At 45.7% G+C, this 144,179-nt stretch overlaps 1 protein-coding gene across 1 annotated transcript; it reads left to right on the top strand.

The window, feature by feature from the left end:
* The first annotated feature begins 60,457 nt into the window (after window positions 1-60,457).
* LOC8037079 (small conductance calcium-activated potassium channel protein) lies at window positions 60,458-117,236 on the top strand. The gene is made up of 5 exons (XM_002412140.5): window positions 60,458-60,592; window positions 107,268-107,378; window positions 112,613-112,740; window positions 114,961-115,030; window positions 116,784-117,236. Exons 1-5 carry the CDS (start codon window positions 60,494-60,496, stop codon window positions 117,234-117,236), a joined length of 861 nt encoding a protein of 286 aa, XP_002412185.3. The 5' UTR covers window positions 60,458-60,493.
* Window positions 117,237-144,179: the final 26,943 nt, after the last annotated feature.

Raw genomic sequence — 144,179 nt, 5'->3', positions numbered from 1 at the left:
TAGTCTATTTCGTAGTTACACATTTTGGGGACCATCTTGAAAGAAACATTTTAAGTGGTTCAAGCAGAAATATATTTCGTTGAAGCTTGTCTAAATATTCCATATTTTAAGAATACGTTTACAAACAAAAATATTTCACAAAATAACTGAATAGCTCGCCTACACCTTTGCATTAATTGCATTGACATGAACATATTCTTAAGCAGAAAAACTGCGCAAACCAGGATTATACGATGGACAATTTTCGCGAAGAGGTTGAGATGTGCGGGGCTTTATACCAACGGGTTCGAACGGGACGAAATCAAACGTAAAATATGTCTTGGCTGCAGGTTGAAATATGAAGGGCCTTTCGGGAACGGGTTGAAACGGGACAGGTTCAAACGCGAAGGTCGTTTCGGGAATGGGTCGCAACTGGACGGGTTCAAACGGGAAGGTCGTTTCGGGAATGGGTCGAAACGGGACAGGTTCAAACGGGAAAGGGTTGTTTCGGGCTAGACCCGTCGGCTATACCGGTGCCAACCAGGTGATCCACCCAGAATATATATTAGCACTGGGCAGCTGTAGTACGTAGGAATTACATAATAGCATATTCAATGAGCGTTTTTGAAGTGACGCACGTCGACATTAAAGTAACCAAATGGCAGAGCCAGAGCCTCATATTCTTTTTCCTTTCACGTCAGCACAGTGATCCAAAGCGCCAAGGGCGAATGCTTTCGAGGGAGAGGGTGACCGGCTGCTAACGTTGTCCAAAGTCTCGTGGCGCAAGCCGCCCCGTCTCCGACAAGAGCGACGCCAGCTTCCCGCAATACTTAGAGGATGACCCATTGTGATACTCTGCTCCACAAGGGGATCATTTATAATATCTATTGTCGACGTGTTTTAATGCGAAAGCATTAACTGCGTCATGGAGCGAGCTGACGTCATCAGTTGGAAGCGCGACAACGGCTCGTAGTTTCCGCGCGCCTTCAGTTCCATTGGCTGGCGCGCGTCGACGGGGCTCCCATTGGCCGCTGCGCAATGGCCTCCGAGATGCCAAAGCGCGCGCTCGCTAGTACGCAGCAGACAACAAAGGGAGCCGAGGAGCAGACGACAAAGGCAGCGGACGAGCAGACAACAAAGGGAGCGGGCGAGCGGCTTGCATGCTTTCGCATTCACAACTCATAAGAAATGCTTAGGTGTACCTCGAGCTTTTTTAACCCCCCTCTCGCTTGTTAGTTTTCGATGACTGTGTGGGCAAAAACGTAAGACTGCTCGTCGGTAACCAGATTTCTTTATAGCCACCAAAACTGGCACCAGCTTCAATTATATGCGCCTCCGTGGGTAATAGTCGTTAAAAAAAAGTGTGCGCTTTGTTGAAGGTTTTGTGCAAATTAGCCAAGGTAACCATATTGGAAGGGGGGGGGGGGGTGCACCTTAAGCATATATTGTACACGAGTGCCATGTTAGCATGCGGCTCGACTTCTCACTCAATCAATGCTTCGCCGGACATCCGCCCTCGACATCGGATCAAATTACAAGCTACGCACTCGAAACGACACCTGAAAAAGTGGCAACCTCCAACGTTGCCTGATGGGGTTCCGTAAAAAGGTTATTGAAGAAGGTAATCATTTTAAAGATATCATTAGTTGTATATTTGTGTAAGATAGTCGAAGGATTTAAGCTTCATAAACCGGTGACACAATACGCAGTCCCGCGTGACCCTATTGCGGAAGCTCCTTCTCGTTTCGTGTGACGACGAAACGTATTGATTCCTCAAATGCCGTTAATTTTTTTATTTTATCTTTTCCGTGTTACGAGAAAGAGGAAGGCAGATATTTTAGTGCTATCTTGGCACGACATCGAGAGATTGAAGATCTTTGTCTTTTTTATATGTGTTTACCGCTAGTCTCTCGGAACACGCCAGGTCCTTTCTTCACTCCTGTACTTCCGGTCTGTGAGGGACTTCCGCCTCCGATGGTTCCTTTTTTTCATTATTTCTGCGCTTCCAGTCCCCGTTTTCTTCGCTTACCGTCGCTTCGTTAGTTAACGCGGGTCTGCTTTTTACTTCTTACTTTAATGTGTGTCTCTTTTACTTTGTTCTTTTCTGCCCTCTTTTCTTTTCAACTGATGCTTTCAAGTCAACATATTGCCTTACGACATTTTTCTAGATGTGCTTACCTTTACTTTCGATGCGCCAACTGAAGAAAAGATACTCCACAACAAAAAACAAAAAAAAAACATTCACACTGTTTAATACTCGTAGTAAGCAATGAACCAACTAGCTCATCGTAAGCCCGTCATATTTACCTTTTTGGCGTTGCATTAATCTTCTGATAAAATGTTCAAAGAGCTACCTTCATGAAAGGATAGCTTTATATTCGTCCTGGGCTAGCCGTGAGAACCTACTTACGAAAAGGAAGATTCGAAGGCTTGCTTCATTTTTTACATCTTTTTCTTTAAAGAGGAGGATACTATAGATACTAGCAAAGATAGTTTTGTAATGCCTCAAACTTCTAATTAAACTCATTTTCGTAGTAGTAAACATTTCGGCAATAGCACTTACGCGACCATAACTTTAGTCTGTTTACACTGCCCTAAATTTACTCCACAGAAGGCAGGCGGCTGTGCACTATACGCCGCGTGCCGTTTCGTGCTCTGCACGTGCAGATCTCCAGCGAGGTTGTCTCACACATAGAGTTATTATAATGTACGATAAAGGTTCAACTGGCGCTACTGTGCTTTCGCAAGTAAAAGCAGACAGCAACCAGTCAAAAAAATTGTCTTCCCGCTATGGGAAAAACTGAGTGCATTTTCTCCCTGCGCTCGATTCTAAGAGCAAATATTCAGAATAATTTGTACGCACTAGGTTGCTTGGAACGTTTGTCCGTCAGGCAGACAAAATAATTCGTCAGTTACGGCGTTTTTCTTTCAAATTCATTGTGTTAAAAAAAAAGTGCTAAAACGGCTTCGTACATGTATTCATGCGCACTGTCGGACACAGAGCGAACACAAAGTCGGCGCTTTTTAGCATGCAGGATATACGTGAACAAACGACTTGGAGAACATAATAGCGCTTCACGACAGGGACGAAGAGTAGGAACGAGACAACACAACACAACGAGACAACACAATTCCTACTCTTCGTCCCTGTCGAAAAGCGCTATTATGTTCTCCAAGTTTCAGTACCAACTCGCCCAAGAATCCGCATTACTGAACAAACCACATCTGGTAAACCAAGAAAGACGACAAGGAGTACTCAGTAGCACTGAATCAGTAATTCCCTGTGCGTGTAGGATAAAAATTAATTTAAGGTCACGTAATTTAGTCCAATTTTCAATACGTACTGCTTTAGTCTTTCCGCTCTGTGCGAAGATGCTTGTTCCGCGTTCAAAACATCGCCCGCACGCTCGAAATCTTTCATAACAAGTGCCTGATAAAATCTGCCAGGCATATAAAAATAATAATAAGAGACACCTTTCATAACCCACGTACTTTATTCTTTACGCTTTTAACGTTTTTAACCGCTCGTAAAGATGCAAGACGAGATTTTCATATAGTGACTGAACTCTTATATTAACCAGACCCGTCACCGGAATGCTTTCGAACCTTGAACACACTCTACATTCTTTTCGATTGTTATACTGCTTAGAACCCTCGCTTGTTTCTGCACACCTGCTGTGGAACACAGGTTTGGCCTGAAATAGAGCAAGTCCAACACCATTCATGGATGAAAAAATAGCGCTAACTGAAGCAATTATACTCTTACAATGTTAATAAAGATGCATACTATTCGGTACGACCCATATGACATACGTGTTCTATGTTATTTTCTAGCAAAGAGACAAACTGCACTTGCGTTTTTCCACATAAATGCACAGTAGCACCGCAAAAGTAGACTGGTTACTGCCTGCTTCAATTTGCGTCACAGAAGTCGCATACACACTAGCTCCTGTTTAACCTATAGCGTACATTATAATAACTATATGGTCTCACGTGAAGAAATACTAAAGTTTCCTCAATGTATCGCGGCAGCGGTGGCGTGGCCACTGATCTCTATTGTAATAAGCTGGATCGCGGATCGGGAGGCCGTCGGTGGCACCCCCGGAGGACATTGATTGACACCAGGCAATACACTCAAATCCATGGGAGAAAATACAAAAGTATAAATAGTGAATCCTGAACGCAGTGCTCCAAGGCGAGTATTTTATGATGTTCTGCGAACATTATATCGGGTATTTGGAGATCGAATTGGTGTTTGTCAAGCGTTCGAACGGTGATTAGTGGAATCAAATGTGAACGGAGCACCACCAACTGTGCGCCAGCATCGCTTGCTTATGTTGCTAAACAAATGACAGATTTAACAAATGAACGACACGCTCCGAGTTTTAGTTAGTCACAGAAGCCTGCGGTTCAAATTTAAAGCTTGCACAAGAAGTGCTCTGTACAAGCGCTTGAAACGATGCTAATGTCCCCCTAAGGGCCTTCTTCTAACTTATCGCCTGCTAATCTCTGATGACTTCGAAATCGCAAACGACTCCACACTGACTCTTGGAAACCCTCGTCCTATTGAACCGCATCACAGTTTACGCCCAATAAAGTCGCAACCCTCGACTCTCAACCACAAAACATTTATTTTAAAACGAAGAACTAAACTCTCGTGCCCGTCTTCACCAAGACATTTTTAGCATTCATTGCACTCCTGCCCGAAACCTCTCTCCTTTTCCTCCCACTTCCTTCCCGGCAAAATAACCATAGTATTAATAATCGTACCGTAAAATTTCACCAATACAACCTTCATCGGCTTACTCTAAATATTCCCATAGACTATCGTTTTCTCAAAACACGCTGACAACTAATCATTGACGTTTCGGTGCATTACAAGGTTGAAAGGATCTTCAATTTCAAATTTAGGACAGCGATGTCAAAGTACTGAGGCTGACGGGAGCGTGTGAGTCGTCACGCTGTGTTTCACATTGCAGACTTAAATTCTCGCTGAACTCGTCTGCACCCGTTCGCCGAGCATCCGTCAACAATTTTGAAAATACGTTGTTTACTATAGTCTTCGTTCCGCTTGGAAAAATAAGGCATTCTCTTGTGCGAGATTGAATTTATGAAAAGTGAATGCCCTTCAACAAAGCCTTCCTTATCACATTTTGCTGTTTATTGGAAACGACGCCAGATCAAGTTACGATTGTGCCGCGCGTAGTTTAATTCAATCCAAAGATCGATTACCAATTCAGGCTGTGGTTTGCGGAGCGAAACTAATTCAATATACGAGGGAAGTTTATGACACAACAACTGTATGGCCCATAGCATATTAATGCCACCTAAGACATACGAGCCTCAGAAAGCATCTGTTCAGTTATGTGTTATTTAATAATCTCGCTAGAAACGCGCGACTTCTCTTCCTAGCTCTATTTCACTCTTTGTGTCCTTTTTGTGTGTGCGTGTCTCAATCTGGGACGGTTGCGTATGTAAACACGAATGCGCATAAACATCAGTATGAGATTCCCTTTCAGTGAGTTTGTCAAAATTTAATAATGAAGTTCGGGGTTTTGTATCATTTTAGAAAGATGTGACGTAAAAGCGTTTTTTTTAGGCGGCAAACCAATGACTAACATAATGTATCACGATCAAATGAGACAGTTTATTTGGTTTTTCTAAAATCAACTTTATTAGGAATAAGCATGATTCGTCTTCATTAATCAAAGAGGTGAGACGACGACTCCCGCTTTTAGTGGTGACTATATTTTGGGCTTTCCATGCAGCGGTAGGCAACTTAAGGTGAAGTGACGAAGCAGCAACAATGAAATAACAATGGTCCAGCCCTAATGTGGGAAATTGGGCAAGCGTGATGAAGAGCACACAATGGAGAGTACGGCACCACTGTGGCTCAGCATGTCCTATTAGTTCGTGACGCAGTTTGTGCGCTTACATTTTCTTAATACTTTCTCTTATAAATTGCAACAACCAAAAAACCTGTCGATGCATATTCTGCGGAAAGAAAATTGTGTTTTTATATAATTATGCTGCCGCCGCAACACCTCGTGCTTCCTTAAACCTGTTCCGAGGAATCTCGCTACCAGTAAGAAGCACCAGCTGCACCTTTCTCTACACATTACAAAAAAGTATTAGGGTCCACTTTCCTGTAGAACAAAGAGATGGCCAATCACGGCGAACAAAGCGCCCAGAAAATGAGGGAGAGGAGGAAACGAGGGCGCGCGGTAAATCCAGACGTGCCAGAATGCCGAGCTCTGCTAGGAATGATTAGTGGGTGGACCCCGCTGCACTCGTCGAAGGCGTTAGAACGAGAAACGCCGGCGTCCGTCGTAATTGGCTCTCGCATTTTCAGTTCAGAATACGATTAAAACCGAAAACAAATGCGATGGTCGCAGGGACATTCAACAAGTGAAACGTCACGCTAATTATCCCAGCACGATCCGCCTTTTTTCTTTTTTTTTTTTCCTTTTTTTTTGGTTTGGGGGGGAGGGAGGCAAACTGCGTTTTGAGTTTCGTCATTGGCCGGGATACCTTTACAGTTAGCAGCAATTGGCGAATTATAAAGCTATTGCGATAGCTTGACATTATATGGAATGGGAACTTCTAAGTCGGCTTTTCATGATCAGACTTAATAAGAGTGCGGAAACGCCGTATTCTCCTCCACGTGTTTGTTTTCTTTTGTTTACATCGTCCTTGGCTATACCTTTGTTTCGCGTACGTAAGCGCGTCGTCGCTTATTAAACTATGACTGTGGCTTACTGCCGAGGACATCGTCTGTGCAAGGGGTCATTGCAAGACGATTACATACTAGCTGTCTCGGTACCGGTATATCAGAGGACACAAAAAAGACGCACTCTTTTAGCGGCCGGATGCTTCGGTGACGCCTTCTCATGGCTCCCAACCGTGCCTTCACGACCAGGATTTGCCTTGCCGTAACCAACGTTACTGAAGCAAGCTCAGGTTTGCAGCTCCCTATTCTCGCCTACAGAGGCGAGTGGCCCAGGTGGCGGTCACGGGAACTAGCGGCGCTGCAGTCGGATCTTGCTTCCCCGTTTCGCGCGTTGTCTGCTACCACTGCGTTAAGAGCTTCTTTTTCTTTTTCTTTTCTTCCTTCAGAGTCAGCGCATTGTGAGTGTTCTTTCTTTTAGGATTAGAAATTTATTTTTGTGTGCGTCTGTTTCCTTGCGCTGTGAAGTGTTAATGTGAATCAACAACTCGCCCAAGCTCAAGTATTGCTATTGAAACTTGGTGGGCTAGGCAATCCGGAAGCAAGACTCGACTGCAGCGCTGCTGGTTCTCGTGTTCGCCACTGAGCCCACGTTTCAGGCGGAGCTGTGAAATTGAGCTTGCTCCAGTAACGTCGGCCGTGACATCAGCAGTTGTATTCCTAGATGCTTATCATCAGTGCGAACGATAAGCTTGATGGTATATGTAAAAAGCACGGTTAAAGCTTGAAGTCATCGCATTCTTAAACTGACCACATCGAAGTTGTCCGTCTGACCCCTTATTTCAGTAAACAAAACCAGATATAATTTTACTATAGGCGGTATTCACTGGACGCCATATATAAGGGCGCTGTTTAGAACGCGTGCTCAGAACAAGTTTACATGAATAGGCTGTTAAGACCGGCAATCTTGACTGTATGGCATGCACGTTGCAAAGGAACTGTGGAAGATTGCCATCAGCACGCACTTAGCAGTCGCGCACGCAGCTATGGCCGCCATTGAAATCTTCCTATACTCGGGGACAACTTGTCTTGGCATTTCTGAGGAGAGGAGGAGAGCGCGAGCATATCTTTAACATTTAATCAAATACTTCACTAGGGGAATACATTCCCGCTCCGCTCATTTTCATTAGACAAAACGCCTACAGCGCTGAATCCAGCCCTGACGGAGGGGGGTCCGCGTCAGTCCACGCGCATGCGCACGTGAATGTTCGCGGCGGCCGCGGTGGTGTCGACTCCGATTCCACCTAAAGCCCCTTCATATTTCAAAAGTAGCGCAAGGTGCGTCGATGCACGAGGCACGCGCAACGTGCAATCCTTGGGAATGTCATGGCGGCACAGCGCAGCAAAGTATTTGGCGCAGCACTGATAGCACTGAGCTAGATTTTAGACGCCATGTTCTTTCTAGAAGTTGCGCGCGGCAGGTGTGTCAAGCATTTCCACATCAATGATTTCGGTATGTAGAACAACCATCATCATCATCATCAATATTTACCGCCCGACAGCCGAGAACTCCCCGACGATAGATGGCTCTCGCCAAGCCCAGAGAATCTGTCCGCGCCGAGGCTATTGTGTTTGAGAGGAGTGGAATGTATTCCCCCCAGTAAAGTATTTGATTTAATGAGCGCTTAAGAGGGGAGAGTGCACGCTTTCCCGTACTTTTGACTGCATTGCCAAGAAATATAAATACTTCATAGTGGGCGGTTGGCCAATTATGCAAAGTCGATCACAGCGATGGTTTTCGTAGCGAACGTCGCTAATACATATTTCCAGCGCACATACCACCCAGTAAAAAAGGGCTGAATCACTGCTGTGGATGCAAGCGCGTCGCACAGCTCAAGGAACAAAGATGGCAACATGCAAAAGACGATTATGAGTGCGAAAGTATTCACTGCCCCATGGAGCAGAGCCGGCGGCGTTTGTAACCGCGTAAAACGTAAAAGAAAATCCCATTCTCCCATTGGTTGAGCGAAACGGCTCCTAGATAGCCATTGGCTGGAGCGTCATAGTTCAAGGAACGCCACACCACAGACAAGCCCTCTTCCTGGCGCTGCGGCCCGCACGCCGGTGAAAGGCTAAGGGTTGCCGGAAGGGGAAGGGGGGTTGGGAGGGGTGGCCGCGGCCGCTTTTGTTTCTCTCGGCGCCGAGAAACAAGGCACCGCCTGAGGCATCTACATCGGCGGCGGCTGCAACCTCGGCAGTGGCAAAATGTGGCCGTCCACGCCAGCACACCGCAGACAAACTCAGGGAGCGGAAGAACGACATTCAGGCTCTCGCATTCCCAATTCATAAGAAGTGCTTAGGTGTCCTCGGAATTTCCGAATGGCCTATAGACTGATTTTGTTCGACTACATAAGGTGTTTCAAGGAGCTCTGGCCAATTCGACTCTGCAACAAGTACACTTCATACGAAAATTAAAAAAAAACAGGCTGATGCCTTAATGGCTTTTCAGAAAAGACTATGTTTAAAAATTAACGTTCGGTATAATTAGGTTCTTAATTAATTTCAAGTAATTAACTTTAAATTATAAATCTAACGACATGGTTTTATTCAAAAACCTTCTGGGAATCATGGAATCATCGACAAAGTACTCATCGGATGGGCAAAAGTTTTATCTTTATTCGTTTTTACCAAAGGGTTTATTTAGGTAAACGAATAACGCATGTTTTTGGTAGGTTTTTGCACATCTCGGATCATTAACTTTTTTATTCTAAACCTAAAGGTATTGGTTTTATAAGAAACCTCCTTTGAATAAAAAAAAATCACAAAATTAGCGCTATTTTCATAATATAAGGCACAAACTGCATATTACAAAGTTTTAAAAAAAAAAAAAACTCAATTTAGAGGCGTTTCTGGGCTTTGGTTTTCTATCGAAGCGTATCTCCGCGCTAGTAGTCCTGCACTCCGTGGTATGGAGCGGGCAACCCCCGCCTCGCCTCCCTCGAGAAAGAGATGGAAAGTGGCCCGAGCAGGCAAAACGAACCGATGTGCCGCTCGAACGATGTTGCGAGAATAAGCTTTGACTATTGGGTTCCCCTCCGTCATGCGAAGAATGCTTGTCGGCGCCCGTTATTTTGCGTGCATTTGCCATTGGGGAAGCAGAATTGCTGGCGCGGAGTTGCGTTTCGATTCCAAACCGAAACTTCGCAACGCGTCCGATATAGGTGTTTTAGCGCAGAATGTGTTTAAGGGCCGGGATCCCCGAGGAAAGCGTGACGGAACGCCACGGAAACCGTTACAAAATGTGTGTGCGCGTGACGGTTTCCGTTACGGAACGCGTGGGAAGCCGCTACGAAAAAAGTGCACGATATATTGAGAAAGAAAGATCGAATTTCCTAAAGCGCTCCAACTGAAATCGAACGCAGGACCGACGATTCTGAGCTCGAAGCGCCAATTAGTGGGTGGATGCGAAGCTAGCTTGCGTTGTCTTTACGACGGTATTCTCTACTAAAGGCTCTGTTTTATACCCCGACGTCGTGCGTAGCAAACGCGGCGTAGCGCAGGGGCAAACCGATACTGATCGGTCGCAGATATCGAGTTCCTGCTCGCCGGCCAATGAAAGGCTCACGTCCTGCGCTACGCTACGTCGTTCGCTGCGCTCAACGCCGGATTATGACAGACCCTTAGCTATTCGAACGCGAATGCCGAACACTGGATACCGGCGTACAAAGTTCGGAATGTTTATGCGAAGAAACAAGATATTGAAGACATCTCCACCATCATACAAAAGAGGATAGAGCTTGGAATAAAATAGTACAATGTAACCAAACAAATTTTTAAAAACAAATATCCCCCACAATTCACGAAAAAAGCTGCTGAAACACATTTTGCGTATAGACGCTTTACACACGTGCCAGAATACAGCCGCCATTGCTGACCTTCTTTTGTTTTACCGAGATACCGAGCCACTGAAATTGGTGTGGGCGAGCCTCCACCAAAGCCAATGCTGTGGAGAAAGACAGAAAAAAATCTAAGATAGCAATAACCTGGCCTGCTGTGGTAATAATAAAGTGAAGTAAACGTAATAAGGGGACACAAAAACTGAAGGTCAGTTATGGCGGTGCCCATGCACAGCTGCTGCAAAGCGTCTATACCGATCTTGTCCGAAGGATCCAGATAAAGGAAGCATTTTCTTAGGAACGCCGTGAAGCGCTGAGCGAGCCAGATAGTTTCGTAAAGCGCTCTGCTTTAGTGGTTTTAGAGCATGTTTAGGTAGTTTCTAATGTAAACCCCACCTTTATATTTACTGATTAAGAAATTTATTAGATAAATTTATTAAGACCTTATTTACGCCGAACATTCATAAATTGTTCATATATACACTTCGACGAAGATCAATGGGACACCAACCTTTTTCTACGCAATGCGTACTGTCCGGAGAAGTGGTTTGGCCAGCGGTTTTGCAAACGCCCTGTAAATAAACATCCTCAGTTTAGCTACGTTCAGCTTTATAAGTAACACTTTATTGAAAAGATAGAAAGAGGTGAAAAAGCAGATCTAATCTTAACAACATTTTTTTCATAGAAAATAATGTTTTTGGTACCTACCTATGTCCATGGCCTTATTGAAGTTTTTGAATTATAGCTGCAAGGCGCGACTTCATACTCCTAATTACTATTTCGGTGTCCAATATACACGTCCTAATGTTTGACGCAATTGCTGCTTGGCGAGGGAACATTTACATGAAGCAGTTTTTAACGAGACCATTATGGCGTTTCGTCTCGGTCTAAAGTGCAGGGGACTTCAGCGGCGAATAATGACCTCGTCAAAGGTTGCAGGTACCGCGGGAGTATGTTTTCAGCGGTGACTTAATCCGCAAACTATGCGTCCCCACAGAGCGTACCTTGTGACGTGACATAATTAGTCGTAGCGAATTAATGGCTACTGCCAACGGTCCCGGAGACTCGCGGCGCACCGCTTTGAACGTGCATTTTCTCAGAAGCGGACGGCCGGCGCCGTCGTTAGTTCGCCTTTTCAGCGGTACATAATTGTGAAAGGAGAAAGCTGCGTTGGGTAACTCGACAGGACGTCGTGTGGCAAGGGCCGCATCGCTTACCACATGAGCGTGCGCGCGTTCTTTCTGCGTACATGTCTGCATGTGTGCAGTGCGTGCGTTTGTCAATGCTTACGTAAGCATGTGCGTACTTGTATTCGTACGTATGCCTGTGTGACGGCTAAAAAGAGAACCACGTGACTGGCGCCCCGCTGCGGCGAGACGCCGAAACACACTTGTCCGAGCGAACAAGTGTGTTTCGCGTCCTCGCCGCTCCAAAAGTTGTGCGCTGACGTCCAGATTCCCCGAGAAATGGCTCGCTGATGCTCTGTGCTACCAGACCCTCGCGTTGCGAATCTGCGTCCGGACGTGGTCCGGACACTCTATGGCTCCGTCGTCGAACTGTCCGGCTTTGTGAGTACAGAGGAGGCTATTCCTGTACATGTGTGTCTTCTGTGAGCGATCATGTATGTGTGCGTGTTTGTGCGTACTGGCTCGCGTGATTGTGAAGGCGAATTTCTGCTTTGGACGTATTGGCGACGTGCGCGATCGAAAGCATCGCGGTGGTCGGCCTTCCACGATTGGCGGAATGCTGACTATGACGTCAGCAGAGGATTTGTCATGGACGGAAATAAGAGGAACGTGAGGACTTCAATTTTGACGGTATTGACACTGTTGGTTCAAGAACGCTATGGTTTCAAGCTTCCGCCATGCTAATTACAAACACCATCGAACTTGTTGTTCGCAAGGTAATGGCGTCACGAAAGGTAACCATATGAGGGCGCCACCGAAACATCTCGCTGCTAATACGTGGCGCTGTGCGCGGGTCTGCACGTGCATGGGGAGGTTTGTACTTGCGCACATGCATGCTCGTGTGTGTTATCGTGTCTTTGCACAAGTTTGTGCACACGTGCCTTCATGTACGCGCATCTTTTTTTGAGCGCGCATGCGTGCGTGTGCGCGTGTCAGTTTGTGTCTGTTAGTGTGCACATGAATGTCTGTGAGAGCTCGTGCGCTCCTGTGTGCTTGTGCATTCGAGGATGCCTATCTGCGCGCTTTCTGAGGATGTAGACATTTATTTTTATGGTGGATTTTTAACGTCGCTCTGTACAGTGTTTCACCAACATCTGCAATTCTTTTTTCAAGGAATTTTAAAAAAAAAGAGGCAGCTGACGAGTGTAAAACGATGATTATCCATTTGATTCTTAAAACCTAATACCTAGTTCTTAACATAATCGCGTTAGCTGGAACATTTCAATGGAAAATCGATTGCACGCCGTCGAAATATGCCATAGCTGTCGTTGGCATTCCGACGACTAAACCTTGCCCCGTGCTATTCTCTGGTAGACATAAAGGATGAGAAGTCTGAGATGCCGAAACCAAGACCGAAAAGAACGACGGAAGTCCGTCTTCTCGGTCTTGCTTTCGCGCATGCGAGAAAGCCGCCTTGCGTTTTCGTTTTTGCTCGCAGGGAAGCCGCCCTACGGTGCATTGGGTTTGGAGCCAGGACACTTAGCAAAAACTAATGCGTTTGAAGCATATACATTGCTTTTAGAATGTATTTCAAGTGTATTTTGTATATTGAAATAGATTGAAGGATATTCTACGAGTAACTTGAATAACCATACTGATCTACATTCAAAATACATTTCTCTTAAATACATTAAAAATATGGCTCTTAAGTTATACTACAAGTACACTTCAAAATGTGATGCGCCAGCTTGAATGAACTCACATAGATAGACGCAGAAAGGACAGAACAATAGATAAAAGCTGAATAACAACTTTGCTCAAGTACATCTCTTCTCCGCATGTCCAACCGTCTTTTTTACAAGCTGTTCAAATATAAATAAATTCACTATTCGTTTCAAATATTATTTATACTCCACATTATTAGAGAGTTTGAGAATAGGGGGCCCCAACGCTTTGGGGAACCCAACGCTTTGGGGTACCCAACGCAACCACACCTCACGCAGCGTGCTCATAGAATAGGGTTTGTGACGACGCAACGCGGCACGCTCGCCTTTTTCACATGCAGCGCCATTGTGGACAACGAACGAACTTCTTAAGGTGTATCCACACGACGGACCAAATTGCCGTTTTGGTCCGCGGGCCGCGCATCACGTGATCTTACGTCACCGGTTTTCGAGGTTCGCCGGCGGTCCGCGGCCCGCGCTTCTGAAAATGCCAAGCGACTTTTTCGCCCGGACCTTGGCGGCGGACCGCGGCGTTTTTAGTATAATTGAAGCGCTAAGTCTGGCAACAAGCTGACTGTTGTTGTTTGGATTGGAATCCAAAGCAAAAGTCGTTTTATTTTGGCGCCAACTGTTGAAGACGAAGAAGACGAACCTTTTGTTGTGCGACGATGCAACTTTTTACTTCATCGCTCTCGTGGAGCAATTCCCCGCTCTGTGGGACACTAGTCGCGACGACTACTCAAATAATCATCTAAAGATGTCCTCATGCCTTTTTCGCTTCACTTAAGTCCTCCTCGTCCTCAATAGTCAACGCCAAGGCCACCGCGGCCAAATGTCTCTTTCGTTGAACCTCCATCTTGGCTCCTTACAAATAGCCTCAAAGCAGCTCGCTGCATGCGTTTGGCGGAGCTGTGAGGTCGAGGCTTAGACCGGCCCGTTCGCTAAATCGTCTGCTCTGGTCCGCCATGTGGATGCTCATTGCAGCCGGGCGGCCCGCGGGCCGCGCATCACGTGATCAATCGGTCCGCGGCCCGGTCCGTCGTGTGGATACACCTTTAACAGTGAAAAAGTATTCAAACGCAAAACATTTGCGCTGAAACGACACTCTATTGTGGCTTGCGGTTCGAATAGGGAGGGTAGCACCAGTTGGAACGGCACAGCAAGACCCGTCTGCCGACCGTCTCTGAATCAGAAGATGCACTTCTCTGGTCACAAGAGAGTGCACGCCCTCAAATACCAGGCTATCATGTGCGCCAATGGAATTATCTGCGACCTCGACGGGCCATTTCCCGGTCACAGGCACGACGCTGGTAGGTGTAGCTTGCTTTAGCCCATCCTGTAGCTGAAGCAGCACGACAGTTATAGAGAGTTTTATAATAGGGGATCCCAAAGCTTTGGGGCCCCAAAGAAATAGGGTCTCAGCACTGCGCATGCGCAGAACCCAAACCCCGTTGCGGGTTTTGGGTTGGCGCGCGCCCCCAACGTGAAATTCGAACCGATCTCACCAAGCGTTCCACGCATGCGTGACGCCGCCATAACTGTAGTTCGTAGGAGGCAGATGCCAGTTCACGAGACAGCTCATGCCAATAGTGCTCTGCTCGCGCAGACCTCCAGCAGGGTTGTCGCGCGTGCAGAAAGACTACAGCTCCCACGATGCATGTCGGCAGCGGTGGCGTACTCAAACTAGCTGTGAGATCGGTCTGTTGCTTGGGGCCGGGTTGTGTCGGCAAACATGGCGACGCCCGTTCCGCTCGCTCCGGAGCAAATTCGTCATGGTCACTGCAGTATTAGTCGTGGCCGCTGCAGTATTAGCCATATGCCAATGAATAGTGCAACCTGCTTTCGCTTTGCTTTATCTCGTTCAAGTCACAAAGAATGACTGGTGGGCTCGCCCCATTTTAAAGATCGTACCTGATTCTGGCCGTTCCTAAGCCTAAACATACGTCGTAACTGTTGACATGGTAACGTATTGCTACTCCGTGGCGAAAAACTCGTTCACACAGACCGTTTTCTTTTTTCTTTTTCTTTTTTTTTACGTTACGTTACGAAAAGTCACCGGGAAATTTGTGCTTCGTATTAAACTGTGCCAGCAGCAGGTCTACCCGGTCGCGGATGGCCCGCGTGGAGAAATTTCTTCCGATTGCTTCTGATACCCTTTCGGCAATTGAAGTCCATCTCCTGGAATCCTAGAATGGGTTACTGGCGTACACTTCGCGTAGCACATAAATTATATCGTCGATCGAGAAGCGAACGCGCGAGGGAGCCTTCTCTTCCGCCATTTTCTTCTGGCCTTGGATCGGCCTCGACTCGTTCGGCCATCCCGCTTCGGGTGTAGCCGAAACAATCCAATCCGTAACGCTCCAATTTGGCGCTTGTTCTCGTAGTAACATAGAGAGTTGAGCTAGCTGGTACCTAGAAGACGTACCTAAATCAGCGCATAAGCACAGGAGGAAGATAACAAAACACGCACTCTAAATCAGGTTACTCATGTTGTTACTGATGCGCACACTGTTACTCATGGTAATGAGTAACAAAATCAAACCTCTTTTTGTGATTTGTTTCCGAAGCACTGGCATAGATAGCTGCCTCATGAGTAACACGTGAAAAACGAGAGCTTCATGGGTAACGAAGCGCTTCACTCGCGAATCGTTACCCATGCTTTCGCATTGTTCCTCATGCGGACCACGAAGACCTGCAAAATGTAATGCCGCTAAATCTAGCTTTTCGCGAAAAGTCGTCTACGAACAAAGAGCAGCCATGGAAGCAAAAAATAAAATAAAGAAAATAACACGGGTGCCGGGAAGCGAAACTCTCCGAGAAGGGGACGTTTGTTTGCTATAATTTTTGGAGACCGGGACCGCTGCGGCGGGCATAACTTTTTCAAAAAAGGTGAGTACGAAGCGGCATAATCCTTGGATTCGCTTTTGTTATTCTGACCTCGGTATATCCATAGAGACACTCCTCTGACAAGGCAGCCTGTACAATGTCAGTCAGGCCAGGCCTAACGAACACCGACCTCGGCGACACCACTCGCGGCTCCTGCGCGTCCCTGGACTGCTCGTGTGGGGCTTTTGTGACCCGTGAGGACGCATTTGGATATGCGGACTGTCCGGCCGGTTGGTGCTTGATTTGTGGCCATCCACCAGCACAGCACGGGACTTTAGGTGAGTCAGTTTGTGGAAACAGGGCTGGTCTTGACCGCGTCTCACGTTGCTGCGCTCAGACTCTGTCCCGGAGCGCGCGCGTTCGGCCGGCGCACGATTCACTGAGCGGACAGGAGCACCTTCGGCGACCGAAACCCGAGTGCGCTCCCAATGTACTTATTTCCATTAGGAGCACGAGTGGCTTTTTCGAGCTCAGTGACGACGCTTTCGCCTCATCTGTTTCGCTATTCTTTTGGCTGGTTTTGGTTAGGGCTCAAGCTTCTTGATCTGTCGTGCCTACGCAGCGCCAAGAGCCGACTCAGCGCGCTCCGTCGGCATCGTCACGACACGCTGGCGAAAGCCAAGCAGTCTATAGTCCGGCGCCTCGGTGCAGCCAGCGTGCTTCGTCGTCTACCGCCGGCTTGCTAGCGTGACGTAGCGATGGCGCGCGCGCGTCGGAGTGCGCTGCGTTGCAATATATTATTCCGGTGCTATATTTCGCATAGAGTACCTCTAAAACGTCGTTTCGAGCTTCGCGAACGTTCACGGTGAAGCCTTACAAGGCAACGCAGCCACGAGGGCCGACATCGTGCGATCGCGGTCGCGTGGAGGAGACATGATTTTTATGTCTAGGCATACCTGCGGCATTGTCATTCGTCAGATGTCTTTCATGGACCACGGTAATAGACTTACCCAGTGCTCGGCAGGGAAGTATAGTCGCGTAGATACTTTTTAAGACTGTGGGTTCAAAGCTATCATACTGACATTTTGCTTTTTGCTCAGTGATAATACCGCCCATAACTCGGCCATTTGACTACCCAAAAAGCAATGCTCTTTAACTGACTTCGAATCAAAATAATTAAATTTAAGCCCACATTGACGCTGAGCGCAGCTATAGAGTGAGAGCGTGAAGATGGGTAGCAGCTATTTTATTAGAGCTTTGGGCACTTTGTTTCCAGGAAGACGTTCCGACAGTTGAGAGAGGATGCCCAGGACCGAAAGCCTTTCTGGGGTCCAAAACAAAGGGTATTCTCTGTCCCGGAAGTAGTCCCCAGGTGGTCAACTTACCAAGCACCTGCTCCGACCTCAAGGCGTCTGTCCTTCTGCTGGGTGTTTATTATATTTTGAACTTGAGCTATCCATCTTCCTATGGGCAGCTTTTAGGGTTTTTGCAAACATTCATTGTAAAACGGGGGTCAAGGTTCGACAGAAATTACCAATCAGCTCGCCTCTGCTCCCTAATAAGTGCTTGCAAACAGTATTTGAAGTAGCTTAACAAATTGAGCGCTATTCTGGTTCTTGACAAGAGTACAGATCTTCCTCCTTTGCGAAATTTTCTAGTACTTTTATTTCAAAGTTCGTTTGAGTAAAATAGGGTGTAGTTCTAAGTTAGAAATTGCGACAAGCATATCATCCCGAGATGTGATAAAATTTGTTTGGAATAAAGTTCTTTCAAGTTGAGTATTGCTTCTCTCATGCCAAACAGTTATTTTTGCCCTTCCAGCAAGCCCGTCTGGCACCTGGGAGGTTGTTGGCGAATAGATTTCATCCCGCTTCTCTGCATTCACTATAAAGTTGCCATCGAACCGCCAGGCAACTTGCTGCGTCCCCATTTCCAGTTTATTTGGAGAGCAAGCTATAAGAATTTCTTCATCATTGCGGTTGAGGATCACGCGTCATCTTTAAATGATAGGTATATTCCCAGGTCCGGTGGGCAAGCTGACAGCATGCCGAACCCAGTAGCACCCTCACAAGAGCTCGGGGATCAGCGCTGCTCTTAAATCCAGGCCTGCAAGAAACATTCAAAGGCGGGAAAATTTTCTCGCCACTCTTTCACTGGTCCCCCTCGCACGTAGGGGGGGGGGGGTGGTGAGGAGGTTTTAAACATAGGAAACCGTTTTTGCTCATGGGATGGGTAACGTCCTGCTACTCATGGGATGAGTAACGTTCGCATCAGTAACATAATTACGCATAAATCAAGCGGCACAAAAGATGCACTTTTGTGCCGCATGTCATGAGTAATCACATTAAGAGTGCGGGAACGGGCGCCGACTCCCAACTTATGTTTTGTGAAAGAAAGAGAAAGAGGAAGCTTCAGATATGAACCCCACGTTGTTGCTTTTCTTTCTTCTTCTTTTCTGCTCTTTTTTTTCTTCGTGACCTTATAATATCAGTTTTCTCCTTTTCTACTGCAACTCAGTAATGTATCTGTTTTTATTCTTTCTTCTTTTTACCTTGTGGGTGCGCGTTGGCTTCATGTCTGTAGCTTCCTCTTTCTCTTTTTTTCACAATACATAAGCTGGGAGTCAGCGCTCTTTCCTGTGTTATATTTTCTTCCTCCTGTGCTTGCGCGCTGTTTTAGGTATCGCTTCTTCTCAATTTTTTTGGGCGTTCGTGTGCGCTTTGGCCATCTGCAGCCGAAGATTTAGGCCTTCAACTATGCTGAGACTGAGACGAACGCGAGCGCGCATACTCTGCGAGCAGCTGCTTCATTTATATCTGAGCTGGAGCGACTTTGAAGCCTTGAAATACTTGTTTTCAAGCTCCAGGTATTGTGCCACGAACGAAATCTACTCGGAGCCACGGAGTAGCAATACGTTGCCATGTCAACGGTTACCGCGTATGTTTAGGCTTAGAAACGGCCAGGATCGGCGACGATCTTTAAAATGGGGCGAGCCCGCCGTTCATTCTTTGTGATTTCTGCGAGATAAAGCAAAGCGAAAGCCGTTTGCACTATTCATTGGCATTGAAATGGGCTAATACTGCAGCGACCATGACGAATTTGCTCCGAAGCGAGCGGAACTGGCGCCGACATGTTTGCCGACGCAAGGGGCCCAAGCGCCAACCCAAAGCACCAAACTGAGTTTGGGTTCTGCGCATGCGCAGTGGTGAGCCCCTATTTCTTTGGGGCCCCAAGCTTTGGGGCCCCCTATTCTAAAACTCTCTATTAAAGGGGTACGGAAACCAAATTCTGGAGCTCATTTCTTTGTTTCAACAGGACGCAGGTAGCAGCACAACCACAGAAACATAAATATTGCGCTAGAAAACGCAAGAAAACATATTTTAAAGTGAATTAAACGATAATCAAAAACCACCTGGTAGTTGGTTATGAAGCTTCAATGGAATGTCGTGACGACAACATGCCTCTGAAAGCAGCGCCGCAGCGGTATGTCCGCTCACTGGTATAGATTGCCTGAACGCAATACCGAGGCGTTTTGGTGGAAAGAGCCAAAACGAAGTGAGCCACCTTGGTTTCAGCTCTCGCGCGACGTCCAAACGCGTGCTTCGGTTGTTCTCAGGTTTGGTGCGCGTGCTGGCCCCGCGATATCTACAGCCCTTGGGTACTTCGACAAAGCGAGATTGTAACGCGTTGACGCCTCCAAGTGGCAAAACTCGTCACTACGGTACGCTTGGTCGTCCGAGGCATGATGACGTCAAGACGTCTGCCGGATCTCCCGAGATGCATCGCGCTCCTCCATGGCTGATTTTGAAGCGCTCGCCAAAATCGCGGCATTTAGAGCATAAAATATAGCCATCTGCTCAAAATACGACCGTGCGATTATTCATTACAGGCTTAGCTGATCATATTGAACTCATTTCTTGATGTTTTCTCTATATTTCAAGTTTCGATTCCGTATCCCTTTAAATCTACAGTTACCCGATCTTCCTACAAGATATCTGCGCGTGGCACACCGCAAATACTGTTTTCCTTTGGTGTGGATAAGGATGGACGAGGTGCTAAAAGATTCTTCCCCGTGTTCTTCGATGAATGCTGCTTCGATGAATGCTGAATGCTGCACTGCATTTTCGAGTCGTACAATGAGTTGGTAAATGACGTGCTGCTGTGCCCTTTACAGGTACTGCATGTTCTCTTATAGACTTAATAGACCAATCTCACCAGCCTGTTTGACCACGCCATCGCTGCCGCAATTCATCGAGGGAACTTTAGTCTTTCTGCACGTGCAATAACCTTGCTGGAACTTTGCGCTTGTGGAGCACAAGGTGGCACGAGCCCTCGCAAGCACGGCCGTCTGTCTCTTGTGAAGTAAAGTTATAGCGGCGTCAAGCATGTACCGAAGGCTTAGTGAGATCGGTCTATTCCGTCGTTTACGCAATGGGCCTGTTTGTCCAATGTAGCGTTTGCCGCACGAAACGAGAACGTGGCAGACAACTCCTGTTTGGCACTGGGCATATCTTGTTCTGTGGGAAGTGTCGCATGTTTTTTTTTTCCTTTGGTTTGTTGGCTGGCTAAAGGGGCTGTGCAACAATATTGCGTGGGAACGTTTCTCATTTTACAACACCCTACTGGCACTGGTGGTCCCTAAGAATACTCAAACGCAACGCCCCTGACCAAGAAGCGTCTTAATGGGTGGAATTCAAAGGATAAAAGCGGACCTTTTCTTTCAATCTCTCCTTCGCAAAACTTCATGACGGAGCTGCGGGCACAAAGCCAACAATGCTATCCCCAGGAGTGCGTAATTAAGTTATGCCATCCCCGCTGTGACGATATTTAGCTGCTGCTCATACAATGGACACGAAGACTACGTAGACATTCGAATGTTGGCTCGTGACAATCTCGTGTCTCAACATGCATTCAAGTGGTGCCTCGTGCCCAATCGCTGGGATGACGGGAATCGACGAAGCTTAACAATGCTTGGACCTCAGCGCGCGCCCTGTGCTCTGCCAACCCGAGCGTGTGGCTATGCTACAGATATTGGCGGATATTCGGCTCCAGAACACGTGAGCGCTTTTTCTGGCTGCGAGTTGAGGGGGTAAACGGTGTTGGTTTTTCTCAGATTTTTTCTGCGACTGCCATTGCGTAGAGATAAAAAGCAACCTGTGTTTTATAGGTAATAAATGTCAAGGAATAGTTCTAAGCTGCATTTATTGAAAGTAGAAAATGTGTTGCATCGCCCCTTTAACTCTCCGGCACATAGAGTATGCATTGTTTGGTGCTGAGCGAAGTATTTGAACGTTCTGTCTTTCTGCGACATGTTTTATCTTGTTGGTAATCCGGTGAATGTATGGTATAACAATGTTCTTTTTTCGGATGCTTTCTTTTTCTTTCGAGTCTGCCGTTGTGCGTTTGCATTTCTTGCATATGTTCTCTCAGACGGGGCGAGCCTTGGAGAGATGTCTGGTATTCTGTATCGCGTAGTCTGGGAATCTGCTTTTTCAAAGCTTGGACAACGTTAGTGCTCACGAAATTTGTTGAGGGTAAAGACAAGCGCTGTACTGGCAACACTTCTCTTGGTTGTTCTTGTGTGTCCGGACGTAAATGGAAGACACCCTTTGTTGATTGGGGTTTGTATTTCAAGAAAACGTAGCTTTGTTTAAATACCATCGCAAGATCTAAGAACTGTATGGAATTTTTTACGGGTGATTTATGTGGGAACCCCATATCCTGGCAACCAGCGGCGTAGAGTTTCCATTTTCCCGGGGGGGGCAGACCCGGAATGTGGCTCAAAAAAAAAAAGGGGGGGGGGGGGGAGGCTGGGGGGAGGGGGGGGGGGAGAGGAGCAGCCTGGTCCTTGTTTTATTTGTTCCGTGGGTTCTCCCCATAAGGGTCACCTGCAGCAGTCGGAGCCTTTACCGAGCATTTTGGTAAACCCGAGACTGGAGAAAAAGGGACAAGGACATAAACAAACGGACACGGACATTGTGACAGCTAACTACCTGGTGTCCCCAAATAAGACGCTCCGCAAAAGAATAACCCGGAAACTTCAGCGGTTTGACGCATCCAGTAGAAATTTCTCTGAATACGTGTTTTACTGGCCACATTTATGCAAACATATTGCAAGACTAAACTACCAGTACAAAAAAGCGAATCTTTTTTTTTTCTGCAGGGGTAGTTCGGGTCTAAAATTTTGTTGCATAAATGTGACCAGTAAAACACGTATTTCAGGAATATTCCTACTTGTTGCACCAAGGATCTAAATTTTGCGGGCCATTTTGTGTGTAAAGTGTATTTTGAGATGCCCATATAGTACCAAACTCCCCGAGTGGATACGCAGGCGCACCAAAAGTGTTAATCCTTTGATCCCTAGCAGACACAAGTTGCCGTCGGCAGGGCTTGTCTACGCGCACTCTCCGCCTGGAGGCACGCTCCCCACGCGGCGACCTTGCTGTCCGGGATGCTCGTTCCTTTCGGTGCGCCGCCTCGTGTAATCACTTTTTGACGAGCTGGACTTCGCTTTTCAACGCAGGGACCCATCGGAGAGCCATTCGTCTTAATTTTTACACAGGATACCGGACGAACTGTCACGTTCTTAGCCGAGTCGGAACTGGGCGAGTCGACTTCCTATGAGAACGGCTTACGTTTCAAGAATGTCAATGGGTTCTGAGTTTAGGTTTCCATTTGCGGTGTTCGTGTCGGCTCACGGTTTAAGTTTCAATTGAACTTCGCTTGGCCCCGCTCGTTATTCCGGGACTCCAATCACGATCCTTCAGTTGCTTCCGTCTCTTTGTCAAATAAGCCTCAACCCAGGGAGTTAATATAAAATAGTTTCCACAGGTAATAAGCTCCGGTGACCTTGCCTCAAAGGAAGTGATCAAGCACTTGCTATTCTACTGACTGTTTGCGGCGTATATGTATGAATGCCTTCCCTGGGAATGTTCGTGAAGCCTATTCAGAATAAAACGGAAAAGGGGAGCGGATTGTGCCGCCTAGCGCCGCACTGTCCATACAAACGTTTTAAAAATGACAAAAGGAACACGTATCGGGCATGATGATTATTCTTTCCCCAAAGTTGGCCTTCGTAGAGACTCCGAAGGCCCAATCGCTCTCTTCCCCACAGGCTTTTGTTTCAAAGCAGTGTCCCTTTGTTTTTGTTGTGTTTTGCGATGCTGTTATTTGGCTTCTGGTGTGTATTTTATTGTCATGTTTTGTTTATTTTGTTAACACATGCAGCAGGGGAGAGTGGGGTAATGGTGGCACAAGAAGCTTTAATTATACGACTGACTTCAATTTTAAGAGGGCCAAAAATAATTCTCAGACGGTAGCAAAGACCATTTGATACCACTATACCTTGTGCGAAGCTGGGGTTACAAATTTTTCCGCCAAAAGTTGTTTTCTGGACGAGTATTCGAGTCGCTGTTCGGTGACAAGACTGGTAGTAAAGCCCTTCACTGACCAATCAAAAATGTGTACAATATTTTCTTGGCCGAAAGGGCATTCATTTGTAGACGCGCAAGAAATTAAAATTTTTTTCTTGGCGAGCAGGTCTGCAGAATCAGTCACTGACTCACTGTGTCGGGGATGCTTCCTATTCTCAGAAGCATTTTTGTTGTCTAAAAACCGACAGAGATGTCGCGACGCTTTCAAGACTTTTTTTAGCCTGTCATAGCTGAAGCGGGCACTTCAGCTGTTCATTCAGACAACATATTCCGCGCATCTAACTCCGTCTGAGGGGAATTTTCCACTGAATGTCTGACCTGTCACTGTCCCGAGATCCACCATTTAAAAGCCTGAAAGGAAATAAGAAGCGGGAATAAACAGGCCCCTGTGAAATAGCTGCCAGTCAGGACGGCCAACAGTCCACTGTCGATGGGCGCAAACCCAAACCAAGCTCTTTAAAAAAAATCCCGGGCCGGGGCCGGGGGGGGCTCTGCCCCCCCGTGAAGCCGTCCGGGGGGGGCACGAGCCCCACTGCCCCCCCGTAGTTGGCGCTTATGCTGGCAACTGTCATAAAAATATCTCATAATATTTTTCTGTATCTTTCTTGCTGGTCACCTATCTATTCGGCATACATGACGAAGATATCATCCCTGTACCTGAAGACACCTTGGATCCTTGTGTCATTTAGATTATTTTTGATGATATAATTAAAGCGCCACCCTAGATCCAATGCATACACCACTTTTTTGTACATATTTTTTACCTTCATATGCTACAACTGTCGCCAACAAATATACAATTAGCAGCTTTAAAAAGGAGTCCAAATTTACTCGAGTGGCATTTTGAAAAGAAATGTCGGCTTGCCCTCGATTGTGTCTCAGAGAATTATCATAAACTTTACGTGTGGTATAGACTAATACATACCTCACCCTTTCGGGCAATTGTGTCATAAAGTGCAACTTGGCGATAGCATCTTTCTACTTTTTTGGCAAAAACCTTTTCGCTGGTAAAAAAATAAAAATCCTTATAGTATAAAATTCTAAAGCACTGAGCCAATATCTACAACAAAATGGAGCAGATGTCACCTCAGAATTGTCCATCGATATCCAAGAGATGTAATTACTCCATATTCCCACGTAAACCTTATGAAAATTCTTCGAGACAACATCGAGGATCATGGGGACATTTGTTTTCAAAATGCCACTGGAGTACATTTGGTCTCCTTTTTAGAGCTGGTAAATGTGTATTTGACGGCGACAGTGGTAGCATATCAAGATAAAAATATGTAGAAAAAAGGTGTATACAGTGAATCTAGGGTGGTGCCTCAATTATATTATCTGTACCTGGCAGCATGCGAGAGGATAATCCAAAATAACCTAAACAACACAAAGATCGAACGTACCTTCAGGTACGCGGATGATTCCTAGGTACTCTATGCCGCACAGATAGGTGGCCAGAAAGAAGGGTACAAAAAAAATACTATGAGATGTTTTCAAGACATGCCCGGATCTGGTGTCCACACATGAATCACCCGTAAACAATTCTATAAAGTTCCTAGATCTTGCGATGGAATTTTAACAAGGATACGTTTGTTGGAAATACGAGCCCCAGTCAAACAAAGGGGTTTCTTCCATTTACGTCCGGACGCTCAAGGATAATCTAAAGAAGTGTGGCTAGCACATCGCTTGTTTCTGCCCTCAACAAATCTTGTGAACCTCGACATGGTCCGAGCTTTGAAAAACGGATTTCCAGACTACGCGATGCAAGATACCCAACACCTCTCCTAGGTCCACCCCGTCTGTGAGAACATGTGCAACGGCAGACTCCAAAAGAAAACAAAATATCCAAAAAAAGAACATCGTTGAACCCGAAAATAAACAGCGCGCAAAAATAGACTAGGACGGAGGGAGGATGCCAACGACACAAGCGCGCTGTACCATACATTCACGGGATTACCCACAAGATAAAAAACTATCGCGGGAAGACAGAACATTCACGTGATTTGTCCGCACCAAGCAAAGCACACTCTATGTGCAGAAGAGTTAACCGACCAACAAATCAAAGGAAAACATGCGACACTTCCCACGGGACAAGATATGCCCAGTGCCAAACAGAAGTTGTCCACCACATTCTCTTTTCGTGCGGTAAATGTTGCATTGGACAAACAGGCCGTTCAAAAAAGGCAGAATTAGAGAACATGTGGTATCTGTGAAGGGCACAGCAGCAGGTCATTAATCAGCGCATTGTAAGACTTGCAAATGCAGTGCAGCATTCCACAACATCACCATTCTGGCAACAAACAAGCACCCGTTTGCACGTGAGATTCTCGAGGCACTGGCCATCTAAGAACACGGGGAAGAATGTTTTAGCAGCTTGTCCATCACTATTCACACCAAAGAAAAACAGAAGTTTCGGTGTCCCACGCCCAAATAAGTTGTAGGAGGAGAGGGTAACTGTAAATTTAATAATTTTATTGTGTAAATAGAACTAATAGTTAACTTATATATATTACAACATCTTGTAAAAAAGACGATTGAACATGCGAAGAAGAAGAGTACTAAAGCAAAGTTGTTAGTCGGCTGTTATTTATTGTCCTGTCTTTTCTACGGCTATTTCTGCAAGTTCAAGCTGGCGCATCACTCATATGTACCAACTAGCTCAACTTAATCCTGTAAACAATTCAAATATCCAGAGATATGTAAATTTAGTCTTTATATAGTTGAAATACATCTCATATGCCGTCTCGAATATATGAATTACACAGACTCACAATAGACGTTAATGCGATAAAACATGTCTCCCAAAAGTACATTTTATGTCAGCTTGAAGTACAGTGAGGCTGTTAAATAGCATTCTAGTATGTCTGTAATCCTTTAAATAGCGCTTCTGTAAATGTGAACTAAATGCATGCAAAATTGTTTTCAACTTAAGCAGTCGGCCCTCGCGGCGCGGTTGCTACGTCATTGCTCTGCCTAAACAGATGACATGTGCACTGACATTCTAAATAGCTCTTTCAAGCCAGCATTAGGGATAAATAGACGAGTCTATAGCGCGATACAGTGTCGTGGCAACGTGACAACAAAAGTACTCACCTCGACAGGGACGTAAGCAGCGGGGTAATGTTCGTCGACGCCCGCATCAAGAACTAGGATATATGCATCAGAAACACATTATAACACACGAAGCAAATATCTAATTAAATAATTGTGAAATGTGCGCCACCATATGGACGTCCTGTTACCTCACCATTCTCCGAATTTCACAAGTCAGCAAGCACCGTTGCTGATCTCTTTTTTTTTTTTTTTTATTCCGAGATATTAAATGGTTTGAGCTTCTCCAAGTCCACAACCCCACCACGTGTTGTCATTGTGGTGCGCCGGTTGTTTATGAATGACAGCAATATAAACTAAACTTACGAATTAAAAAAAAGATATTACGCATAATTAAGTTGTGCCGTAAATTTGGCAACTCGCTGATTAAAAGAAATTGTTTTGCAGGATTCATGTACATGTAAGAAAAACTGTACAATTTTCTAAACAATGTAATCAGAAATGCCACAAGGATGCAAATATTTCAAACACTGAATTAAAGATAAAAGGACGCGAATCTAAGATTTCAGTTTATGATTTGGGTTATACGGCATAAAACATAGGATCCTCAAACTTACCGGTTTTGTTTTACTATTGGCTGTGCAGTTTTTTTTGGAGTTCCAGAAACTATCCTTCATGCAGCGAACCTGTTCACTCGGTATTGAAAACAGAGTAGACGCTATGCGTGTTTTTGGCCAATCGTGTCTCCGTTTAGGGTTATGTGACTACAGTCTCCAAGCTAGAGATAAGGCAGATCACGGAACCTTCCTGAAGGCTAAGGCCACGCAGGTAGCATCCACTGCACTATCAACGTTGGAACGTACATACATACAAGGGGTACAAGTGACTGATATCCTCTCTTTGGCGTTCATTGTTGAAATGCCCACGTTGTTACCGTACCCACGCTCGGTCCTTGAAACAGCTCTGCTTTCCTCCTCCTTCTCTTCCTTCCTTTTTTCCTAAGCTGAAAACTTGGTAGAAGGTGAACGCTCGGGGGACCAATCAACGGTCTGCTGTTTATCACCTGACTTCGTTCTCTGCACGCGGGTAACGGCAGGAGCGTGATCACGTGGTAAAAAGTTGAGGAATGACTCAATAGCGGTTCCAAAATTCGGAATGTTTGCTTGCTGACTTATAGTTTCGTGCGCGCTGTGGCCTGTGGGGTGCCGTACAACGTTTTTGAAGTGTACCGAAGCTACCAGTGTTCGGAAAGTCGTACGCTTATATCGGCAACAAACGAGATTTATTGTTGCGTTTATTGTTGGGTTCGGCAAGTGAAAGCTTGTGCCACATCGTGTTGAATCTTCACGGAGCCCGTCCTTCTCGTCTTTGTGTTTTTGCAATTGTTCTGCAGTGTCCGTGTCGACATATATCTCGGATTACATCTTTCAAGTCCGCTATTTCCATCGTAAGTGCACTGCAACCTTCTTCTTGGCGACGATAGACCGTTCTTCTACGGGCACTCTTCTGGACTACCTCGATAATTTGGCGGGGCCTGTTCTCTCGGCAGCCGGGAGTAAATTTTAATTCTTCCGGCAGTCGCCTCCCATTAGCTCTTTGAAATCAAGTGACAGCGGCCGGTAGAATACGCACTTTATTATTTTTCCGGAAACACGTTTCCGGAAATTTTGATGGATTGATTTGGATTTTTCGTGGAAACACATTTCATAGATAACTTTTCCTGGATACACGTTTCATGAACACGTTTCGTGGAAACTAACATGTCATCGACACGACCCGACCCAGAGCCGTTTATTGGGAGAGCTTGGCCATACATTGGTTTGAATAGGCGAGCATCTCGGGGCCAACCACGGGCCTCGAAACAGCCCCTAGCGGTGGTCGCGACCTCTAGATTTGTGACACCACTAATTTAAGCCGTTTTAGCGTCGCTAGAGTGAGAAGGTTTAACTCTCGGTGACTGAAAACTTTGTGCATGTGAGGTGCTAGTCACGCCAATACTCAAGTGTAGAAAAAACGAACGTGCGCTCCAAACCTGAACCGACTTGCTAGAAACAGCGTCTCAGCTGAGACGGGGAAAGAAAGCACTGCCAAAGCCAGCGCACGAGCCGAGCGGGACTCCGCGTCTCAAGACGCTCGCGCGCCCCACCGTTTTCACTGTTTTCTTTCAGCCAGTCTCAGGACGCTGTTCTAGCAAGCCGGCCCAGAGCGAACAAACATCAGCAGTGCAGACAAAGGCATGGGCACGAGCGCGTGGCTTTGGAAAGTGCCGCCTATGCACGAGTTCTCGTACGAACAAAAGCGTTTTGCTGAGCTAGGCTCACGCGCCTGTACCTTTCTCTTCACTGCCGACATTTGTGAGATGAAGTAGAAAAGCCGAGATTGAACGCTTCTATTTCACGCTTTAAATGTCGTTTGCAATATTGTGACGTCGCGGTCTTTTGATTGGTTGACGCTGTGTCACAAATTTAATTTACACTCTAAGCGTGAGGGGAATATTCGGCGCTGGCGGCAGCCTTTGTTCCGCATATTGGCCAAACTCTCCCAATACACGGCTCTGACCCGACCCACCCGTTCACGCCGCTCTGCGGCGACAGTCTGCGACGGCTCATTACCAAAATGTTAGTGATGATATACCCATCACTGCATCATGTATGATGTATAAATATAAATTCCAATATATCTGTAATATACTTTAAATGCACCCTACATGTATTTATGGCTTGTTTGTAGTGTAATCGCAATGTATTTAAAATTGCATTACTAAGGTAAGTAAGATGCATTCCGAATACATGCTGAATGCGGCCAGAAAATAGTTGAATAACATAAAATAAATGCGCGTAATAATTAAATACACTTGAAATTTATGTCAAGTGCACCCTTTTATTGCTAAGGGACCACATGTTTCGCGTTGCACACGTGAAATGTATTTATTTATTCATTTATTTATTTATTTATTAAGTTACCTACATCACCTTTACCAGCGCATTATTGTAGGGGGAAGACAATGCAAAAAACATAAATTTAGAATATAAAGTTATACGTCGAAAATATTCGTGGGATTTGAAAAAAGTTTTAATGACATCAGGAATGAAAATAATAACATAATAAAATATTTGCGAAAAACGATATAAACACAACAAATCTGCAAACGCACCAGCAATCAAAATCGCAAATTGACACCAAAAAAAAAAAAAGAGAAAACTAGAAAGGAGACAATTTCAAGTTGTAGGCTATTCCATTTGTTTAATGTTCTCGAAAAATGCATATTTAAATATATTTACGCTGCTCCTATACTAACCGGTTTTTAGGTGATTATCGGTAGGAGGCGACACATAAGTTGGATCTTTTCTGCCCTGTTTCTTATGAACGCCGTTTGAGCCATCGTATATGTTGTAAAACAAAGAAAGTCTCGAATACTTCCGCCGGTCAACAAGCAACGGCTACCCTAGCTACTTACAAATTGCAGATGATCTTTTAGAAAAATCATCGTTCCCCAACACAAACAGTGCTGCTCGTTTTTGTATGCGCTCCACCTCGTCCATACTTGACCTGGTGTGAAGGTCCCACACAGTGCAAGCATATTTTAAAATCGAACGCCCATTTGTCGTGTGCAACGTTTTTCTAAGTATTACAGGCGCTTGCCTAAAGTTCCGTTTAAGAAAGTTTAACGTGCGGCTATCCTTTAAATATATATTATTTACATGTGCGTTCCAAGATAACTTGTTGGAAAACAAAACTCCTAAATACTTATATTCTGTTACAACAGGCAAACTTGTACTACCTAGGAAATATTCTTTGTTCAGAGGTCGCATTTTGTTCTTAAACCTTACTATACTGCACGTGTTGAAGTTGAGAAACATCTTCCTATTTTTCATGTTTGACACAAAAAAAAAATTCAAGGTCATTTTTTATATGCTCGGACTCCGCTTCACATGAGCCGTGACAGTAAACAACAATCATCAGCATATAGTCCTACATGGCTAGACACATTCGCAGCGAGATCATTTATAAAGATAAGAAAAGAAGGGGACTCAAACCGTACCCTTGTGGCACACCTGATAACAATATCTGACGAACCTACATCATCCAGAACCCCTTTTTGCATTCTTCCAACTAGATAAGCTTCAATCCACTTACAAATTGCATCCAGAATATGAATGGTAGATAAAATTTGCAATAACAGTGCCTGATACAGAATCAAAACCTTTATGGTAGTCCAAAGAAGAAGAAAAAAAAAACCCTGATGTCCACGGTTTATCGAAGTAGCAATGTCATCCGTGAATTCTATGAATTGTGTACCACTCGAAAATCCTGTCCGGAATTCATGTTGCGTTGAGTAAAAATAAAAACTAGGTAAGAGTAAATTGATTGAAAATTAATTGATTGAAAAAACTGATTAGGTAAGAGTAAATAGCGTGCTCTAAAGTTTTACAAGAAACACTTGTTAATAAGATGAGCCTATAGTTAGATGTTTTTGTTTTGTCGCCACTTTTCTGTATATGGACAACATTTGCATTTTTTCAGTCAAGGGGTAACTCAGCCTGTTCAAGGGACTTTCTAAACAACACGGTTAAGCATGGAGCAACGGAAGAGGCACAGTTTTTCAAGACGTAGTTTGAGGTACAACTTGGTCCAAGCGCTGAATTTATCTTAACTTTCGGTAACAACAATGGGATGGCTTGTTTTAAAATATCTACCTTCTTTTATGTGCAACAATTCATTGTTATATTGAAAACAACTAACTATACTGAATTGCTTTGTGAATACTGTTTGGAAATATTAATTGCTTACAGCTTTGCCTTCTAAGTTTGAGCAGTGATTAATATCATCAACTAAGTCAGGAATAGAGACACCAGTTTTGTTTTTTTGTGTGTGTTCTTTTTACGTATTTTTACACTTTCTTAAGGCTACGTTTGAGTTTTGCAGAAAATGCTCCTTCATATATATATATATATATATATATATATATACATATATAGTGACTTCCGCCATTTCCTTCATTATTATCTTGCTTAGTTCTTTCATCTTGAAATAGACTACAGTTTCCCTCGATTCGTAATATTGACCAAAACAAGCGATTCTTTTTGTTCGTCAAAGCTCGAAGTTTCCGATTCATCCAACGTTTGACGTTTCGGCGATTGACCAATAAAATACGGGATGGGACGAACGTCCGAGTTAAAGGTAAAATTGTTGTCTTAAATAGATTCCCGACTAAAATTATATCCAAATTTAAACTATGAACTTTGAAATAAACAAAACGCGACCAGTTCCCGTGATAGCGAATCATAGTCCCCTCTTTTGTAAAACAATACTTTGCGTGTTTGTGACTTTGTGTACGGTGAAATCGCGTTGCAACACGGGACATTTTTGCAACTACAATCTCGTGATCGCTTATAACTGGTATTGTAAAGACGGAAGACACAACACTACGGTCATTAGACAAAAATGGCTAACACATTAGCACTAGCAGGGCCGAGTCTTGTTGGGGTTTCCGCAAATTTAGTTAATGAGTGGGCATTGATAATTTCACAAAACGTCGTATAGAGAAGGTATGTTGATCGAAAAAGTGGCTGAAAGGAAACCCATTCTATTTGGAAAATTAAAATCCCCACCGAGAATCGTGTGCGCTGTTTTCAGGCTCAATAAAATATGACTTAGTTGAAGCAGGGGCTGTGCAGTGTTTAAACCGGGTGATCTATGAAAGCAACCAAACGCTACAGAGGAGCCATCCCTTAGCGTAACTTTACACCACACAGTTTCACATAAATTGCTGTCAACATTACCAGCGAAACTACTGAGGCCACCCTTGGCAAAAAGAGGACGTACTTGAAACGAATTTCAAATATATTGAATATAAATATTCATGTATTCATTCGGTATTATTTTGTACACATTCAAAATACGCCCGTATGATATTCAAAATATATCATAAATATTAATCAGAAAATATTTTAGATACTGTAAACGACTTAATTTTCGCGGGCTCAAATTTTCGTGAATCGGGCCAAAACTGAAAATTTTAAATTATTCGCGGGCTCTAATTTTCGCGATTCGACTGTAGCTTCCATAGCGTTCACACATTGCCCGAATTGTTCGCGGGTCGTATTTTTCGCGAATTGTAGGCGATTTGTGAAATTTGCGAAAATTAGGTCCTCGCGAAAATTTAGTTGTTTACAGTATACCAAAAAATAATTCATTCCCCCTCAAGATGCCATCTGTGTATTAAAAACCGTATACACAAATTTGATTTTTTTATTTTCGATTTTGTTAGTAAATGGTGACCCTGTGGTACTTGAAGGCACTAGTAAATACATCCCACAACTACACATTAGAAACAAACACAAACACCATGACGCACTGAACACCTGAATAACAGTCTCGTTGAATGCTCTAGAGCCTTATATAGCTTCCATATTCAAGGTAATCACTTGGCCGGTGACCACCTCTGCACTTATTAAGGTTCCGAGTATTCGATCTTCTCCTCGGGAGTCTGTCAAAAGAGAAACAGTGTTTTGAAGTTCGTGGACGATATCTCTTACTAAAAAGCATTGGTAGAACTAATAATAATTCGGCGCAGGCGCTAAAACAATATCCACAAAAACCGCTTAGAAGAAATATAATTGCTTCTCTGCATAGCACCACTCAGGACGAAGCGAGTGAAGATAGTTTCTTCACTTTAAAATAGTTATTTTGCTTTTCTTTAATTGTTGACTATTTAATATAGTCATTAACGTCACTATATTAGAGTCACTACTCATAACACGTACAATGGTGAGGATACACATTCAGTGAACTAACATTGTGCTAACACAACCACGCCAAACATATCTGCTCACAGCACTTGCTGAACTTTTCCAGCATCAGCAAGTGTTGTGGTTGTAGTTTACGAGCCCCGTTTGTGATTGGTGTGCAAGGAACTCATCAGGTGTTAATAGGAAAAAGGAAACAATAACATAAACTGGGCTGATTCATCATTGCGATGCTGCACAACTCAATGGACAAACTAATCAAATGTTGTATTTAGGCACTTCAGTGTACTCCACATCCGCTTGAAGTGAACTTCTGATAGGTGAGCTTTTCAATACTTTGGAAGTTTAGGTGAAACTCCCAAAGTATTTCAGTCGAAAGATACTTAGAGTATAACACAACAGTATTTACGATTACCATGTATTTTAAGAGTATTCTGCACATATATTTGATCGCTGCATTTTTATTAGGGTTGGAGTATATTTTGCATGAAATATAAAAATATTTTAAGAAATTTACGTGAAAGGTATTTTGTGCCTGCTAATTTAGTATTTACATATTTCGGAACGCATGAGGGGAACTTCAAATGTAGTTTAAGTAAAGGTATTTTAAAAAGATTTTCAGAAATATATTTTAGTGCCAAGTAAAAAAAAAGAAGTGTATATTTTCGGTCTATTTTTTGTGCACTTACAATTATGAACTTTACTCCAAATACACTCAAATCAGATTGTGGTATATATCAAACGTCTCAGTTTTCGCTAAGGATGTTATGAACAAGAATGAAAACATTACATCTATGCATATTCGGATGAAAAAAAAATTCGCTATTCATGATTGCACTATCTAGCCATGACTCAGTGCCTGCAAAGAACCACATGCGGCTTCATTTGTTCTGAGAGTGAGGCAAACTTTATTGCTTTGTTTTTCGAACTGCAAAAATTCACCACAGTACATGTGAACCCATTTTTATTGGCGATTCTCTTGTTTGGTCCAGAAAACGGTCGTGGCTGTTGGCCGAGTGTTTTAACGGTGTCTTTGTCTATAACGTACAAAAAAGTTAGATTAGCCATTTTTAACTTCCTGAAATGGGGTCTGCAATCCCCACCACGTTTCTTTAGCAAACTGTATTAATCGTTGTCTTTCAAAACGAGTGCTGTTACACATATCCTCACGGATTGCAAACTCAGATTCTTTCAACTTTCTAGCGACTGCGAGTACACGTTGTTTGTCTTGGAACGATAAGAACCATGCTATCAAGGCCTTGTACCGAAGCATGACAAAGAGCTTTTTGAACCTTCCGACATTGTGTTTGCCACGTAGATATATAAATTTTGTTATTTCTATAACACTGGCGCGGTTTCGAAGCGGCCGTCGGCAAGCAAACGAAACGACGGCCACGAGGGTCAAGGCCGCATGCGCGCGCGCGCTTTTGAGGGATTTTGGAGATCTACGACAGTTCATGCGCGGGACCATCGTCGCATGCGTTGTGAACAGGGTTGGGCAGAAATACTCAAAAATGTATTTGGAAATAGAAATATTGGGTTAATTTTTGGCGATAGCCACTGGGAAAAGAAGAAGAAGATCGCGTGCAATTAAAAAGCCATATCAGTTCGATTTTGGAATGTGTCAGACGTAGTCGCTTTTTGTCTGTCTTTCTCTACACATTAAAATAGTAGCTAAAATACAGATACTAAAATATATCTGTAAAATTGCATCACGATACGTATCTGAAATTCATTTCAAATAGAGGCAAAAAGTGTTTGGAAATACAAATACAGGAATACATTTTAGGAACGGCAGAAATACAAATACAAAAATACTGATACTGCAATACATTTTCCGAATTTGTTTGAGACGCCAAATGAGATGAAGTTTGAAGTGGAAGTTTTTGATCCCGTGATTACTTTCCCGTATATGCTTGGCATTATGAGTTGAAAGTAGTGGTTTCGGACGGCGAGGAGTCTTCAATGGGCTCAAAAAAAAAAACGTTCCATCTAGGACTGACAGTAATCCCTTCTCTGACATCCTGTCTGTCTGACGAGGGATGCAAAAAGACTTCGACCTCTATATAAATTCGATGTCACCCTAAATCCCATCAAAACGTCACAACGACCCTGTCCAATAAGGATGCTCCTGTCAACGTTGATCACATGGCGTCACGGTGTAATGGACTTGTATTCTTTATCTGTAGGTGTTGCCTCGTACATGAACATTTACCACGCTGTTGTATGAAAGGACGATATGTACTTTCGTTGTAGGTTACCTCGTTGAAGATCGTGCAGGCAGTGCCGTTTGGAATTTTTGAGAATAGTGGACGACCAAGCTTCCTCGAACACATGTCATATCTTCTCTTACGGTTGAAAGAACGATACGGTAGCATCCCTGTTGCGAAGGTCCTTTCTGCCGACCCTCCGCCACTGACGCATGAATTGCAGTCCTGAAGTCTCGCCTTGCATCATCCAAACAGAGACCTCGTGGATTACGACCTTACACTGCCGGCACAAGTACGAGCTCTCCGAGAAACAGCGCGCTTGAGACGAGTCGCAGCTGTACGGAGTCTGGGTCGGCACCGCGAGGTCACGTCTGGCCTCCTTCCTGTTTTTCGGATCGCCAGAGCAGCGGGTCACGTACACGTCGGATGATGACGTACCCTTGAGCCGTGCAATATTACGGGCGCAGCCGCAGACGCATTCGAATATGTGTTGAACTTCACTGCGTGAGTCATCCTACTATTTCAAGCCAACCACCGCCCGGCTCGTGCTGCAACGGACTGTGAATCAGCTTTTCCCGCTGGGTGTACTGTGTACCCTAAGGCAAGAGAGACGGTTAGCAGCGAGCATTGGATGCCAGAAACAATGACTCAAGAAATCCCTATCTAAGGGCCTGCGGCAGAAGATGCCCTCACTCCACCCCTGGCACGTCACCTGGTTCGAGTCCCCTTAGCAGGGTAACAATGCCCCAGTATCTCCTTGACCCTGGTGCCCTCCGAACAAAACAAAAAAAAAAAAAAGCGTCCGGATTTTTTTTTTTTTTTTTGAAGGGGGGTTTTTTTTTTAAGAAATCCAACGAAATACATTTCATCCTGATTGTATCGGGATAGGAAGAAACATTCCACATGTATTTCGATACAGGAATACATATACTGGCGAAAAAAATGTATCGCGATACAGAAATACAGATACGAAATGTATTTCTGAAATACTATCGCGATACATTTGTATCGCGATTCTGCCCAACCCTAGTTGTGAATCTGTCACGCCTGTCGCATCCCCTGCAAAAGCGACATTCTCCTCTCCCGCAATACTTGAAGTTAAAAACAAAAGCGATAACTGTAGCACGGTCGCGCAATGCGGGTGGAATGGTGCCGTCACGTACCTGACGACAGAGGTGCGACATGATCAATTTTCATAGCCGTCGTGGTGGGCGTCGTGGATGCCCCTGACGACCGACACCAGTGCTCGGTGATCCGTGAAGTAAGTGGGAAAGCGCAATGAAACTTTCTAAAACCATCCAACTACGGGTAGCAACTGGATACTGTCAAAGTGGAAGTTCGCATAACGTGAGTAGTGTTTGAAAACATGTCTTTGAAGCAGATGCCACGGAAGACTCTCCTTTCTTCGCGTCGTTACTGGCGGGACGCCGGGCTCCCCACTCTTCTTCTCCGCGCTGCGCGGTCGATGGGGAAGCCCAATTTCCCGGCCTCACACCAAAAGCGGTCTTCCGCAGCGGCGACGAAGCCCCACGAGGTCGAAATCTCTGCAAAGTATCGTCAGCAAGGAAACTTTTGGGACTGTCGCGATACTCTGCTCCGCAAGCGGAGCTGATACAGTTCCTCTACCCATCGGGTGTCAATCTAACGGCGTCGCGTTAACTAAGCACATGGCCGTGGAAAGGTCGTGCTACACGTGATAGCGCTCGCTTAGGGTAAGCCGGGCTGTAGGCAACGTAACTTCGCCAAAAAATAGTGCCAAACATAATTGAGTTTTCTTTTTTCTAACAGTTGCTGCAGCATATTTGGATAACGTACAACAAATCTCTAATTTGATTGTGCCAGATAAGCCAAATATTTTTGGTAGAAACAGCGCAAAAAGAAGGAGGAAAGGAAGTGATAGGACCAAGAGCTGATTAAGAGCTGAAAGTTTATCTTTGAACTGGAACACATAACCAAATCACTTCTGCTCCGAATGATTGTGCGCAGGCCCAGTGCTCTAATCTTCCAACTCCCGTAACTTTTCATTTTAATAAGAAAATATTTCAAAAAGTTAACTAAGAGATTTGGGTAAATAGACTGCTATCATTTTTTATTCGTACCCTGACGTCCGTCGCGGGTGTGAACGTTATCTCCAAAGAATCTTTTTTTTTTTTCAAGTTTTTTTTTTATATAATTATTTTCAGTCGATGTTGAAACAACCTTCTTGCGTGCACAGCCAGTATCAAATTCGTTGTTGTTTTTTCTTTTAAGGTTGTGCGGCTCTTGCAAAAGAAAAAAAAACGACTTAACTCTAATAACGTCGGTGGTGTAGGTAGAGGTTTTAAATAAGACTTGCTTCCGGGTTCGTGTTGTACTTGTTTATAACATTCTCGTGTTGAGTGTTTTTTATTAGAAGCGTATCGGCTCTTCTTTTATTTCAAGAAGTGTCACCATTCTAAAACCAATTTCGATTCCAACCGTTTCGTGATTGGTATATCCACTCAACCTTAAATATTTTTTTTTTTGCCCTTTGAAAAAATTGAGCAAATAAAAACGGGAAAATTAACAAAAAAAACATAGGACATATTGGTTTCGGACTAAACTTTGCCAGCTCTAAGCGAAGGTGTATTGCCAGAAACTAAACATCAATTAAGACAAAACTTAATTTGCATCGACAAAGCAATATATAGGGTGGTTCAAGCCACCAGTCTCGATCTAAAATTAACCGTAAAAATTGACGCCTGCACGTAACAGAATAAACTTTTCGTCAATGGTGAAATTCACAATTCGGTTTTTTCTTGTAAAATTACAAAGCGTAGCTCTCTTTCTGTAAAAAATAAGGCCCAGAAACTTGCCAGGGTCTACGGCGGGCAGCAACGCAGACGATAGGGATCCAGTAGCGGGGTGTGTTTGGCGTTCGTATTGATAGATGGCGCTACCTCCTTATCGCGACGGCTCGCGACCACCGTGGCTTATAAAAATGAATATAATCTTTTTGAAATGTACCTTCGGTTAGAAATTAAATGCATATAATATAAGCAAAACCTAAAGTAAAAAAATGCGTCTGCATAACGGCGGCGCTTTTGCTGCCAACGGATTTCGTCTGCGTGTCGTCTGCTATCTTTCTCTGGTCAGCTGCACCTTCATGCGCTGCTCCCGACGCCATCTGTCAATACGAACGCCAAACACACTCCGCTACTGGACCCTGTCGTCTGGATCGCCGCCCGCCGTAGACCCTGGCAAGTTTCTTGGCCGTATTTTTTACTAAAAGAGTTATACGCTTTGTAATTTTACAAGAAAAAATTGACCTGTGAGATACACCTTTGACGAAAAGTTTGGATGGCTACGTGCAGGCGTCGATTTTTACGGTCCATTTTAGGTCGAGCCTGGTGACTTGGACCACCCTATACAAATGCGTCAATCGTTTTAACGCAGTTAACCTCACAAAACAATAATGATGACGCATGAATCTATACACTCCGTATGGGAACTATTGGGGGCGCTCTGAAAAACGCGCGTTGCGCCTCTAGTGGAGGTGCTGGCATTCGACAGTGAGACAGCATGGCCTCCGAGATCCCGAAGCGCGCAAACGCTTCTCCGGCCGTCCCATTCCTGCGCAGAGGGCGTAATCAGAAAAAGAGAAGGAAGCGGTGCCTTTCCGCGGGGAGGCGCTCCGAACCCAGTCATCGACAGCATGGCGCGAGGGAGAAGAGTCCAAGAAAAAGTCTTGTTACATCGAGTTGCTGCAACTTATACTTCCAATTTTTTGTACATTGTGATAGAACGGTGAACAGCTGTTCTTGGGACGTAGATAGACAATTTGTCATGCTTATTTAATTATTTAATCTGAGATATTCATCTGGACATGTTGCGTCTAGCGTTACAAGCGCGCCTTTTGATATACTTGAGTGCAATATGTAGGACGTATAAAACTCCAGAAAAAAAATGAGCTCCGTACATAAAAAATTCGGATTTCCCTAAATAAAAATAATCATGCTGCGATTTTTTTTTTTTTTTTAATCTTTGCACGTTGTTTTGCGTAGCTTTTTGAGCCAGAGCACGAGATTTGATACTGTATAGTGAAGTCCGTGTTGTCCCACGGCCGTACTGGAAGCGCGCGCTCTCTTTCTCTTCTTACGGCCTTTGCACTGGCCCGACAGTCAATGGCGTTTTTTTCCCGTATGTAGTTCACTTGCTTGCCGCCAGGGGCGCAACCACCTCAGCCCACTTCACCCCACTCGGAGACTCACTTCGAGCTGCTTTGCGCAGGTGTTCGAGCTTCGTAGGTTGTTGTTTTGGCAACTTTGGTCTGGTGTACGTCGGTGGCTATCTGGTGAAACTCATTAGTGAGTTTGGGTGCGACGCCTGTATTATGCTGTTGACTACGAGTTGATCCTCTGTTCGTCCTATTGCAAGGCTAGGATAAAGGCGGACTTGATTATCCAAATCCTAGGTTCCTCGCGCTTCTGGACATCATTGTTTCTTTTTTTTTTTTTTTTAGGCTGTTAAGCATTTTCCGCGTACAACTGTGCAAGAAGTTCTGCAACTAAATAATGTGCAACTCATTGCACCCTATCTTGAAGACGCCAATCCTAAGTTGCCCAGAGGGAATTGACAACAGTCACTCAAAGCGCTTGGCTGGTTTAATTTGCAACAAGTTCCTCAGAATACTTCTGAGTAACCATGCAAAGGCGGTCACGGACAGAAACAAAAAAATCAGCTGGGTATGTGCACAAGCCCTCGAGGAAGCACGTTAGGCTGTAATGTCCACTGTGCGGAAATTGTACAGACTACTACACCCTCGTCTAGAGCAGCTGACCGACTTCATGTGCGGCCTATGAAATGATGATGCAGACCACGGCAATAGATAGATTGGGCCTGCTTACATTTCACGAGAGTGTACGACTTATTTATCATTTAAAGTTCCTCCATGTAGAAAAGGCCCGTCTCCTCCTGTTCTTAAGTTGCAACCGAAGTCCTGGAGGTAAAGACGAGTATAGTTTTTTCGCAATCGCATTCGCTGTCTCTACTTACTAATTTTTACTCCGGAATCCCTGGGAAATGTGCGGCAAATATTCACCGTTTTGGGCTTATCAGAAGCGCATAAGATAGTAACTGCGGGTCTAAACGTAAGGATCAGGCGTCAAAGGCTATACAAATCTCGGCCGCAAGTTGTGACAGCGTTGAGATACACTGTCAGACGCGCTCTGTGCAAACGGCAAAGGGTAGTCCAGGGGTGAGGTGACAGCGCCCCCCGCGAAGAGAAAGAGAGCGCGCGCTTCCAGTCCGGCCGTGGTTGTCCTTCTTTTACTATTTTTAATATTTATTGCGAAATTCTTGCGGGTCGTATTGCGGTATTTGCTCCTACTAAAAGTACCTTTAAGCCCGGGTCACACTGCGTATACCATTACACGCAAGACAGTCTGCAGATATCAGTCACCACGATATCCATCGTTCAAATGCCGCGTGCCAAATGTCTCCTTGAACTCGGCGCCTTGCGGCATTCGAAGCTCCGATCTCGCAGTGACTCGCGTTGGAATCTGTTATACTCCGTTTCACCTTAAGTTGTACCGCAGCAAAGGCTAGATGCGCGAGCTCATAGCGTTGGCAGCTGCCCTTAATGCACAAGAGCTTGTGCCGCCGAGATCTGTCCTAGAGCAAGGAGCTCGTTCTTCTAGCCTTTCCTGCGGTACATGATAAGGTGAAATAGAGTATAGCAGACTGTCTCTTGTATGACGTACAAGCAGCGTGACCCCGGCTTTGGGGAAAAACGCATGGCTGTGACGTACAACCACCTCGCAATGATTTCGCCATATTTTTTTATAAACTTCGTGATAATTGTTGATACTGATTGAAAGGTTGGGCATTATCTTGTAAACGTATTGTTTTTGGCACATGTAGCACAGACCACTGTATACCGTAATGCACTTTGTGATGTAACTTAATTGATATGCAAACAAACCAATGGGATCTCAAGAAAATGAACTATGGTTTATTTATAAATTCCAATCTTCTTCCAACCTTGGTTATTCGTTATTCGAACCTGGTATATTTACAGATTCCAAACCTTGATTTGTAAGGTTAGACGCGAAGTACTTTGCGATGCAATATGGCTTCAAGCAGTTTCTTTCGATACGCTACTCTGTCTTTCACTGTCATGCCTATGTTGATCAAGAACGGCCGTACAAACTTTTTTATAACAATCCTAGAAATTTTTGTCTCATGGTCATCTCACAAATGGCGCCGCATGGCAGCTCGCTTGCAACTGCTCCACATAAGTTGATTACGATACCCAATAGTAAATATTGTAAGCATTTTTTTTTTTGCTATTATTCGTTAGACCAATCTGCAGGCCTAGGCACCTTGTTAAGAAAAATCACCCGATCTTCCTTTTCTGCGACCAAACACGCTTGGAAAGGACGAAGAAAACAAAAATGACAAGCAGAAATAAACAAACCTACGTGCCACAATTGGAAAGGAAGGGAAACATTGCGACGGGTTTGTACAAAACACTGGCGAAGTTCTAAATTAAGCGCCGTTGACACTTGCGACCGAGTAAGACCGACAGAGACCAAACCGGTTTTTAAGCCCTTTGCGACTTCCTAGGACCGGATGCGCTGCAGCGGAGCTGTTCCTAAAGGCCCGTTCACACTCTTGCAACCGAGTACGTACGACCAGACTTGTACACGTTACTGAAAAATAGTAAGGAATTACATTTACAATTACTCAAGGCTAAATTGTAATTTATTACAATTACAATTACCCTCCCATAAAAGTAACTGACCGTTACCCCAAAAAGGAATCCGTTACTTTCGTGGCGTTACTTTTAACATAATTGTCCTCAATTAAGAAATAAAGGGAAGAACGTTATTCAAGTTCTTATCGTTGCAACCTGTTCCTTGAGTATTTTGAGCAACAGCTGGCTCTCGAAAGTCTCATCAGACATTTTGCGTTATTTCTTACTCAATATGTCAACTGCTACGCTGAACACCATTTGAACTGAGGCACTGGATGGGAGTGCAATGTTGTTCCTCACGAATGCTTCATGCTCTGCATTGAGCTTTTTCGGCGAAGCTATGAAAGTGCTATTTTCCTCGAATGTAGAGCAAAGCTTCGTCGTTGCAGCCGTTGCCTGCTATTCAAGAGATTTAGTAGATCGTTCCGATACCTCCGATACCCGCGATAACGGTACCCGATAACGATATGATTCATGCGCAAAGACCGCGGCGAAGTATCGGATATCGTTATCGGAGTCATCGGACCGATCTACTCAAATTCTCCATTATCTAAATTGCAAAGCTGTGGAAGTCATCATAGATCTAGCCAACAGTAGAATAAGAGATGATTTATGTCCATCTTACTATACCGACATATATTGCCAGACAATAGCAAAACATAGTTGTAACAGTAAGGTGATAATTAAATAATAAATAAGGTTTGGCTCGATATTCTTCTTCCTTTGGTTCTGAACAGTTCGACGTTGGTGAATAAAAAAAAAAAGATCCCAGTATATAAATATAAGTAATAAAAAAAAGGTCACTCATAACAACAATTAATAAGAACGTCGGTTAAAGCAAGGAAATGTAAACGCATGTTTGCCGTGTGTACCTTTCTTGGTGCCGTTCAAAAACGCACGGAGCAAGAACCGACTGCAGTTTACTCTGGTGCTCTCCAGATAGAGGTCCGCTGATGCCACGGGCACCGAAAGGCAGAGTACTAAGTAAGCCGCGCTATGGCCTCACTCACGAGTTTCACGCTCTCCTCAAGCCCAGAATATCAAGTCTACGCCAGCCACCATTATGATTTATTTGTAAAAATATCTGTTTGAGATAAGATACGTCCTGCTGGGCAAAACAGAAAGAAGAAGAAAGGAAGACTATTATCATTTTCTAAGTGCTCGTAAAAAGCTGACTCACAAAAAGGGTGACTGAGATGCAGATAATTTGGCTGGAATTCACAAATAAAGTGGTCCAACCATAGAAGTTGGTCCACAAAAAAGTTAGTAGCTTTTAAAACGGTCAAATAATGTGAAAGATGCAGAAAAAAAAAACATCCTGTTTTCTAAGAGAAGATGATAAGTGTGCAGCAACGAACAAAGATGCTTGTGGCAATAGCACCATCACATATTATCACATCTCTTTTAGTAGATTTTAGGTTAGACGAAGCGTTGTCTCGTTTTGTAAGATTATGAAAAGGGTCGTAGTCACTATAACCGAGAAGGACATTGTTAATTCTTTTCAGTGCACTTACCGCCTCGAGCTTCTCGAAGAGGCGCACAATCCCTTGGTGTCCTCCTCTCCCCGTCTTCGATCGCAAAGAAAAAACAAAGGGACTAAAAAAAAGCGGATAACCTGCCCCCTCCCCCCTTTTATTTTTTGTTTTTTTGTAGAAATGTTTATTTGGATTTTTTTGACACTGTTGTTAGGGTCTAAAAAAAAATCAGGGGCTTGGTGTTGCAAAAAAAAGGCTTTCCGGAACTGGAGAGTGCCAGGCCTCCGCTGCGCTCAACTTTACGAAAAAAAAAAAAAACTTTATTTAGAAAAGGAGGGGGGGGGGGGGGGGGGGGCTTGGTTCTGAAAAAAAAATGTAACGGATTACAAGGAATCTGTTACGTCAAAAATGTAAGGGAATTACTTTAAAATTACCCTAGAAAATATGTAATTATTCCGTTACTAAATTACTGATAAATGTAAGGGATTACAAGTGATATCGTTACTTGTAACGGATTACGTACAAGTCTGCGTACGACTGAGAGATACCAGACCGGTTTTTAAGCCTCTTGCGATCTCTTAGGGCCAGCTCCGCTTTCGCGCATCCGGTCCTAAGAAGTCGCAAGAGCCTTAAAAACCGGTCTGGTCTCTCTCGGTCTTAAGCGCCGTTCACACTCTTGCGACCAAGTACTACTGAGAGAGACGAGATCTCTTAAAACTTCTTAAATGTTTTTAGAATGAGGGAACACACTGGCATTGTCGCGCCATCTATGCGGTGACCCTGGAACTGCATTTCACAAGAACGAAGGTTTTGCGGGATTTCCGAGGTCAAATGTGCGTAATACCCATAGAAAGACTCGTTTATAACATTGCCAAAAGTTTTTCGAGCCAAGTAAGAAAGGATAATGCGCGAGAAATAAAAAAAAATATGCCGGACCGCCGAGTTTACACTGCTTCCCAATAGATGGCGCCAGTGTGTTCTCTGGTTTACGAAGTTTTAAGGAACCCAGGTTTAAGAGGTCGCAAGAGCGTGAACAGGCCTAGAGTGTGAACGGCGCTTAAGACGTCGTAAGAGGCTTAAAAACCGGTCGGGTCTTTCTCGGTCTTACTCGGTTGCATATGTGTGAACGGGCCTTTAGCCACTCTCGCAGCGCACAACTGTAAAAAAAAAGAAAGAAAAACAGCAATGTCGTCGTATCTTTTGCGGTGGTCTGCGAGAAATTGTTGAGGAAAAGTACCCCTCAGGGGAACCTTTTCACCCCTAATGGGGATGCAAGCACTCGTGCGTACAGATAGGTTACGCCGGCGAGGGTACGCATTGTATAGGCACGTGTATCTGCGTGTTTGTGGTGAGAAGCGATTATATGATGGGCGGCGCCACCGGGGTCGAAAAAGGAACACCGCGCCGCTAGTCCTCTGGAACAGCATTCGCTGCACACACCGAACCATACAAAAACATACACCCACACATACATGCTACAGCATCTGTTTATCCCCCACTGTGGCTCCTCTCCCATTCCCCGCACACGCTTCCGAAAAACATGCCGCAAAAAAAAAAAAAAAAGTTATGGCCCGTTTTGCTTGCTTTGGCCCCCCTTGTAGACTTGAATGCAAGGCCCTTACCCGGCCCGGGCCCTTCATGAATGTAGCCGTGAAGCCCGAGCCCGGCCCGAGGGCCGGGCCGACCCGTGGCCCGCGGTCTGGCCCGTACCAGTGCAGATCTCTACCTGCGACGTTGACGGCTCGTGACTCTGTTATGACTGGGCTGAGAGCGCCGGCTCGCGGCGAGCGACGGAGTTAGCGCAATTACACTCTTCTGCTGAGGAGCGACTCGAATGGGACATAGAGTTATTATAATGTACGCTAGAGGTTCAACTGGCGCTAGTGTTTATGCGACTTCCGTGACGCAAATTGAAGCAGACAGCAACCAGTCTACTTTTGCGGTGCTCCTGTGCATTCCTATGAGAAAACGCGCGTGCGTTTTGTCTCTTCGCCGGATAATAACACGGAACGCTTTGGTTATTTGGGTCGTACCTCATATTATATATTTTGATTAACATTGTAAAAGTGTAATTGATTTAGTTAGCGCATTTTGCTTCGTCAGTGAACGATGTTTAACTTCGCTACATTTCAATCCCAGACATGTGTTCTGCAGCAGGTGTGTAAAAACAAGAGACGATTCAGTCAGTTCAGGGCTCGGCAGTGTCCCGGTGACGCTTATATATTCATAATATGCCAGTACTGTCACTATATGAAAATGACCCCGTCGTGCATGAGCGGATAAAAACGTTCAAATAAAGAATAAAGTCCGTGGGCTATGAAAGGTGTCTCTTCGTATTGTTTTCTCTACCGGGCAGCTTTTATCGGACATTTGTTCTCAAATAGTTCGAGCGTGCGGGTGATTTTTTTTAACGCAAAACAAACATCTTCGCACATCTTCAAGAGCAGAAAGAACAAAGCGGTACTTAATTAAAATCGGAATATATTACGTGGCCTTCAATTTATTTTGATCGTACATGCACGGGTAGTTACTGATCCAGTGTTACTGCGTAGTTCTTGCCGTCTCCCTTAATTTCCAGATGTTCTTTGTTCGTTCGGCACGTATATCCCTCATTATGAAAAGCGCCGACGTCGTGTTCGCACTAACAGTGTCCGATAGTGCACATAAATACACGTACGAAGCCGTTTTAGCACCGTTTTTAATGCGATGAATTTGAAAGAAAAACGCCGTAGCTGACCAATTATTTCTTCGGCCTGACCAAGAATTGTTCCAAGCTACTTAGTACGTACGAATTATTTGGGATATTTGCTCTTATGATCGAGCGCAGGGAGAAAATGCACTCACTTTTTCCCATAGAAATGCATTACCGGAAGTCAATTTTCGACTGGTTGCTGTCTGCTTCAATTTGCGTCAGCACACTAGCGCCACTTGAACCTCTAGCGTACATTATAACAACTCTATGGGATTGGACGGCCGGAGAAGCCTTCGCGCGCCCTCTTCGGTATCTCGGAGGCCATGGAGGGAGTATTATATTCCTGACGAGCGTGTTGGTAAGATGTACTAGATAACAGAAAGTATAAAACAGAGAGAGGACGAAACCTCGGGCAAACTTCTAAATTAGCCACTCTCGCTGCGCACAACCCTAAAAAAAAGAAAGAAAGAAAGAAAGAAAAACAGCAATGTCGTTGTAATTTTTGCGGTGGCCTGCGAGAAATTGTTCAGGAAAAGTACCGCTCAGGGAAACTCTTCGCCCCTATTGGGGATGGAAGCACTCGTGCGTACAGATGGTTTACGCCGGCGGGGGTACGCATGGTATAGACGCGTGTACTCGTCTGTGTTTCGTCCTCTCTCTGTTTTATACTTTCTGTTATCTAGTACATGGAGACAGGTTCAGCGGCCTGCGGCGCCTTTTCGCGCGCGAAGCTGTGGCGGCGGAAGCGCACACAGACGGAACGTTTTTCTTTGTTGAACCGATACCTTGAGGGTGACAGGGGCAGACCTACGAAGGACCTCTAGCTGTTATCCGCTTCTTACATATCCCAGAAAATAAAATTTAAATAGTCTATCAATCACACCGCACGCTGGCTTCCGACGAGAAACCTTACCGGAGTCTAGAAAGTGCAACCACTGCACTTTTTCGCATAATCGACGAGGCATTTATATTCTAAAATTAATCTACTACAGATTCGTTGAGTTCAGGGTGGAACAAGATCAAGATGGTTTAAATCGCGATTTAAGCTACACAACATCACTGTGATCATTTTCCACAGGAACACGTACGTTTTTCAAAAAAAAAGAAAAATACTTTTCTGCAGAACTATTACAATAAGTAAGTATTTATTATTGTTAATTTGTAATTTAATGCCTTTCATGATTATTTTTTAATAAAACTAAAACATTAGGCAAATAAGAATGTACAGCACGGGGAAGACGAGCAAAATGAGGCGCTCTTCTGCTCTTATCGGAGAGGTGAGCTTTGCATCTATCTTCCACTTATTTCGTTAATTCCGCGGCATCTCATGCAAGCACATCATAATGAGAAGGGAACAAACAAAAACTTGCACGCGTGCGCGCACACGCACACAGACCGACAAAGGGTGTGACTGAGAGAGACACGCACGTACCGATCAAATTCTACATGTAAGATTGGTCTTTCATCGGTCAGTATGAACACATTTTGTCCTACACAAGCTTGCCTGCTGTTTCATGAAATTATGACACCACCTTGCGAGCTTTACAACCGAAAGAAAAGGTCGTCGAAAAATTCGCTAACTGCGCCCGAGTTCAATGGCCATAACTTTGTGTCGTTAAATGTGTACTTCTTTTTTTTTCTTTTTTTTTTTTTTGCTTTTCACTTTTGGTTTGGTTGAGAGACCTTTAGGACTTTGCTTGGAACCGGCCTCGAAAGCAATGACAACAGTGGCACCAAGTGCACAAAGCGGAGAAAACAATCCGGAGGTAACGAGCTCTTTCCTGCGCAATTTCAAAGAAACTCGAAGGTATCTTTATTTTATTTTGCTGAAGTATTACAGCAAATAAAGCTTTATGAATAACCAAACAGATCAAGCTCTTTTTGTTCTAGTATGACTAGCTTTATATAAAAGAAAGAAGTTTTGACTTAATCTGCACTTTAGGGTATAGTTAAAGTTGCAGCGAACCTTTCTTTTATACTTTTTTCATTTTTCAGTGATTGGGCAGATTGAAGATTCCGTTTCCCGCGCTCAAAAAAAATAGTGAAAAGCAAATTACTTATTTAGGAAAAGTAATTTAAATAATATATATATATATCTCTGATATATTTCGTTTACACTTGAGGAGAAAATCTGATTCACTTAATTTTTTTAAATTATATATATGTATATATATATATATATATATATATATATATATATATCGATGTACTAGTAATTTTCCATTTTATTTTGCTGAAGTATTACAGCGAATAAAGCTTTATGAATAACCAAACAGATCGAGCTCTTTTTCTTCTAGTATGACGTGGTTTATATAAAAGAAAGAAGTTTTGACTTAATCTGCACTTTAGGGTATATAAAGTTGCGGCGAACCTTTCTTTTATACCTTTTTAATTTTTCAGTGATTGGGCAGATTGAACAATCCATTTCCCGTGCTCAAAAAGAATAGTCAAAAACAAATTACTTATTTAGGAAAAGTAATTTCAATAATATATATATATATGATATATTTGGTTTAAACTTAAGGAGAAAATCTGATTAACTTAACTTTTTTTTAAAATTATATATATATATATATATATATATATATATATATATATATATATATATATATATATATATATATATATATATATATATATATATATATATATATATCGATGTACTAGTAATTTTCCATTTTATTTTGCTGAAGTGCTACAGCAAATGAATCTTTATGAATGACCAAACAGACCAAGCTCTTTTTCTTCTAGTATGACGTGCTTTATATAAAAGAAAGAAGTTTCGACTTAATCTGCACCTTAGGGCATAGTTAAAGTTGCATCGAATGTTTCTTTTATACCTTTTTCATTTTTCAGTGATTGGGCAGATTGCAGAATCCATTTCCCGTGCTCAAAAAGAATAGTGAAAAACAAATTACTTATTTTGGAAAAGTAATTTAAATAGTATATGTATATATCTGATTTATATTTGGTTTAAACTTAAGGAGAAAATCTGATTTACTTAACTTTTTAAAATTATATATATATATATATATATATATATATATATATATATATATATATATATATATATATATATATATATATATATATATTGTGGGTTTCTTTACGGAGGTCCACTACTAATAATCGCCGCCCGATCGGTATGCGCTCCGCCCGTCACCCAGGGAGTTACACACTGCAACGAGAAGACAGCGAATGGGTTTACTGTACCTCTCGGTTGCCCGTCGTCGAGAGCCGGTAGTCCAGGCCCGCCGACCTTTGTTGTCGCCCGTCGATCAGAGCTCACAGTCGGGGTCCGTGTCCAGGCCTGCGGATCGCCCTTCCCACGCCAGCGCTGCGCAGGCTGTCTGTCCCGGGCTATCAATGCCCGAGTCTCGCTGCGGAACCACCCCGGGATCGTCATAGCCCAGGTCATATGGCCCGGGCTCGCCGTTTCCACCGGTCTTGCTCCAGACCTCGCTGGTGGACCGCTCCGGGGTTCGTCATGGGCCAGGCCAAACCAGGCCCGCTCCGTCGTTCTTTGTCCAGCTTCCAGCCTCGCTCCGCTCGCAATGTCTCGTGCCAGCTCGTGTCTTCTCCGCCGGCCGCCTGTCACGTGCTCTCTGCCTCGTCCTTCAATCTCGGCTCCCACACTCTCCCCCCCTCAAGGCCCGGACTTCGGGGGACTTCATGGGCTTCAGGGAGCCGGGGAGCTTCATGGGCGGCCGCTGTTGCTGTTGCTGGAGTGGCCACGTTGCAGCGTCCGAAAGCGGCGTAGGTGGTGGTGGCTAGCGAAGCCGGCAGACAATGCCGACCTGTCTGTCGCTCGCTGTCCCACTCACCGCGATGCAGCAGGGGGCTTGCTCTAAGCTGGTCCGGCCGACGCAGACGGACTTGCCCCGTTCCGCTTAGAGGTCACAGCGGGCTTAGAACTGCCCGCCTGAACCATTCGTCAGGCCGAACAACTGTCAGCCACCCTGAGCACTTGGGAAAACGAATGGTCCCGTCTTCCCTCCCGGTGGGCTTCCTGGGTTACGCCGTCTGTATACGGCCGTCTTTCCAAGAAGCTATTCTGCACAGAACAAACTGTAAAAACAACACACAGCGAACAAATACTCTGCCGCAGATTGTGGCAGTGGCCATAGCCTCTACCGCCACATAGCTTGCCGACGGGTTCATGTACCATGCGGCTAACTCAGCAAGTCTGCATTCTAGAGCTCGCTCCTGGGTCGCCAAGAACAGGGGATTTCTTGTGTCCTACCGCAACCTCATGTTATACGTCTTCCCCATCGCGACAACGGTAGTATCCTTTCAAGTCAGCGATGTGAACCGGGCAAGCCTCCTCGTTTGTATCTCCCCGAGTAAGCCTAGAAGTAAGACACGACGCACGCGTCTTTGTACCTCGGGTGCCCTTCTCATCTCGGAGCAAGCGATGCGGCAAAACCACTAGCTGCGTTGCTCAAAGCGTGAGTTTTCCTTCAGAACAGGTAACGATGGCGTAAACCTAGTCCATCTTTTGCGCAATCGAAGGGATCCAAAGCCTGTGGCGGGATGACCAAATACCATACCCGCAATTCCGCAACGGCTACATATACCATGTGCTACTCGATGTAAGCGTCAGCGTCCCATTCCGTCCACGTGCATACGAGCTCTAGGGACTGCTCGGTCCTCGGAGGGGGCGGTAGCTCAGCGAGCAAGCCCGCTTAAACCGTTCACGCCTCAAGGCAAGCTGGACAACTACAAGCCACCTAAATGCCTACCGCCTCGTCCCCGGCCAGGTCGTGACGCGACATAACTTATTAAAAGTCTTGCTGTCACTGCCACGACCGGCCAGAGTGAAGCCGAAAAAGTATCATATAAAACATTTCGCAGCTTTCTCGGAACGACCCCCTCAAGGGAGAGTCGTCCCTCTGCCTTTCGTCGGTTGTTGGAGTGACGCGAAACAACTAGCCGTCTTGGCCCAGCGGTTACAAATCATACTGCTCCTTAACTCGCCTGCCAGCGTTCCCGGTGTCAACTGCAATTTACGCCAGTTTACCCAACACCCGCTGACAATCTCGACCGCCAGTGTTCCCGGTGTCGACTGCAATTCCCGCAATCTTTCCGACACCCACTGACAAAAACCCATCTGCAACACGGGCCTCGACAAGCGCTTACTGGCTCACCGCATCACTCCAAGCCTAAATCCTAAATATGCAATAAGACCTGGGTGTTTTCCCTCCTGCCAGTCGCTATCCTGCCTTCCAGCGAACCTGCCGTGCCTCTCCTCTGCCTCCGAAGACGACTTTCTTACATCTTAACCGCGCTCCTCGTGTTCCCCCCGGTTGCGTCACCTTCTGCCAACCACTATTCTGGGGTACCCGAGAAAGCGCGTCGCAACCTCGTTTTTAGAGACCTTTAAGTACTCGATTCGAGGAGACACCTGCTGAGCTCTGCTGTGAGACATGTCACCTAAATTTCAACATACTTTGTCTCAACGGGCATCGTTAGCGTCAGTGAACAAGCGCTTAACGAATCCATGGGACTCCCTGGGGACGACTAGAAGCAGAGGCATACCGAACGGGCCCCACGTTGGATGCGCCATTTTAGTGTCGGTTTCTTTACGAAGAGATCTCCTACTAATAATCGCCGCCCGATCGGTATGCGCTCCGCCCGTCACCCAGGGAGTTACACACTGCAACGAGAAGACAGCGAATGGGTTTACTGTACCTCTCGGTTGCCCGTCGTCGAGAGCCGGTAGTCCAGGCCCGCCGACCTTTGTTGTCGCCCGTCGATCAGAGCTCACAGTCGGGGTCCGTGTCCAGGCCTGCGGATCGCCCTTCCCACGCCAGCGCTGCGCAGGCTGTCTGTCCCGGGCTATCAATGCCCGAGTCTCGCTGCGGAACCACCCCGGGATCGTCATAGCCCAGGTCATATGGCCCGGGCTCGCCGTTTCCACCGGTCTTGCTCCAGACCTCGCTGGTGGACCGCTCCGGGGTTCGTCATGGGCCAGGCCAAACCAGGCCCGCTCCGTCGTTCTTTGTCCAGCTTCCAGCCTCGCTCCGCTCGCAATGTCTCGTGCCAGCTCGTGTCTTCTCCGCCGGCCGCCTGTCACGTGCTCTCTGCCTCGTCCTTCAATCTCGGCTCCCACAATATATATATATATATATATATATATATATATATATATATATATATATATATATTTCGATGTACTAGTTATTTCCATTCATTTGATCAAAAGCAATTCCGGCGTTTTGTTTCGCAGTCACCTACTACCTACCGGCAATCTCATATCTAAAAAAAGGCGTTTTCAACGTCCGAATATGATCAAAAAAGAAAGCACACCACAACTGCCATACTCAAACGTCGATTGTCCAGTGATCATCATCATTATTTATTTTCCTTGAGGGCTCGTAGGGCATTGTACAAGGGGGTGGCAATAGAACAGTAAACACAATTATAACCATACTTAGGTTGTAATTCAATTACTGTAATTGAAATATTGTAATTTATTTATTTTTCTTAGTAATTGTAATTGTAATTAATTACTTTTGGCTTATAGGAATTGCAATTGTAATTTAATTACTTTCTAGCGTCAGAAATTACACAATTTTATATACAACTACAATTACTTTTGCAAAACATTGCAACGCCGACAGAACCTCTCTGAAAGCCTCAGCGCTCGCACAAGTGGCCTAGCTCTCGGTGAAACACTCGCACACAGAAACAATCTCACTCACACGCACAACCTAAATAGCGTTGCATTGTTTGTTGTTTTATTGCTTACACTGCGGGCTGAGAAACAATCCTCTTTGGAGCCTACCTTAAGGGCGCCGTGTAGTGCCGTCTGCGGTGCGAGAACAAAACAGCAGCGTAAACATGCACAAATATTGAAAGAAAAAAGAAATTAGCTTCAGCTTTCAGCCGAGGTTGGGAAATTTAATTGTCTATAAAGTTATTTTTCACTTTTTTTGCCACTTTTTTACGTCCCTCTTCCAGTACTGTCGCATATATGTATCTTTGTGTTATTTTCAAGTTTATTTTATGTTGGATTTACTTCGAATATTATTTGCATAAGCGTTTTGGAGACTAACCTCGTACCTGTGAATGTTGTCACCACTGATTCGGGAGCCCCGATTCGGTACTTACATATTTCTGTGGCATTGTAATGTACAATACACTGATGTTTGTATACAATTGTCGTCGTATAAGCTCGTGTGAATTTTTCTTTTATATTAATACTTGGTAAAATATTTATATATGACTAAAATTGTCATATTCTTATTTGCTGGCTAGCTAAAGTCTGTCAGCACAATTTTTTTAGCGATCTGGCGTCTCGCAGCATATCTACTAATTTACCGTTATTTATTAAAAATGTAAGAACGTAGTACTTCATTTCCCCACACTGTCAAGTTCTACCAAGAATTTAACAAAATTCATAAAAAGAAAGCACAATACGTGAACATTGGAGTAAGGAATGAAGAAATACGTTGCATTCTATACAATTTGTTTAAATTTATATGGCCCAATTCGGGTTGGTCTCAGAGATAATTAATTGTAAAGTAATTTCATTACTTTTTAAAAGTAATTTGTAATTGTAATTATTTACTTTTCACGTAATTGTAATTGTAATTAGTTACTTTTCACGTACCAGTAATTGTAAATGTATTTAAACTACTTTTGAAGCAAAGTAATTGTAATTGTAATTAAATTACATTTTGGAATTAATTTACCCATGTATGATTATAACACTGTAAGATAGCTAGGTAGGTTAGATAAAGAAAGCGTAATGGCAAGCTATGGATATCAAGCTTCAATATAGTTTACAGTACATTAATATTTTTCACTTTGCGTACCGTCCGATTGTTTCTTCATGAACTACAGACTGCACCCATACTGGTCCGTAAATATCATTGACTTGTACGACGGGGACGAAACGTCTTTAAAGGGCATTCCACCAACGAAATTGGTACTGCAGACCCGCGAGTGTGGGATGGCATTACAGTTCATCCCATGGGCGCTAACATATGTAGGCTTTACTGGTGCAAAAACAAACGCAGAGCGCGAATCGGCAGCGTAGAATATGTCAGCCGTGCGCCGTGCCGGCACAGTGGCAGACATGATCGGAAGACAAAATTTCTCGCGTCGTACGGCATGGATCCATCGTTGTTGCTGTATCAAAAAACATTGTCAAGTTGACTTTGTCTCCAGGAGACGCACGACTTAACGTTACTTTTTCCTAAATTAACAACGAAGCAGTTAATGCTGTCAAGTCAGCGCAACCGCACCGTTCCGACTTCAATGCGTACCAATGTATACGCGGAATGGTTTCGTTTCGGTGGGGTTTGCACTGCCTACCTCCGGTAACGCCTGCGCGGCAGCGCGCTGGTCGCGTCACACGGAGTGATGCCCGTTTTCACCTCAAGAACCGTAGTACAAAACTTGAACGACTCTTCGCGGAACATTACTAATTTCCCGCTTTATACAAAAACTTAAAACATATGTATTTTGGATTATATATATATATATATATATATATATATATATATATATATATATATATATATATATGCTATCTTATCAATACGCGCACGTTCAAAACGCAAAAATGCATCGCTTCTTTCTCCATCAACCAAATGTTCTAAGAACTGCACTTGGCGCGGTGTATGAACAATGCGCAAAGCCTCCTTTTTTCTTAAGGTGAATACAAGTATAGTCACACACATGCTCACATGATTGATTTTTATTTATTTATTAAATGCTCAAACACGCACAAAAACGCTTTAGTAAGTAGTTCCTTCTCTAGTACTGGCTTCGAGTCTACAACAACCAAAACGACAAAAATGACTCCTACATTGGGTTTTTATTTTCGACTTTAAATGAAATAACTATCACAATTTCTTCCTTTTTCTTCGTCAAACCCGACTCCTACCCCTCCTTTTTTCTTTCTTTTTTTTCGTTCTTGTAGTTGATCTACGTACTCGGAAATCCTTCTGAAATCGCCCATCCGATTTCTGAAAGTATTTTGTCGCATTCCGTCTTGACGCTTGCCGTCGTCGTCATGGTTCGGCTTCGCGGGTCGCCTTCGGTTGTCGTCCTTCACCGTCGTTGTTCTTCGATCGTTCTTGTCTTCCGCCGTTATTGTCATGGGTCTTTATCTCCCGTCGCCCTCATCGTCGGAGGTCATCGTAGCTTTCGCGGGGCTTTTCAACATGAGAGCACGGTACCCCGTGCCTCCATCACAACGGCACTAACACAAAAAGGCGGGTAAATGCAGAGCTAAAAAAGTGAAAGCCGTTTACAACTCCCTGTAACGCCGAATTGGAGCGCAGCTCTTGAGGAGGAGGAGTGAAGGGTACTGAGGGGAGGGTAGACCCCTCCTCCTCCTCCTCCTTCTCCCCTCATTCTTTAATATGCTCCGAGGGGTGTCACGTGACTTCGGGGAGGAGGGGTCACGTGACCTCGGGGAGGCGTGACCTGGGGGGTCACGTGACCTTGGGGTGTCACGTGGGGGTCGCCTTTGGGGTCACGTGAGCTTGAGGTGACCGTGGGAGGGGTCACGTGACCTGGTGGAGTCACGTGACCTCGGGGGTCACGTGACCTTGGGGTGACCTTGGGGGTCACGTGAGGGTCACCTTGGGGGTCACGTGACCTTGAGGTGACCTTGGGGGTCACGTGACCTTGGGATGATCTTGGTGACGGCGACGGCGACGCCGCTCAAGCCGGAAACGGGCGCCTAAGAGCTGCGTTCTAAAATGAACGTTTAATTAGTCGAACTCTCGCCCGAAACTAAAACCAATATGGTACCTCGCATTCTGCGTCGCGGACGGGAAGGGCGGCCAACCCGATCCGGCATGTTGCGGTTGCTTCTATGCACAATGTTCGGGAAGGTCATAAACCAACATACACGATAACTGTCAAGAACGAACTGGAGCTTTCAAGGAGAGCAACTACTGGTCGAAGCAATAACTGGGACGGCAGAGTTTTAACCCCGTGCTTTCGTGACATATACGAGTGCGCAGCACACCCGGCCACGTGCACGGCGATTTTTAATGGGCCTGACCCTGTATCTTTACATGGGGTGCGTCTTGTTAGTGTCTACGCAGGTATCGCCCATCACTGCTGCTCCGGAAAGCGCTTGGAAATGGGAAATATAGAGTTCTCGAGTAAAGCTAAACCCAGAACCAAAACCAATAAAGAAGGGGGAGACGGGAAGGCGAATTAATGAGACCATAATCATGTCTCGTTTATACGGACACCTCCATTTCTCCCAATACCCATCCGTAATGTGAGTCATTCGTAATAACGAGAAAAAATTCTTTTTCTTTATAGTGAAGACTCCATGTACGGGTTCATACTAAAGAGACGTCACTACATTAGGTCACTTCAGCCGTTATGGAGCAATGCCACAGCAACGCGATTTCGTAAGAGCGTGGCTTAGTTCCGTCGTAAAAGCTTGCCGAGTTCCCTTAGACTAGAAGGCAGTCACAAAATGCACTAACGAGAGGAAACATGGAGCTGGAGGCGTGCCTTTGCCGTCACGCCGGAACAAAGTATTTCACGAGCTGCATCAGCGACCACGCTAGCTGTACCAACCCTTTGCTGCTGTCCATGGTTCTGGAAGCGTTACAGCTCACAAAAACAGGACGAGGCTCTTAATCGTTTCGCTTGAGACAATTTGGAGTGAAGTTTCAGAATACAATGCACTTTTCGTATAGGGCGTAAAACGCCCTCTGTGGGTCAAGCCAGTCGATATTTCATCGGTCACCAGTTTTTGAACGACTTCCTCCTAAGTTTCCTGAACCATCACCTTACTTTTTTTTTTTTTAGTTGAAACATTTGTGTTTATTTATGTTACTTGAAACCTGATGTAATATATTACTATTTTGCGTTCTTGAGCCTCATCGTTACCAGTCCTCGAGTTCAGCAAATCTCAGGTCGCGTTTACAAAATGAAGTGCACGCTTAGTTCTTATTAGTAGTAATGCGCATGAATGTCAAGACAGAGATACTCTAAAAAGTATTCCGGTACACAGATATTACAATAATATATTTTAAGGCCAAAATACAGATTTATGTTTTATGTAACTGAGATATTTATGCTCCAAAAAGGTATCCTAGAATACACGTACAAATGACAGTAGGCGCGTCGCAGTGTAGCTTCCGGAGAACGCAGATGATAGTGCTTGTGTTGTTCTCTTTGTGCCCAGTTCAAGCAACTCCCCTTAACTCTAACTCTTTATAAATCCCCAGCTACGATCCTGAACGTAGCTAAAAAAAAAACTAGAAAAAAACATTATCGTCTCCAGTGAACCCGACAGTACGGTACTGAAAGCAGACGACTGATTCTCGTGCTCTACAAAAGGAGTTTGCTCGGAATGAACCGTTTTTTCTCTGTTTTGTCGGACGGGTCTGTCTGAAACTGTCGTCTCGAGTGCTTCTGGTTGACCAAGGGTGGGGAGATTGTACAACGAAGGCAGGACCGTCTGCAATCGCCCTAGTCTGTGTGTATGGAGCCTGATGCAACATAAGAGGATGAGAAGCGCTTCCCACAACCCGTTTATTTTCCGGGATTGGTGGTTTTCTTTTCGCCACTCGCGCCATCTCTAACGTTCAGTACGCTTCAGTAACAAAAAAAAAAAAAAAAAGATGAAAAATGAGTGGAAGGCTTTTCGGGAGGAGCTTTTCCTGCTATCATTCAAACGACCTTTCCTCGAATCACCTTTCTTTGTTTGTGTTTTACTTTTGCTTTCTTTCTCAGCTTCTCAGCTTTGGAGACTGTTCGCGATATACCAGCTACAACTAAAATCCCAGTCCCACGCTCCCTCTTCCCAACGAGGGGTCTATGTGGCGAATTCATATTATAAAGTTTCGGATCTCTGGTACCCAAAATGTGATACTGTAAAACCCTTAATGTTCGCGAGCCCTCAATTTTCGCGAATTTCACGAATTGAAGAATTCGCGCAATTTAAGGGCGCGCGAAAATTTCGGTTTTTAAGATTTTCAATGCAGGCGTCTGGAATTCGCGAAATTTAGTGGTCGCGCTTATGTCATCGGTGACCGATTCGCGAAAAATAGGGGCCGCGAAAATAAAGGGTTTTACAGTATTCGGTTTATCGCAAAAAAACTTAGTTAATTTTTGATAGCAAGTGTAACGAGATAACCAAACCTGGCAGAGTATTGCGAAACAAGTAACGCATCGTAAATCTATTTCACAACTGAAATACAAATACATTTTCAAATGTACCTCGATACAGAAATACAAATACTCGAAATTACCTGTTAGGTACCATCGCAATATATTTACATAGTGATACTGCCCAGCTCTGGCATTGCAGTACTAAAGGATTGTCGAAAGTATTTTTGGACGGCTTTTTTTTATACATGAAGCAGGCACGTAGCCGGGGGGGGAACATGGGGCCCGGGTTCTTCCCGCAACCTTTTATTTTCCTGGGGCCTCCTCTCCCCCCTCTCCCTCATACAGCATTTTGCCATAAGCGCCCCCCCCCCTCCCCGCGAATCAAAATCCTGGCTACGTGCCAGACATAAAGGCTAAGACTTTAGTTGCGTTTACGGTTTCGGATTCGCGGCCGGATCCGCGCCGGCTGCGAGCAGATTTTGGAACCGGGTGGCGAAATCAACTTGTCGCTGTTGGAAAATCTGGATAGGGGTCCCGCACCGATCCCGATATTCCGCCAACGACCAGCGGATTTCGCCCCCCGGCTCCAAACTCCTCTCGTCGCCGGCGCAAATCTGCCCGCAAATTCGCAAGTGGAAACGCACCGTTCGGGAGTTCGATATTGGCGCAAACCGGGAACGGAGTTCGCGTAAGCACAAGAAGCCGGTAAAAACTCGCAAGAACGAATAATGAGGCAGCAACCACGCTCTGCGAACGACCAACCTCGGGATTTTACGGGGAGGAGATGGGGAACTTTTTTATTTTCGAATGTCCTTTACAGACTAAAAAAAACAGGACATCGCTTAATGTGTTTGCGCTTCTTCCTCCCTGATCCATTCTTCTGCGTTTTTATTGGCTAATGCCGCAATATCATTGGCCATGGAGCGATTACACGATAATAGGGACTCGCCCTGCCTTTCAATTCTTGAGCAGCCCCCAGTGACTATTCGCCACTCCAACGAGATGCATTCCTTTTGACTCAGTTTTACATTTCAACCGCCAAGCTGCGCCAGTTTTCGCTTCCCACTTGGATGCCGCTGGTTTTTCATGTTTGTCCATCGTGACTTTCCAGTTGCGTAGCGTCCCCCCCTCCTGAGTTGCAACTTCGAGTGTTTTCGAGGCCCGGAGCAGAAACGGGATTGTGGTTATACAAGTTGAATCGGAACGCTAAAAAACACTCCCATCACAGTGTTCTTTCTGGCTGTCCGTCAGAAAAAGCGGAACATCGCAATTCTGAAATTGGTCGCTCTTTCGAGCGCCCGCTGTTTACGTTCCAGCTTCCAGTTGATATTAAATCGTCAATCTGTCGTGTTTCTTCAATAGATTTTTTTTTTCTTGCTGACCCTCGAGAAAAGCGGAATATCGCAATTCTGGAATCGGTCGTTCGCCGTTCACACGTTTGTCAGCGTTTTTCCACACCGCGTGAAGGGGCACTGCACATGCTCAGAAACCACATTTACGTGGAGTGGAGCGCTTGCATCGTGCCTGACAGCAGCGCTACCGCATCAGCGTGACGTCAGAGCCCATTTTTATCTAGTCGGTTGTGGAGCGCGTTCTGAGCACGCGCAATAGCTTATTACTGCATAAAAACGGACGCTGCCCATGTACCCGCCACCCAGCCGCTCGTCTAATAGTTTTATTTTTATTTTTTTTCATTCTCGGTTGTACTAATAAGGGCTGGAAAGGTCTATAAATGAGGCTGAACCAAGTGGCGTCTGTCACACCGCGGGTCTGTGCTTTACGTTAACCGCCATCCTTTTTCACCCCGCAGGTACCACGACGAGGAGCATGCCAACTTGCTGAACACCATGTGGCTGACAGCAATCACGTTTCTGTCTGTCGGGTACGGAGACATCGTGCCCAATACGTACTGTGGCAGGGGCATCGCGGTCACTACGGGCTTAATGGTGAGTCACTCGCAACATCCTCTTCTCCCCAGCATCTTCGCGCACCCCTGCGAGTACTAGTTATAGTAGGTGAAAACGTAAGGAGCGCTGGGTGTGGGTTCTTATATACACGACGTTTGCTTTGTGATTTGTTCTTCGCTGTTCTTCTCGGCTAATGCTTCGGCGTTCCTTATGTAGTCATGGCTATGATTGCTGGACGTGGGAAGTGGTCTGCTTTCTGTTTATGTACATGCGCACAAAAGCGGAAAAGTCTTCGAACTTGATTAACCTTTTTGAGGAAGAAGAACAAGGCGTTGAGTTTGCCTAATTTCTACCAGCCGTCGACGATGCAGCCTAAGATATAAGCACACCCATTTAACGCGACGCTGTGGGGGAGAAGGGCGCGTGATCACTCCTTAAAAACTTTTCCGGTCGTGCACTTATACAAATGGGTCGTTTCGTTACACACGTACAAACAGGCACTTCCTTTTGCACGTGACTGTATATTTGTTCAATGTACGCCTTTCTATTAATTCCTCTCACAAGGTGCTACTCAAAGTTCTCATTCGGGGTTTATGAAAAGCCATCGGTTTCTAAGGGTCACTTGACTGAATTAATTTGGGGGCCTCCGTTATAATTTATAATTCCTTTGGTCTCAGTGAAAATCGATTCAAGATCGTGAAGCCTCGCAACAATCGATCGTGATGAACTGGCTGTCGTGCTCGGATCATCGCGCAAAACATTATTTAGGCGAGCCGTCCTCGCCTTCACCATGACAGGAAGGAACGAGATTGACGCAGTTTTGGAAAAGGAGCTCTGGTTCGTTCTGAAAAAAGAGTAAATAATATAGCCACCAAAGCAAAAAGTTCCATTTGTGTTTAGGTGTCTTGTTGTTAAGAGATAATAGAGGGTTTTAGAATAGGGGTCCCCAACGCTTGGGTTCCCCTAAGAAATTCGGGGACCCAAACGCTACAACCGTGGCGTCGACGGCTTATAGAATGGCGGTTTCGCAACGCACCGCGGCACGCTTAAGTTTAACTTAGTTTTTCCCACTTGCAGCGCCACTTGCCAACGAACGTAATATTGCAAAAAAGAAAATCATTTAAGAAAACGTAAAACATATTCCCTTATCAAGTACTTTTTGTTCACAAATAATAGTTAAGGTAAAGCCCAATCCAGCCACCTAAAACAAAAAAAAAATCTAAAATCAGTATACATGTTGTTGGCTGCATTCAACCAAAACAATCCAATCCATAGCACTCGAATTTAGCGCTCGTTCTCGGATTTGTTTGGCGTTCGTGTGGCGCGCTCACCGCCTCTCCCCAAAGTTTAAGAGATCAATTAAACTACGCCGAAACTAATAGCCCCTTCCCTTGGCAAATAGCGAGCGCTCCGCGCGCTCGCCGAGCGGATTCTTTTCTCCCTCGCAAGATGAGAGCAATCTCTCCGAGTGCCGCTTGTAGATCTGGAGTAGGGGTGTCGCGAACCGGCCGGGGTTCGAGTTCGACAAGGTTCGACTTTTTCGACCTTTAGTGGAAAATTCGACGAACCTTGTATTGAGGTTCGACTCGTGTGCGCATGCGCGACAGGCTGGCCAGTTGGCTTTGGATTGGATGGTGACGGCTAAGGGGAGAATTAAGGGCAGCGCTGATTGGTTATTTCAGTTAATGCAGTACAAGAAGATTAAGTTATTAACTTCTTCAGTGATTAGAATTGGTTTCCTTTGTTTTCAACTGTTCATAAAATAAAATAACCCTTTGCATAAAAAAAAAAAAAAAATTCTCCAAACCTAGACATCCTTGTATCAAGGTCTGGCCACAGTGTCCACAAAGTCGAATCGGTCGAATCTGGGGAAAAGTTCGAAGGTTCGTCGAACCGGTTCGACCCAGTCGAACCCAGAAAGGGTGTCGCGAACCGGCCGGGGTTCGAGTTCGACAAGGTTCGACTTTTTCGACCTTTAGTGGAAAATTCGACGAACCTTGTATTGAGGTTCGACTCGTGTGCGCATGCGCGACAGGCTGGCCAGTTGGCTTTGGATTGGATGGTGACGGCTAAGGGGAGAATTAAGGGCAGCGCTGATTGGTTATTTCAGTTAATGCAGTACAAGAAGATTAAGTTATTAACTTCTTCAGTGATTAGAATTGGTTTCCTTTGTTTTCAACTGTTCATAAAATAAAATAACCCTTTGCATAAAAAAAAAAAAAAAATTCTCCAAACCTAGACATCCTTGTATCAAGGTCTGGCCACAGTGTCCACAAAGTCGAATCGGTCGAATCTGGGGAAAAGTTCGAAGGTTCGTCGAACCGGTTCGACCCAGTCGAACCCAGAAAGGGTGTCGCGAACCGGCCGGGGTTCGAGTTCGACAAGGTTCGACTTTTTCGACCTTTAGTGGAAAATTCGACGAACCTTGTATTGAGGTTCGACTCGTGTGCGCATGCGCGACAGGCTGGCCAGTTGGCTTTGGATTGGATGGTGACGGCTAAGGGGAGAATTAAGGGCAGCGCTGATTGGTTATTTCAGTTAATGCAGTACAAGAAGATTAAGTTATTAACTTCTTCAGTGATTAGAATTGGTTTCCTTTGTTTTCAACTGTTCATAAAATAAAATAACCCTTTGCATAAAAAAAAAAAAAAAATTCTCCAAACCTAGACATCCTTGTATCAAGGTCTGGCCACAGTGTCCACAAAGTCGAATCGGTCGAATCTGGGGAAAAGTTCGAAGGTTCGTCGAACCGGTTCGACCCAGTCGAACCCAGAAAGTTCGACCTAAAAATCTGGTTCGACAAAAGTTCGCGACACCCCTAATCTGGAGCCAGTGGGGCGCTCGCCGAGCGGCTCCAACCGATCCGTGAGAAAAAGGCGGGGCGCGTCGAGCGGTCCGGAGTAGTTCTGCGCGCAGCCTTTTTCGGGGGAGTACGATCCGTAGTCGACTCTCGGAACGTTTCAGTTTCGTTATCGACATTCCCGCGTGGGAGTGAAAAAGTTTCGCGGCTTTTTTGTTTCGATTGCTGGGTGGGCTCTCTTGGTGTACTTGTTTTCGTTCCCCTCGTCATGACCGACTCGCCCGAGCATTCTGCGGCGATGACATTGTTGCAGTTAATTTCAGGAGGTCTAATAAAACGCAGTGACAGCGACGAAGATATTAGTATAGCTCCAGCTCGAGTGACGACGAGGCAGCCGTTCTCAGTGAAGTGTTTGCCGAGTCGTTCGCCTGGCCAGCGAAGAGGCCCAAGATACCGCGTTACGTCGAAGGCGTTGTGCGCGCCTATTCGGGTGAAGAGCTAGGTATGTCGTTTGTTCGTTTTGTGGTCTTTGTAATGTAATTGTAATAATTAGAAGACAACACGCCAAATACTGCGCAGATGGAAGTCGCCTTCGGAGATGACGATTGCTTTACGGCATACGTGTTTGCATTAAAATCATCTGGTGGGCTAGTTGGGTAAACATCACCGTCGTCCTTGCGCTAGATTTAGTTTTGCATACGTGTTTGGTATTGCTTAATAGCTTGCTACGGCTCGTACAAGCTCTTCTAGTTGTCTTCATCGAGCTTATATAACTGTAAGGAAAAATAAATTGTGTCTTAACGTCGGGGTCACCGTTAATCAAGTAAGAAACAATCTTTTTTTTTTTTTTTTTGTCAAAGCATAAAGGTTTGATGAGAAGCTCATGCTTTCAGCAAGATAGCAAGGGGAAGCGAAACTGTTCAAAAGTGAGATTAGACTCTCCGGAAGTGGTGGCGCTGGGAGCGTTACGCTCGATTTGCTCCGCAGCGCGTGCTACTGGGATGGATCACATGTCCGATCGCTCACGGAGGCCGACCGATCGACGACCGCTAGCGCGGAGCGCTCGGCATTTTCCAGGGGAAGGGGTTGCGAGCGTACTCTGAAAGAAGCTGCTCTATTGAAATCTGAACCGGAGCGACTTTGGAGCCTTGCAAGGCTTGTTTTTAAGCTCCAGGTATCGTGCCACGAACGAAATTCACTCGGAGCTTTGGAGTAGCTATACGGTGCCATGTCTCCGGTTACTGCGTCTTTTTGGGCTTAGGAACAGTCAAAATCAGGAGACGATTTTTAAAATGTGTCGATCCCACCGCTCATTCTTTGTGACTTGACCGAAAAAAAGCGAAAGCCGGCTGCACCATTCACTGGTAATGAACGTGGCTAATATTGTGGAGACCATGACGAATTTGCTCCGAAGCGAGCGGAAAGGGCGCCGCCATGTGTGCGAACGCAACCCGGCCCCAGGGAAATATCGGCCCCGAGTTATTTCTCGAATTTTGCGTTAGTGATGAGCGCCAATCCAAAACCCAAAACTCAGTCTGGGTTCGGTGGATGCGCAGTTGGACGCCACTAATTCTTTGGGGCCCCAAGATTTGGTGACCCTTATTATAAAACTCTCTCATATTAATGTAGGCAATGCTAATTTAATTTAAACTGTAAATATATATATATATTATATATCAGGAAAACCAGCGTTTTTATTGTATTTCCCTAAACTTTAATCGCAATTACGCGTGTCCTCAATGTTCCTTCCAAAACTAAAGGCCATGAGTAGTTCGCGTGTTCTGAAGTGAAGCGGGAGGGAAGATAATTTAATCTGAGTGTCATGTTATTGGAGTTTTATCTTTCTAATTATTAAGAAGGTAAGCCTTCTTATTCCTAGTCCACTCGCTTTATAGCTCCACTCGCTTTATAGCTCAAACTTCAAAGCAATTGCTACGCGAGAAATTGTCGGAACAATTGTCGGAACGCAACAACAAATCTGCGGACATAAACATTTCTATTTTGATTCTAGTTTCAACCTGATATGTAGGAGTTTTCCACTTCCTGCGTGAGGTCGGCGTTCCGCATGAGGGCGAGCAAAGCGGTCTTTTGTGAGATTTTACGTGTTTCACAAATCCACTCTCTCGCCACAATTTCTCGCTGTAACCTCATGTGTTAATGACTTCCTGCATATTGTCCAAGCGTCGACGCCGCATGTGTCGGCGGTACGGAGATGTACGTTTCTTTCGCCGGTGTGTGGGTAGCAAAACCTCGGTCTACCAGAAACGCGAAATCGCAAATATATGGTTGTGCTGCTCGAAAAAAAACACGTGGACGACGTTTCGGGCGGACGCCCTTCTTCAAGTGCCAGCGATTTTATATCCGCTCACCAAGAATGGAGAGGTCAGGAAGAAATTGTTCATTCCATGAACCAAAATGGCGACTATTCAGGGAGCTAGGCGCGACTGTCCCAGGATTCAGGTACTTTATACTCGTTTTCACCTCAAGAAAAAATCACATCAAAAAAAAAAAAAAAGGAAGTGTTGCGCATTGTTCATACGCCGCGCGAACTAGTTCTTACAAGATTTAGTTGTCGGGGGAAGAAGAGGTGCTTTTGGCGTTCGAAACGTGTACGTCTTGATAAAATAACATATACCTATCTTAAAATGCACCTACCTATCTTCTATTTCTCCACGTAAAGGAGGAAATCAGTAATCCTCCGCGAGGAGCCGGACCTTTTTTACTGCGGCTTTTGGGGTGTTTTGTGGGAAAGTATAGGCGCAATCATTTTTAGTTGAATCTTTCGTCGCAAAAGGCATTTCTGCCGCAAGCGTGTGGTCGTGGTAATGCACTCGTTAAAAACGAGGCTGCCCGATGCACGTTAGAAACCCCAGGCTGGTACTGGTGCTGCACTGGCTCTCATCTAGAGCGGAGACAGCGGACGCCCGTGGTGACTGGCTCCCCACTGTTTAAACACAACAAAATAGACACTTCAAAAAAGGATCATCGAGAAACACTGGCGGCATAAGCCCAGTTCATGTCGAACACTGACGGCACTCTCGTGTCCAATACATGTTCGGAGAAAGCGCCCCCCAAAAAGGGACGACTCGAATAATTGGTGCAGTAGCTTCTAGATGGCGCGCCCTTTTGAAAGAGGTCTATTACTCCAGCCCACGGTGTACTCCAGCCGCATGCCTGAGCGCAAAAGCATAGGGCATCCTTTAGTTCGAACCCTGGTCTCTCCTATGTGTGTGACGGATCGCTATCAACCCAAAGTTTGGACACTTTAATAGCTTTCTTCCTCCTTTCTTCGTTCAGGGCCCTGGCCGTCTGCTCAATGTCATTTGCAGTCTATATCTTTCGTGTTTTAAGGGAAGTTGAACTCTCGCCATTTCTATTTTTCTTTCGCGGACCTCACTCAATCTAAAAAGAGCGTCCACTAACGTCGCCGACCGAACTTCATTTTAACTTGTTCTGCGCAGTAAAAGTAAAAAAAAACAACGAAGTGTTAAAAAAAAATTAAAGACGTTCACAGTTCCCTGTAATGCCGAGTTAAAGCGCAGCTCTTGAGGAGGAGGAGGAGAGGGTACGGAGAGGAGGGTATGCCCTTCCTCCCCTCCACTTCCTTTCCTTCTCTTCGTTCCCTCGTCCTTCTCCTCCTCCCCCTCCTCCTCGCCTCATCCTTCTCCCCTCCTCCCCCCCCTTCCTCCCTCCCCTCGAACAGACAGTGAGTAGACACATAACATCGTTTTTTATTAATGCTCGTTGTTTTGTTATTCATATAGTGTTTGATTACGCTTGACAAGTTTTAAAACACTGCGGGTGTTTATGTAGAGATATGGCTGCGGGTTACCACTCAAACGAAGCGTTAAGCTGTTTTGTTACCGTGACAATTTTGCACCAGTATCTCGATTCTCAACCCGAGGCCCGGCTGCGTAGCCAGGCGTATCGAAGCGTTAAAACCTTCCGGGCGACTAAGCTACCTTCTGTCACGGTACATGTGTCGACGTTTCTAATAATCGCCCTCTTCCCCTGTGCTCTTTGTATTCTGGGCTGTGAAACGCGCTTTGTGCACGCGCAGTATCTCTCTTCCCCGAATTGCCAGACGCTGGGCGCGCGACCACAGACCCGTGACTTTGCACTTTTCGCCGGGACTATAAGTGCTGTAAATTTTTACAAGAGAGGCGGACTCGCACTCATTCAGGCTTTCTGTAGTTAGACGAGAGTCATGTACGTGAGAAAAAAAAAGAGGTTGTATTCGCCGTTGAGCTCAGTGTGCGAGTTATTTTCACCTTGAAATGCTGCGTGGCTCTCAGATTTTATGGCCGCTCCGGATGCATTGCAGAAATGTGTTCTCGAGCACTTTTGAAGTGCTCTAAAACACATTGCGAAAGAATTCCTAGAGGAGTTCTACCGGGATTCATAGACAACCAACAATAGTGTTTGCTGCAACATATTTTTTTAGTTTCTTTTTATTATCTTTATTGTACAATGATTATTTTTCCAACGTATTTTGATGTGTCGTGAGAATTATTCCACCTATAATCACGAACAAACTCACAGGGTGTTACGTAAAGGTATCTTATCCCTAGCTTTTAATCGAGATTAGTGCTGTTATTTGTGCCCAGACAACGACCTCCGCACCGTACCGATAATAAAGCCTATTGAAGTCAATGAATAGGAGACGCTTCCGAGTAACGCCACGTCAGCCACCTTGGCGCTTAAAATCATTGTTGCCACCTATCTGATGCCTTATCTAAAATCTCGAAAAACAATCTTCTATAAATCAATTTTTTTTTTTTAACGTTTGCAACATGTCAAGACGATATCTCCATAGGTTTCTTGACGCTCTATCCGAAGCTCGGGAAGGCGCATTTTAAAATTGTAACGACTTTTAAAAGGGTCTAGTAAACCATTTGCAAAAGTGCGCGCCATCTTGTAAGCCTCTGGGCCAGTCATCCGTATGGACCATTGCTTGGAAACATATTCTGACACGTATTGGATACGAGAGCCACGACAATCGCTCGGCTTGAACTCAGCTGAGCTCATAACGAGAACCAGCTCTCCGTCAGCGTTTGGCGACGACTCGGAACAAATCACACGCTTCGCGCCCAACAAATGGCGACCGCCAATGTTGCTCGATAAGGTATTGAAAATGGTCTATTGTACCCACTCTGCACTAAACCCCCTACTTGCAGTGGCCACAGGAAAATCGGGAAACGGAGCGCCGACACTCTGCGCCTGCTTAGTGATTCCGTATTGAGAAAAAAAGGCAGAAATATGTCCGAAGAAATGCATCTATGATCATCGCTACAACTTCAAATCCCGTCGACACGTGTGGGCCAAAGTTTCCTTTGAGTGTGAATCGAAAACGAGATAATTAACTTGGTTAGTTCTATCGGCTTGTGTGCTACGCGAAAGGCACGATTTACGGGGACTATAAGGACATGTAATCTATATTACGCAGCGGAAGTCCAACGCGGCCTCTTTCTTCCGAGTCTTTCTTTCCGGCAGTGGAACCCTCTCTCGTCCGTCCTTGTCTTGCAAGTGCCCGAAATCTGATCTCCCGACTTTCGTCGCCGAGTAGTTAATTCCAGAGAGTGGCTGCATACTTTTCTTTTTCTTTCTTATTTACCAGGGAGGAAACCTGATATTATCCTTTCTTTTCTTTTAGACAGAGAGAAAACAAGTGAAGGAGGGAGAGCACATCTTCTCGGTGTGTTTTAGATTTGGTGTGTTCTCAGTTTTGTTTAGTCGCAATCACGTTGATAAAAGAGAGATGACTGAACGAGGCCTGAAAAGAGCTGACATCTCACTCGGGCTTCGAGCACCTCCCTACACTGTCGGTTTAGAGACCCAGCGCAGGCACGGTCGCTTGTCGCACGGCCTTGGAAATGTTTACGTGAATAAGGACGGCTCCTCGAGCCCCTAGTCATGTTGCACGTCTCATGGCGTTTCCCAGGAATGCGAACAAATCTTCGACACGCTTGTTTCATGGCGAGGCGGAGCCGTTCAGAAACCTCTATCTTTTCCACTGTGATCTCAGTGCTTGGCTTTTGCAACCTTACCTGTTTATTTGTGAACAGTGACCAACATCTGTTTTCCTTTTCGCCAACGCGCCGAAACGGGGAGCAAAGGAATTTCCTAAGGGCCTCCACATTTTTTCTCTCCGAAGAAATAGCCAGGTGGTATTACTGGTGTCTTGAGCGATGTTATAAACTAAGCTTGATGAACTTTGATTTATACTTTTACTTCTTTGTTTCGCTCTAATGAATAGTAACAAAGTGAAAGAAAAAAGCGGATCAGCGACCCACCCGACTGATTCACATGGCTCGGATCTGCTTGTTTTTCCGTCCTTCCGTTTAGGTAAAATATCTTCAATTCGAGCTTGAAAAGGCGCAAAGCGTAGCTGACCGAAGTTCCCTAACATCACCCTTGTATCGCGCCCGAGTCAGTTGGTTTCCATTGAGGCAGAAAGCGTGGGCTCTAAAGAGAACTTTACGTCAAAAGATCCATGGAGTGTGCCATCCAATACGCCATACTTCGTTAACCCGCCTTGAATCAGGCCTAGATGATTTTGATTCGACCAATCCTTGAACATAAAATTTCCGTGACATATATTACGAACTTCTATAAAGATGTACCCCTCCCCCTAGCTGCTCTGATAAAATCAAATGTTCTCTGAATTGTCTGGTTCTTAGGTATTTCAGTATCGGTGATTAGCTTTGAGGTTTCTGATTTGACGACACAAGGAGGAGTGAAAAGGGGAGGGGGAGAGAGAGAGAGGGGGGCATAAAATCGTAAGGTCAGTTTGAATAAGACGCTGCTCTTTATCGGGAATAAGTACCCCTCGCTACAACCAACGCCTTTAGTTGTTGAGGCTCACACGTTCTAGCAAGATGTATTTGGCATGAGCAGCGTTTTTCGGTTGTCCAGTTAATCTGACAAGGCCCATATTGTAGACTGGGTCTATGATTCAAAAATCCGCATGACGTCTACCGTGAGATGCAAACCTAATGGCGAATTCCACTGGGCGTTTTGGAGCGCGCCGGGATCAGTCGACCAGATCCGGATTGGAGCACAAGATCCGAACGGGGTCGCGCCGCCTACGGATCCCCGGTGGAACATGACCACTGCTCCGGGATCGGCGGATGCCTTCCCGTCATTCAACTGCCCGGGAATCCCCTTTTCGCGGCCGCCGCGGTCGTTTCGAAGACATTTTCGCTACGCGGCGCTAACACGTGTTCGACGCACGAGTGGCAGGAATGGCTCAGGCGCATCTAGCAAAGATTGCCGGAATGCCCGTAGCGCGGCAAATACCTTCTCTTCTCCTTCCTGGAAAACGAACCGGCTGTCGAGCCAATGGGTAAGCAAGCCGCCATTACGAATTCTTCTGATGTCGAGACAATCTAGGAGCCCAGCCCGCCACGTGCTTCTTCTTCTTCTGAGGCGAGATGCCCCACGAGAAAAGAAGTCACGTGTGTGCGCCGAGGGCTGGCCCGGCTGGCTTCCGGTTGAATCCGCCGAAATCGTGGGAGCGACTTTTCTCGTGGCGAATTCCACGGGTCGTTTTGGAGCGCGCCGGGATCGACTTTTCCGGAGCGAGCCTATTTCACTGGGCGATCGGGATCGAGACGAACGTGTTCCACTGGTCGTTTTGGATTACCTCCCTCTCCAGATCTCGATCTGGATCCGAGAAAAGTCGCTCCCCCGATTTTGGCGGATTCAACCGGAAGCCAGCCGGGTCAGCCCTCGGCGCACACACGTGACTTCCTTTCTCGCGGGCATCTCGCCTGATCTCGCCTCAGAAGAAATGGTAATGGCCGCTTGCTTACCCCTTGGCTCGACAGCCGGTTCGTTTTCCAGGAAGGAGAAGAGAAGAGAAGGGTTTTGCCGCGCTACGGGCATTCCGGCAATCTTTGCTAGACGCTCCTGGGCCATTCCTGCCCCTCGTGCGTCGAACACGTATTAGCGCCGCGATTGCGAAAACGAATTGGAACTTGGAACCAGCTGCTACCAGACACCTGATTTGTTTCAAAAATACCCAGGACGTTTTGGGGCAATGAATCATCACATAGCAGGCGGTAGACAAGTAGACAGCGTTGAAAAATATTTATTCCACCGATTCTTATGAAGGCCGATGGTGTCGGTGTCGCGGTTTTGAAGCACTGTCAGTTCAGCTCAACACCACGTTACAAAAGACGGTTTGGGGTACTGCCGGTGCTAACGCAATTTCACAGTAGAAATAGGAATTGCATGAAAGAACCGGACAGAAACACTTCATACGGTGGCATAAATGCCGAACATATATCAGCGATGTCACTTTCCTCGGTTAGGGCTATCTGCTTTGTCAACGAATGATGAACATCTCGGTAAAATAAAGAGCGGAAAATACTCCCCGTGTCAAGTTTTCTAATTACAGCCACTGGTTGATGTCGTACCGTGGTAATTCCCGGCCCTTCGAACGCACTAGCACTTTGTAGAGTCACATTTCCAGCGATTCCGCGCCGCACACGAACGAAGGTAAACAATCAAGATGGCGGAGTGTTCCCCGTATTGTCCTCGCCGTCAGTGCGGTGTGACAGCGTTGTCGGATAACAAATCGGGCAACACTGTTGCCGGGCGGCAGCAATATGTTGCCCGACTGTTGTTGCCGCGATGTGACAGGGTCGCCGGCAACACGACTTCCCCGTGTTGCCGGATAGAGTTGTCCATCTGTCCCCTCAGTGTGACAGGGTCTTTACCCCTTGGCTCGACAGCCGGTTCGTTTTTTAGGAAGGAGAAGAGAAGGTTTTGGGGCCGCGCTACGGGCATTCCGGCACTCTTTGCTAGAAGCTCCTGAGCCATTCCTGCCCCTCGTGCGTCGAACACGTGTTAGCGCGGTGATTGCGAAAACGTGTTCGAAACGACCGCGGCGGCCGCGGAAAGGGGATTCCCCGGCAGTTGAATGACATGAAGGCAAATGCCGATCCCGGAGCAGTGGTCATGTTTCACGGGGGATCCATCGCCGGCGCGACCCCGTTCGGATTGTGAGCTCCATTCCGGATCTGGTGAACTGATCCCGGCGCGCTCCAAAACACCCAGTGGAATTCGCCATCGGATCCAGATCGAGATCTGGAGCGGGAGCTAATCCAAAACGACCAGTGAAACATGTCGGTCTCAATCCCGATCGTCCAGTGAAATAGGCTCGCTCCAGAAAAGTCGATCCCGGCGCGCTCCAAAACGACCAGTGGAATTCGCCATAAGGAAGAAATGCGCAAGAAGAACGGTACCTTAACGCGCATATGTAGCTCCCCCGAGCACGTATCTTAGAATGTCATAACATCGTTGCGGGTATTTTGCGAAGCTGTTTGACGTCTCATTAAAATGCAGATTTTACCCAATAACAACGCGTGCGCCAGCTTACTTTGTTTCGTAATAAAAAAAAAGAACATCTGGGTCATGAAAGAAATGACATACTCTGATGTGTAGTTCATTTCAAAAGTATTTATTATATTTTAAATAAAAAAGTTCGAGCAAGCATTGCTCCGCAAAATTATTTCAAGTAACGCCAAACCATAACAAATGGCGAGGAAATAAATTTTTGCTGTCACAATGGACCGATCTCACCAGCCAGCTTGGCTACGCCACCGCTGCCGCAATGCATAAAAAAACTGCTTTTCTGCACGTGCGACAGCCTCGCTGGAGCTCTGCGCGTGCAGAGCACGATTGGGCACGAATGGCATGATCCCCCTCATGCACTGCCGTCTGCCTCCTGATCATGCATGCGGCAAACGCTTAGGACATCGGTCTAGGGTGCCATAATGCTCCTCTGTTTAGGGTGATGTCACCTTTTGTAGTACCCGATGCCGATAGCACGCGCTCACGGGGGAAATACAAAAAAAAAATCGACGAAAACAAAATGTCGCCATAGCACAGTTAGCGCCACAAACGCGTGCAAAGACACGCTCTTTCACGCGCTTCCGAACAAGAAATGAAAATAAACGTGTGAGACAAAATGGCCAGATGTCTCCACCCTAAGCAAAGCGCACATGAAGGCACCCTTGATCGGTCTATTGAGGAAATCAGGAGCACAGACAGGGTTGGCTAAATTAAAGGGACTATAAAATAAATTTTGGCCAGGGATAAATAATTTTAGATTTGAATACTAATCGCATATTGTTTAGTGGGCCAAACGAAAGAGGGTAGAAAGTCGAAAGCCTGCCTTTTGGTACAAAAATTTTAAAATGTTGCGAACTACTTCGTACCTTCTTCGGAAGCTTTCCTCCTTTTCACAATGATGCATCCGCGGGAGCAAAAGCACGTCAGCCTACCTCAGATCACGAATTGGACATAAGAACTGCGTCGATCGGACATATTCGCCCGTCAAGAATGAATCCGTCGACGGGGGAAGTGGTATGGTTCGTTTGGCAGATGTCCTCGTATCCTCAGTCAAGCTCCTACCTATCGTCTGCTAAGAACGGCTATCTTGATGGCGTTAACTGCAGGTTTCAAAAGCACTGTGGATTGCTTCGCCGGGGAAGTGGTATGGTTGGTTTGGCAGAGGTCCTCGCATCCTCAGTCAAGCTCCTACCTATCGTCTGCTAAGAACGGCTATCTTGATGGCGTTAACTGCAGGTTTCAGAAGCACTGTGGATTGCTTCGCCAAGCTTTGCGATTTCGTTCAAGCCCGAATTATCTATACGTTTGCGCTGCACTTCCGTGAGTGGCGCTGGGCAGGAAGGATCCAACGTCATAACTATATCGGCCTCCCAACTACCAAGCACTATTGAGAGATAGCTTTATTTGTTTTAAACTTAGTCTCCGTGCGTTTACAAGCGGAAGACTGTTGTTTCTAGGGTGCTGACACATCATAGTTTCCAGCTGAACAAAGGCATAAGAGCTGGAAATTTTGTTTTCGTACCCCTTAATGTCGAATAAATAAAATTCATCATCAAAACGTCTGTGAAACGATCCAGTACTATCGGAAACAATATGAGCGTGAACGCACCTCGGCGTGTCGCCGCTACCTGAGGCGCCGCCCTGCGGCGCCGTTGTGAAGTTTTGCGCATGCGTGTAGAAATCCTGTCGCTGTTCTCGCTTTGACTGTCAACCACCGTCTGTCGTCTGCTATGCGCACGCTGGCGGCCGCTCGTGCTGTCGTCTGCTAGGCAACTCGTGTATTTCCGTCACAACTCAGACAAACGACTTAACACGATTCACGAGTTTCCTATGCGATAACGCAATGCCCACATTTGGTACGTGATAAGTAGCTGGCTTCTTTCATTGGGTCGAGATACAGCGACAACAGACAAATGGAATAAAGACAAAATATCTGCAAAGCGTAGCGTTCAACTACGGTGAGCCCGGGAAACATTCAGTTGAGTGAAAAATGGCTAGAGTTCCTGACGACGAACGGATCAACATAGTTGAGCTGTCCCTCCGAGGCTACTCTTACAGGGCTATATCGAGCATGGCTGGAAGACCGCTGAAAACGGTGAACCGGATAATACAAGCATATAGGGACGAGCTGTCCAAAGCAAACACAACTCGCGTAAAAAGCGCGTGTGTCCGCCGGAGCACGCAATGTTGTGCGGCAGACGACAACACGAGCGGACGCCAGCGCGAACATGAGTCGCATAGGAGACGACAGCGTGAGCGGCCGCCAGCGCACAAAGGAGTCGCATGGCAGACGCCAGCACGAGCGGACGCCAGCGCGAACACGAGTCGCATAGGAGACGACAGCGTGAGCGGCCGCCAGCGCGCACAGGAGTCTCCTAGCAGACGACAGCACGAGCGGCTGCCAGCGCGCGCATAGCAGACGACAGACGGGGGTTGACAGTCAAAGCGAGAACAGCGACAGGATTTCTTAACGCATGCGTAAAACTTCACAACGGCGCCGCAGGGTGGCGCCTCAGGTAGCGGCGACACGCGGAGGCGCGTTCACGCTCATATTGTTTCCGATAGTACATTTACGCTATTGCGTAACGTTTGTCCCAGCGATAGCAGCTCGACGCTCCCGTAATTCTCTATCACAGTGGCGTCATTGTCATTCCTGCTAAACTTCCTGAATACGATTTTGAGGATTTTCGTATTATTTGTACTTCCGCTCTCGATTTCGCTCCCGCGCCTGATCCGCACATCGTCTACGACGGGCCTCCTGAGCGCGCCGTAACCGAAAATCGGCCTCGCTACAAACTTCTTAAGGTATAGCCATACGACCTGCAAGTTCGCCTGCTCGGATGGACGTCCCCATGCGCCAGCACAACGGGTGTTGATAGGTGGCAGCAGCCCAGACCGGTTTTATTGCTATAGTATTCAACATTGATAAGCAGTGTTCGGCATTGTTCGGAATTCGATGAGCAATGATATCAGTAAATCTTGTTTTCATTCAATGCGGAGTGCCCTAGAGCGTCTTTTTAACCGCTTTCGTATGGCTGGATGCCCGGAAGAATATGTATTTAAGCAGTTGGTTTACCTACTTCCCCTCAAAACGAAAGGACGGGACAGAGAAAAGACGCCGAAGCGAATGGTTCTCCTCTTTTTATTATAGAACTTCTCACAAGCTTAGGTCTATCGGCATCAAGTATGAAGTCAGCACAGTATTTAGGAAAGATTGTAATCTAAGTCGTTTAACCCCGTTTATTTCAGAAAAGACTGGTTGTAATAAGAGGCACGGGAAGAAAGAGGTCGATTGTGTATGTCGGTTGGTGTACAATATTCAGTTTGATTGTGATCTGCGTTATAACGTTGCCTAAATGATCGTATAACGGAACATGAACGTGGTGTTAAGAATTAAGATCCGTACTCGGAGGTGTCGAAACATTTAATTGCGTGTCATAATTGTGATAAAGCGCCGGATATTCTGACTTATCCAAGTATCGCCATCGTTTGATCGTGCCGCGGGCGCTCCTATTGGATGCCCGCGACGCGTAGCCATTTTTGGCTCATGGCGCTTCCCACATCCAGACGCTCACGCTCCTATGAGCGAGAAGTAACTAAATACGGTACTCGTAAATTCCAAATAGAACTAACGGGTTATCGACCTACGTTATCTCAAAATAGAAGGAACGCGTTACCGTTATCGTTACCAATGAAAAGTGAAGCACGTTACTTTTGCGTTACTTTTTTTAGTTAAGAATTAACTCGTTTTACTGTAATGACGGCAGAGGTATCCATAAGCGCCCTATTTCAAGAAACAGTACGTTCATGCAGAAACTGAACATAATTAATTAATCTTTTTTACGGTTTCACCTACTCACAATAAAAGAAGGCAAAAATAAACGCAAAAACTGAAAAAAAATTTTCATCGCTTGGTGCCTAAAAACACGAAAAAAATTCAAGTGTAATTTCTTAAGTATTTAAAAGAAGTAACCAGTAACGCAACTACGTTGCACGTTTCTTGACGTAAGTAACGTAAGTACGTTACCCGTTCCTGTTTTCAAGAGGTAACGAGTCCGTTACTATGTTACCGAAGAAAGTAACCCGTTACCGGTAACGCCTTTACTTGTAACGCGTTACCGCCAACACTGCCCACTAGCCTGCTGCGGCCGCCAGTGACGCGCCGCTGTTTGAGAGCACGCTCCCATTGGTCAATTGTAGATGACGGCGCCGCGCCGCGGCGCCAAACTAGGTTGGCGGTGACGCTCCGCCATTTTCGTCTCAAGGGCGTCCCAGCATTGACCAGCTTGGATGTGCTTGCTCATAAAATTCAAATTCATCCAGAGCGTTAAATTGTGTACATTTATGGCAGTCCACGACGGTGGTATTGTCCGGAAAAAAAAGACCATAAACGGTTGTCAAAAATATTATTCGCAGTTGTTCTGCACGGAAACGAGGTAACCAAACCCTCCCTTGGTTTATGCATAGGGTTGAAAAAGTTTCAGAATATTTCACCGTTTTAAGCTTTTCTCTTTTTTTGAGTGTGTGCGCGTGTGTATGTGTACGTGTGTTTGTGTGCACTTTTCTTTTAACATCGTTTATGTCTCTTTTTTTGTCTCCACGTTCCCGTCTTGTCGCACGGTGAAGGTCATTAACAAGATTTAACAAAAATTTGACCCTTTTCCAGCCTTCCCCCTTCTTTATTTAGGCACGTTGTAGTTGCTTGTTTATGTTAATGTTTGCACACGCACGTTTGCGCAAAGGTTGTGTCTTTCTTTGGTGTACTTTTTCTGCCCCTTTTTTTTTTTTTAGTGAAGGTGCTTGGAATTTATAGGAACAGGATTTTTCGTCAACGAACATTCAGCTGCGTTTGACACTCCTGCTCTTCCTTTCCTTCATCGTCGTTTTTCTCCCTAGTTACAAGGTTATTATGATTAAACATTATTTAGTTACTTTACCCGGTTTTCGCGATACGGGATCTGGCTTCGAATGCGTCGTGCACGCCCAGGCACCCCGCGTATGCGGAGCGGCAGTACACACTCCTTCACATTCGCACCCTCTTCGAAGGACCTGGCGTCCTTGACGTCGTTATAGAGGTCGTCCTTGAGGTCCTCCTAGAGGTCATCTGTGACGTCATCCTTTAAGACGTCGTCCTCAATGTCGTCTTAGACGTCCTCCTAGATGTCGTCCTTGAGTTTGCCCTAGAGGTCATCCTAGAGGTCGTTGTACACGCCGCATTTGACGTAGTCCCCTTGAGATCGCCCTAGAGGTCATCTTATATTGAATTCCACCGGCAGATCCGGAGCGCTTTCCAAAATCTGCGAGGGAGGCGAAATCCCGCTCCGTGGGACCCGCTCCAAATTGACGAGCAGAAGATGTACTCGCATTTTCGGAGCTACCCACCCGAGACGATGGGCCGTTTAAAGTGGCCGCTGCTCGAACTTGACAAGCCGACCAACGTTTCCACCGATTGAGCTTTCCGACGACCGCTCACAACTGTCACTGTTTAACTGCAGAAAAAACACGCGACACAGGCCGGGCGAAAATATCCGTGCCACGGAGCCCGTGTCAATAATAGCAAGAAAGACGTCCGCGTTCGCCATCGTCACATACCTTTCGGCCGCCTCGAAGCGGCGGGGCACGCACAGCGATTGCCATCGGTGGAGCTCAGATTTCTGGTACGACTTTAATAAACACAAAGAGGTAACAAACCATCACTTGCACGGTCGTTGCCTAATTTGTTCTCGCTTTATTGCACGAGAAAATGGCGGTGGCATGCAGTGCAAAAAGGGAGCCAATCAGTGGCGGCAAAATGGCAACCTGGCAGCCTGGCCGCGCGTGCACACCGCCGAGTTAGAGAAAATGACGTAGCGCGCTTCTGTACGCTTCCCCCAAACTCCCTGATATCCCACGAATCAGGTTCGGCGGGATGGAAGGCGCTCCACGGGGCGGGTGCTGCCACAAGTCTACGAGTGAAAGACGACAAACTTGAACCCGACCTACCAGATGAAGGTGCTTGCTCCAAAAGGAGCGCTTTCGGGGCGCTCAAAATCCACGAGCGGAATTCACCATTAGACGTCGTCTCTGACGTCAACCTAGCAAGCAGATGAACCCGCGCCGCGCATACACGCAGCGGCAGTACGTATGCACACATTCACATTTGCGCCCAAGCTACGAAGCAATCAGTCATGGCACCGGCGCAAGCAGATAAACCCACGCCCCGCCTACATGGAGCGGTAGTACGCGCACATTCACGTTCGCGCACTTTAGATATGAAGCAATTATCGGTTTGAGTTAAGCTAGTTGGTAAATAGTCAATGATGGTGGTGAAATAACTTGAACGATTACACAGAGACAGGACTACACTCACACTCGAAGCTGCAACGATGGTAGAGAAAGAGCTTGATTATTAAATGATTACACAGAGACGAAGTAATTACTCAGTTTTGAAGAGGCGCGCTGTAGTCGCGCTGACGTCAATGAATGCATCGTTAACCATTCATAGAATTTAGCAAAAAAAAAACGTCCATAGAACTTCGGAGCCGAGGCTAGAGCATTATATTGGTGAAACATTATCGCCAAAATAATGCTCGACCACATGCATTTAGTGATGGAGGTCTCGCGGCCGCTTATGTGCTTGATAATAGAGCTCTTTTGTAGCGTGAGCTACACTGGCCGAAGTTGAGCAGTTTCGCGTGGCTCGCATAATGAGCCGTGCTCCCTGCTGCGCAAGCGCGAGCAGCAGTGACGTCACACGACGCTCAGCTGCCGCGCCGGAGACGCCGCCGCCGCGCGCTCCGCCGCCGCCGCGCGCGCCTCGTCGGTCTGCGCATGCGCGAGGAGCAGTGACGTCACACGCCGCACAGCTGGCGCGCCGGAGCCGCCGCCGCCTCGCGCGCGCCTCGCCGGTCTGCGCATTCCAGATGAGTGACGTCATAGCCGCGACAGACGCACTGGCGCCGCCGTGTGCCCAGCTGTCCGCCTCCGTTGCGCAGTAGCCAAGTCTGACGCTGCACCGGAGCCGCTTGATAGCGCCTCTCATTTTGTAGGCATAAGCTCACGCTACGTATATCCTGGCATAGCCGAGTTAAGCCACCGCAATTTTTTTCTCTCCGGGTGACGAGCACCTTATGCACGGCAACCAAACTATCACGCATTTGCAAATGAAGCATTGTCTGTCGTTCGCTTTCCCTGCGAAGTCGCAGACGTTCGCCACTCGAGCTTGGGTTCGATCACATTGTTCGCGAGTGTAACATACGCTGCATATTTCTCTGTTTCAGTTACCAGATGACTCGCAAGAATTTTTATTTTGATTGCGTCCGCGAATGGCGTTTCAAAGCAGACGAGCCCCCGTTCTTCACTCGCCCTAGCAGACGAACCGTCGTTCTTCGCTTGTGTTATCAGACGACTCATCATCTATTAGTATTTCAGCTCGTTACGTGACAGCGAGCTTGTATCTAGCTGTCTCAGAAGGCGAGGATCGGTCCCCTATAGCAGAAGAAAAATCACAAAATGCTGAATAAATTTGATGGGCAGTCCTTAGTGGGTTATGTGCTGAATATATTTAGCGATAAATAATACGTTTTCTGTAAAGTGTTAAACATGACAATAGCTGCTTCATAAACACAGCTCAACATTATTACTTTCCTCTTGCACAAGTCCTCGTGTTCGTCTCTTGAACGGGAGATTCAACCATCGCGCCCCAAACGTCTAAGTTGGGAACTACACCCTTGAAAACGCCAACAACATAAATCATTTGTTCGTGTTTCTAACGCAGCGCATGGCTGGCGTAGCGGAACGCTACGTTTGCGCTTGGCTGAGGCTTTTGTTCAGTCTTCGGAGCACCCATTGAACGCCAGTCCAAACACAACACTGACGAGGCCCTACTGTACAATTTGTGCACCGGGCTCGATCGACCCATATGACGAATCTATTTCAGTCGAGAGCCCTCGTGTCGGGTAAACACCCAGCTCTATGGAAAACGAGCTGAATCAAGCGCCCCCTATTGATCTCTTCGCCATATGCAAAAACATTATTAAATGTATTGCTTTATAATTACCAGAAGAACATGGTGCATTTATTGCGATTCCTATGACTAGAATAAACGTCAAAACAAAATCTCTATTGTTATTTTTCTACGTATATTTTTTTTTAAATGAATAGTTCAGATAATAAGCTCACTGGTTTGCAAAACTGGCTATTCAATTCCAAAATCCGAATAACCGGATAACCGGCTTTGAATTTGAAAGTTAAACTCTAACTCTTCCGGTTTAACCCGATATCCGGTTTTACGAATATTTGACTGCTCTAGTGTCGACTAATGTCTCCTGGGAAAGTAGCGCCAAGTGTGGTCGCCATTTTGGTGTCTGGACGAATCAGTTTCTCTTTGATTTCTCCATTCTTGTTGAGCCGATCTAAATTCGCTGGTTTTAAATTTGGGGTTTTAACGTGCCAAACCAACGACGGGCATCTGGCACACCCCAGTCTAGAACCGAGGATTCATTTCGACCACCAGGGGATCTTTTGACGTGCTGCATCTCAAAGCTCGATCCCACGGCGCCTTCTCCACAAAGAGCCTCCGTCATATTGCGGGCACCTCGGCCGGTGACAGGTAGCAATCTGGAGACGTCTCTTGAATACCGAGCGTTTGTAATCAACAAACCTGCCAAAAGAAAGCGCACACTTTCTCTTTCGACACCACATGCGGCGCCGGTGCTTGGTGGCATTGAAAAGTAATTTTCCCGTCATACGCAAGAAGAGCAATACCATTGTAACAGATAGGTGGAGATAAGCATGACTGGTAAGTGGATTGCTCGCACAGCGACATAGACGCTTAAATTGTCGAGGGACGCTTTCGGTACGATGATGCTCCGTAGCGATCTTGGTGCGGCTGGTTCAGAGCGAACCATGTGGAGGTTCGAAGATTTGAATGAACCGAAGTGTCTATTGCTATGGCAACTGAGACCAATCAGTCAAAGACCTTGGGAGGTTTGCTCGTCTGTACGTTAGTGTTTGTTTGTGTCCAGCTGGGCAGGCAGGGAATGCAACGGCACTACTCTCCCATGATCAAGTAACTTTAGTGTCGATTAGACTGCGTTCATCCTTAAGCTGAGACTATTAGCGGTGAGAAGCTCGCTAGGGACGCTTCTGTTTTCCTCACTATGGGTAGTGCACGTGCTACACATGCGGTTATGCTTTCATTTTCACAGTGCATAGAAGCTTGGCATTGTACAAGCTTGCACCAGCAGAGGAAGTTGAAGTATCCTCACTCTGGGTTGTGGAAAAATTCCACCAGGCGGCGATACCCAAACTTCTCGCAACGAATAAGCTCCGCCTTCATCGTGAACTCGCCGGCTTCCGCAGTGCTTTGGTTGCGCTTGACTGCGCGTTTGCACTTGTGATAGCAAGGGCAGAAAGCTCGCGCTGAAGGCAGGAGCTTCTAGTCTCAGCTTAAAGGAAAGATGGGGCACTTCTGCATTTGAGAAAAAAAAACGCTTGAATTGCGTTCATTTGGCCTTTAGAATAACAGATATCACAATTATATTTCAATGTGACGCGCCGGAGAGCCATAAGATAAATTTTAAAATAGGGCTGAAGCCCCGCCTCCCTAGCCTTGGGCAGCTAAAAGATCCGTTGATGACGTCACGTACAGCGACTTTCTTTCGCGTTTCCTCGACATTTAACAATACTTGCGCAGCAGATGGTTTGGGTATTCGGGTTCACGGGGTAAAAATACACTAGAATTCACTTCTAACTCATTTTTTTCAAGAAGCTCCGTAGCTTCCCTTTAAGGGTGAACGGAGTATACAGCCAACATCTCGCAAACACCAGGGCGTCTCTTTGGAACGCCCGGCCTCCAACACGCCAGTGTTTCCATTCGTCATGTCATAGCCTCCTCTATACTGACAAAATCTGGAAGATAGCCACGAGAAGCGGCCGCCGAAATTGTAGAGGTAGAGCGGCAGACAACGGATGAGAGGAGAGCCACGTGACGGGCGCCCCGCTGCGCCCGAGACGGCGAAAAACACTTCTCCCGAGCGATGGAATGTCTCTTCATGCTCCTCGCGTTCCCCGCGCTACCGCTTCTTTTCTCGTCGGGTTTGAAAACCATGTTTTGGGTCCTCGCCGCTGCAAAAGTTGCGTGCTGACTACAGGCTCTCCGAGAAATTCTTTGTGCTACCAGGTCCCAGCGCTCCAAATCTGCGACCGGGAACTCTATGGCTCCGTCGTCAAACGATAAAAAGATAAAAAGAAATGAAATGCGCATCGCCTTTAATTTACTTAAATTTGTCCCGTCGATAGCTGATTGGGTAAACCGGATCAGTCTTAACGATTTGCTGGTTTGAATCCAGCTCGACAGACGGAAATGTTTGCTTTCCTGTAAACTCAACGGTGGCGGAGTGGGAGGGCCAGGTGTGGCGGCTGGGAACGATCAATTGATGGTTGACGTAGCTGATGACGTCAACGGGAGTTTTTGCGAAGTACCACCATGCAATTCCTCTGGTATATTTTCAACTACAGCTGTCCCTTCAAAAAAAATAAAATGCGGGATTTTGAATTGTACAACGGGGGAGTTTTTGTAGCTTTGTCTGATACAGTGTCCAGCTTCGAGAAATGGCGATGGGCATAAGGCTCTCATCACTTTCATCTTACGGATCTGTCCCAATAGACCCCTTTGAAGAATCCGTCTGGCAACTTTGATCACAATTATCATCTCAGTGTACGGCATCCGAGCGGAACTAACTACGGTCGTCTTGAGGTTAATGGAGGGAGAAATCGAAGATACTATAGCACGCGGACAATATTGAGGCCCACACGTTCAAGGCAACGCGACGCGTGAAATAGATACAACGACTGCGTAAGCGATTATGTCTCAGTGTGACCCAATCAATCTCTTGACAGGAACTTGCCTTTAAATTTGTTTTGTGGTGGAAATTTAATTATGGGTTTGTGGGTCGCTGCTCTGTGCTGGACAGTTCTTAGGTTCGCACCATCGAAACAAAATCATATGAAGATATAATTATAAAGTGATCGAAGAGTCGATCATCTTCCATTGACCTATGAGAGTGACGGTGCCCGATGAAATACAATTTCATGGCCACCAAAAGTTTGTCGAAAGTGAAACTCTTTTCGAAACCACAACATGGCACTGAATTTTGAAAGAGTTTATCAATCCCTGACGATTCATTAAAAAAATTAAAAAAAAAATTCAGATCTTTTTTTATGATTGTCTTCTCCGCTAAAATCGCCTTCACCGTTAATTGGATCACTACATAATTTTCGTAAAACTCGAAAGGAGAAAACGTTGCCATCATGAACAACGCGTGACTGTGCGTGCGAAATTCCGCTCGTCCGGAAAACGATAGAAAAGTTACGGCTTTTCGAGTAAAGCAAAATATTGAAGGCCTCATACTCGAGCCCGGTTTGAGCGTTGACACAGCGCTAATCACGTGTCGTCAGCTATTTGTCGTCTGCCTTGAGCATCAGTTTTGACAGTGCGATAGAAATCTGGTGAAGGCTCCCGTCAGCTCGCGCTTAGTGCAAGGTCTGTACTGCGCTTATAGCGCTCCGCTCTATGTGTGAACGGGCCTTTAAGCTTCCGATGACAAATGGCACAAATCGAAATTGGCGATTCGCACGCAATAATTAGCTGTAGAGCAAATATTTGACTGTCCGGGGGGGGGGGGAGGGGGCATCGTTTGACCGCAACGGGGACATTTATTTGTCGGGTGGCATACTACACATAACCTCAAAGGGTAACGAATGGGGAAACCGTAGGTGACTACAAGAGCTTGCTTGAAGTTTGAGATGTAACGCAGGTTAATGATGTGATGGGGATTCCTCAGAGGTATGCGGGTTGCTGTATGTCATTTTCACTCTTAGCTGTTTAGGGTCGTTGATCAAAGATACTCTTCTAAACCTTTCTTGAAAGAGGTCTAAGAGGTTTTTGTATGATATTTGGGCTCACTTGTCTGGAAGCTTTGGGGTGTATTAACTGATCTAGTGGAATTTCTGCAGAATAAACGTTGGGCTCGTGCAGTGTGTCCTTACGTGTTGTAAGAGATACCATAATTATTTTCTTTCAAGCTTGTGGGAAATCGCAGAATGGGAACATTCATTAAACACTCGTGTGGGTGGCATATTATCGCGTGCGTTGCGGAGTTGGGAACGCACGCGGCTGCCACGTGGAGGAACGAACTTAAAATCCCGCTCGTCCCGGTTTTTTTTTTTAAACTTTTCAGGCCATCCTTGGTTGTCATCATCCATTCTGGTTCAGAACTACTCCGTAACTTACCTTGAGTATAAAAGCAGCAATGATGCGCTCCTTCGAGGCAGTTGCTAATCCGTCGCCGTCGCACAATGTACGGTACGTTTTTATTTAAGTTTGTACGCACAAGTTCGCCTCATTAAACGTTTATTTTCAATTCTACATTAGTCTATCATCTTCCAATCGTGACAATTTGCGGTAGATATTGCGAATACTTCCCCCTGCCTCGTTGTACGGCTGAAGAAAATGACAGGAATGGCAAGTTTTCGCGCATTAGCAGAGAGGGTATCCGCCCTCTCATTTCCTATGATGTGCCACTGGTTCCCAGTCACGCCTGAAGCTATTAAAAAGTAAGTTGGCAGCCCATGCCTTAAGCTAACGTGGTAGTTACTACCACCCTTACAACCAATGAAGTGCCTCGAGTAGGCGTTTACAAGTCTCCACATGCTATGTTTATTGTACCTACAACCTAGTTGTCGTCGTCTTTTCATTTATTTTTATCTCTCCGCTCAATACTACCAAACAAAAAACACCGAAACGGATTTTGGGCCAACACACGCCAAAAAAAAAGGGTTTTAAAGGTCTTTCGGACAATCACAATCAGAGTCGCGCTTCAAAAAACCCAGGTTGTACTTAAAAAAAAAATGGCATGACATTTTTAGAAAGCGTTTTTAATTGCTTCCAAACTGTAGTGAAGCCTGACTTATACAGTTAGTTGCCTAGAGATTTTATTTGCGCAGTCCCCCTTACTACTCTCTTTACATCGTTCCTCTCTTTCTGCATGATTTCAGTATCCGACCAGAGAGATATGTTTTGCGATTTCCGAGTTTTGTGCAATGTTCTTCACATTTCTTTAATGTTTGTTTAATCTGAAGTCAACGGTAGTGGAGTACGAAGGAAGAAAGAAATACAAAACGAACGTGTTTGGATAGGGTCATCATTTGCACCAATCTTAGCCGACGTTTACATTCATTGGATCGTGCAGTGCAGGACAATCTAAAGGGGTTATCCCCGGGTAAGGCACTAGTGACAAGATATGTAGATGACATCCTTGTATGTACATTGACGGAAGTTCTACCAGAAAGCATAGAAAGCGTGGCAAGGTCAACAGCTGTAGAATTAAAGTCTACAGTGGAAAAATCGGAGGAATATGTTCCGCAATTTCTAGATTTACGTATTAACGCAAATTGAGGGCCATGTTGGGAATATGAAAAAGAAAATTCTAAGCCGGTTTTGCCAAGAATTAGTTGTCATTCTTTGTCCATAAAGGCTGGGATCGTAAAGTCATTGGTAAGGAACGCGTTAGAAAGATCGTGTGTTCATCATATCACTGAATTGGTAGAAAGACAGCGGAAAAGTTTGATTAGTGTAGGATTTGATGGTAGTTTTATCAAACGGCAATAAGAATTGTTTATCAAAGCAGGAGAGAACCGAAACAAAAATCGAGGAAACGCTTTGCTGTTATCCCATATTTTCATGAGATTTCTCACAACCTGAAGGCACGTGCCAGGCAGTGTGGAGTGGACACGGTCTTGAGTTCAGATTTTAGGTCACGTAAATTGACGCCATTTCAAACTGGTGTGAGTAAGTGCAAAAAGGTTCATCGGAAAAAAAATCGGTATTTTGCGAGGTTGGTGTTGTGTATGAAATACCAATAGAATGTGGATTTAAGTATGTTGGACAGGCGTCACGCTGACTAAAATAACATATTAACCGAACATAAAAAAAATCTGAAGAACAATACACAAAACTCGGAAATCGCAAAACATATTCATGAATATAACAACTGTACGGCGCACTGGTTGGAGACTGAAATCGTACACAAAGAAAGGATCGATGTAAAGAGAGTAGTAAGGGAGACTGTGGATAAAATCTCTAAGCAACTGTATACACCAACTCATGTTTGTAAACAAACCGGAGTGCCCCTAGCGGACGGCACCGGCGCCGCGCATGCGCGATGAGGGTGTGAACAAGAAGCTCGCCGTCGCCCATTAACAAACCATTAGAATGGGATGTTGTCGGCGTCGGTGTGAGTCCTCGCGCTCTTTTTCGCGTTGGAATTGTTGATTCTACGTGTTCCTGGTAATGCCTGACTACTTGAGCGGCCTCAGCGAAAATGACGAGGCTCGTTACACCGCAAAACTTGGCGTGAATAATGTAAAATGCGGCGACTCATTTCGCGTGGACGCCGCAGAATGGACGATAATGCCTGATTCACATGGTAAGGTTCTGCTCGCTATTTTCAGTCATGACGTCGCTCGGGCTGCAAAATCCTGAACCGTAACTGAGATGTTGACGTCGATACTGAAAATCGCAAGCAGAATCGGACCGAGTGAATCAGGCATAACTAGTCGGTGATGGCCACTGCAGTGGTAACAATTATCGACATCTCTTTTTATCTACTGTTTACACCGAGCACACTTACCCGAAGCAACCTTCAAACTTAAATATATTTTGAGGTCTGCTATTCTTATTGCGATTACCGGGTCAACGTTTGGTCTACGGGCCGCTGTCGCTCGAACGAGCAGACGACAAGCATAAACGTTTGGGAGAGCAGACGACAGCTCGAACGATGAGGCGGCCGTTTGAACGTGATGAAACACTGAACGTAGTCCGCCGGTGGTCCGTGCAACTTGACGCTTTTCCCGCTTTCATGTTGGAACAAAACAAATAAATCTGACGATCACAGGTATCCGTGAATTTAATCCAAAGTACTTTCCGCCCAAGCAATCGTGGTCCGGCGCCGTTTGTTTTTCCTTTTTAACGGCCCCTGTTCACGTTATGGGACAAACGGAGCAGGCAGAAAACACATGAAAACTGACCTTCAAACCTTTCCCGACTTTTTTGGTAAAGCCCCAGTCGCGGCGTTTTGACGAGAAGGCAAGTTTTTGTCCGGCTTCTTCCGAAGTGACACAAGAATGCACGTGCCCCATGGCCGCTTCCGCTCACAGTCCCAGACCGGAAGTGCGCCCAACGCGCCACCACCGCGCCGTGACGTAACAGAGATGAGTTCGTGTATAAAGGCTGGTTCACACTGCCCCATTTTCTCACGTTAAGTTACGTTACGAAATATTACGTTGAAGTTACCGGGACCTATGTGCTTCATATTAAGCGAGGCTATCAGTTCAAGGAAAAAGCATGACACGCGACATTCGAGACACGAATGTACCGGTGACTTATACGTAACGTAACTTAACACAAGAAAATGGGGCAGTGTGAATGAGCCTGAAGTGAGGCTTCGCTACAGTTCGGAAGCAATTCAAAAAGATTTCTATAAATATAATGTCATTTTTTTTAATTGCGACCTGGGTTGTTTGAGCTGCGATCCTGATTGGGATCGTCGAAAAGACTCTTTAATCACTTTGTTTTGTCGTTGTTGTTAATGTTGTTTTGCGCAAATTAACCCCAAAAAATTTCATGCTTTTTTTTTTTTTTTTGTAGTAAGTTGAGTAAACGTGTTTTTTTTTTTTAATTAAAAGGGGGAACTGTGTTAGAATAGAAGGGGAAGAGAAACTTTTGTTCAAGTTTGAAAGGGGATGGGTGCTGCTTTGTCGCGTCGACCTGGGAGGTTCTCCAGATTCTTGCGTTGTGTGATCGAGACTAGCACTTGAACTGTATAGACCGTTTTATCGTGGGTTGCGACATTTTGAGTGCGAGAGAGAAGAGTGGAAGGGGCTAATGGCGGCTTTCCCCCTTGCTGGAGCAGTAGAAAGATTGAAAGTCCGTAATGAGAGGCTTTGTTGGTGTTGGGAGTATGCATTGCACGAAATTCGTCCGCGCTTTCTTCTCTGTTTTAAACTCTCAAACTTAATTAGAGCCACGTGCTTTGATGGCAACGATCCCCCGGTCATTAAGACACCATTGCTCGGTCATAGTGTGCACGAATAACGAGAGAAAGCGTCGAATACTGTCCGAGGACCCATGTAGCTTGTACGGAATCCGGCAAGTGCGGCTGCAATGTCTTTCAGCTCCATCGCTTTCTACATGACCCCGATCTTCGCCGACAGTGGATTGCGTTCGTAAACCAAAAAGACGTGTCCCCAACGCCATCCTCTCGGCAGTGCTCGGAACATTTTGTGTTTGTGAATAGAGCGCGCATCGAACGGTGGTACCGCCGGTAAACATGGGGTACGTCCGCAAGGTGCGTGCAAGTTTTCTCTTGATAATTGCTGTTTCAGCTTGTAACTTTTTGTAACTGAATTTATCTTAATATTGATATTATAAAGTGGTGACACTGACTCGATATTATCATCTACAACACTTAGTTGAAGGATCAATTCCGCCACCGGGTGTTGCTGGAAATGGTCGAAAAGTTAGTTCTACCGAATTTTCTGAATCGCGATCTCTTGCGCGATAAGAGAAAGCCCTAAACCTATGGTGACCGCCACAACGCGACTAGAATCTTTTTATTTTCAAAATTAGTACGTAATGTAGCTTGAAAGAAACCTTAATTTTCTGCTGCTGAAAGTTCAAACGTGTTCATGCATCGATTGCGAATCGTTGAATCATTGATCGACTCGCTCCGGCAATAGGCCCATCTCGACCTCGCTGTTCTCACCTCTCGACAAAAGACACAATCGTCGACACGGGATCCTCAAATAAAACGTTTCTAAACAGTGCTTGGAACCATCGAAGGCAGCTCACTCCGGCTTGAAGGTGTTTATAAATGTTTTATTTGAGGATTCAATGTCGACGAGTGTGTCTTTTGTCGAAAACTAAAAACAGTGCTGTTTTTAGTCTTCGACAAAAGACACACTCGCTCCGGCAACAGACTCATATCAACATTGCTCAGTGTCGATATGAGCTTGCTGCCGGAACGAGTCGATCAATGATTCAACGATTCGCAATCGACGCATGAGCATGTTTGAACTTTCAGCAACAGAAAATTAAGGTTTCTTTCATGCTACATTTTCTACTAAATCTGGAAATAAAAATATTATAGTCGCGTTGTGACGGCCACCATAGGTTCAGGGCTCTCTGGTATCGCGCAGGAGATCGCGATTCAGGAACTTTTCGACAATTTCCAGCCACACCCGGTGGCGGAAATGAGCCTTCAACTAAGTGTTGTAGATGATAAAATCGACTTACTGTCACCACTTCAAAGTATCAATATTAAGATAAATTGAGTTACAAAACGCTACAACCAAGCAGGAATTTTCATGAGAAAACTTGCACGCACATTGCGAGCCTACCCCATGTTCATCGACGGTACAGCATTTCGTGCGCGCTTCATTCACAAAATGTTCTGAGCACAGTCGAGAAGATGGCGTTGGGGAAAATTATTTTCCGTTTCCGGACGCATCCCACTGCCGCCAGAGAACGGGGTCATGTAGAAACCGATGGGGGTTAAAGACATTGCAGCCGCACTTGCAGGGTTCCGTACAAGCTACATGGGTCCTCGGACAGTATTCGACGCTATCTCTCGTTATTGTGCACCCTATGACAGAGCAATGGTGTCCCGATGACCGGCGGATTTTCGCCATCCACGCTCTTTGCTCTAACTATGTTTGGGAGTTCAAAATAGAGAAGAAAGCGCGAAAGAACTTCGGGCAATGCATGCACCCAACACCGGCGAAGCCTCTCATCCGGGACTTTCACTCCTTCTACCGCTCTAGCGAGGGAGAAAGCGCCGGTAGCCCTTTCCCCTTTTTCACTCGCCCTTTTTCAGTAAAACGTTCTATAGACTTCGTCTTTTTGTGTTAGTGGAGATGACTTTGAGATTAAGACTATATAAACAGGTGGACTAAATAAACGAGTTAGTTGTCTCTCTTCTTTGTTTTGATGTTCTTCTTTACTCCAGTCAATCCAATATGGTTAATATTGTCACGGGTGGTGACCAAAAACAATAAATAAACAGGAAGAAATAAACGTTTAACGTGGTGAACTTGTGCCAAAAATAAAAGGAAAAGAAAAGATAATAACAGAGCGTCGCGGGCGTCGACGTCGGCGTAACAGCAGAGTCGAACGCTGGGGCGAGACTGACTGCAGATCGCCACGCGGAGCCCCTTATGTACACGTGTGGGCTTCTGGAATGATCGGCGTGGAAGGTTCGGTGTGTAGAACATTCTGACCTCGAACGAGCAACATGGTTCTCGAATTTACCAGAACATTACTTTACAGAGTCAACAGAAATGCGCCTCCGCGGCCAGGAATCGAACCCTGGCTTTCAGCGTGGAGAGCACGCGCGATAACCGTTAGACCACGAGCGCGCTGCCTCCTTGGTCAGCTGCGCTCGCGGCAATATTTACCAGGTGTTTGTTGGTAGCAGACCTGCGATCGGCCGTCTTCTCGACTTCGACTTGATCGTCCCAGTAAATGTTCATTTGCAGCCGTTTTATGTCTGGCCTGGACAGTAAAACTATAGTCTACTCCAGCAATAACCAGAGCCGCAATTTCGATACTCTGGCCCTGAAAGCCAACGGTAACTGTAGTCCATTCTCCATACCACATTTTCTTGCCGTCAAAACCTGAACTTAAATTTTCTTGCCCCTATAGGTTATCAAGGTGTTTGTTTGGTCATTTTTAATTATTATTAAAATTGATGCGCCGGTATACACAAGGACACGCGTCTCACCTCCATTAATATCAAAGGTATTCTGTAAGAGGCTTGAAGACAACTTCACTGTTTATTTCGCATCTTCGAGTAAAAGTAAACACCTTCTTTATACTTTTTTTTTTTTTAGGGGGGGGGGGGGGGATTTTTCTGTTGCTTCTTGACATTCGTAAAGCACGCTGCCTAGTTCCGGTGGCGATTATAGTCAGGCGTAAAGTTGCACGACTTTTCCTGTGAACGACTTTGTTATCGCATGTCGTTAGATGTCGTGTGCTGTGTTACTTTATGAGGAATACAGTGAAACCCGTTTAGAACGAACCCACGTACAACAAATTATTGTCGATTAGAAACTCACAAAAAAAATTAAATAAAAATGCATTTAAAAGTATTTTTTATAACGATCAACATATTGGCCATATCGAACTTTTTCCCCCCGGGAAGGCTTCCAAAAACGCGCAAACAATTGTCTTCTAGCCTGTCTCTTCCCCCCAAAAAAAGTAGGAAAGAAAGTAAATTCTAAAACCTCAAGCCGTGAACAAAACTGAGTGAAGAGAGGAAATCCCGAAGGGGGAGAAAGCTAAAAAAACTCTGCACGCACGCACAGAAAAAAAAAACATTCCTCCCAACGCAGCAGCCCACGAAGGGAAGCGATTCGGAAGAGGAGATAAGCTAAAAAACAAATTCTGCGCGCATAAAAAAAAATAGCGCGTTTTTACAAGGCGGAAGCGAAGATATGAGAGAGAAAGAGAAGCTCTCACCTTGCAACGAACGAATCGTGGAAGTTCGTTGTAAATTGTTTTTGCTATATCGAAGTATTTGCTCTATCGAACTGATCGTGGCGTTTTCTGCTATTCGTTATAAACGAGTTTGACTGTATTTATGTCTTGAACATGACTGGAGTTCAGCACCATATGCGGTGCAGCTCGAGGAAGGAGGTTTCTCTCCATGCAGTTTCTGGATATGTGTTACAAGTTCTCAAGCATGCTTTCCACGGACGCGGAATTGCGAGATTTTGCGTGCTTCTGAATTTCGCATGGACGTCCATGCAATATAAGGGATACCGTCAACGACTCCGGTAGTTTGGGTTCGGCAAGTTGCAGAAGCCTTTTTGTCACAAAAAAAAAAATACTGAAGGAGTAGGCCGGTCTTTTAATTGTAGGAGATGGCTTGACCACGTCGGTCAATTGGGTTGGTCTTGAAGCTAGTGAGGAAACTCTCCATCCAATCACTCCAGCTCGCGTCTGGGAGATCCACAAGCCGAAGTATGCACCACTCCTTTGATGTGTCGGTCAAGAAGAGGCGCATATTCTTTATGTGGTCCTGTTCGGACTTCGAGAAGTTTTTTATCTGAAGCGTGCTTATAAAACGCAATTCATCTTTCTGGACTCAATGAATGACCATCAAACATGTCTGGCTATACCATCTCAAAGCGGGGTTTTTCTTTATCTTGAGTCGGAGCAACAATTTGCCCGCATCAGCTCATTTTGCTGGCTTATATGCTGCTGTTGTATTTGCAGAGCTTGCATCATCATCGTCGTGTTTAGGATATCTTCGAATACTCTCGCATGGCCGTAGCCCTAGTTCCTCAAGAACTGAAGGTTGTAAATTAACTTTTACAAATCTTGAGCTAAGAAGTTCCGCGGTCTACTTCTTCACGTTTTGTTTGACAGGCTTGTCCAAGTGTGACGTTCTGAAATGTCGTGGAAGATCCATCGTGATACTGTCTTCACCATTGTAGCTGGAAAACACTAGTTCTTCGTGAGAAGTCAAATCTATGTGAAAAGTTACCCACATTGCTTTGATCCTGTCGGCTGTACCAAATTTGTAAGAGTCTACAAATTATTAACGCATATCTTAATAATTCACTCGCTTATTCTGGTTTATTCTTCCTCCCTCGGTGTCGTCTTTTCTTTTTCTTTTTTCGTTGTCTTTTTTTATCGTTTGGGACACCTTTCCTCTTTCCAGGTCTCGCAGAAAATAGGGGGCAGGTATAGAACTTTTTAGGAAAATAGCTTTTCTTCGTGCTCCAGTTTGCAGGCACTATGAAGTGCCACCAGCTCTGCCATAATAGAAGTAGTGAAGTTTATTTTATCTGCTACACAGAAGTTGAAAATTGGGTTGAAGACCGTTGCTGCTAGAAACTACCCAAACGAAAAAAAAAAATTTTTTTTTTTGCCCGTTTTGATCTGGATAAGCAACGTACCGGCGTGCGGTCGTATATCACTACTGCATGCGTGGTGCACGCTAAAGACCCCTGGCTAGCGGTTGTACTGCACTGGCTAAATTGCTCACCTACAGCTAAGACACCAGACGCCAACTGAGGCCGACTAACTTCCGGCTGTATAAACACTAACTTCCGGCTGTATAAACATAAACACAAAAATTTGTTGTTTTGTTCCCGATTACCATCTGGGCGCCGCCATTTTGGTGGTTAGTGCAGAGCGGGTTATAACTGGCGATCCTTACGATTGAAAATCGCGATTTTCCGAATTTTAGGAACGGTGACAGGAAGCTCGGGTCATGTCGTTTTTCTCGGCCGCGGAGTGTTCGAGCATTCCTTGGAGAAAGAAAGCGTTCCCTGCGATTTCAAATAAAGGTTCAGGCAACTGGTAACACTGCATTTAAGCACCAAAATGTCGAATGGTGTCATTACTCTGAAGCGTAGCATATTTTGTGACTCTACGTAGAGCTCGACGGGCGTCGGCTAGCTTTCAGCAATGACCACCGGTTGTTTCGCTCTTTTAGAGAGAAACTATAATTAGCCACAATATGTAATTCGGTTTAGAGTATAACTGAGAGCCCTAGGGGACTCGTTTCCTCGTGTAACCGTCAGAGTCACACTTTGACGGTAGATGTCGTTATCTGACAGCCTTACCAGACGGAGGCGAGTGTGCGACGACCGTATCAACACCCAACGCGCATCTACGTGTAAATTGCTGCCCTCCTCACGCGAAGAACTGTATGAATGCAGCACGAATTACAACAACCATCCCGAATAATAAGCATGGCGTTGGAAGCTTGTTTTGCTACGTGATCCGCCATCTTCCTAGGGTGCATCCTCTTCTAGTGGGAGAAAAGCAGTGGACCGAGGGCGCACTTTATTATGTTTGGTCTCGAATGCCCTGACCGCCCCGTTTCGTCCTTGCTTTTCTGCCTGCATCTTTCTCTGGCCTTCTCTTAAGAAAAAGAGCACGTTTCACGCGCCTTATCCCGATATGCGCCCTGCGCCGCCTGGGGTCCTCATGCAGAAACATGGAGCGAGCACGTACTCCAACCTCATTACAGTCCTCTTCATCCTTAGAGTAGACAGGGGCCGATGTTTCTGTTTACTATTATTTATTTTTCAGAAAGCTCTCGAGGATACTCGTCTTTTCTGCCCTCCCTTATTTGGAATTGTCCGTTTTGTTTCGTTTTTTTTTTCTTTTTGCGTGTATGTGTGTAAAAAAGATGGGGTTCCGTGACCCACATTTAAGTTTCCTTTCACTTTGTGTGGATTATGCCGCTCGCAAACTTTCGCCTTTCTCCACTTTTTTTTTTTATTCGTGACTTGATTTGTATGGGTGTTTCTTGTTTCTTTCATTTCTGATTTTTTTTTTATTATTATAACCTTTTTCAGTTTTTGATGCGCTATGCGGCGTGGAGTGCTCACAATCGACGTCGCGATATGTGTGTAGACGACATATCATCTGAGAATGCTTCGTATGTTTTTAATTTGTTTTGAAGGTACCAAACAAGCCGAGAAAGTAAAATGAAAGGCTAGAAGGAAAAAGAGCAAGGAGTCGAAAAATCTTGAAACCCGAAACCCAAGATTTTCACATGAAGTACAAGACAGAAGCGCAGTCCAAGCGCATCACCCCACTGTAGAAACACACGAAAAGAAAAGCATTGCTCGCACACGTGTCATTTACGCAACATAACCATTTTATTTTTACGCTCACGCGTTCCTAACTACAATAAAACAACAACTTTGAGGACAAGCGGCATTTCAAGAACTTTTGGGATCACCAAAATGTAGAGGTTATAATTTTGATGCTGGAAACATTTCGTGTTTGTCGCGCCATCAGGACACATACCTTGAATTAACCATCAGCAAAAACCTAATTCGCCTACAATTCGCTGGTTCAACCGAAGCTAGAATATTGCAGCCTAATCTGGCACCCTCAAACAAAAACAAATAATGAAACTCTAGACGTACAAAGATGTGCCGCAAGATTTATTAACAGTAAATATCAATGAAGTGATTCTCCGCCTCATAAAGACAAACAAATGACCAAACCTGAAACAACGTCGCAGGATATCTCGTCTTAAAGTTTTGCATTACTTCATAACCAAAAGTTATCTTTTCACATACTTGTCTTAAACCTCTTACAACAACATCTACCAACGACATCATCGGCATTGTTTAACACTATACTGCGCTCGTACTAATCTGTTTAAATTGTTCTGTTTTCCTCGCACAATCAACGAATGGGATTCTCTCCCATGCAATATAATATTGCCGCGCGGAGGGAGGGAGAGGGAAGTGGGAGGGAGGGGGGAGTGGGCGGGCAGGCGGGCGGGCGGGCGGGCTGGGCAGAGGAGGCAACGCTTGGTCTCAGACTTCTGGAAGACTCTTGCTTGCTTCCTCGGCCCCAAACACGGCCATATTATCAAATAATTTTGCATCATTACTTGAAAATGCACTCTAGAAGTGTTATTTCTCTTTTATGTGCGTGTTTCAGCGCTGTAATACGTTTAGGATTAAAGTAATGGTGCATGTGTTTGTATTTCTTCGAAATTTGGCTTGCTCTCATTTTTTGTATACTGTTCATTGCCGATTTGTTTGTAGTGTCGTATCACTGTTTCTCGTTCTCTTTTTATGTTTACTGCCCTTCCTACTTAGAGTGTTCCGAGGTCCGCAGTATGCAATAAATTAAAAAAACACGAATAACACTGCGTCATCTGTTTTCAAGACAATTTTAGAGTTTCTGGAATGACGCACAGACCCCATTTTATTTGGGCAGGCATTCCTTTCATTCTCTTCTTAGGTTGTGATCCTCGTGAGAGCGACAATGTAGCTACGAGTCAGCTGATCGCACCCGCAATGTGCGGTCGAGGCCATCAATAACGCAGCTTTAGACGTTGATGGGACGCCGTTAAATATGTTTCTGTTATTGACCTACGTCCTTTCTGCCTAAGTCTCAGGCTTCTATTCATAAAAAAGACCAATATATCGTTACGCGTCTGCTTATTGCTTTCCTCAAATGACCGGACTTAAACTCGACTGCATTTTACTAAATATACAATGCGCAAGAGACAAACGAGTGCCTAAACAAGGCAGCACAGCTCACAACTTGCGTTTTAATATAAAAGTACAAACAAGAGAATAAAGATGTGTGAGAAGTTATACTGAAGATACAGAGAGCAAAAATGAGAGAAAGAATAAGAAGGAACGGGATAAATTGAAGCAAATGCACTAAATAAAGGCTATAAAAAATTGCGTTAATTATTTATATGTAACTGCATGTTATTGAAGAAACACCAACTCGTCGGGATTCTGATAACGGTTTTGGTTCTCCGAAAAATTGCGGGCAAATTACTTTAAAAAAGGTGGGTCTAATGATGTAGCCCCACAAGTTCATCAAACAACGAACGCTGAATAGTGTTGTTGTTGGGCGAGTTGGCGCTGCATTTGATAATTGCCTTCGAGCGCTACCTTGTATTCTCAAACAAACGGTGTTTACTGACCTAACAAAAGCAACCTTTATGTAACCACTTGATCAGAAACATGTTATTCTGTCACTGGATGATTACACTAGACTGTAAAAAATGTTGCCTTCTTGTTGTAAATATGTACTAGGCGTATGAGCAGGTTCAAGTTTGGGTAAATTACTTCTAAAAAAGTGGAAGTAAAGTACAAAGTAAATGAGAGGTTATGTAAGTCTTAAAGTAAAGTAGTGACTGCACTAAGCGCATTATACTTGAAGTAAATATACTAAAAATACAATGTGTTCTTAAAATAAAGTATAAGTACTTTTAACACAAACTTTCATGATGTTCTTTCATTCCCTTTTCCGCTAGTGTTTTTGTTTTGTTTTTAAGTTGCTTGGATTGCTCAAGGGTAACTGGAATGCACTATTTCGGAAATGGCGGCGAATATTTGCTAATGTCAAGTTGCGAAAGTAGTTGTTTTACTCTGGCTGACTAAATATTTAACACAATCAAGTTACTTATAAGGAACTTATCTGCATTAGTCTTAAAGCCGCCTTTACTTCACTCAGAGAAATGACAAGATGAAGTCTGGAAAAATGACCTTTCCTAATGTTTTTAACCTCCTCGCTTGCGCTGCCCGAACTAGAAGTAGGCAAGAGTCCGAAATGCTGCGGGAAAGCCGCCCCCAGTACAAACTTAGTGAAGTGCTGCTTACTCGCGCTTGTGGGGAGAGTAGAATATCCCTCCCTGTATTTGTTCAGAGTTGACAAAGCATCATTTTGCTATATAAATTTAACACGACCAAATTTGGAGTCTAGAGATGTATTCTCCTCGGAAAGTACCAGAAAAAATACTTTAAGTCCAAGTACATACTCTGTTCAGAAAATGTTCTTCAAGAAGGGTACAAGTTTTCTAAACCTACTTGAAGTAATATTTTACGTAGAATGTACTTAAAGTACTCCCATCACTGATCATGTTTTGTTGTTTTTGGGCTTACCATAGCGTCACCTTCTGTCCTAGAGCTTTCGCCGAGTGCGGTTCAAGGGCTCATTTTAGCGCTGACGGGACGTGCTGCTTTGCCCCTTTGTAAAATATATATATTTATACCGTTAAATACCAAGTAGGATCCCAATGCCTAACTTCAATCTTTATTATAAGCTTTTTTTGTTAAAATAATATATATAAGGCAACACGCTATTTATTACTTATTTATTCATCTATTTATTGATTTATTTATTCAAGTTATTTATTTATTTATTTATTTATTTATTTATTTATTTATTGATATTTAAATGATCTTCCTAGTCCATTTCTGGATATTCACAGAGACAACTTAGGGTACACTATAGACAATTGCTAATACACACAGAAAAAACGAAGGATGAAAGATATCAGGTTTCGTGCTCCGCCCCATTTGTTTATTCTTTCTTCCATAAAAAAAAAAAAAATTTACTTTACCAACATTTTAGGTTTTTAATTAAAACGAAGGCCTTCGCGTTCCCTCAGTCACAAAACATTTTAGCACGTACGCAACGTAATTATATATTAAATTACTCTTTATGGAACATCGCCACCAGCGACGAAAACTCATTTTGATACAAAATATAAAACACGATTTAGGCAAGAACATCATAAACAATTAAACAAAAACTATGGAGCACTCGCGAAATTCAAGATAGCAGCTCAAAATGCAGCAAAGCCAAAACGTGAGGCTATTTTGTCACGGAGACTATAGCAGTGCATGACTACGCGTGGCAATGAGGAGTTATTGAAGGCGAATATGTGTTCTAAGATACGTTTATAACTTTGACTATTAGATGGCGTGATGTTCGGCTAAGGGGCTCAAGGAGCTGGTTGACAGCTCTGAGGTTACAATAGCGCGGTTTGTGAATAATTCATAGGAGGGCAGTGATGCGGACATGTCTCGAGTAGCGGAGAAGGGGTAGAGTGTTTCAGGAAGGAGACACTTGTATGACTGGAGTAGGATGATTTTATAATCAATGCAGCCCGATTTTGGATGCTTTAAATTTGATCAATAAGGTATTCTTTGTGGGAGTGTCATACGACAGAAGCGAATTCAAAAATTGGCGAATGCATGTTTTATTTGTTTTGAGGTAGAGCAAGGTTTATATTATTATATGATTTTCTTTTATCTCACGACACGCTCGCGTAAAGTAGTTTTCGTGAATCGAGACTTTCCACTTCAGAAAGTCGAATATGTTGCGTGGAAATTAAAATTACTAGTTAAACAACGCTAAAGTGGCCATCTTATCCCTTCGGTGTGAAGGCATAATTTCGCTGCAGCCTCTCATTCGGCCACCATTCGGCATTTTCCAGTGCTCAGCTTCCGAGATATCGTATCGTTCGCTCTGCTTCCTTTTGCGCACCACGACCATTCATTCTGTATCGAGCATCTTACTGCCTATTTGTTTTTGTTTGCACCGTTCCGGTTGATTTCCCTAATGGTCTGTGACTTTCTTTTGTTTATGGTTAGCATTCCTTTTTTTTTTTTGAGTCCGCGCCTTCTCTTTGGTGCGTAGCTCATTAACTGGCACAGTACTTCTCCATAGAGATTCGGTTGGACGGGTTTATTTATATCCCCTGGTAGCACATGCACACACGGGTGGTAGCATTTCGGCACAAAGGACAAAGGCTATCTTCGGAAAAAAAAACCTGAAACTTGTTGCTTTGGTTTATCACTGACGCGACGTGTGTGTTTTTATCAACCCTTCTTGCGTACTTCGTTTACGCCTTCACGGATCTGCGTGTGCTTTGAAAGGAATCGTCGTGGCTATCTTCTAGGGTCGGGCCCTTTTCTGTGCTCGGCACAGCCGTGGCCCCATTAACCTCGATGTTCCCTCGACTCGTGCGCTGCCGCGAAGAACGAAACTGCACACTGTTTTTGCTCAAGCTTAAAGTACGGCTGAGCACTGGTTCGGATATTTGCGTTTTAGTACGGCCGACTGGGTTACGACTGCTTTGTTCGACCACGACGCGTTGAGCGGAAGTCGGTTTCCATGAAACCATCTCGACGTCAGCCCTCTATAAGCAGTAGTAACAGAGTCGGTCACACAGAAATGCAAATGTCTGAAACAGCCCTACTGCTACGGGGTTGGGGTCAATGTCCCAAAAGGCACCGATTTTTACTGCTAGCTCGTACGGTGGAAGGGGTTTTGTTAGCTTGGAGCTCCCGTTCTTCTAACCGTTTCTTTGCAATGTGCCAATGGTATGTATATCTGCCAGCCATACCGCCAATGAAAAATTTCATTGGCGGTATGGCAGTATGAGCCACATGACTACTAGGAAATACGGGATGAAAAAAATCAGGTGCCATCCTGTTGTGTACATCACTTGAGCCTACATAAAAATTCGACAGCAGTCACGTTTGTGAAGTTATTTCGTTTAGATCTTGGACGTCCCGATGTGACAGTCAGATATGAGCAGGATAAATGAGCGTTTAAACAGATATCACAATAACGTCCTCTTTACAGTGCGTCGTGTTTTGACGGTACCTCAATACGATGGCGTGTGCATAGCGACTTTACGAGGATATGCAGGGGGGTATGAAAATTATTTAGTTGAATACAAAGAGCCAGCGATAAACCGCGTATATGGGTGGCACTTTTGCTCTCAACGGTCGTGAGTTGAACTTAATGTCCCGCGTTAAAATGAGGTTAACGACGTTTTCGTCTCGTAATGACCGCAAACACAAATTCACATACGAACACACACAAATACGCACTAAAACAAGTTTTTTTTTTTTTTTTTTTTCATAGTGGGACTGCAGTGAATATAAGGATGCCTATGTGTAAGTACTCGAAATGGGTTAGTGCCCGAAAAAAATGATGTCTTACTTCCTGATTTGATAGTTATTCATTATGGTCACCTCAAATAACCAGTAACATACACCTTCAGTAAGCTTAACGTAAATAAGCCGGTTAATACAATGTGTCTCATCAACATCGCAGTTAACTCATTTGATATTATAACTGTTTTTAATTTGTATATGTGTGTAGACTCCTCATTTGGTTGCTTTCAGCTGTTGCCTTTCGAAACAAACTTCATTTATATACATAGTGTACTTACATTGATATGCCAGGCTACAAAGGTGACATTGTTAAACCATCGCTTCGGGTGGCCGAAATGGTGACCTGGTCGGTGCATGCAAGGGTACGCGAAAATGCTTTGTAATTAAGGCCTTAAGAGGGATGGCACTGTTATGCAGTTGCCGAGAGAGAGAAAAAAAACGTTTGCCTCAACATAGACATAACGGTAAGAAAAATTCACTGACTTTTTGACGGACTTCTGGTTCCATCTGCCGTGTTTACCGCAAAATAAAAACAAAAGAAATTGTTTTTTTTTTTTGTTACTTGGGAGACTGGCGCACACCTTCACGAATATAACAATGGGACTATAATAAATGAAGAGAGTATAATAAGAGTATAATCTGAGAATACTGAGAGTATAATAAATGACACGAAAAGAAATGAAAGTGAAGCGGTGACTTTAAAGCAACAACTAAAAAGTTCGATAAGCGAAAGCTGAGTCGAAGGCTTTCTATTTCGATATTTTATGTTCACAATATGTGAACGACGTCTATCTAAATCTAAAGAAAAGCAGTAGCCAAATGTGTGACTAGAAAAACGTATTCTTTTTATTTAATTTCATTATTTTGATAAAAGCTGCTATTCATGTATGCTGTATCTACGCCACGTATCTGGGCCAGCCTAAAAACTCCTCTCCTGTAAGTGGACACTTCCATTTTCCCCCCGGTGCGTTCAGCGGAAGAGGTAACAATGCTCCAGCCACCAGCAGCCTCTCTTGGATAGAAAGCTCTACGTCGGGGCATTGAGGGAGAGGGGGAAACGAGAGCGGCGAGTGGACGTCAGAACACCGCGCTCTGATTGGAAGGCTTAGTGGGTAGGCGGAAAGCTAGCTGGCTTTGTCTCTACTCACGCTCCGAACGCGTTCGAAGGCGAACGCCGAACGCAGGACGCCGAACGCAGAACGCCGAACGCAGAACGCCGAACGCAGAACGCCGAACGCAGGACGCTGCTGAGGTCCAGCGCGGGACAAGGGGGTCTGATGGCGTAAGGCTGGCTCTGCCCGCGCGCATTGCAGCATTGGGGAGTAGCCCTCTTCGCACTGAATGCGTGTCCGATGTTAAAGGGGCCCCCGGAGCTTTCTGAGATCGTAAGTTTATGTTATTATATTGCGTAGTGGGTGCAAGTTAATATGTATACAAAGTTTTAGATTACAAAACCGCTTATTAAGCAGATGGGAGTAGAAATATATCGGGACTATTTTCTCTTGGAAGACAATCCCCCATTCCCTGCCCATCGCTAAAACTTGACCAATGGAAATGCTGCATCTCGCGGGGAATGCGAACGTTATTATTGCAACACTTTTTAAGCTTGTTGCAAAGTAGAGTTTGAGAAAAACGTAAACTGATTGTGGTGCGGGAAACATAGGCCGCAATTATCGTTCCAAAACCAGCGAACTATGTTTTCTCCCCGCAAGCTTGTTGCTAGGGGGTGATGTGTCGGCGCTTCGGCTCGTCTGCTTCCCGGGGCGTGTGCAGGCGTGTGTTTGCGGGACACGTGTTCCTTCTTCCCGTGGATCCCGACTCCGAAGCCAGCTTTGCGATCCTTCCACGTCAGCCAGTCATACTTTTCCTTGTCATCTGTGGAATGCGACTGCGTATTGCAGTAGCAGCGCGACGGTGCGGTGCGACGAACGACGACTGCCGAGCACAATGTCCGGGCTCCTTGACGACGGTCCGCGCGTGTTCGAGAGATTCCTCGGCGGGTCGGCGGTCGGCCACGTTGGTGACGCGCAGTGACGCCAGAATCCTTTGCTTGCTATTGGCTGACGCGTAAAGAGATGCCCCTCCCGTTTTCCGGGCTCATCTCAGAAAAGGGGGCGTGCCCGGGACTTTGATAGCAATTTTAATAGTGAAATCCGCCGCGCATGAGCGTAATGTTATGATTTTTAGGATCCTTAGGGCCTGTAGATTGAGTTACCGCCATAAATACACCATCGCAGAACGCTCCGGAGGGCCCCTTTAAAGTCGCTGCATATACCGCTTCTTTTAGAGCGCAGCTCTTAGGCGCCCGTTTCCGGCCTGAGCGGCGTCGCCGTCGGCGTAACCAAGGTCACTCCAAGGTCACGTGACCCCCAAAGTCACGTGACCCCCAAAGCCGCGCGACCCCTCCCCCAGGGTCATGTGACCCCCTCCCTCGAGGTCACGTGACTCCCCCTCCCCGAGGTCACGTGACCCCCTCCCCCCGTCGGCGTCGGCGTAACCGCGAGTAACCCTCGTAGCCCTCGTGAGGGTTACTCTCACGAGGGTTACCCTCACGAGGATCATGAGGGCTACGAGGGTTAGTTGCCCTCAAAAGGGTTACCCTCACGAGGGTCACAAGGTTTATGAGAGTTACCTTCACGAGGGTTATGAGAGTTACCCTCACGAGGGTCACGAGAGTTACCCCACGAGGGTCACGAGAGTTACCCTCAAAAGGGTTACTAGGGTTACCCTCACGAGGGTCGCGATGGTTACCCAGGTCACGTGACCCCCACCTCCCAAGGTCACGTGATCCCCTCCCCCAAGGTCACGTGACCCCCGTTGACGTAATCGCCACTAATGACGTCACTGATGACGTCACCGGCATCCGCATCGTCATCGTCATCATCACTGATGACGTCATTAGTGACGTCACCGATGACGTCACCGGCATCCGCATCGTCATCCTCATCATCACTGATGACGTCATCAGTGACGTCACTGATGACGTCACCGGCATCCGCATCGTCACGTGACCCCCCGATGTCACGTGACACCCCACAGTCACGTGACCCCTACAAGGTCACGTGACCCCCCAAAGTCACTTGACCCACCCCCCAGTGCCCTTCCCTCCTCCTCCTCAAGAGCTGCGCTCTAATTCGGCGTTACAGGGAGTTGTAAACGGCTTTCATTCTTTCTCTCTATCGACTCGCCAATTATCACTTCCACTCGTGCCCCGACGAGCGCCATGGCCGGCAACCTCCTCACGAAGCCATACTTACTTTTTTATTTTTATTTTTATTTCGAGTGCCTTTTGTACTTGGGGACCATTACGTGTCAAGCTTAGAAACACTCTGTGCACACATGCTAAAACATGATGCCCTGTTTTTCTTGGGCCAGTGTGCACTGCGTGCTGCACCTTGTATACAGTCTTGGGTAAGTTACTTTTAAAAAGTAATTAGTTACAGTTACATATAGTTTGTCAAATTTGGTGAGTTCAGGCTTCTGTCTTTTAGGTTTGTTTACGAGAATAACCCGCCATTCCTAGAAGCCCTCGTGTCTTGTTAGGCTTTACACCTCTATTGTGCGTTCAAAACGTGAGTTCGGTTCCTTGGTCATGAACTGTTTGAGTGTAGCAGGCTCTGAGAAGTTAGAACATGTTCAGAGGAAGCGGGAACGCATTGTGTACGACCGTTATTACGGCTGCCGGATTTTTTTTTACTCACGAGTCAATGTTACACAGGCTGAATTTGCAGACACTAGTAGCTCGTCGAAATTTTCGAGAATCTGCATTTTTGCACAAAGCTGTGTATGGAACGTTAAGTTGTTACATTTACATTTACAGTTACTTCGTCATAGTAACTTAGTTACTTTCAAGATACTTTCGTTTTTGTTATTTTTTAATTCAGCCGTGAAAACATTGATAGCAACAAACAATGACTACGATTTATATTTCCTTATGGAACCCTCAGAAAACTCATTTACCGTCGCACGACTTGATTGATTCAAAGCGTTTGCTGCTTCGACACAAGATGTCCAAAAAATAAATTCTTTAGTTGATGTCGTAACGCAGCAACAGCTGATCTTAAAAGATCACCTAACTTTCCCCTTTCGAGGCTGAACACGTCGCGCCACTTGCTAAAGAGGCGCTCAACGGGTACGCTGAACGGCAGTGCAGTATTTAAACGTAGGAAAACTTTCCTAACGGTGAGAAAGCCGTTGAGGCGAAAGGCGCTGCCGAGGTTTCAGCTTTCCATCGTTCCGTCTTCATGCCAGCTGGAGTGTCTACAAATGAAAGTCGAAACTCACCCCGACGTGCTTGCGAAGGTTGGAGGAAGAGGACCTCCCGGGCTGCGTATACTTTTGTGCAGTGTCTCCAGCGGGCAGTGAGGTTACCGCCGCCATATTCGACAAGGTCAAAGTAAAGTTCATAGCCGGGCCAAGGTAACGCCTGCCGTTCGTCACTCATGGCAGCCTCACGTTTGAGCCAGAACGGTTAATTATCTTTTAACTATTTTTCTTCTTTCTTGCGATGTTCTCTCGCCCTTCCTTTGAGAGCTCTTTTATTCCCCTTTCGTAGCTGACAGGAGAGGGAGATGCCGATGACCAGACAGGTACATTACAATAATAGGGGGGGGGGGGGGGGGGAGCAGAAGGCCAAACTATTTGAAACTGAATAAAGTGGAGAATACCGTTAGTATCAGACAAGGTTAAGAGAGGAGGGAGCGAAAACTACACGAAATCGTCTCGTTATGCGTTCCGTTTTTTTTTTTTTTTTGTTTTTTTTTTTTCGTTTTTTTTTTTTTTTTTTTTTTTGTGCAACGCACATCAAAAGACACGACCGTTGATCACGGGCTCATGGCCCCTAGGTTAGGGCAAGTCGACCAGCAGAAGCATCGTCTGTGGCACCGGTCAGGCAGTATTTACTGGCGGCGACTCGCTTTCGCAAAGAAGGCTAGCCGCGACTGCTGCGGCACCGCCGACTGAGGCTCTCGTTCGGCGTTACACAGTTCACCGTGAAGTGTCTACGGGTCGCGTGTTTTCGCGAGGTGGCTTTGTCGCTTGGCTGAAGAGGCCGAAAAGGGTGAAAAGCCGGGGCGAGAGAGCCACGTACAAAAAGTTTGAAAAAAAGCAAATGCTAAATGCGCTTTTCCCTACGACGAAAAAGGAAAACCAGAACTATAAAGACGTCTGCCCTCTTCGCCGACACTTTGCTGAGCTCCGACGAAAAAATGCCGAGTTCTTGTTTTATTCTGTCCCGTCTAATGTGGGCCCAACCTTCGCACATGGTCGAACCAGCTGTAGTGTTTACACTATGGGGTAATTTTTTCACGAAAAGTATTTGTATCTTTGCAGATATTTTTAGTTACTTTTTTTTAGAATAGTATTAAGTTATTGTTGCAGTCACTTCAAAAAAATGTATCGAGTTACAGTTAAAAGATAGTAAAAAGGTTCGAGGTTCACCTAAGCACTTATGAGTTGTGAATGCGATAGCCTGCACGACGCCCTTCCGCTCCCTTCTTTTGTCTGCGTCGTACTTGCGTCGACGGTCGAGCGCGCGCGCTGTCCTCGGGCGCGCTGGACTTGGGCGTGGAGCGTTGGAGCCGCTGCCTCGCGAACATGCAGCGCCATGGGGTGGCGGTCGTTGAAACTGACGCGCAGCGGCCAATGGGAGTCTCGTAGACGCGCGCCAGTATATGGAAACGAAGCCGAAATCCATCAGCTTCAGTCCGCTCCTTTGGGATCGGGGAACCTAGGTTTCATTTCGCTAGGCTTTTCGCGTGGTTCCATAGCTGGGAGCTGGCTTCACTTGGAGAAAGGGTTTAAGGTGCCGTTTGACACGGCTTCAAAGCTGATGACGTCGGCTCGCTCCATGGGCGTTCGCAGTACTTTTTCAAAAAAGTGCTACACCCCTCCCACCTCCCCGCCCCGTCACCTTGCTCGTACGTCATACAAAAAAAAACTGTTCGCTGCAGGCATGATGACATCTGCGGTCACGGCTCAAGCATGTTCTAAACATGTGTGTGCTTGAAACATGTCTTCAGACAGTTTCTGCATGATCAATGTTACATGGCCGTCATACAAAAAAGAAGTAGGCCTCAGAAAGTGTCTGCAGACTGCCACTAACAGTGTGACCGCTACGTAAGAGTACGCCACCGAAACACTTTGTCGCCAATACCCCCGGAATCCCAAGGGGGAGGAAGGGGGCCTTGCACCCCATTTCGGACGCCTGCACCCGTGTACTAACCACACTCTCGGTCCTGTGTCTGTCCGTCGCAGGGGGCTGGCTGTACGGCCCTGGTTGTTGCTGTGATAGCGCGGAAGCTGGAGCTCACCCGAGCTGAGAAACACGTCCACAATTTCATGATGGACACTCAGCTAACGAAACGAGTGAGTATAACTATTTGATAACTCTAATGTTGCTTCAACTGTGTGTGTTGTGTGTGTGTGCTAGTGAGGCAAAACTATCGAAGAAAGGACTATCGATCATTTTTCCAAAACTATTTATAGTAGGCAATTGATAGTACTATCGATAGTTGACTATCGATAGTCGGATATTGATAGTGGTATGGTTAGGGTTTAGTCGACTATCGATATTATGGAAAGTCAGCTTTCAGGAAAGGTATGGGGTGTTAGGAAAATTAAGGCACTATGCAAAAATGGAATGACGACGGATATGTGCGGGCGGACAACGCGCGGTTTTAGGGAAAAACATGAAATTAAAACGAAATAAAACATAGAGTTGCATTCTCGTGCAATTAATATAAAGGTAAAAAGGGAATGGTGGTCTGCTCGTTTTCCAGGGCACGTATTATGTATTAAACAAAAATATTAAAAATTAAACAAAGATGATGATTTTCGTGTTTCACGGTCTAGAGGTTGTTTTCTATTCCTTCAAAAAAATAGTATCGTATATAGCTCAAATGCATTACCTTTGTTTAATCTTTATTATTTTTGTTTTGGTCAACTCTATTTTAGTCCTTTTAGTCTAAGAAGCTCCTTTCTTAGAACGCCCCGGCTAGAATTAGAATTATTTCATCTCATTTTTTCTACATCATCCCCTTCCTTCACCTTCTATTTTCTCGTTGTATATAAAACCGTCAGTTGTGAGTCGGTCCCTGTCTTAGCGCTATTTGTAATTTAGTAGGTGTAACCAACTAGCCCGCCTAAATATTGTGACTGCTGTCTCAGTAAAATAGCTTAGTTTTTAAAAAGACAAGATTTGCGGTATTGAAGGAAGCTGAAGTTTCGATGATGATCTTTGTACGCACCATCAGCCATGTTTATCAAAACCGGGAATAAGTCAACGCCCGCGACTCTGACGGTACCATACCTGGTGTGACGTCACGGCACGATCAGCCATGCATTCTTGCGAAATTTGGCATGCAGTTTCGTACTGATGCTAATAATTGATTTAATAAACATTGGGGTGTCTTTTAATGAAAAAAATATCACGTGTGACTATATTTGTTCCCGCTCTACATGTCCAGCGCAAAGACTTAGTAACTTCCGGATATCACCGGGATATCATCCTTTAACTGGTTCAATGATAAATACTAAAACCGAAAATATATTTTCATTCAAGTAAGGATGTTTTCTTGCAATGCGAGATCATTTCAGCGAAAAAGGCTTGTTAACCCGAAAGACAATATTGATTCCTTTCTTTCTTGTAACCTCTGTTTCGAAAACAAAACACGCCACACTTATCTCTTCATTCGGGTTAAGTCATGTCCCCATACTTTCGCATTCGATCACCATCGCTAGCATTATATTCAAGTAAGGTCCCGGATTTGTGCAACGCATATATAATGTACTTATCCGGGACGACAGGGATATCTATTTTTTCTATTGAGCTCATAAAAAGCAAAGGGCACACCACACAAAGCAATCTAATATAGCAAAGCAACTTCGACAACTTAGCAAGTTTATATCGTTTATTCATAGTTTTTCAATTGTATACAATAGATATTTTCGGAGTTTATTGTGAATAGTTTTTAAGAAGGATTTGTTTCGTTTTGTGATTGTTTTCAAATAGGTGCCCAAAATGCGGAGAATACTCTTCAATCCCTCACTGCACCTGCTGGTCTTGTAAACCACCCACCCTTCCCCGAACCCTCTCACACATCATTTTTCGGGAGGAAAGGCTGGCTTCACCCACGGGCACCGACATACCCACCGTACTAGAAACACTACTTAATAGAGAGTTTTCGTAGATCGTTTTCGCCGTCCCGCAAGGCCCTCCGCAACCCGCTACGATAGCGGGAACTCCACAGTCAAGGCTATCGGCGCGCAGGCGCAGTAGCAACTTCTTCGTTGCGGAACGCTTAGCGGAAGGGGCAGCGCGGTCTACGAAAACTCCCTAATCACTCCGGTCCCCTTGCGGAATCCATCCGCGAGACGTGGGCCGGACGGGACGTCCGGACCAGGACGTAGGCCCCTATACAAAATAAAGTTTTTGCTTGCTTGCTTCAAATAGGTTGTAGATTGTTCCTCGATAATTGTACGGAAGTCTCTAATAGACCGACTTCACTAAGCGTTCGGCGCATGCGTAGCGCCGCCATAACTTTAGCTCACAAGAGGCAGACAGCTGTGCATGCGAAGGCTCGTGCCGTCTCGTGCTCCACACGTGCAGAGCTCCAGCGGCGGCGACAAACGTGCAGAAAGACTAAAGCTTACTCTATACATTGCGGCAGCGGTGGCGTTGTCAAACTGGCTGGTGAGACTGGTCTATTGCAGTTGCGTTTTTTCCGAGATACACAACATTTCTTGGACGTTTTTCACCCGTCACCATATAAAACCCCATCGATAGCATTTGAATGGTTGGATATTGATAGTTTCTCGATATTCGAGTATAAACAATTTCGCATAGTCGACTATTCATAGTATGCTATCGAGTTTCGCGATAGTTTTACGATAGTAGATTATGGATAGTTTACTATCGAGAGTAGTGTCTGTAGTATACTACCGACAGTTTTGCAGTAGTCGAATATAGATAGCACAAACGATAGTTAATTTGACCTCCACTATCGATAGTACGATAGTTTTATTGATAGTTTTGCAACATTGGTGTGTTTGTCTGTATATGTGTGCTTTTTCTCTTTTTATATACAGAACGTGTTTGCGAATAGAGTCACTGACAGACTAGGAATGGCAGCACGTGTTTTACTAACGCCCCGCCTCCAGCGCGCGCTCAATGCCTTCAGCCGTGCTTCGGCTGGGCGCGCGCGCCAGATGAACGAGACGTTGAAGCACTGTCGAAGGCAGGAAGCTCGCGCTAGAGTCGGTACAACTGAAGAGTTGAAGTCTGTGATTGGCCACACCGTAGCTTCCTGTACACTGATGATGCCTTCCCAATCGCCGGTTCACGGCGAGGTAAATACCCGCTAATCACGACGAGGCAAATCGTTCTCGCTACGTCATGACCTGAATCCATCAGAGGGCGCCACCGAAATGTATCGGCGCTGATAAGGTTGTTGTTGTAAAGAAAAATCTTTTATTGAATCTAATAAGTATAGAAAGAAAAAGAGAACAATGGGTGGCTTCCTTTATTCTGGGGCTCAACCGGCCTTGGACGCTATTGCCGTTCTCTTTGGCAGCCGTAGCTGTTGGCTGAGGCCCTCGCTGCGTAACGTGGCCTCCTATTCTTTCGTTGTCGGGTTCGTTAACGGCACTAGGCCTGGGACTTTATCATAAGATTTCGTTAAAAAAAGGGTCACGAAACATTTTAACGCAAAATTGTGAGAAGTAATAGACCGATCTCACTACGCGTTCCACGCACGCGTGACGCCGCTTTATTTATTTATTCGCTTGATTTATTTATTCCAAATAAATCAAAGGAAAATAGTCCTGTCCAAACTATTTACACAAACACGCAAATACCATGACATTTAGTTTATTTGTGAGGCACTTAAAATTGCGATTGAAGACACCTCTAGTACGTACTACCATTCGTTCTCTCACTTCTATTTTCTAGATAATTTTAAGTGAACAAAATTGCTTTAAAATGCACAGAAAACGGTAAAAATTGTAATAATCGTAATCGTAATAGATTTTATCAACGATCTCCAGCGCTCTCATGGGAAAATTCAAGAGCCGTGGAGCTTTCAGTACATCTTCATAATGACAATGCTAAAAAAAAACACTCTCCTGCGTTTCTGAAACTCAAGTTTGTGTAGCGAAATCTACCCAGTGAGTGACGAATGGGACACGACCACCGACCCCGACGGTGCTTAGGTTCGAAATGCCGCTCGTGCCATCTTACCTCGCGTTCACCCCTCCGAGCCATCCTTATCTTCTTCAATTCCCCAAAAGGTATACACCATTGTAATTTTCTTGCTAAACGGTGCGGGTAAACGCTTCACCCCTAAGTTCAGCGGAAAATTCCAGCATACAAAGTTCCACCTAGCAATCTGTGCACCTTAGCTATAGAGGGATAAAGCAACCCCAAGAGCTTTGTTTTATGTCTGTGATTTCTTTCTCCAAAGTGGATTTGCTCCTTGAAACTGTCCGAATATGCACATGAATAAGCCCACTGATCAAATGGGAATGAAGGTGAGAAAGTAGCCGAAAAACGAAATTTCTCGGCGTCTTGACATAGGCAAGACACAAAAGCAAGTGGGTAGGTGAGCTGGTGACAAACAAACATCTTGAGACAGGCAAAATAGGATAACATGGAAACACAAACGATATGTCTTAAAGCGAAGCTGCTGAGGACTAGTTTCCCCATATCGTGTCCTTCCCAAATGACCTAATGACACAGAACTCTGGAAAGATACCGCCATCTATGAGCGACGGTGGCAACCAGACAACAGGCTTCCCGGTTGTCTGGTTGCCACCGTTGCTCATAGATGGCGGCAACCTTTCAAGCCTTTCCACTCTGGCTTCCCGACTTGCGGCCGGCCATTACTTCATTTCCACCATAGCACAGCTTCGCTGGTCTTCCTTCTTCACGAAAGTAGAAAGGCTGAATTTTTTTTTCGTCATCTCATTTTTGTTTTTGTCCTTTATTATACTATACAAGTGTTATGCATCAAAATGTTGTTTGAGAGGAAAGAAGCCAGACAAATATTGTTTATACTGTTTTCTAAAAAAGTAGAGTTTCATCCACAAAAGTTTAAAGTTTCATGGGGATAGGAGAACTATCCGACTAATTAGGAGAGGTAGGTTTTGCCAGTTATACGATTTTTTATATAGTCAAATAGAACTGTATAATTTCGCTAAAAATTGTCGCCTTTAAGTTTTCGGTATGGACATTTGTTAGTGAGCCTCGCAAACGTGCCGGTGTATGGTGCTCAATGAAACCTTGGAAAAGTGCAATTGTAGCCCCGACAATGTATTTTCGACCCCGAGACTTTAATATTGACGGATGCATAGATAAATACGACTGAAAAACTTCTTATCGTGTAGTGGCTCTTGCAATCTAACCAGTGTTTTCAAATTTTGACAGTTTCACCTTCGTACATTTTCTTCCTTCTACTGTTCAAAGCTCTGAGGCCCATGTCTCTGCAATCCGAACTTTAGCAATCTTGATAAGAACGGCATAAAAAAATGTCCAAAACCCAATTTGATCACTCAAAGCATTTCTCATGTCAATATATTTTTTCCTTTTTTGTTTCTTTTTGCAGCTTAAAAACGCAGCGGCCAACGTACTACGCGAGACGTGGCTCATCTACAAAAACACGAGACTCGTGAAACGCGTCAACCCTTCCAAAGTGAGAGCGCACCAGCGCAAATTCCTCCTCGCCATATACAGGTAAGACGTCCTGCGAGTCTACTTGCCCTGTTGGCTTATTGTTATTTTTACGGGTGTGCTAAACAGTGTGAATGCTGCTTTGAATTCAATAGCGCAGTGTCATTTCCTAGCTCCCACACTGCAAAAAGCCCTCACATGTCTTGGCTCACCCTTGCCCTGTGGAGGCTATAAATGACGCAACGACAATCGATTTCACCCTTTATTCGCACACCCTTGCTTCTTTATGACAAACACAACGAGGTAGAGGGCCTTAGAGCGATAAACTGACAGCTGAAAGTGACCACCAATTGACCGCCGCCATGTTGCACATTTTCAACCACTAGACACGTGACCTTATAGTTTTACGTCTAGATTTTAACGAAGTATCGCGCACAAATAATTGCTTACTGACCTTTAATACCAGTACCGACGAGATAAGTTATGTTTCGTTTAAGTCCAAAATGTATTTTCACGACAAAAACACGGGCAGCTTTGCAATGCCTCTGCTAGATGCCGTTAGCCGTGGTGCTGTATTTGGGGGTTTTCTCAGAGCTAGACACTAACCTCTGGGGTTAACAGTATGGGAAAAAATAGTTTATCATGTTTTTTACACCGATTTCAATACAAATCTCAGCTCAGCTTTCCGTAAAAACTTCAGGTTTTGGAACGGCCCTAGGTGTCTACTGGTCAAAATTGAACATGACGCCATCCCAGTGGGTGTCACCTTTGCCTGGTGAACGGGATACCTGTTCATCGCTCTAAGGCCTCTACCTCGTTGAACAAACACTATGTGCGCCCACCAACAACCAGGTGGCGCCACCACTCTTCGCATAATAGTGCTGTCGCCTACCGCGTTTTTTGCGCTCTTGGGGCGTTCTTTCAGTGCATTAAAGCTAGGGCCATCTCTCGGTGTTTATTTGCACTATTGGGTCGGTTGCTAAATTGCCACACCGAGGCGCAGCTTGTACCTTAAATATTTAGTGCTTGACTTTTAAAAATCCCAAAAAAATTAATTTATGGCGTTTCAAAAAAAAAAAAAATATATATATATATATATATATATATATATATATATATATATATATATATATATATATATATATATATATATATATATATATATATCTTTATTTGCTTGTCACATACAAAAAAACATTCAAAATTACAGTAAAGTTCGTGGCACTATACTTTATTCCGGAGTGTAAGGACAATTTATTTTGCTTAAAATGACTAGCAGATATGCAACGCAAAAAAAAATAAAAACAGGTATATTTGTTTCCTTTACGTTGATATTAGATCCAACCAGATGAGAAATACCCTTCGGGTCTTTATGTCGTTTATTTTTATATTTTCTTAATATTTGGGTATTGGTTTCGTTTCCTTGTAAGACAGTTTGATCTATTTTGTTCATTAAGTTTAGTTTATCCAGCGATAGTTGCCAACGGCAACCTTGTTAGAGTGATTTATGAAGTAATAGTTTCTTGGGTGTCTTTCTTCATCCTGGAGTCACGTACCTTTAGTTTTTTAGGCTTTACAGAGTTGTTTTGAAAAGTTGTGAAAGCTACGCAAATAATGCAGTCTGCGCGTGAGTTATACGGTCAGGAGAACATATTATAGGGGATAATCGTTAAAGTTGGTCCAATAATTAACTAAATATCGTTACCTTTGTAATCAATGAAAACAAACATATAGTTCAAATGAAAAGTTCTATGAACATCATTGATAACCATAAACATTGTAAATTTTAGAATTATTTAGAGCGCACGGGAAGCTCGGAAGTGCGCTAAGTTACCACTTGTGTAACAAGCACAAAGCTGTCGGTGCAAACAGGCACCCGCGTGGTTTGTCAGTCTCTTATCCTCAGCATTTCGCACTGCTAGCTTTGCGCCTGTTGATAACTTTATCTTTTCCGAGCTTCGCACGTGCTCCAGATCGTTCTAAAATGTACTGATTTAGGGGTTTTCAGTGACGTTCCTGAAGTTTGTTATTGAAACCAAGTGCTTGTTTTCACAAATTAAAAAGACATTAGTTAATTTGTCGACTAACTATGACGATTGGGCCCCCAAAATGCGTCCTTTGGCTCTATAACCCATCTGCAAAGACTGCATTACTGTAGCTTTCACGTCTTTTGTAAAACAAAGCTGTAAAGTAAAGCAAAACAAAACCTTGTATATTTGTGTCACTACATATTTGTTGATTGATTGACTGTTTATTTGACTTATTGGTTACATGTCTTTACAGCCTCAGAAAGGTTAAAATGGACCAAAGGAAGCTCATGGACAATGCCAACACAATTACAGACATGGCGAAGGTATGTGTGTTTGGTAATTACTGCACGTTAAAATTTATTTATGAGTGCCAACAATTTGTGAAGTTCCACGATTGCAAAAGTTATGAGACAATCCAATTGACCAAGCGCTTTCTCGAAATCCAGCTGGCGGCCAAAACAAATTGGGTTGTCTGTATGTTTATACAGCCTAGAACTTGGTCTGCCCCAACGGGCGACGAGTCTTCCACCTGTAGATGAGAAATTTAGCCAGTGCAGTACAACCACTAACCTGGGGTCTTTAACGTACATCATGTAGTAGTGATACACGACCACACGCCGGTACACTGCTCATCCAGATCGAAGCGGGCCGGGGTGAGGATTGAACCCTGGATCCTGGGTTCTGCAGCGCGAGCTTTCGCTCCACGTGCTTCGATATGGTGTGCGCTAGCCCACTCGGTCGCAGAGTAAATCTTCCGACCATAGCACAGGTCACAGGCTCCTCCAAAACCACAGTTGAGTGCATCTTGACCCAACATCTTGACATGCACAAAGTCTACGCCAGATGGGTTCCAAGATTCATCTCGTGTGATCAAAATGCTCCTGCAACACCCCATCCAAAGATAATTTTATGCTGCTCAGGTTAGGTCCTGAAGGCTTCCATGCCCGGCTTGTGACTGCGGAGAAAATTTACGTCCACCACTTTCTACCCGACAACAAAGCCTAGTCTAAACAGTGGAAACCCCTCCTCTCCACAGCTGAAAAGGGCTCAGTCTGTTCCATCAGCAGGCAAGGCCATGGCCACGGTTTTGGGGGGATTCGGAAGGCGTGCTGCTCAGCAATTACCTTCATAAGGGGCAAAATATCACTGGGAACAACTATGCAGCCCTGATTTATCGCCTGAGGGATGCCACCAGGGCCAAACATTGCGGTATGCTCTGGAGGTCGGTTCTCTTCCATCGGGAAAATGCGCCTCTGCACCTCGCAGCTGTGGCAATGGATGCCATTTGCCACTGTGATTTTCTTGTGGTCAACCGACCACAGTACTCGCTAGACCTCACCTCGAACTTCCATTTTTTCTCCCGACTTGACAGCGTCGCGTTACTTAAAGGTCGCGTGGTCGTAGAAAAGACGCACCACGTTCGGAAGTTTCCTCCGGCGCCTAGCTTTAGGCGCATATTTCCATCTTAGTTTTAATATGGTTGATCTTTGACCGTCTAACTTCGCCGTAAAATAGCGTGGAGAGTTTCGGTTCCTGTGTACTAAGAACTTCTGTATCATGTTTTTTCGACGACTAACATGTTTTAATTCCAATGTACCAGCTAAGGTTACTACATAAATGGTTATGTAGTGGTTATTAGAGTGCTGATGATCACTACATAAATGGTTATGTAGTGGTTATTAGAGTGCTAATTATCACTTTTCATTCGTACCCTGATGTTCGCCGCAGTTAACAACATTATCTCGATGTATTTACGTTTTCTTTTGAAGTGTCCTTGTTTTAAATACTACTCTCAGTCATTGGAGAAGGTCTGAACATAATAAAAATACAGGTACTTTCAAAGGTTCTGTGAAAAGAGTTTAATTCGACGTTTCAAGCAGCAACGTATCAATTTATTTCCGCTCAGAACGTCCTCCAGAGAACCTCTGCCAGCACACGCCTTTTTGTGTGACCTTTACTCCGTCCATTGTTCAGTCAAAACGCATTATTTGTAAAAATTGTTAAAATCCAACTTCCCACACCAGTTATTACACCTTTCGACTCATTCAACTGTACCTTCTCTCGTGCGCCTCGCAGACCCAAAATTCCGTGTACGAGATGGTGTCGGACATGAACGCCCGCCAAGAGCTGTTCGACGAGCGGCTGGCATCGCTCGAAGAGCGGCTGGTCGCCATCCACGAGCAGCTGGAGGCCTTGCCGGACGCCGTGGCGCGATGCTGCCACAGCTCCCTGTCACAGCCGCCGGTGCCGAGCCAGTCCTACCCTCCGGGCTCCCTGCTGCCGTCTCAGCAGCAACAGCTCCAACAGCAGCAGCAAGTGCCCCCGGACTGCGGGGGACCGTACCCGGCGGCCGTGCCAGGACAGCCTTCGTACCCGCCGCACCCTCCCCCCAAGCACACGCACCTGCACCCGGATGACGCGGCGTCGCTCACCTCCAGGCCCAGCTGGTCCTCTGTCAACCTGTCCGGCGGGAGACTGGGAGTCATGGCGCCGCCCATGGTGGCCAGGTCCGGCTCCACCGAGAACTGATGCTCTCCCGAACCGTCGTCCCGGTTGCGCATCCTGACGCCGTTGCGGAGTGGCAGTGTGTGGCAACTCGCGTCCTCTCCAAACAACGCTTCGCTCCGGCTTCAGGATTACCTCTGGGACGGTGCGTGTTGGTGTTGATATCCTGCACGACCTGTCCTGGATGACCTCCTGGGTGGTGGCTGGTACAGCGACAGGGATCGTATGCGATTCCTCGGACGATGCCTCAACCAGCGCAACTGGTGGCTCCCAGGGCAGGCTCGTACAATATCTGAAGAGAACATCGTGAGCTTCTCAACCGGTGCTAGAGGGCCGCGGCCACGGCGGCGATGGCGGCGATGACAAGAAACGGCACTTGCCCGTACACAAGAGTCTTCTTCTTCAAAGTGTCTGGTTGTGCTGCTGTTCATATTTGTTTCCCTCGCAAAGAATGTGATGTGGTCGTTGGAGAGGTGATGGGGGAAGACAGCGAGGTACTGTCGAAGGTACTGGTCCTGTTGACCGGTGTCGCGCCAACGTTCTTGGTGGTGCGCGGTTCATAGGAGCACATCACCTGATTACAGAAACGGACGTTGCGTTTTCATTCCCTTCATCATCCCTCAAGTCTTAACCGAGGAAAGTGAATGCGTGCGTGTATATGTGGGAAGGTGTGACCTAAAAGAGAAGACACGCGCGGGTTCGCGAACGCGGTGTTGTGTCAGGTCCTTCGGAGTCGTCCTGAATGACACATTTGACACACATTCTTAAGGTATCAACATTTCTGGCACTGTCGTGCTTACGCGTGCGACTTAACAAGCACCTTATAAAGATCGCCGGTCGATGTCAACGGCGCATCCCATTGAGCACTCGAAAAAAGTGTCAAAGCAAAAGAGGGGAGCTTATTCACTAGCGAATGGCGATCACCGTAGAGGCTTATCCTAAAGACACCATCTTGTCATACTCTCTATCACACTTTCTCTATAACAACGATCAAAAGTCAAGTTGCCATGAAGCCGGAAGCAGCTTCCTCTCCTGACAGAGAGTCATTTGTTTCTCTTTTCTAGCACCATACTCAGCTTGACACATGCGCAGAAAGCGGTTTAGAGTCCAAGGTCAGGGCATCAGCGCATCTAGTGTACGCTGACATCCCTACAAGGCTATCGTAGAGTGTCATAGACTGCGACGCCGACATTGCTTCCATTACCATTTCGGTCGTCGTGTCACACACTCGAAACTTTGTCTTTTTGGTTGCGAATCTGCACATAAAATGAGTGTAAGCAGTGAACGTAATAGATTTCACTGAGAAGACCAAGAATTAACAGGTCAGATTATATTAACTAGACGCTTCATTTTAAGCGGAGAGTAAGTAACCTTCCCGTGGTTCCAAAGCGTCCTCGACCGTTGTTTAGGCCTTGAAATCGTGTACAAAGTTCTGTTGCTTTTAAGGTAGTTAGAATTCGAAATCTGAAACGACGCCTCGATTTCTCTAAACCGCGTACACATTAAGGCACCATGTCAAACACGTTCGAATATTAGACATTGTCACAAAAAATCACTGAGAGCATTTCTAAACGTATATTTTGTCTGTTGGACGTAACGTATTCATATTTCGTTGTGTACTTTTTTCGTGTTCTTCAAAATAGACTGGTTATCTATCCTTCAACACCTAAGCTAATACTACAAGATTTGAAACTAGTTCACGTACTCCATTTCATTATAAGTACGAGTGAGACCAAAAGTGAGCTGCAACACAAGCCCAAACGCACAAACTAAAAATGCGACGTCAGGGTGCATTCTTCGCGCTTGACTGAATCGGTTGGCGGCAACACACGCGGAGAAACACGAAAAATGCCGTGATCTAAAGCCTTCCGAGAACCTCGATTAGCCCCAGTGACTCGAAGCGTTGGTTGCGCTCGGACTTAAAATTAAACGGTGTATGAAAGTGTGAATGTGATTACGTCCGTTATGGCGATGTGATACAATGTCAACTTGTTATTCTTGCGATGACTACGCCCAAGGCGAGTATTTTTGCAGCTTAGTTTCGATACATATGAACTGGTTTCGAGGCGCCTGGTCTTAAGAACAGATCATCGAAAGTTTCGCAGAAACGTAATCAAACCTAGTCTAACGCAGTAAACGGACGTGACGTTATTGTGTCAAGTCTCGGTGTCAGGTGAACAGACGTCACAAGTAGTAATCCCGTGACCTCGTGTGTCGTAGATCCACGGAAGGTCAAACTGTGGGTAGTTGAGGCTTACGTTATGAAGCATTTTGTACTTTAAGATCTGTTCAGCGAGCATCTTTATACCCTTGCCCCACGGTAAAAGTTCACGCAATGTCCATCATATGACGTTATCTGATATGGAAATCAACGCCAAACTCCTGGCGCAACGGGGTGCACGTAGTCAAGTCTGCGTTGTGCTTCGGGGATCACTTAATGTCATTTGATGGAAATGGCATTAAAGTCTCCCACCTGGCATTGAAATTAATGTCATTTTTTTTTTTTGAAGGCCATTATATGATTGTCCAGACAGCGTGCGCGACGCTCGTCGCAGGACCGTGAGCTGATTCGGCAATCGTGTAATGTCATTCGATGTCAACGACCTGAAACTTTACTGTGCGGCAAGGTCATTATGCGGAGCGCAAGTGTCGTCTGCTACTTTTGCAGCGGTTGTGGTGACGTCAGAGCGCCGAGCTCTGATTGGCTCTGATGGAAGGATAGTTAGTAGATGTCAAAGCAAGCTGCCTTGATGTCTACCTACTATCCTTCAATCAAAACCAATTAGAGCTGCGCGTTCTGAGGTCACCGCAACCCCCCCCCCCCCCCCCCCCCTATTCCCAACAACACAAAGAAAGTAGTGGACGATACTTGCGTTCCGCATAGTCCCTGGCAGCTCAAAAAACGATGGGTGTTGCGAGTCCTAACCATCTTATCGATCCGCAGTCGATCAAATTGCGGCATTAGACGATAAGGAATCCCGGAAAGAAACTCATTGAAGAAAAGCTCACCCATTTTTGAGCGCGTTTGGAGAAAAGCTCGCCAGTGTCTTAAAAGACTCAGGGGAAAGAGCGCCTCCAATTAAATTTGTATTCGAAGTGGTCGTCATCAATTTCAAGTTTATTTGATGAATTGAACAATTTGTTCCCGTATTGGGGGGCTGGATTGAACATCTCAGAGCAGTTGTGGAACAAAAACCAAGGCGCGTCCCGCGCAGGCCGTACACGTGGTATCAATGCAGGGTGCCGTGCTGCAGCCATCGTTCCGCTTTGACGTCGACTGTTCTCGCGTGACTGCTTCCATATTATTTTCTTACATAACGTGAATAGAGGAAATGTCTGATTTTATTTTTATTATTTGCCGACCGGAAAAGTTTAGAAATGAAACTGTAGCTTCCTTAATAAGTTGTGAAATGTGAAGATTTGGCAACGCAGCGCTGGCTACTACATTAAAGGTAATTAAACACATAAGAATCTAGGAACTACTCGAGCTGCAGCCTACTGCGCTAGCTATATTTTCCACCAGCTGTCCTTTAATTATCGTTCGGTAGAAATTATTTTATTTCTGACGTGCAGCCAAAATCATTGAAAAAAAAAAATTATCACCTGGTGAAGGGCAACAACAACAAAACAAAACAAAAAAGGCACGCATATATCATCTCAACGTGCTGATGTTGAGTGAACGCTCGGTTCATAGATTCGTAACTGAGCTTTTTTCTTCATCCGTCAAAATACCGGTGAGCTTTCGCCGCGTCGGACGATTTTGCGGTGAGCTTTTCTCCGCCTTCCGTCGATAAGAACTTGGATGTACGAACCAGGAGGCAGGATGCATGAAGGTAATAATCCAGGCTTTGTGTTTCTTATTTTGTCACTGACCGTAGAGAGCATAAACAACACGTTATTTTTGTAGGTAGAGAACTCTTCGCTTTCAGATCAGTAGCCCTTTTAATGTGACTTTAGACAACAGTCGCGTTGGAACAAACGAATCGTTGATTTTTTTGCTCCAACCTGATGGTAGGAGGCACGCAACCGAAAAGGCAGAGTTTTGGGATGCCTGTGATGGTGGGGACCACAGTTGGGAGTCAGTCATTCATCCGCCACGTTAGCAATGCGAGCTTGACTACACCCTACTTTCTTACTCGAACGCGATGTACGCTACACCATCCTTCTGCGACCCGCGTCCAAACCATTTCACACGTTTTATAGCTACTCCCCGTTGTTACTCGCAAGAGATAGGCCATTGTTTATATCTATGTACTACAGGTCACCCGCCATAAACGCATTGCCACAGAAGCAATGAGAAATGAAACAGAAAGTCGAACGCAAAAAATTAAAGTACGACCTAAGAGAGAAAACAAGACGGCTTCACTTCGGCAGCATTCCTGTGTGACTGACAGTGGGCGAGACCAACGCGATTTTAGGTGACCTTGAAGCTGGTGATCTTCCGGTGACCTTGTGGTGACATTGAGGACCTTGGGGTTAACCCAGGGCGGTTTTCTTGATGCGTGTGGCTGAAAAATGGACCTACGAATCCGTGGTGGCCGTCCAAATGTAAATGTGAAAACACAAAGAGGACTCTACTTACGCAAGCGAATCCATAGCCGATACTATAGAATCTACGACGCGTACAGCGGTTACATTATTACTGCTTCCATCTCCTCTTGTTTATAGGTTGGTAACTAAATGGTGCGTAGAATTCAGTCGTTTGTTCTGCACAGCCTTTTTTTTTAACACGAAAGCGCAACTTAGCATTATTTTTTTGACCGCACCCACTATGTTGTGTTCGCTGTCCATATGAATAGAGGTGTAGCTATGTGTTCAGCGAACTGTTGTGTTCCGAAAGAATCTAGAAGCTTCTCGTCAAATAATAGGTACCCTTAATTATCAATACGGTTCCGTGTTTTCGGGGTCTATAGTTTGCTTCAATATTGGGGTTGTTTTTCGGGCCTTATTCTTTCCCAAACATTCGGTGTTTTTCGGAGTCAGTTTTTTTTTTTGTGTGTATGTTATGGTGAGAGAGACGGGCAGGCGATTCCTCAACCTCCAGAGAACTTGTAACCTGAATTCTTCGAAAGCGTCCAGGAATCAATTAAAGAAGTAAATGATATGAACAGTGTTTATTCCAAAGAAAAGCAGTCTTGCAGATAGTTCAGTGCGGGTACCATTCCGGGCCAACTTAAAAACGAAACAAAAATAGCAGTCGATAAAAGGTGTTGCAGCGAATCCTGGGGGTTTCCTTATTCAAGGACAGCTCTAATTGGCTGGTTTTCGATTTTCTTTGATTTCATAAAACCAACTCAAATGTTGATGTAATTGTTTTTTTGTTGTTTTTTTTTTGGAGGGGGGATTTTTTTTATTGGCATACACGGAAAGCACGGAACCATAATTATCAACAAGCTAACACTGTACTTGTAGTTAAGCTCTTCTGCCGAAGCATTTACCTTTCCAACTTCAACAGATGTATTTTTTACGAGCGCTTTATCAAAGGGATGACGGAGCGTTACTCGAAGTATAGTATCTTTTTAAAAAGGAATTTTCTTCTTGCGGTGATTTTATTGAAAACTGTAAGACTCTCTGATGTGCTTTTATTTTACGATTGCTTAGAAACAAAATATCTACCAAGGCAAACCATCTGGACGTATTTTGTACGCTTTTGAGTTGAAGGTTAATCGCACTTTCTGTTAACAGCGAATTTGGTTGTTTGGTTTTTTGTTTGCTTACCACTAGAAAGCCCTCTTTAAATAAGACACTTATGTCGGGATTTTTTTATTTTTGTTCGTGATCGTTACAAGATAATAATTTTCATTTTTCATTTTGAGTTATTTCTGAAAACTTGCCACAGAAAAGACATCTAGACTACAGTAGCTGAGGCGCTTGTTAATCCATTCCTCCAAGTTAGAGCAAAGTGCTAGACATAATTATACTGTAAAGCATTAGTACGACGCGAGTTTCGTTTGAATCTAGCAGAGAGAATGAATGGATTGTTTCACTAAACAAACTAAATACACGGAAGGAAAAAAATCTCAGGTGCGATGCGTTTCTCGCGTCACCTTACATCACCTGCGCGTGAGCCTTCACGCCCAGCTCGCATCGTCTGTGTTGTGTGCCTTTTTGCCGTTTCCTTGAGCGTATTTTTCACATCTGCATAAGAGAACACGGAATGCCTTCTGAATGGAGTGCGTTTCGAGTCGATAAAAAACGAAGGAAAAATTCAGCTGACAGATTACGCCCGTAGTACCAAGCTTTGTGGAAAACAAATAACGTTCTCTTAACCGCTGCTAGCCTCTACGACCGCTCTCGCTGACCAAAACCGTAGACTCGAGATGTTACTGTTGACGGCGTTACTTTTTTTGGTATGTCTTACTTAGAGCGCTTTTTTTTTTCTTTTTTTTCCCCGTTTCGAGGGTTTTTTGTTACGGTTAGTTTTATAAAGAGTGGCTCTGTCGCGAATTTTTTCCCGGTGAGAATGTTCGGCCACTGCTTGACAGCAGAGATAAATTGGAACGAGTATTTAATGGCACTAATTTGAGTGGTGAACGGTAACCCCTGCAGAAAAATACAAAGGTGCGGCGTTGCACAGGATGCGTACAGTGCCATCAGAGACAGGAGTGCGAGAGCTTAACCACGCAAAAAAGTCTTCGTTTAAACGAGCATAAAGATTGTTCACACGTTTTCCTTTTGAGTATGCTCGAGTGTGTCGCTTTGCCCCGTAATCGTTTGCGATGAGAGAACAGGCTGGAACACTTTCACCACCTGTCAGGTGGCTCTGGGACACTTCCGACTTGAGTATATGTATTTGTCATTTTTTTACGCAGCATTTTCTTATCTAAAGCTTGAAATAATTGGTAAAGTTTATTTTAATATTATTATTTATATGCGGCTATTTTTTTAATAGATACTGCGTACATTAGATCTCGCAAGTACTGCAAAACCTCCAGTCTAGTTATGCAGAGGTCGGAAGTATTCTACCCGGCGGGACCAAGCGGGAACATGGACCGGGACATGGCCGCCTGCAGCGATTGGTCAGCGGTGTGAGGCTGTAATCAATCGCAGCAGGTGGCGTTGTCACTTCCCCTTGGTTCCGCCGTGTAGATTAGGGCCCCTGATCTACCTGATGAAGGCTTCAGCGTGCCAGTATGTACTATCGTCGTAAGCGTTTACGAGAGAATGCAACGTACCCATCCCACTCTAGCGCGAATCTGTCAGCAAATGCTTTACTAGGGGAATACAGGACGCTGCCCTTATTTGAATTAGACAGAACGACGGCCGCGCCGACTCCTCCCCTGGTGGGGTGGTTTATTTGGCGACGCCTCTCCCCCCACCACCCTCCTCTCGCCGCCAGAGCACGTGACCAATCGACGCTACGGAATGCGGTGCGGTTGACGGAGTTGCGGATGCGTAACGGTACCGCTCTCGCCGTCAAGCGTCTTTCCGCGGATCTTCGCTATCGTCTTTTTCGATGTATTCTCGGGGAATGTCCTGTATTCTCCTAATAGAGAGTTTGGTGCCAGTCTTTACCCTTGCGAGGAAAGGGCTTTGGAAGCCCAGGCGCTCGTGCTTTTTTTTCACAATGCTTCAAGCAGCAGAATTCCTGGAGATGAAGTGTGCCTGTATACCGCGAAGGTGGATAAGAACGTTGTTGACGCGCGTGAGCCCCGTGAGTGTTTGTTTCTGTTTGTTTTTATTTTTGTTAATGGCTTAGCTTATTTTATTTGGATGTTCGGAGTTGAAAGAAACCCTCCTGTTTTCGAACGTATATTCGAGATTCTTGTACATCTGAGGTATATCCAAAGACACCCAAGAACTACGTTTCTTCTCTGGTAAAGCCGCTGTTTCCAAGCGAACGGGGAAGCTGGGGAACTCTGTTATTAAAGACGATTTAAAACGTACCGTTGTCTGTTTCTTGAGTGAGCCTGTGGTCACTGGAATCAAGCTGACCGGCTCCAATGAGCCATAAGTTTTTATGGTAGAATTAGAGTCACTAATTAAGCTATGCTTCAGAGTAATCACACCTCCGCCATCTCGTTGACTGAAAACATTGTTGCCAGTTGCCGGAAGTTTTATCTGAAATCAGAGGTAACGCTTTACCGCCCTGAAGAAATGTCAAAGCAGCCTGCGACAAAGCAAAACCTCGTCGCCTGAACTTCCTCACACCGCATCTTAAGTTCATGGAGTCGTATTTCCGAATCATAACTATCGCTAATTGAAACCACTCTCTGCAAGCAACCAATATGGCGGCGCCCACAAGACAGTCGAGGAATATATAGTGTCGATACTCTCAACCTAACTAACTTAGTGGCCTTATGTAGAACATTTGTACCTGGGGCACCTTCGTGACTCGGGCGCCTTGTCGAGCAGGACAGGCTCCCTGACTACGTGCCTCCCACGATGGCCTCCTCTTACCGGAACAGGCTACGAACTCGGACCGTGCAAGTACGTACGAAGGTAAAGTGTCCAGGTTGGGAAAATGTGCAGTATTGAAAGAATAATGATACGTGTTTTATTTACGAACAACCTAGTCTAAACTAAATAATGCAATAAAAAGCGCGCGAGAATTTAAGATATTGCCCGATTTGCATGGTGCTATAATACTTGCTATGTCTCACTCACGACATCCCTCGTACGAGAAAAAAGGGGAAAGTGGTAGGCGCGGCGCCACTCACCGTCGCACATAATAAATCGCTCGCAAAATCGCACCGTGTGAATCCTGTTTATATCATGTTAGCACAAACCGCACGAACCACCGGCCGGCCCACCACACACAGATAGTTGAAAAGCTTTCGGCGGACGCGAAAATAGACCTTGTAGAAAACGTGCGGCGCCCTCCGTGGCACCAGACTGCCGGGAACATCCTGTACGGAACCGCCTGTAGCAGACGGCGGAGGCGACATTCCAGGTGAAGGATGAAACCGAAGAGAGAGGGTTCTTGTTAGCGCTGAGCACCAAGAGAGCGGGGAGTGCAAGCGAGCAACTGCGCAACCGTCTCTCTCTTTGGTGTCACGTCCAAAGCGCTGCGGGAGCAAAAAGGAGCATACTTAATTATCCCATAATTCATTCCACGTTCCGCGCGCGTCCTTACAGAGTTTTTCGCACAAGGGGTTATTACATTGATAATGGACAGGGGCAACCCGTTGTAACCTCTTGCTTCTAAAGACTTAGCTCTCCGGAGATCTCTCAAGCCGGCACTTCTTTCAACTGGAAAAAGCGCACAAATAACAAAGACGAGGAAGGTGTAGAGTGGATAACCTCTGGAAGCTCGTCCAGTGTCATTTGTCCGTTGTTTCCAAATGTATCATGACTCAACCCGCCCGCATCGCCACTTCGACTCCTTTCAATCTGTTCTTTTTGCCACCAACTGTTTAAGCCCTCTTACCTTGGTTGTACCTCAAACTAATTCCTAATTGGTCTCTTTTTGAGTTTTCAGGGGACACTGGCGGAAATGTCATGCATGCTGCAATGTGTCGAACTGATGAGTGGATGCTTGCTGAAAGGATGCATGGCGGCTGTTCCTTTTGAATCGGACGATGACTCGCATCCCCTAGTCACTCTTTCTACACAGAAACAACACCCAAAGGCGAATAAGCGAAACTTTTTGGTGTCTATAACAAGGAGCCTTCAAACCCCGGCCTGTGGGCGAGATCCGGCGTGCATAGACGGCCCATGGATGGCCGCGGTCTTTCCGGTGACGCCCGGCCAACGGCCCAATGTTACAAACGCAAAAATAAGTGGGCGGAAAAACCATTACGCTGCAACACACTTCAAAAAATTCCAACGCAGACGTTAAAAATAACGAAAGAAAACTGCCTCTTAACTCTGGTTCTCTAGCTACATGATTTCATGTACATTGTCATCACCAGCATTACTCTTCGTAGTCTCCTATTTCATGTCTGTATAACTATGTTAAAGTGACTGTGCCTTCTGCATGTGTATCGTGCTCATGCTCGCTTCACATGCATAGGTTGCGGGGCAAAAATCGCTGACGGCAGCGGCGTCGCGACACGAAACCCAAGGTTTCATTTTGCACGCGCCGTCCGTGGGCACTTTGTGACGCTGCGACCCCCAACGTTGCTTGCAGCAAGCGGACGCGCACAATGAGTTTTAGCACTCTCAAAAAACAATGTGAAGAAAAAAAAAAAGCTCGAGGCACACCTAAGCACTTCTTATGAGTTGTGAATGCGAAAGCATGCAAGCCGCTCGTCCGCTCCCTTTTTCGTCTGCTGGGTACTTTTCGTCGCCGGTCAGCGCGTGTGCTCCCCTGGGCACGGTTACCTTGGACGCTCCGTGCACAGGGAAGCAACGGCGCGGTAATGAACACGCAGCGCCATGGGGTGAGCGGTCGTGGAAACTGACGAGCGCAGCGGTCAGTGGGAGCCCCGTCGACGCGCGCCAGCCAATGGAACCGAAGAAAACAGGAAACTAGGTGCCGTTTTCTCGCGTCAACTGATGACGTCAGCTCGCTCCATGAGACCCCCCCCCCCCCCCAGTTAATGCTTTCAAATTAAAAATTGGGGTGTGTGCATGTTATTACAGCCTAGAATTTAGTCTGCCTCAACGGGCGACTTGTCTCCCAGCTGTAGATGAGCAATCTATCCAGTGCAGTACAATCGCTAGTCTGGGGTCTTTAACGTGCACCACGCAGTAGTGATATACGACCGCACGCAGCTACTATGCTCATCCAGATCGAAACGGGCAGGGGGGGGGGGGGGGGGGGTTGAATTAGTCCAGACAAATAAGATAGCACCGGTTCATTCCACTGTGACATAGCAAGATCACCGCTGAAAGAGGTGTTCACAACGGACGAGAGCATATTGAAGTCTCGAGGTTATTTATGAAGACACTAAACTGATTTAGAGGTTCATGTGATTTTGCCTAAAAATTATAAAGGTAAAAAATAAAGAAACCTACGCTTCACCCCCCTTTGGTAGACAGGTTTTTCTAACTATTAAAGGCCCGCTTGGTTCCCTTACTAATCCGCAAAACAAAAAGTATAAAATTTACGAAAAAAAAATTTGGGCACCGAACCGCAAACCTCAAAATTCAGTTTGCATCTTACACTAAGCACTTCTTTGTGTGTTAAAAAAAAATATTGTGTAATGTTGGAGCACTTTCAACACATTTTTCTTCATTCCAGTTTTGGCATAAATTTCACTTTAGGAAAATTTGCTATTTCACAACTTTGATTTGTTTTTATGAGTTTGTCTGAGGTGAAATTTTAAGGAGAAGATAGCTATGAGCTTGTACTTTTTGTTTTTGTCATTTTTCATGCTCAAGAACTAATATTTTAGACAAAAAAAAGGAAATCTAGAAGAAAAGCATTTGTGTTTATGTGGCTTTTTTGTCAAGAAATATGGTATAATATATAAATATAGCTCCATAGCTATCTGCTCTGAACTGTCCTAAAGCAGTATAGAACATGAAAACGAAAAATTATTAAGTTATTTCAAAACGATAGTTTTCCTACACAGACACGTCCACTTTCATCTTTGAACATTTGCAATTTTTTTTCTACTTTACCTAGGTTAACAAAATTCGGCAGAAATGTTTTCAACATCAACAGACACAATCCCTGTAAATTTCATTTAAATCAGACAAGTGATTCAAACATTCACATTATGGGGAGTGTCCCCCTTAAAATAATACTGCCGCGCGCGCAGCTGGCAAGTGCGCAGCGCGGCCGCGGCCTAACGGTTATCGTGCTTGCTTCTTACGCGAACAGCCTTGGGGTCCGATTCCTGGGGGTGACGCGTGGGAAGCAACAAGACTGAGTCAGAGACGTCACTCTCGTCATGGACTTTCTGTGTGAATACGGTGCTGGCCTCGACCTTGGTGAGAACAGATTGACGCTGCGTACGCCTGTTCCGCCTTCAGGGAAGCACCAAACAGCGAAAGCCGCCGCCCGAGTCGCTCCGGACGACGTGAACCTGCCGCCGCGATCAAGTGTTGTAACCGTCGTGACCGATGCAGCTACCCGCGGCGAAGTTCTTCTGGAGGGAAACCTTCCATTGCTCCTGGAAAGAGGAATAGGCATCGCAAGATGAGTTGCTGAACTTCAGGAAGGCCGCACTGTAGTCCTGGTGACGAACTTCCGAAATGAAATGCAACATCGCACGAAAGGTGCAGCTGTGGGCCACGTCGAGGAACTCCGGAACTCCACTGAAATCGCTGCGATTACTGAAGAATTCTTGCCACCTCAGGAAGACAGTACGTCGCCAGCGCAGTTCGACATTGACACTAAGCTTCCGGGCCCGAAAAGACGGCAGCTGGTCGACCTCCTCGCCGAATACACCGACTGCTTTGCGACATCGTCGAAGGTACGCCAAACCGCCGTTGCGAAGCACCGCATCATTACCGAGGACGACGCGCCCTGTGCATCGATCGCCGTACAAAGTCTCCGTTAAAGAAAGGGAGGTAATCCAGGAGCAAGTTCAAGAGATGCGGAGAGACGACATAATCCAGCCTTGAAATAGTCTGTGTGGCCTCTCCAATCGTGCCGGTTAAGAAGAAGGACGGAACACTTAGGCTCTGTGTGGACTACCGGCAGCTGAACGCGGTAACGAAGAAAGACGTCTATCCACTCCCCCGCATCGACGATACGTTAGACCGGCTGCGCCACTCTCGATGCTTTTCATCGATGGACCTGAAGAGCGGCTACTGGCAAATCGAAGTCGACGAACGGGACCGAGAGAAGACAGCTTTCGTCACGCCGGATGGCCTGTAAGACTTCAAGGTGATGCCTTTCGGCCTATGCACGGCGCCAGCAACTTTCCAGCGTGTCATGGACACCGTATACTGGCAGGACTGAAGTGGCAGAGCTGTCTCGTCTACCTCGACGACGTCGTAGCGTTTTCCGGCGACTTTGACGAGCACTTGCGACGACTCCAAGCTGTTCTCTAAGCCATACGGACCGCCGGACTCACCCTCAAACCGTCAAAGTGTCGCTTCGTTTACGACGAACAGAAGTTCCTAGGTCACGTGGTTAGTAACGAAGGCTTTCACCCGGACCCAGCGAAGACTCGCGCTGTCGCAGCATTTTCAGCGCCGACAGACAAGAAGGCCGTGCGCAGGTTCCTTGGCCTATGTGCCTGCTATCGGCGCTTCGCTCGAGATTTCGCAAGGATTTCTGCACCGCTCACAAACCTCACGAAGGACACTGAGAAGTTCGAATGGGCCGAAAAGCAGCAGCAGGCATTCAACGAGCTGAAGCGACGACTCCAGACTCCCTCCTGTTCTTGGACATTTCGATCAGGATGCGGAAACCGAGATTCACACGGACGTAAGTAACGCACTACTCGGCGCGGTACTGGTTCAACTACAAGAGGGCACCGAGCGAGTCATTGCCTACACAAGTCGGACACTGAGACAAATTACTCCACGACCGAGAAAGAATGCCTTGCGGTCGTCTGGGCAATCACAAAGTTTCGTCCGTACTTGTACGGGAGCCCGTTCCGCGTAGTCACGGACCACCATTCGCTCTGCTGGCTTGCTAACCTCAAGGACCCGTCAGGACGCCTCGCTCGATGGAGTCTCCGACTAAAAGAGTTCAACATGACTGTGGTCTACAAGTCAGGCCGCAAGCACAGCGACGCCGACTGCCTGTCTCGAGCGCCCGTCGAAACACCTTCCGGCAGCAGCGGCGACGATGAAGACGAGTGCTTCCTAGGCGCAGTGAACACCGACGACATGGCACGACGTCGACGAGACGATCCTGAGCTGCGCGCTAGAGCACCTGGAAGGGCGCGGAAGTACCATGTCACGTGTTTTCTCACGAGCCCTGTCCCTTCGTCATGCGACAAGATGTACTCTACAAAGAGAACTTCGGGGACAACAACTTGTCGTGGCTGCTGGTAATCCCGACCGACCTTCGAGAGGAGATCTTCCAAGCCTGCCACGGCGAGCTGACGCCCGGACACCTTGGTTACAGCCGAACACTGGCCCGTATTCGTGAAAAGTATTACTGGCCCAAGCTCCCCAAGACCGTACACCTATAGGCCTTTTCCGCAAGGGCGCCGCCAGTTTGAATTGTCGTCACTTCCAGTATGGGCGAAAACATTGTTTTGCCGTCGCCACGCCAATAGAAGGCATTTAGGATATAAGCTTAACCGTCACACATTCTCGTTTTGACTCCCCTCTATTTTTTTCACTATTTACAGTTTGAAACGTTTTATTATTGTTTCGTCGCCCATACCAGATAAGTCTATTAGGTACCTGGGTACGAGAGTACACGGAAAAGCTCTATACACACGATCATGCCACACTGTTAGCAAAAATATCACGCCCAGACGTGTAAACCGTTGTCCCATAGCGGACACGTCGAAACGTGTCCGTTTTACACGCAGCCATGTGTGTTATTCGTCTACACACGAGGTGCCGTGTAAACTTAACACGCTACATCGTGTCTGCCTTCCGCAAAACACGTTTCGAGCGTGTTCTTTATGAAACATGGCGGCCAGCTACCGAGAACAGGCGAGAGACGAGCCCAGCGAGCCGCGCGCCTTTCAGCCGGATTGAAAGCACACAGGGCGCGTTAGTTCTCGTTCGATGTCTTTTATACACAGTAAAGTCTCCAACTTCCAAACGGCGGACGTAGCTACGTGCAAAGGTACGTACGTGCGTCGTCGGCGTTCGGCGGCGTCGGTAGCTTCAACGGAGCCGCTAGACAAATAAACGAATGCCGAATTCACATGGATACATAACTTGAGAAAACTATTTAGAATCGGGCGGTAACTTGCGCTACCTATCCAGATTTCTAGCAGCCTATATATAAAAAAGACGTGTCTGCTAACACACTGCGTACGACCACGACTACGACTGGGCAGCAACCCTACATACAACGCAGGCAACACCAGTACCACGTACAACACACCACCGACATGTACACAAACACAAGAACGACGCTACGCCCGACACTTCCTACTCGATATTTATTTCTCCCCGCGGCGCATATAAGCTTGACATGTGCGGGTGAGCTCTTTGGTCGCTGACCATTACAGATTTATAGAAGAAGACACAAAACACGGCATAATGGACAGCCGTGTGTTAGAAATGTTTGCATTTAAAAAGGGGAGGCACTCACTTGATCGAATGACGTTTTAGCGAACGCCCATGTTTCACCGAATGACACTTTAGCGAATAGTCGGACGCCGCGAAGCGGCGTTTTCGGGTGAGCCAAATCGGTTCACATTTTTGTAATGAGCCGCCGCCAACGAGGTAGAGGGGCTTAGAGTGATAAACCGGAAGTTCGGAAGTGGCACCCCCCCGGTTGCCGCCATATTTTACGCAAATGTGACCACTCGTCACGTGACCTCCCAAAAGCCGTGACGTCACAGGTAAGATGGCAGCGCCCAGAGCTGGCGGATGCGAGTTTGTTCGGTGCACGACCAACTCTGGTCGTGGTTCGGTGCGCGGTAGCCGTGATGTGCAGCTGCTTTCCGACGACTTCGGGCTTCTTCGTGCTCGCTGACGCAGGTATAATGTGAAAATATGAAGGAATGAGACTTTATACCGTTTTTGCGCAAGATCGCTCTGGATCATCTGGATATTAACGCCTGTGAGACAGCATCAGCTCTGCATCGCCGTACCGGTGCTTGGATTCCGGGATGTGTCCGAGGATCGATAGAACTTTGAGTGCTTTTAACATGAAATTTTCGCATTCTCTTAGCTTTGTTTGAACGCTGAAATATCTGATAATCTACGCGAAATGTATACGTCGCGTTAGGGCCCAAGGGAAGTTGTTTCAGCCCTCCGTCACCTAACAGCCATAGCAACTTTTAGCGAGGAAGCTCCTGCGATTTTAACCTTTTGTGCTAATCCACGATCCTACATTCGATCGTTTTTCTTCCTTTTTTTTGTGTGTGTGTGTGTGAGTGCGAAGTGCACCCTTATTTTCAGCTACGTGGTTGGCGTTTTATTGAGTATGGGGAAGAATAAATCGTTGCAGGCACCTGCTTCAAAGCTATTCGACTTGCTATAAGAACAACTGTTTTGGTGCATGCATAGGTTAACTGCGCATTTTTTCTGTTTTGTAGGATTTATTGCAGCTATACTCTTTTCCATCAAGAGTGTGTTGTATTAGTCGGTCAATTATTTAATTGTTCTAATTACCTGGATAAGATGATTCATGTTTGTGTTCATCCCTTGCCTGGACAGCAGTCTTGTTGAAAAATGTTGGCTACCATTCCTTTCGGTCTCTTCAATAGACTCTTTTTAAAAGTGTGGGCTGTCTATACTTCGCATCACCGTAACTTGGAAAAGGCCAACCGCCACAGCCCCCTCGAGCCAATCAGAGAGACGGAGCGAAGGTGTGTGACAAATCTGTGCAGACGAGCACTCTGGTGATATGCTGTCATGTGCCTCTCTCCAATGTGTGTATTGACTCACCGAGACCGTAGCCTTTGCCGTCTGCCAAATTCTGATGAAACAAATTACAGTAGCTACTACTGTAATTACCCCAGGCTTTCATACTTTGGGTATTTGTTCGACAAGAATGTTATGTCCGCCATCCCTGTGAATTCGGCTCAGCACCTATTGGACTCGAATGCTGCATTGGCGTTCGACGTGAACTGGGGCCCATTCGTGTGCTTAGCGCCGAAAAAAATGGTGACGGTTGTGTTGCTTGATAAGGTTCTGCAAAGGGTCTATTGTGTCATACATATAGGAAGTGTCATGCTATATAACAATGCATCAACACATACTATTAAACTATATGCTCAGAGGTGTGTTTCTTTTTCCAATTAACAAGTTACAGCAGTGTGCTTTAATGCTATTATCATGTGCGTAGCTTTAAGTATCCTCTCTGCAATGCCTACGAAGGCCCCTGGATGGAATCAATTAATAAATAACATTTTCACATCACTGGAGTTGGTTTTCGGATGCACCACATGTTCAGGAAAGGTTGAACGAGTGCAGCCCCTTGCAAGAAGTCTGCCAGTCTGGTATGACCCCTTAATTAATATTGAAGGGTCAGAGAAGAGAGTGTCCTCGTAAGGTCCAGAGCGTGCAATGGACACAATTCTCAGTGTGTAGACTCTCAAGGCATGAAGGCAAGCGGAAATATGTTTATCTGGTTAGTGTATCAAATATGTTTATTTCCACTTGATTACATAATTATTGATTCTTAGTAAATAGTTCCATAACGAGTTCTTTCTGCGACAGTCTCGTGTCAGGCGTTCAGTCGTAGTACCTGTGGACCTTGTTGTCGGATGACGCTCCTGGCACGTCGGTGTTCAGTTTGGTCGAGTGGCAACTTTGACCGACTGATGCTGTCTTGTAATCATACGTCATGTGCACTGAAGCTGCAGGGCTTGCTTCTAATCCGAAAATTTTCCTGGTAGTTTTCGGCATCAATGTCGCAGGCTCGGGCATGTATTGCTTACGTGACTGTGCCTTTTGCTGCACCGTTGACTAAAGATGGCAACAATTTTTGGTTGCTATCTAAGTCTGGTGATGCTTGCAGTTCACTTTTGAGAGCAACCAACCATTCTATTCCTTCAAGTCACTCAGGGGCATTCTCCCTCAAAGTTGGAAATTGTCTGCTTCGTGGAGTGGACACAGAAAATTGGTTTCAGCAAATTTTTAGGTATTGTCCTTGGACGACAACCGACACCAAATCCACTGTCACTGCATCGCCGCTCACCTGCTTTGTCGTGCTTACCTCTTGTTGAGGTGATGGACATGAGGAGCTTTGGGGTAATCAGGGATTCAGAATCTTCGATTCAGCACCTTCGGCATCAGGGACAAAGGTCGCCGAAGGTAATCCTTAATCTCACGTGGTCGCTCCTCGAGACGTAATCGAAGGTCGTTTGGCACGAACCCTCGCCTCATTGGTACGGGCTGCTTTGGTAGATATGGTCGGCTTCATGCAGTGGTAGCAAAGTGGTTTTCGGTCGCACATTCGCATCACCTACGTTTTCCTCGGTGTACTTTGTTGAGCACAGTCCTACACACGATGTCGGGAATGCTTCGGCGTTAGAGTGTCTCATTGAATTGGCATTGAATACTAAGGGGCAGCCGGTGGCGGTCGTCGTGCCATTGTGGCGTAAGTTGCCCTTGGTTTGTCAGATGCCGCTTCGCTCGCAGAAGTCTCGGTTGAAATACCTGTCAAACTTGTTCCGAAACAATCTCGGCAATCAAAATAAAAGCCGGGCAACTGATGGCAGGAAGTAGCTTCCTGATGTCCTCCCAAACAACGTCGTGGGTGATGTCGTGGATGCCTGGGAGGCTGGCGTCGAAGTAGTAGCTGGACAACTCGAGTGTCGAGACGCCGGGAAGTTGTTCATAGTGGCAGGCTCGGGCATGCAGTGCACATTCCATGTTGGAAGCCTCAGTGATATGAACACTTCGACTGTTGTTGGGGGGTTGCGGACAAGGCTGCCGAAAATGTTGTCCCTCACGTGAGGCGCATGGGATTCTTAGATTCTTGTCTTCTGTAGCATCAAGGTCGGCGTGGGCGTGGGTGTGGGCGCTCGATCAAGCGCAAAACATCCTCCATGAGTTCGGTGGCGCTCTCATTGGGGCAGTGTCCTGGGCAGAATCAAGAATGCGGCTCTCTTTCGTTGATGTTGGCTGACGGATGCGCGCTTCAGCTTGGTCTTGCAAACTTCCCATGACGTTAAGGAGGATCCATGGTTCTCAGAACAGCGCCGGCAGTTGCTTCCATGAGAAGTATAGGTTCTGCAGGAGCTGGTTGTCTGTCCACCCAATGTGGCGGGCGACACTGTCATATTGTTCAATCCAGTCCTTGACGCCTTCATACAGCTTGCGTGAATGTTTGATAGAATGTCCAGCGCAGCGCTATATAAGAGTCTGTGTCTCACATCTTCCCTTTTCTAACAAGGAAGTCAGGTGGCGTAACGTTTTGGTCGAATAACACATCTTCCACTTGTCGTGTGTGTGTGGCTCGTGTCGGTACATGCAGGAACGAACAGAGGTACATTCGGTGTACTTTTTCGACGATGGGTGGTTTCGGCGGTCGCTTCAGGCATCGGGACTAAGTGTGTCCTGTTGCGGCGAACGGACGTATCGCCAGTGTCCACCCAGTATGATCTCGGCTCCTCAGCTGACCTGTGGACAGTGCCGAACTTCTCGAGGTCCACTACCCAGACGTCCGTGTCGACGTTCAAGTCAGGAAGATTTCGCACCCCATGGCGGGAATCAAACCAGAGTTTCTGCTTCTTCCTGCTTTCTTCTTCGTACGCCCTTAGTTTCTCTTTGTCTGGGAGACGAGGAAGCAGGCTGTTTGAAGAAGTTGGAAGAGTTGTTCTGATTCTTCTACCCATTAGTAACTCCGCAGGTGAGTAACCGTTCTTGAGGGGGCTCGCCCTGTAGGTAAGAAGGGTCTGGTACGGGTCTAACTGAAGAGTTTGCGACACCTTGTGATTCTTGAGGCCTACGACTAGCCTGTCTCGGATCAGTTCCTCGCGGAGTTCTCCGAAGTTGCAGGTGTCCGCTAGGGAATGGAGAGCTGTAGAAAAATCTTTGACGGACTCACCGTCCAGCTGGACTCTGGTGTTCAATTTCGCCTGTTCGAAGATGACGTTTCTTCGAGGAATGAAGTAGTCGTCATAGCTCTTGAGCACCACGTCGAAGTTTTTCTGCTCATCGGACGTCAACTTGAACGTGTTGAAAATGTCCTCTGCCTGGGGGCCCATGAGGTACACCAGCGTGTCGACTTGACTCTCCCTTGGACGGTCGCAGAGTCCCGAAGCAGCGCGGTAGCGCAGGAACCGCTTCTTCCATTGAGGCCAGTCTGACGGCGATGAAATCGTGAATGGGTCAGGCGGCGTAATCTGGAACGAAGTCACGTTCGCTGGCGTTTGGCTTGGACGTTCCATCCGGTTACGGAGAGTCAGGTCTGTCGGCAGATGAAGAGCATAGGTCCGTAGCGAAGGCCGTAGAGGTTAAAGCCATGTTAAGGCTTCAGGGCAAGGGCCCTTAGGGTGTGCTGACGTGTCGTTCGGGAGGAGAGCAGTGGTCAGCACATCCCACTTCTGACACCATGTTTGATAGAATGTCCAGCGCAGTGCTATATAAGAGTCTGTGTCTCACAGTGAAAAAGCGTCGGAGTGTGATTTGCGACGGGCATGCAAACAATGGTGGGAGGGCACACAGTTTGCTGCTACAGGTTTGTCATTGTTGGCTTAGTCAGGTTCGGATTTTCTGACAGGAGACGGAATTCCGGTGGTTTTTCCTGGTAGCAGCAACTGACTCGGATTTCAGGTGCTTCGTGGTGTATTTCCGAGGTTACTCCTTGTGGTACTCGGTCGTCTTGCGGTTGTTCTGCCAGGCTCGGGTCAGGACTTTGCCTACGGCTCGACAGGGGTATAAGACGCAGAATAGTCCGCCAGCCGTGTCCCATTATCGGGTAACTCGGCTGAAGAGCCGCCGGGTTCACACAGAGTGAAGGGCTACGAGTAAAGTGCCCAGCACCTCCACCTGAACATACGGTTACAGCTGAGCATGACCTGCAGTGTCCCAGAATAGTGAATATTGATAGAAGATAGGGCTGGAACAAGGATCCGTGACAGTATAACAAAACTAGCAGAAGAGAATCTATCCTGACCACTGAAGAAGCTGCATTGCTTTAGTGGCATTCTGTCCGAATAAATCCTCCTTCGGGGTTTGGCGACTGCCGTGGATGAACTGAACTGAAATGGATGTGGGACCACTTTTCTGGTAATGAGCCACTGCAGACTGTTGCTACAAAGCGGCGTGAGCTGGGTACGTAACACGCTCGGTGAAATGTCCGGACAGCTTGCAATTCGCGTAACGAGTGTGGATGAAACGTCTGTGTTGACGGAACGTGCGACTGACCAGCGGGATCAATACCAACTGCAACACCTGTGCTCCGTGAAAGTGCACGTCTACGCCGGAACAATTTCGGAAGCAGCACAGTATCACCTAAAGCATGGCACAGGGACTACCAGCTTGAAGGCAGCTCTTCGGTGCGCCGCACACCTGTGCGCCGTGAAAGTGCACTTCTACGCCGGAACAATTTGTAAGCAGCACAGCATCATTCAGCACGGCACGGGAACTACCAGCTTCAAGGCAGCCTTCCGGTGCGCCGCACAACCGAAGTGAGCCCTCGGTCATTTGATCGAAGCTGCACCACGATTGCACACCGCCAAGCACGACTCACGCAATTTCCGTCGCTAAACTGTGTATCCAAATATATTGCACACGCTTCACTGCAAACCTCGAAGATTCCGATGGTCAACGAGAGCACAGAAACGTCGCCTTAAATTTTATCCTAGCGGTATCCGAATCAATCCGAGGTCCGAGCAACGTAGGTCAGATTGTCTCTTCCGTGGCAATATCCCGGTCGGTCACCAGCGAAATGCACAGTTTCTCCGTATTTTCACGTTATACCTACGTCAAACACCACGCTGAACTCTGAACTCGCTTTCGACCGGCCTCATATGACGGCTTCCGCGTCTGAAATCAACTCGCCTAGACGAACGACAACCAACAAAGCATCCGACAAGCTCCGGCCCAGCTGGGGCCAGCCGCTGCATGGGCGCTGCCATCTTTCCTGTGACGTCACGTATTTGGTTTGGTCATGTGACGTGTGGTCAAATTTGCGTACAATGGCAGCCTCCTTAAGGGGGTCACTTTCGAGTGCAGACCGGAACCCCGGTTTATCGCTCTAAGCCCCTCTACCTCGTTGGCCGCCGCAGACCGTCGTCGCGAAGCGGCGAAAGCGCAGCGCGGCGGATGGGTGAACGCGTGCCCCCGTTATTCGCTAAAACGTCGATTCGCTCAAACGTCGCTGTTCGCTAAAACATCATTCGCTCATGTGATATGGACCCCCGTCATGAAAAAGTTCAAACTTTTGTTATTTTCTAGCTTGACCAGTGTTATGAGCTGTCCGACTAGTTTGAATCAGATAGGAAAACAAATTATTGGGATTTTGTCTTGACGTATGCAATAATAAATGAAAATAATCCTTGCGAAAAGCATCTTTTATATATTTTTGTGAAGAACATCCACCCAACATTTCACTTCCGCTAGTTGCAGTACAGGAGCAGACGCCTTCACTTTTGGGGCGTTTTGATGCAGTTTGTTGTCGTGTCGGTGTCGAGTAGAGCGGTAGGGCTTAAGAGTTTGTGACCGGTGTTATTCGTGAACACTGGTGTGGGGCGCTGATGAGTCTTCTTTATTTTTTTTTTTATACTGCCATTATCCCGAACTTTGAAGATACACAGACCCGTAGCACTCCATTATGCTGAATCGCGAGCTCCTTCTCTGTTGACGTCGCTTTCCTGGTACCACTCGTGGATACTGCAAGCGTTTGAACAGTGTGCACTGTTTCGCCTACATGTCCGGTGACGTACTCGATCTGTTGAAACTTATTGCTTCCGTCATATTGAAGTACGCAAGGCCGTTATCTCGTTTGTCTGGTTTCGGTTATAAAAGCAAGGCAAGACGCTCGTAGTTCCCGCCCTCAGTACACGTTGGATATCTTCCACACGTTGACAGCGGATAACTGAATGAACGAGCATTTACATTCACTTCAGAGGTTACTCTCGCCGCTTCCTCACCGTTGAGCAGCAGGATCAGCTGGTGACAAGCCGCGAATGAAAGGCTTGAGCATCAACAGCCCAAGCGCACTCGGTGCCGATGCGGGCGACGCGGGTTTCTGTCAACCGGCTAGGCCAGCACAAACCGTGACCGTTCCAGCTCTTCGTCATGACACGGTGTTGCAGAGAGCAGGGTAAAATACAGCTACACGGATCACCGAAGCAAACGCACGGCTATCGTAAATCTTGCCTTGTGATTGCGCCTTTGTAGATCATCTTAAACATTTCGAAAAAAACCCGAGACTGGGACAATAAGGGACGGACAAACACAAAGTCTCAATTGTCCCAGTCTCAGTCTCGGGGTTTTTTCGAAATGTTTAACCACCACCAGATCGTTTGTGCCCTTACATTTTGTTCACTAGATCATCTTATTTGTTTTGCTGGAGAGACGCGAACGACGGTCATAACAAAATCACTTGCATATTCCGCATACCTCACAAAAGCATTTACTCCGTCACCTTGCGAAAAGCGCGAAACACGGAGTCCGCACCGTCCTAAGCTTCCTGTTTTTTTACTTTCTTTAGAGCAGTTTGTACCTGCTAGTAGATATGCGTACTGAAACTGAAACGGGGCAGTGCCAGAGAGAAAGAGACAAAGTTGGGAAAGCTTGCTCACTCTCCAATTTCTCAACGCTCAAGTGATTGTACCATAATAAATGCACCAACGCCTCTTCCCAAAATAAAGAAAAAGCACTACGTTCACTACGTAAAAAAATGGCCTCAGTACTTGCATCTGTGGGCAGGTAGGAAACCTTGCCCTAATTTATTCACGCCGCATGATGAGCGCAACAAACTTGTTGCAGGACCGAATCATCTACTCGAGCGGTGTGCGTCGCCGTGCAAACGCAGTCCAACACGAAGCATAAAAACGGCAGATTTAGGACAACAATCCGGAGTCCATTATTCAATTAAAACGACGTAATTTTGTTGAAAACGCCCGCTGCTTCTTACTCACGGTATGTGTCGGGATACTTCCACAGTTTGAAAAGGAACGAAGGAAGATTTACTTTTAAAAACGCTCACTGCGTCCTCCCGGACCAGCTGGACAGGATAAGCTGACGACGGGACTGAACCCGTTAACCTCCACCCTGCAACAACCGATTTGCGCTCCGTGTTAGCGTGGGTTTCTACCTCCAAGCACCGCACCACACACCACGAACGTGTCAGCTCTTTTTTCGCATCGCCGTGTTGGACCAAACAGAAAGAGTTCGCCGAAGTCAACGCTGCGCTGTCGTGAACCTTGGCTTGTGGTTGCGCACTGGTGGACCCTGTAGCTCCCTTCGCTTCCAAAGCACACACGACGATTGCGGTTGATACTTTCCGTCTTCTGGGAACATCACAAGGGCACATCTCCGTTCACGTCTTCGCAACATGTGCTTGCAAACCTACGAGCTTCTAGCGTCCCGACAAACCAAAACAATACCGGAGCCATGCTGAACGTGCGTTGTTGCCAGATTTTTGGCGACCAAAGAAAAGCAACGAAAGCAAACCGGTGTAGGACGCCGATCTCACTACCCCTCCGCTTCGACTACTGTAGTGGTTATGGCGTACGCCAAAATCAATACCGTAGTCATTTCGGCGTACGCCATAGTCAATACCGTAGTCTTTTTCGCATACCCCAAACACACTACCCTTACGCCAAATTCAATACCTCGAATAACGTCGGTTCAGCAGGGGTTGAGCTCCGCATTTCGCTAAAACTGGCGGAAGTAACTTTCTGCAGCATAACACCCTGATTGTTTGTTGTTGTTTGTATGAGCGGCGGAACGCGCGCGGCAGGCGTTGATTAATTGTGATTAGCGTTGATACGGCTGACGGCGCGCAGAGCTGAAGGGCACAAGCAATGAAGCTTGGAGTGATTCTGTGTCGATGTGATTTGACATCGCTTCTTTCTGGTTCTTCGATCATGGTGCAAATGCAGGTCGCCCGACTCCCGAGCGATTCGAAGGCAAGAGTGGTAGCCTGTCCGCTTTTAATCGCATCCACTGTCGTCATTTTGGGCACAGCGGGAGAAAATAAGACGTTCACTTTTTGAAATAGCGTGCGATCGGCCTGTCTAGGTTCTGGCAACACCGTTTCAGGCTGTAGATGAGAAAATTTAGCCACTACAGTACGACTGCTAGCTTAGAATCTGTGCCTCACAACAGATCGAATCGGGTAGGGGTGGGGATCCCTGGCAGCGGGACCTTTCGCTGTACGAGCTGCGGTGCCCTCTTGGGTCACAGCGCTTGCTGAAAGAAGTTTGGATCGTTTTACGCAGATTTTGCAGTGCGTACGAGACGCACAACAGCTACGTACTACGTCCTAGATGCCCAAACTGAGGCTCGCTACTTGTGTGCGGCTCTCGTGATCTGGGGAACAGTATGCTCGCCATGAAAATGTTGCGGTGAGAAGTACGGAAAAGTAATATTATAAAAGTAGAGTATTTAAAACTGGCTTGCATTGTCACTGAACATATGAAAATAAAACTGATTAGGAATGCCGATCAGATCGGGTGGGAATGTGATATAGATCTTTAAATAGGCTCGGGTTATGTGCGAAGTTGCGTCGGAACAGGTGGGCAGGGGTGCTATGATCTCGATCGCCCAAATAATTCAAATTCATTGCCCCCCCCCCCCCCCCAATCCCTGTTCTTATATTCTTCTAATGTTACTGGCAGGTTCTTTTTTTTTGTGTGCCTAGAGCTGCGGTTTTCTATACTTCATCTCCCCTTAGCATGGACTGTTGTTAGCCAGATTCTACAAGCGTGAGCTAATTGCTTTGGACCACACCATGGCGGTTGCACGAGGGCTCATTCACTGCAAGCGCTGTGAAGGCAGTCGAGGCTATACCATCATTTGCTTGCGCAGCCTTTGCGGTTCGAGGTTTCGAGGTCCTTTGTTTTGTACTGTTTTTTTTGTGTCTGGGTTTCATGTTCTTTTTTGTTTCTTGTTTCGTGTGCTGGATATGGTTGGAAGTTATGTTATGCCTAGTAGTAGGATCTTTTGTAGGAACATTGGTTTGAGAGTATATGGTTCTAGTACCTTCTTTCTTTTCCTTCTGGCCGAGCAATGAACCTTTTGTAGAAACATCAGTTTGAGAGTAAATGGTTCTAGTACATTCTTTTTTTTCCTTCTGGCCGAGCAGAGAAGGAAGATGATTTCTCCGTGTCGACTTCGGGGCAGAAGATAACCCACGATGTGGACAAAGGCAAGTTTGGGGAACCGTGTCTAGGTCACAGCAGCTCAATGGGCGAACAAGATGTGGCTCACGTTTTACATGTTGAACGGGTTGGAGGCCTTGCACGCGCGTTGTTTTCTAGCCATTTATTCTTGAACCCAGTCGCGTGTCTAGGTGGCAGCACATATTCTCCAAAAGGTGGATTGTGAAGGAGGTATGGACGTGTATATAAGGCGGTGTTTGTTGAATAAACTTCAACCTGTGTCCGATACTTCAATGTTCATTTCATTTTTTTTTTTTTTTATTTTCCTAAGTCTCGGGTTTACTATGTTTGTCATTCACCAGCTTGCCTGTGTTTTCTCCCGTCACTGAATAATGTACTGGTCAAGAATTATCTGGTCTTACTCAAAGTCGAAGGGAGACCAATGGAGTTTGAGGTAGACACAGTAGCTTTCCACCTTGACCAGCGCAAGACCCTAGATGACGTGTTGCTGACACATGAGGAAGTTCTTGACCCAGGGATGAGCAGGCACTAAGAACCCTCGGTGAACCTGGATCTGAAAGAAGATGCAGAACTGCGCTTTTTGAAGGCTAGCCCTGTTTTGTTTGCAATGTGTACCACAGTGGAGGCAGAACTCCGGATGCTCCAAAGCTAGGGCACACGCAACACTGAACGCGGTTGAAAAACTGGCGGTAAATCTGATGCGGGCTGTAACAGATTTTGTGGCGAGCGTGCTTGGAGGCACTATTTCTTCAACACCGGACCTTACTAATAACAATAATAATAATAATTTTTATTTGCACGAGAAACTTTGCCCACTCAGCGGCTTGCAAGGATAGACAGAAAGGTTAGTACCCTTACGCATTTGCACCTGCTAGCCCGCCGCTGAGTAGATGTAAACATAAACAAACAGTAGCCGTAAGTACAACATAACACGTATGGAGACAACGAATATTCATAACCCAGAGGGGAAGATAAGAAAAATCGCTGTGCCCCAACCCACCCCCATGCAGATCACAGCAGAGGCCCCAGCCACAAGGCATTCCACTAGCTGTGTGTGACAGTGGAGACAGCAGATATGCTCACCATAAACACCATCAAAGGACTACACAGAGTGAAAAGGATGTTCTTGAAAATTTCGGCTGCCGCGGCAATTTTCCAGCTCTACAAGGAGACAGTCCTAGCGGGAAAACCCATCATGGAAATTTACCTGGGTAATGTTATTGTGACGATCTTG

Source organism: Ixodes scapularis, unplaced genomic scaffold (assembly GCF_016920785.2).
Source record: "Ixodes scapularis isolate PalLabHiFi unplaced genomic scaffold, ASM1692078v2 PGA_scaffold1__304_contigs__length_218370807, whole genome shotgun sequence".
NCBI lineage: Eukaryota > Metazoa > Arthropoda > Arachnida > Ixodida > Ixodidae > Ixodes > Ixodes scapularis.
The sequence above is the reverse complement of the archived record's forward strand: the minus strand, read 5'-3'. Positions and strand labels throughout refer to the sequence as shown.

Coding starts and splice junctions, on each gene's coding strand:
- LOC8037079 (XM_002412140.5), top strand. CDS start 60,494: ATGTGGCTGACAGCAATCACGTTTCTGTCTGTCGGGTACGGAGACATC. Junction 107,379..112,612: donor ACACTCAGCTAACGAAACGA/GTGAGTATAACT, acceptor TTCTTTTTGCAG/CTTAAAAACGCAGCGGCCAA. Junction 112,741..114,960: donor TTCCTCCTCGCCATATACAG/GTAAGACGTCCT, acceptor ATGTCTTTACAG/CCTCAGAAAGGTTAAAATGG.